The following is a 133988-nucleotide window of genomic DNA, read 5'->3' as shown; positions in this document are numbered from 1 at the left end:
CTCAACAATACTAAGTTTTTAGCGGTGAGAGCGTCCGCCCACACGGGGGCACCGTACAGCGCCATGCTTCGGACGATGCCGGTATAAAGGCGCCGGCAGGCCGAGCCCGGGCCCCCCAAATTAGGGAGCAGCCGACCTAGAGCGGCCGCTGCGGCGATTAGCTTCGGGGCTAATTGTGTAAAGTGGGCCCCGAAGTTCCACCGTCCGTCCAGGGTGAGGCCCAGATATTTAAGTTGGGCCCTCACCGGCACCTCCACTCCCTGGACGACTATTCGCGCGTCCGGGGGGGGTCCCCGCCGCGGTCCGTGGAAAAGGAGGGCCTCCGTCTTAGTCAAGGAGACCCTCAAACCCAAAAGTGCGAGCCGGTCCACCACCAAAGACACGGCGATTGTGGCCAGCCGCGCCGCCTCCTCATAGGACCCGCCCCGGGCAGCGACGAAGGTGTCGTCCGCGTATCCTATCACCTCCGCTCCGGGAGGTACCGGCCCCCGAAGGAGCCAATCATATCCGATGTTCCACAGGGTCGGACCCAGAACCGACCCCTGTGGAACACCGCATGTCATCCGCCGTGCGTACCGTTGTCCATCTCGGCCTTCCCACACTATTTCCCTGTCCTGGAGGTACGCCCCCAACAGCTTCCGGAGATAGGGGGGCACCCCATGGTACCGGAGTGCCTCCATGATAGTCTCGAACGGAATACTGTTGAAGGCATTCGCCACGTCTAGCGATACCCCCAGGACGACATCTCCAGCCGCAACCGCTCCTCTGCTGAACTCTTTCAGGGCTGTTAGGGCGTCTAAAGTGGACCGCCCTGCCCTGAATCCGTACTGGGCCTCCGAGAGTTGGGGCCCAACCACATCCAAGTGCTGGACGAGACGAGATGCAATAATCTTCTCCAACAACTTGCCCGTCTCGTCCAGCAAAACAATCGGCCTGTATGCCGAGGGGGAATCAGGGGACCGATCTCCCCCTTTCGGGAGCAAGCACAACCGCCCGACCTTCCACTGCTTCGGGAACTCTCCTCTGCTGATACATGCGTTGAAGAGTCCCCGAAGCTGTTCTTCCAGGTGTTTTGACGCTACCGCCAGCACTCGTCCCGGAACGCCGTCAGGTCCCGGAGCCGTTTTCCTACCGCGAAGTCGGTCCAGGGCCAGCTCCATCTCTCCCTCTGAAATTGAGGGGGGGGCCTCTTCCTCTGCGGGCTCCGGAGTAGGAGGAGCCATCACCGGGGGCGTGTGTCCCGGCGAATTGGGGAACAGTTCGCCCACCACCCTGCCGAGAAGATCCGGCTGTAGGGTCTCCGTTAACGGGGCGCCAAGGTTGCGTAACTTCTTCCGAGCCGCTCGGTAGGGACGCCCCCACGGGTCTCTGTCTAGGTCCGCCAGGATCTCCTCAAAGGCGGCCGATTTGGCTTGGCTTATGGCCAGTTGCAGGGCGCGCTTGGCAGCTCCGTACTGCTCCCGTAGTTCCGCCAGTTCAACATCGGCTCCCTCCCGGCCCGGGGCCCGCCGGTTCCGTGCTTGACAACGGGCGTGTGCTCTACGGGCTCTGTTGGCCGTCATCCGTAGCTCGGCAATTTCTGGAGTCCACCAGTAGACGGACTTGCGTGCTGGTCGACGTCGCGCCCTCGGCATGGCCGAATCACACACCTCAGTGAGGATGGTGTGCATCCGGCCGGCCAACACCTCCGTGTCGGCTCCTTCCTCTGGCCTGGGGGCGAACCATCGGTGAACGATGGCCGCCTCCTCCGCCAGCTCCTTGTCGAGCCGGCCCAAGTTCCACCTGGGGAAGGTGCTGACGGGCCGCTGCCCACTCGCCGCACCTCCCGAGAGAGGGGAGACCTCAAATCTGACGTACAGGTGGTCAGATAGGGTCTCTACTTCCTCCTCCACCCTCCATCCAGCCACTCTGCGCGCGACTGCAGGGGTGGCAAAGGAGAGGTCCACAATGGACCCCCCGTTGTGCCGCACGCAAGTGGGGACTGTCCCCAAGTTGAGCAGGGACAGCCCGGAGAGGAGTCCCCAAACTTGGACTGCCTCCCCCCTCCCGTCCGTGACGGGGCAGCCCCACGCCCGGGACTTAGCGTTGAAGTCGCCGAGAACCAAGATGGACCCCGGCGACCTGCGAGACACAGCCGCCCTGACAGAGTCCAGGAATGCCTCGAACTCTGCCAGGGAGCGGTTGGGGGAGAAGTACACCCCAACAATGGTGTACTCTCCCCAGCCGACCACGACGTAACCTGCCCCCCTTTCGAAGACAACAAGAGGGGGGCCAACACCCATCCGGACCACCACCGCCACCGAACCGTCAAGGTCCCCGGCCCAGTTAGAATGGGGGGGGACAAAATACGGCTCGCAAGCCACCGCCACATGCACCTGCCACTGCGCGAGGGATTGAAGGAGGAGATCCTGTGCCCTCGCACAGTGGTTGAGGTTCGCCTGTAGGAAGCTAGCATGTCGACTACAATCCATTATTATTCGGACATGCTAGCCTCCCTTTCTGCCCTCACTGGTCGAATCGGGGCGGTGGGAGCTCTCCACGCCCCCACGCCCGACTTTCCTTTTACCGTGGGGGGAGCACAAAGCCTCCCCCCCATTAAATGTCCGGCCGGCTTTCCGGCCGCAGCGCAAGCGCTGCACCGCATGGTTGCGGATTTGCAGGCCGCAGTTTTATGGCCCTCCTCGCCGCACCGGAAGCACATTTTGCTGCGGTCGACGGAAGATGGACATGTCGGCCTTGTATGGCCAACGCCCAAACATCTGTAGCAGCGGAGAGGCCGCTGCTCTAGTAGTCGGACCGTTGCGGAGGTCCATCCGACCATTAATTTGCCCGCCTTCGAGATAGTCTTGGTGGCCGCCACCGGACACTCGACTATACACGAGCCCATTCCATCGGGGCCCGCGGTGATTGGGTGGACCTTGACCTGGTCCACCAGACACCCCCCGGCACGAGACACCGCGATGGCCACCTTTTCAACGGTGGCCGTATCTCCAAGCCCCAGCACCCGCAGATCGGCGCATTTGACGGGGACCGCTACCTCGGCAACCCCGTCGAGGGCAACCTTCAATTTATCGGCCAGGGCAATGGCCTTGTCCTGGCCTTGGGAGCCTGGGATCTCTATGATCCGGGCCCCTGTGGCGGATCGTCGGAAGTGGACGGACTCAATGCCCAAGTCCGCCGGGTTCACCGCCTCTTCCGCCCGTCCCATAAGTTGGGCATAGGTCACTCCCTTGGCGGCAGCCTCCGCGTTCAGGGTGACCAGCACCGCGGCCGTCTTCGGGGCGGTCAGCTTGGGCTTACCCCGCTGGGTCTTTTTAGCCGCCTTGGGAGCCGATTTCTGTGCCGCCGTGGAAGGTGGAGACTTTTTCCCCTTCCCCTTTCCCTTCCTGACCACCTCCGTCCAAGTGGTCGCTTGGTTCGAGGACCCCGCTACAGGAGTGGTGTCCATCGCCTCCGGAGTCGGAGGAACCGCCGGCAGTTCGGGGACCGGGGGATGACTCTCCCCCTTTTTATTTCCCTTCTTCTTCCCCGACTTTTTCCCCGACTTTTTCGCAGCGGGAGTGGACTCCGCTGCAACAGGAGCCGGAGCAGAGACCGGCACCGGCACCGGCGCCGGGGTGCCAACTGGCCCCACCGGAGCCCTGTCCGCCCTTAGAGGTGGGCGGATCCTCGTCTCCGGGAGGAGGCGCTCTTCGATGCCCTCGAAGCGGGCATTAATCATTGTCCCCACCGAGGCTATAATCGAACGCCTAAACTCCTCCAGCAGCTCCCCCATCTGAGGCATGGCACTCGAGACCGCTGGGGCAGGCGGTGGGCAAGTTGCCCTCGTGGCGGTTGTAGCGCTCGCCTGCTCCAACTCGAGCAGCAGCGACTTACGCTCCGCCTTCAGCGCGTCATTCTCCCGGCGGAGGCGAGAAAACTCCACCTGGATGCGGCGCACCTCGTCCGACATCGTTCTGTCCGCCAGGGCCTCTACAATATCGAGAAGACCCGTCGCCGCCATATTGAGGGTCCTCATATAACCCCCCTTGAGGTTTTTCGACGTGCGCACGACCTCAAAAATGGCCGCTGCACTCACGCCGGCCTGCGCCCTTAATTGTTCGGCATCGAGCAGATGCGGCGCCTCCAGTGTTGGGCGCTCAAGCCCCTCGTCCGGGTCAAAGATGGGCGCCGGGGGTCCCATTGCAGTACGGGACGAACTCCTCGATGAACGACTCCTGGTAGAAGGAGCACCCGAAGTGGTCCTTCCGCGCCTAGCCACCGGCTCACGTGGAGCAGTGCGGTCCTCGGTCTCGGTTTCCGAGCCCGAAATTTCAGACCCGAGCACCGAGGGCGTTCGGTGTCTTTTACGGCGTGCACCGTCACCCGAAGACAAAAACTCATCCGGCTCTCCGATTGGGAGCCGCTCCAGCACCACAACGGGAGTAAGGGGCCTGGAACCCCCTCCTCCGACAATCAACGACGGTCGCGCAACACTGGGCGTGCGACGACCCTCCACCACTGCGCAGTCTACACTGCCGGGCTTTTTGCCCCCGATCTCCTCCTCACTGTTGGGCTTCTCGCCCCTCCCACTGTTAACGTCGTTTTGGTTTTGGTTTTGATTTAGAAATTCCATATAGAGTCCCCCAACCTAACCTAACCTAACCTAACCTAACCTAACCTAACCTAACCTAACCTAACCTAACCTAACCTAACCTAACCTAACCTAACCTAACCTAACCTAACCTAACCTAACCTAACCTAACCTAACCTAACCTAACCTAACCTAACCTAACCTAACCTAACCTAACCTAACCTAACCTAACCTAACCTAACCTAACCTAACCTAACCTAACCTAACCTAACCTAACCTAACCTAACCTAACCTAACCTAACCTAACCTAACCTAACCTAACCTAACCTAACCTAACCTAACCTAACCTAACCTAACCTAACCTAACCTAACCTAACCTAACCTAACCTAACCTAACCTAACCTAACCTAACCTAACCTAACCTAACCTAACCTAACCTAACCTAACCTAACCTAACCTAACCTAACCTAACCTAACCTAACCTAACCTAACCTAACCTAACCTAACCTAACCTAACCTAACCTAACCTAACCTAACCTAACCTAACCTAACCTAACCTAACCTAACCTAACCTAACCTAACCTAACCTAACCTAACCTAACCTAACCTAACCTAACCTAACCTAACCTAACCTAACCTAACCTAACCTAACCTAACCTAACCTAACCTAACCTAACCTAACCTAACCTAACCTAACCTAACCTAACCTAACCTAACCTAACCTAACCTAACCTAACCTAACCTAACCTAACCTAACCTAACCTAACCTAACCTAACCTAACCTAACCTAACCTAACCTAACCTAACCTAACCTAACCTAACCTAACCTAACCTAACCTAACCTAACCTAACCTAACCTAACCTAACCTAACCTAACCTAACCTAACCTAACCTAACCTAACCTAACCTAACCTAACCTAACCTAACCTAACCTAACCTAACCTAACCTAACCTAACCTAACCTAACCTAACCTAACCTAACCTAACCTAACCTAACCTAACCTAACCTAACCTAACCTAACCTAACCTAACCTAACCTAACCTAACCTAACCTAACCTAACCTAACCTAACCTAACCTAACCTAACCTAACCTAACCTAACCTAACCTAACCTAACCTAACCTAACCTAACCTAACCTAACCTAACCTAACCTAACCTAACCTAACCTAACCTAACCTAACCTAACCTAACCTAACCTAACCTAACCTAACCTAACCTAACCTAACCTAACCTAACCTAACCTAACCTAACCTAACCTAACCTAACCTAACCTAACCTAACCTAACCTAACCTAACCTAACCTAACCTAACCTAACCTAACCTAACCTAACCTAACCTAACCTAACCTAACCTAACCTAACCTAACCTAACCTAACCTAACCTAACCTAACCTAACCTAACCTAACCTAACCTAACCTAACCTAACCTAACCTAACCTAACCTAACCTAACCTAACCTAACCTAACCTAACCTAACCTAACCTAACCTAACCTAACCTAACCTAACCTAACCTAACCTAACCTAACCTAACCTAACCTAACCTAACCTAACCTAACCTAACCTAACCTAACCTAACCTAACCTAACCTAACCTAACCTAACCTAACCTAACCTAACCTAACCTAACCTAACCTAACCTAACCTAACCTAACCTAACCTAACCTAACCTAACCTAACCTAACCTAACCTAACCTAACCTAACCTAACCTAACCTAACCTAACCTAACCTAACCTAACCTAACCTAACCTAACCTAACCTAACCTAACCTACCTAACCTAACCTAACCTAACCTAACCTAACCTAACCTAACCTAACCTAACCTAACCTAACCTAACCTAACCTAACCTAACCTAACCTAACCTAACCTAACCTAACCTAACCTAACCTAACCTAACCTAACCTAACCTAACCTAACCTAACCTAACCTAACCTAACCTAACCTAACCTAACCTAACCTAACCTAACCTAACCTAACCTAACCTAACCTAACCTAACCTAACCTAACCTAACCTAACCTAACCTAACCTAACCTAACCTAACCTAACCTAACCTAACCTAACCTAACCTAACCTAACCTAACCTAACCTAACCTAACCTAACCTAACCTAACCTAACCTAACCTAACCTAACCTAACCTAACCTAACCTAACCTAACCTAACCTAACCTAACCTAACCTAACCTAACCTAACCTAACCTAACCTAACCTAACCTAACCTAACCTAACCTAACCTAACCTAACCTAACCTAACCTAACCTAACCTAACCTAACCTAACCTAACCTAACCTAACCTAACCTAACCTAACCTAACCTAACCTAACCTAACCTAACCTAACCTAACCTAACCTAACCTAACCTAACCTAACCTAACCTAACCTAACCTAACCTAACCTAACCTAACCTAACCTAACCTAACCTAACCTAACCTAACCTAACCTAACCTAACCTAACCTAACCTAACCTAACCTAACCTAACCTAACCTAACCTAACCTAACCTAACCTAACCTAACCTAACCTAACCTAACCTAACCTAACCTAACCTAACCTAACCTAACCTAACCTAACCTAACCTAACCTAACCTAACCTAACCTAACCTAACCTAACCTAACCTAACCTAACCTAACCTAACCTAACCTAACCTAACCTAACCTAACCTAACCTAACCTAACCTAACCTAACCTAACCTAACCTAACCTAACCTAACCTAACCTAACCTAACCTAACCTAACCTAACCTAACCTAACCTAACCTAACCTAACCTAACCTAACCTAACCTAACCTAACCTAACCTAACCTAACCTAACCTAACCTAACCTAACCTAACCTAACCTAACCTAACCTAACCTAACCTAACCTAACCTAACCTAACCTAACCTAACCTAACCTAACCTAACCTAACCTAACCTAACCTAACCTAACCTAACCTAACCTAACCTAACCTAACCTAACCTAACCTAACCTAACCTAACCTAACCTAACCTAACCTAACCTAACCTAACCTAACCTAACCTAACCTAACCTAACCTAACCTAACCTAACCTAACCTAACCTAACCTAACCTAACCTAACCTAACCTAACCTAACCTAACCTAACCTAACCTAACCTAACCTAACCTAACCTAACCTAACCTAACCTAACCTAACCTAACCTAACCTAACCTAACCTAACCTAACCTAACCTAACCTAACCTAACCTAACCTAACCTAACCTAACCTAACCTAACCTAACCTAACCTAACCTAACCTAACCTAACCTAACCTAACCTAACCTAACCTAACCTAACCTAACCTAACCTAACCTAACCTAACCTAACCTAACCTAACCTAACCTAACCTAACCTAACCTAACCTAACCTAACCTAACCTAACCTAACCTAACCTAACCTAACCTAACCTAACCTAACCTAACCTAACCTAACCTAACCTAACCTAACCTAACCTAACCTAACCTAACCTAACCTAACCTAACCTAACCTAACCTAACCTAACCTAACCTAACCTAACCTAACCTAACCTAACCTAACCTAACCTAACCTAACCTAACCTAACCTAACCTAACCTAACCTAACCTAACCTAACCTAACCTAACCTAACCTAACCTAACCTAACCTAACCTAACCTAACCTAACCTAACCTAACCTAACCTAACCTAACCTAACCTAACCTAACCTAACCTAACCTAACCTAACCTAACCTAACCTAACCTAACCTAACCTAACCTAACCTAACCTAACCTAACCTAACCTAACCTAACCTAACCTAACCTAACCTAACCTAACCTAACCTAACCTAACCTAACCTAACCTAACCTAACCTAACCTAACCTAACCTAACCTAACCTAACCTAACCTAACCTAACCTAACCTAACCTAACCTAACCTAACCTAACCTAACCTAACCTAACCTAACCTAACCTAACCTAACCTAACCTAACCTAACCTAACCTAACCTAACCTAACCTAACCTAACCTAACCTAACCTAACCTAACCTAACCTAACCTAACCTAACCTAACCTAACCTAACCTAACCTAACCTAACCTAACCTAACCTAACCTAACCTAACCTAACCTAACCTAACCTAACCTAACCTAACCTAACCTAACCTAACCTAACCTAACCTAACCTAACCTAACCTAACCTAACCTAACCTAACCTAACCTAACCTAACCTAACCTAACCTAACCTAACCTAACCTAACCTAACCTAACCTAACCTAACCTAACCTAACCTAACCTAACCTAACCTAACCTAACCTAACCTAACCTAACCTAACCTAACCTAACCTAACCTAACCTAACCTAACCTAACCTAACCTAACCTAACCTAACCTAACCTAACCTAACCTAACCTAACCTAACCTAACCTAACCTAACCTAACCTAACCTAACCTAACCTAACCACCTTCTGACGAAAGTAGAGGAAAATAATAAGATCCTGAAAGAAAATAGAGAGAGGTTGGACCAGCTGGTGGAGAGACCGCAGCAAACCTACGCCAACGTCTTACAAGCGGAAAGCAGCAGGGAACCTGCGACTCTCCATTCGCTGATCGTGACCTCGAAGGACGAAGAGGATACTGGGGAAGAAGTACTGGAGAAAGTCAGAAAAATAGTAGACGCAAAGAATGGATGGGTCAAGATTGAAAGAGTAAGGAAAGCAAGAGACAGGAAAGTAGTGATGGGATGCAAGACGATGGAAGAGCGGCAAAAAATAGTAGATAGGTTTAAGGAAAAGGGCGGTCACCTCGTCGTCGAGGAAGCCAAAAACAAGGATCCGCTCCTGGTGCTGAGGGACGTCCTGACCATCCACAGTGATGAGGAGGTCATGGGCGCCCTTCGGAACCAGAACGCTGGCGTTTTCGGTAACCTCGCCGGCGAGGACGACCGCATGGAAGTTAAGTTTAGGAAAAAGGCGCGAAATCCACACAATGCCCATATTGTGATGCGAGTCTCGCCTGCAATATGGACACGAGCAGTGGCTGCAGGGAGACTGAGAGTCGACTTGCAGAACGTGCGCGTGGAGGACCAGTCGCCGCTGGTGCAGTGCACCCGGTGTCTGGCCTACGGCCATAGCAAGCGCCTCTGCAAGGAGCCCTCCGACCTCTGCAGCCACTGCGGTGGCCCGCACCTGAAGGTTGACTGCCCAGACAAGACAGCCGGGGAACCACCATCCTGCAGGAACTGCACTCGGGCCGGCGCGGCCAACGTCCAGCACAACGCATTCAGCAATGAATGTCCGGTAAGGCGGAAGTGGGACGCGCTAGCTCGAGCAGCTGTAGCATACTGCTAAGGTGGAAACGGGGAACTGGAGAATAAAACTAGGGCAACTAAAGCCATCAGAAAATCGAGGGGGCACAAAAACACTAAACAAAGACACACTACATAACACAGACGAGCACACAAACACACAACCTCAGTGGGCAGTGACTTTCGAGAGACGGGGCGACTTGCCCGAGTACTTAAGTAACCTTAAATGCAAGGGCAAGAAACCCCGCATCCACCGACAAAGCCACACAGACACAAACACACGAAACAACACAGAGAGTCTTCGGTTCATTGTATGTATGAACCTGAAAACCCATCCCATCCTTAGCACGTGCGTAAGTGTCTGGCCGACGCTGAAGAACGATGTCCATAACATTTGTAAGCCCTGTGCCAACGTAAACATAAAATGTAAAAACAAACTAAATAGCAATAAGAAAATATGTTTATGAAATATATTGTCAAACATATATTTTAATAGCATAGATGTTAATGTAAGTTAAGATAATTGATAAGAACTGCAAATAAAGAAAAATAGTGTGTAAGTGTGCAAATAGTATTAAGTATAAACAAAACTGTAAATAAATAAAAACAACCCCCCCCCCCCCTCCCACAACCACCTTCCTCCCCCCTCCCCCCACCACCCCAACCTGTGTTGTGTATTGAATAGTATTAAAAGTAGACTAGGTATGAAAGTATGAAAGCGATGAATAAAAGTACGAGAGGCATAAATGATAGAACTGGAATGACAAAGAGGCTCGGAATGTAAGAGAAGAGTAGGCCCATTTTAGGGTAGTCCTATATATTAACATAGAAGTAAGGAATTAGATAGGATAGAATAACAAGGTCCCTGACCTCCATGTTAGGGGTAGCTAGGCGAAAAAAAAAAAAAAAAAAAAAAAAAAAAAACCTAACCTAACCTAACCTTTTTTTTTTTTTTTTTTAACTCGGTTAATGCATGAAATTGCATCCCCAGCGCCCGGGGGAGCGCTGGGGTATGTGGGGCTCTCCGAACCAGAAGGGCTAGGCCTACCCACTAAACCACCGAGGTGTTGCTTCCTCCTCCGCATAATGTCGAGGCTGCGGGATCGCTTAAAGCACGCAACCGCAGCCCCGACGCGGCTGTCCATTATTGGACCCGTCCACAGTGTGGGACGACACCGCAACACACAGGTGCCGTCCCTCCACATGCCCCCTCGTGCAATGGCCAGAAAACTCCCCCGAGTTCGCCGGCCGAAGAGGGCCTTCGGAGGCCGGGACAGACTGCGCGCAGATGCGCAGTATGTCCCGGCCTCCGGTATAATCCGCACCGGCCACCGAGCCCGGAGGTGGCAGACTGCCCTCCCCCGGACCAGGCGGCCCAACAACTTCTACCTACTTCTACTACGGCGGGGGGAGGAGGTGCGCGTACCTCCTTCTTCTTACACCCCGCCTCCGCTGGCGGCGCGGGTCGGAGGAAGACGCCTCACGATCCCGCTCCGCGGCCTCCTTCTGCGAAATGACTGACTCGCAGAAGGTGGCCACCGCCCTCCAGGACCCCTCGCTATTCAGCATCGAGCTGATCACGTTAGTTAGCGAGAGGTCCCCCTCCACGAACGCCGACATGGCGTGCCTCTGCGGCCCCCAGGCCGCGCACTCAACCAGAGTATGGTGCGCCGTATCTTGCTGCGCACCACATTCGTGGCAGGCCGGAGTTGGTTCCCGGCCCGCAATCTGGTGCAGGTACTTACCGAAACAACCGTGTCCGGTAAGTACCTGCACCAGCCGGAAGGACAGAACCCCCCACTTTCTACCTAGCCATCGTGTAAGGTGTGGCTGTATCGCCTCTACCGTGTCGCGACCAGCGACTGGGGACCGCAGCTGTTCGTCCCATCTCTCAATCAGGTTTGATTGCGCTTCTGCCCTAATTCTCCGCACTTCATCAAAATCTGGGCGTTCGCCCCGAGTTCGCGCCTCTGCTCTGCAGACATACACCCGCGCCAAGACCCCTGCCTGAAGTTCCCAGGGGGGGTCGCCCGCCAAAAGGGTAGCCGCCGTCCATGAAATCGTACGGTACCCCCTGATCGCTCTCACCGCTATCACCCTCTGGGGTCTCCTCAACAATACTAAGTTTTTAGCGGTGAGAGCATCCGCCCACACGGGGGCACCGTACAGCGCCATACTTCGGACAATTCCGGTATAAAGGCGCCGGCAGGCCGAGCCTGGGCCCCCCAAGTTTGGTAGCAGCCGGCCTAGAGCGGCCGCTGCGGCAATTAGCTTCGGGGCCATTTGTGTAAAGTGGGCCCCGAAGTTCCACCGTCCGTCCAAGGTGAGGCCCAGATATTTCAGTTGGGCCCTCACCGGCACCTCCACGCCCTGGACAACGATGCGCGCGTCCGGGGGAGGTCCCCTCCGCGGTCCGTGAAATAGGAGGGCCTCTGTCTTAGACAGGGAGACCCTCAGACCTAAGAGCGCGAGCCGGTCCACCACCAGTGACACGGCGATTCTGGCCAGTCGCGCCGCCTCCTCGTAAGTCCCGCCCCGGGCTGCTACGAAGGTGTCGTCCGCATACCCAATTATTTTCGCACCGGGGGGAACCGGCCCGCGAAGGAGCCAATCATATCCGATGTTCCACAGGGTCGGACCCAGAACCGACCCCTGTGGAACACCGCACGTCATCCTCCGCACATACCGCCTTCCGTCTCGGCCTTCCCACGCAATTTCCCTGTCCTGGAGGTACGCCCCCAACAGCTTCCGGAGGTAGGGGGGCACTCCATGGTACCGGAGTGCCTCCATTATCGTCTCGAACGGAATGCTGTTGAAGGCATTCGCCACGTCTAGCGATACCCCCAGGACGACGTCTCCAGCCGCAACCGCGTCTTTGCTGATCTCTTTTAGGGTGGTCAGAGCGTCTATAGTGGACCGCCCTGCCCTAAATCCGTACTGGGCCTCCGAGAGTTGGGGCCCAACCTCATCCAAGTGCTGGACGAGACGATTTGCGATAATCTTCTCCAGCAACTTGCCCGTCTCGTCCAGCAAAACAATTGGCCTGTATGCCGATGAGGAGTCAGGAGGCCGATCTCCCCCCTTCGGGAGCAAACACAATCGCCCGACCTTCCACTGCTTCGGGAACTCTCCCCTGCTGAAACATGCATTGAAGAGTCCCCGAAGCTGTTCACCCAGATGTTTGAGCGCGACTGCCAGCACTCGTCCCGGAACGCCGTCAGGTCCCGGAGCCGTTTTCCTACCACGAAGTCGGTCCAGGGCCAGCTCCATCTCTCCCTCTGAGATTGAGGGGGGAGCCTCTTCCTCTGCGGGCTCCGGAGTAGGAGGAGCCATCACCGGGGGCGTGTGTCCCGGCGAATTGGGGAACAGTTCGCCCACTACCCTGCCGAGAAGATCCGGCTGTAGGGTTTCCGTTAACGGGGCGCCAAGATTGCGTAACTTCTTCCGAGCCGCTCGGTAGGGGCGCCCCCACGGGTCTCTGTCTAGGTCCGCCAGGATCTCCTCAAAGGCGGCCGATTTGGCTTGGCTTATGGCCAGTTGCAGGGCGCGCTTGGCGGCTCCGTACTGCTCCCGTAGTTCCGCCAGTTCAACATCGGCTCCCTCCCGGCCCGGAGCTCGCCGGTTCCGTGCTCGACATCGGGCATGCGCTCTACGGGCTCCGTTGGCTGATATGCGAAGTTCGGCTATCTCCGGGGTCCACCAGTAGACGGACTTGCGTGCTGGTCGGCGCCGCGCCCTCGGCATGGACGAATCGCACACTTCTGCGAGGATGGTCTGCATCCGGCCGGTCAACTCCTCCGTGTCGGCTCCCTCCTCCGGCCTGGGGGCGAACCATCGGTGAACGATGGCCGCCTCCTCCGCCAGCTCCTTGTCGAGCCGGCTCAAGTTCCACCTGGGGAAGGTGCTGACGGGCCGCTGCCCACTCGCCGCACCTCCCGAGGGAGGGGAGACCTCAAATCTTATGTACAGGTGGTCAGATAGGGTCTCGACTTCCTCCTCCACCCTCCATCCGACCACCCTGCGCGCGACTGTAGGAGTGGCAAAGGAGAGGTCCACGATAGACCCCCCGTTGTGCCGCACGCAGGTGTGGACTGTCCCCAAGTTGAGCAGGGACAGCCCGGAGAGGAGTCCCCATACCTGGACCGCCTCCCCCCTCCCGTCCGTGTCGGGGCAGCCCCACGCCCGGGACTTTGCGTTGAAGTCACCGAGGACTAAGATAGACCCCGGCGACCTGCGCGATACTGCCGCCCTGACAGAGTCCAGGAACGTCTCGAACTCCGCCAGGGAGCGGTTGGGGGAGAAGTACACCCCAACAATAGTGTACTCCCGCCAGCTGACCACGACATAGCCTGGCCCCCTTTCGACGACAATAAGAGGCGGGCCAGCATCCATCCGGACCACCACCGCCACCGAACCGTCGAGGTCCCCGGCCCAGTTAGAATGGGGGGGGACGAAATACGGCTCGCAAGCCACCGCAACGTGCACCTGCCACTGCGCGAGGGATTGAAGGAGAAGATCCTGTGCCCTCGCACAGTGGTTTAGATTCGCCTGTAGGAAGCTAGCATGTCGACTACAATCCATTATTATTCTGACATGCTAGCCTCCCTGTCTGCCCTCACAGGTCGAGTCGGGGCGGTGGGAGCTCTCCACGCCCCCACGCCCGACCTTCCTTTTACCGTGGGGGGAGCACAAAGCCTCCCCCCCATTAAATGTCCGGCCGGCTTTCCGGCCGCAGCGCAGACGCTGCACCGCATAGTTGCGGATTTGCAGGCCGCAGTTTTATGGTCCTCCTCGCCGCACCGGAAGCACATTTTGCTGCGGTCGACGGGAGAGGGACATGTCGGCCTTGTATGGCCAACGCCCAAACATCTGTAGCAGCGGAGAGGCCGCTGCTCTAGTAGTCGGACCGTTGCGGAGGTCCATCCGATCAATAGTTTGCCCGCCTTTGCAATAGTCTTGGTGGCCGCCACCGGACACTCGACTATGCACGAGCCCATTCCATCGGGGCCCGCGGTGATAGGGTGGACCTTGACTTGGTCCACTAGACACCCCCCGGCACGAGACACAGCAACGGCCACTTTTTCAACAGTGGCCGTATCCCCAAGCCCCAGCACCCGCAGATCGGCGCATTTGACGGGGACCGCTACCTCGGCAACCCCGTCGAGGGCGGCCTTCAATTTATCGGCCAGGGCATTGGCCTTGTCCTGGCTTTGGGAGCCTGGGATCTCTATGATCCGGGCCCCTGTGGCGGATCGGCGAAAGTGGACGGACTCTATGCCCAGGTCCGCCGGGTTCACCGCCTCCTCTGCCCGCTCCATGAGCTGGGCGTACGTCACTCCCTTAGCGGCAGCCTCCGTGTTCAGGGTGACCAGTACCGCGGCCGTCTTCGGGGCAGTTAACTTGGGCTTGGCCCGCTGGGTCTTTTTAGCCGCCTGGGAGGCCGGTTTTTGTGCCGCCGTGGAGGGGGGGGACTTTTTCCCCTTCCCCTTTCCCTTCTTTACCACCTCCGTCCAGGTGGTCGCTTGGTTCGAGGGACCCGCTACAGGAGTGGTGTCCATCGCCTCCGGAGTCGGAGGAACCGCCGGCAGTTCGGGGACCGGGGGATGGCTCACTCCCTTTTTATTCCCCTTTTTCCCCGTCTTTTTCCCCGACTTTTTCGCAGCGGGAGTGGACTCCGCTGCAACAGGTGCCGGAGCAGAGACCGGCGCCGGTACCGGCGCCGGGGTGCCAACTGGCACCACCGGGGCCCTGTCCGCCCTTAGAGGTGGGCGTATTCTCGTCTCCGGGAGGAGGCGCTCCTCGATGCCCTCGAAGCGGGCATTAATCATGGTCCCCACTGAGGCTATGATTGAGCGCCTAAACTCTTCTAACAGCTCCCCCATCTGAGGCATGGCACTCGAGACTGCTGGGGTAGGCGGTGGGCAAGTTGCCCTCGTGGCGGTTGAAGTGCTCGCCTGTTCTAACTCCACCAGCAGGGATTTGCGCTCGGCTTTCAACGCCTCATTCTCCCGGCGGAGGCGAGCGAACTCCACCTGAATGCGGCGCACCTCGTCCGACACCGTTCTGTCCGCCAGGGCCTCAACAATGTCAAGTAGACCCGTCGCCGCCATATTGAGGGTCCTCATATAGCCCCCCTTTAGGTTCTTCGAAGTGCGCACAACCTCGAATATGGCCGCTGCACTCACGCCGGCCTGCGCCCTTAGTTGCTCGGCATCGAGCAGATGCGGCGCGTCTAGTGTTGGGCGCTCAAGCCCCTCGTCCGGGTCAAAGATGGGCGCCGGGGGTCCCATTGTTTTACGGGACGAACTCGACCGACTCCTGGTAGAAGGAGCACCCGAAGTGGTCCTTCCGCGCCTAGCCACCGGCTCACGTGGAGCAGTGCGGTCCTCGGTCTCGGTTTCCGAGCCCGAAATTTCAGACCCGAGAACCGAGGGCGTTCGGTGTCTTTTACGGCGTGCACCGTCGCCCGAAGACAAAAACTCATCCGGCTCTCCAATTGGGAGCCGCTCCAGCACCACAACGGGAGTAAGGGGCCTGGAACCCCCTCCTCCGACAATCAACGACGGTCGCGCAACACTGGGCGTGCGACGACCCTCCACCACTGCGCAGTCTACACTGCCGGGCTTTTTGCCCCCGATCTCTTCACTATTGGGCTTCTCGCCCCTCCCACTGTTTACGTCGATTTGGTTTTGTTTATTAAAAGGTTCCATAAAGAGTCCCACGAGTATGGGGGAAATAAACCGTCCACCCAGGCAGAGCCCCCTGTACCTGGGTAACCCTATTACACGGTGAGGTCGGGCAGGTTTCACCGGATCTTACAAACTAACTTTTTTTAGTGAGGTTAAGTCCTCTTGGCCCGGCCAATTAAGGCAAGGCCCTCGGTCCCAGCAGTGGCCGCGAGACGTGACCACGACACCTCCGCTGGGATAACGAGTTTGAAGGCGGTGACCGAAGTCTGCCCTCCCGGAGACGATACCGAAACCGGGAGAGCCCGCCCTCCCACCGACGGATCACCCGTCCCTCCTCCGTCACCTGTGCCCTCTGCAAGCAGAGGGACACGCACAGTGATTTTTTATAGAGGTTTTCTTCCTCGCGACCGCTGTCTCCCCGACCTCCGACAAGCAGCCCCCGATCCTGACCCAAAAGTTGAGCCAGGCTTGCGGTTTGGGTCCGCCGAGAACAGTACTCAGCGGACACCCCCACCCCGGGCAGGACATGAAAGTCCGCCCCCCCATGGTTTTTTATAGAGGTTTTCCTTCCTCTCTCGTGCAGTGGCGCTCGCGCACCACCACACGGTGTGAAGGGACCTGGTTCTGAGCCTGAAGGCCTCAGAACGAAACGGTCCCTTCGGGTCTGTCTTGGCTTCGCTAATGCTACTGAGCCCCCTCACCACGACAAGGTGCAGACCCACGAGGGGGAACCTAACCTAACCTAACCTAACCTAACCTAACCTAACCTAACCTAACCTAACCTAACCTAACCTAACCTAACCTAACCTAACCTAACCTAACCTAACCCTCCTTTATAACGGAATGAATGTGGTAGAATAGGCCCTTTTAGGGTAGGATAAGAAATAGAAGTAAAGAAAAATAAAATAGGAGTAGTTTGTATAAAAGTCCCTGGACGTCCCGCGCCAGGGGTACAGAAAAAAAAAAAAAAAAAAAAAAAAACCCCTCCTTTATACAGGTCGCTTGTCACACCTACTTGCTGTCAGAATCACACTTCATCTTCATCTCCAAATATCAAATATCAAATTCCGCAACCATCGGTTTCCGCAATTATTATTATCGGATTCTCAATTATGCATTATTAATTGAGGTATGGGAGATGAGATAAGATTTCAGGGAGTCAATATGTAATTTCAGGGAGATGTTACACGATTTTAGGGGAAATTTCCAAGTTTTTAGGCAGATTTTATTAGTTTTTAGGGAGATTTTTATAAGTTTTCAGGGAGATTTAATGATTTCAGGGAAATGTCATAAGATTTCAGGGAGGTGTTTTAACTTCCAGGGACATGTCATAAGAATTCAGGTAGATTCTATAAGATTTCAGGGAAATTTTCCAATTATTTTTTTTTTTTTTTTTTTTTTTTTTAGTAACTGTTCAGGGAGATTTTATATGAATTCAGGTAGATTTTTTATAAGCTTCCAGGGAGAGTTTATAAGATTTCAGGTTGGTGTAATAAGATTTCCGGGAGGTGTAATAAGATTTCAGGGAGGTGTTATAAGATTTCAGGGAGATGTTATGTAATTTCTAAATATGTTTGTGTTCACTTCGTTCCTTCGTTCATTTCATTCCCTTCGTTCATTCACTTCGGTCGTGCATTTCATTCATTCATTTCATTCATTCATTTCATTCATTCATTTCATTTCATTTCATTCATTCATTTCATTCATTCATTTCATTCATTCATTTCATTCATTCATTTCATTCATTCATTTCATTCATTCATTTCATTCATTCATTTCATTCATTCATTTCATTCATTCATTTCATTCATTCATTTCATTCATTCATTTCATTCATTCATTTCATTCATTCATTTCATTCATTCATTTCATTCATTCATTTCATTCATTCATTTCATTCATTCATTTCATTCATTCATTCATTTCATTCATTCATTTCATTCATTCATTTCATTCATTCATTCATTTCATTCATTCATTTCATTCATTCATTTCATTCATTCATTCATTCATTCATTTCATTCATTCATTTCATTCATTCATTCATTTCATTCATTCATTCATTTATTTCATTCATTCCACTCATTCATTTCATTCATTCATTTCATTCATTCATTTATTTCATTCATTCCATTCATTCATTTCATTCATTGATTCATTACATTCATTCATTCATTCATTTATTTCATTCATTCATTTCATTTCTGTAGGTAGTGAGGGGGAGAAAAGAGTTTGACCATTGTAATACGTGATGTGTTTGTGTAGCACGGGGAGAAAAGTTTGAGGTTTGGTCGGTTGGTTGCGCTGTGCTCGCATTCAGTCATAAGTAAATAAAACTCAGAAACATTGAATCTGATATAATTATTATGGGAATTTAATTTTACGCGCAGACTTAAGTTACTAATTATAGTATATGGTACTCATGTCTTTAATGTTACCTATACAGTCGGCTCGAAAAGTTGCTAAACAGAATCAAATTTAGTAAATACCTACCTCTCTCGTCTCGACTAAGAAACAAAGTAAAGGAGAATGGGCAGGTTAGACTGGGCGATCGGCGGCCATTACGCAAAGTGACATGTATAATATAATGGAATTCAATTTTATTTCGCGTCTGTAATGCGTTTAACGTTGTGTAATAACGTTACATCTTCTTAAAACGATTGCAATGCCACCCGAAAGGCCTTTAACATGGCTTAACGACTGTTATCTTAGTTGACAATAACCGGGGCCGACTTTTTACGTGCCCTCTGAAACACGGAGACGCTCAGTTCAAATACCACTATGCGGTCACCCATCTATAAAATGACCGCGCCAACGGTTGCTTAACCCACAGATCGTTTACCGACCAGTGAGCGCAACTGGCTATGAACGCCTCGTTATTAAGCTATTATGCTGAGCATTCCTGAGAAGGCGTATCTTTACTAATATAATAAAGCTGAAGAGTTTGTTTGTTTGTTTGTGTGTTTGTTTGTTTGTTTGAACGCGCTAATCTCAGGAACTACTGATCCGATTGGAAAAATTCTTTCAGTGTTAGATAGCCCATTTATCGAGGAAGGCTATAGGCTATATAACATCACGCTACGGTCATTAGGAGCGGAGTAGCAACGAAAAATGTTACAAAAACGGGGAATATTTTGACCCATTCTCTCTTATGTGACGCAAGCGAAGTTGCGCGGGTCAGCTAGTATCACATATAAGTGTATCATGAGCAACAGATAAGTCGTCTCAGTGAATATAAGTATTATAGAAGAGCAAGATGTTTACTTTTTGCGATATGTTAATCTACTTACTTGTTATGATTGTTCGAATATTAATAATGTCTATATTTGTTTGCAATATAAGAAATAGTACTTTTTGTTTAATCTCCGAATATAAGCCAGAATAATTTTATTCGTCATATAAGTGCGTCGCGGAAATAAAACTTCTTCACAGTAATTATAGGACCAAACGACATTTAAACAAAAAAAAAAAAAAAACAAAAAAAAAAAAAAAAAAAAGATAAAAAAAAAAAAATACATTTGGTTTGGCCGTTGATCGCCCAGGCTCTTTACTATTTTGCCCATTCTCCTTTACAAAAGTTGCTGTACACGAGAATTCCAAAAGTCGCTGTACAAGAGTTTTGCGGCGGCCGCCCACGTTCGGTCGCGATTCCACGACTGCTCCGAATTGGTCCGAATAGTACCGATCTTGGTTTGGGTCTGGTGTAGGATTGCCAAGTGGTTAAGGTGGTAGATTATTATAAGGTTCGATTCCCATAAAAGACAATTAGGTATCTGTGTGATCCACAAATACTTAGTTGTTTCAGGTCTGGTTGCAGTTTGTGTCCGTTGTTTGTTAAAGTACTGACATATTTTAGTGCAAGAGGTATAAAAAAAAAAAAAAAAAAAAAAAAAAAAAAAAAAAAAAAAAAAAAAAAAAAAAAAAAAAAAGTCTTATTTAGTGTCCTGTGTCCTGTACACTGTGACTTGACTTGTGTAGGTATTTTGTAAATTTGATTCTGTTCAGCGACTTTTGGAGCTGACTGAACATACAACTTGGACTTTAAGCACTAAATTAATTATAATTAGGAGCTATACGAGTATCTACTAGGCACGCTATTTTAAATTACTATACATTCATATTCCTAGGCATTTCAATTCTGAATCTACTTATTAATTTTAAATAAGATTATTTACTTCGTTTAACTTATTTTACATCATCATTAGACACCATCAACCAAACATTTAACATATAACATAACATTTTATTATTGGCCGAATATTCTTCTTACCCTTAGTTACAGAACATACTATTATAACGTTGTTGTGCATAGTCTCTTGACAAGTGGTTGACGTTTCGGCGCAAGGTATTATGTACCTTATATAATAGCCGTATTAGCTTGTACATGTTCACTTTATTATTACATATACTTACTATGATATGTTTAATGAACACAAAAAGCGAAAAAAGGACAATGTTTACATACTGATCACACTTACACATTTTCGTCTTAAATCGTAACTCAAAAAAAAATAACCACGAAGACTGGACTTAAGAAATAATGACTGCAGAAATATATTAAGTACTACAACTTTAGTTTACAAGTTTGGACGATTTCGCCTCAAGTAGGGATTGTAGGGAATTCTTCATGATAGACTTATTGATGATTTACATAATCATCACTTATCTTAGAATTATCCGTAGAGTCGTAGACATGTCACTAAAAGTTCATACACTGCACTTAAGTACTGTATCACTACCTACAGCGGGACAGGAGCGAACTCAACAATTGTTCGCGTCGTTGACCACCGCGGCACACACACAGACACACATGACACAGTCCAACATAGTGACAGTGAGAGCTTTGAGCTCCGGAGGACGGAACGTCCGCGTCGCCGCGTCGTGGCTCGCGTCGGATCGCGCCAGGGACACTACACGCCGACCGTCCGTCACGCGCGAGGAACGCGTACGTCTCGTCCTACGTCGCAAGAAATATGGAAGCGGGAAATAATAAAACTAGATTTGAACTCTACAGTAGAACCTATTTAATATTTATTTACAAGGAGACGACGATGGCGGGTGAGGCGGGGTCGCGGGCGGCGGGCGCGGCGGCGGCGCCGGGCCAGGCGTCAGAGCGCCGCCACGTGCTGCAGGTGCGGGTGCGGCGGGAGCGGGTGCGGCAGGTGCGGGACGTGCGGCAGGTGCGGCGGCGGCTCGGGCTCGTCCAGGTCGAGCGCGGCGTCGATCATGGTGGTGTCGTGCAGCAGGCGCAGGCGCGAGGCGCTGAGGCCGGCGGGCGCGGCCGCGTCGGGCTCGCGGCGCCGGCGCTCGGCGCGCGGCGTGGCGGCGGCCTGCAGCGGCACGGGGTCCAGGTCCAGCGTGCGGTTCATGTAGGCGTGGCGCGCCGGCTCGCCGCCCTCGAACAGGTTGGTGTAGCTGCCGCCCAGCACGCCCGCCGCGTAGGCGCGCTCGGCGTCCCGCGCGCCGCCCGCCGCCGCCGCCGCCGGCGCGGGCTGCAGCGCGAGCGGCGCGGGCGCGGGGCCGGCCACGCTCAGCGCCCGCGCGAAGTTCGGCGGCAGCTCGTCCTTCACGTCGATCGTGAACACTCCCCGCCTGCGAACACGCGAAGCGCAAACTTTGAGGTCGAGCGAATATATCGCGTACGACTCGGGTGTCGCATTATGCCGTCGATCGAGATTACGCACCGATCTATGAGGCTGGGCGCGAGCGGGCCGCACAGGACGTGCCAGCAGTTGGCGCAAGCGTTGCCGCGGGAGTACGGGTTCGGATTGGACACGCCACGGCGTGTGGAAAACGAGCCCTTAATCTGTCGACGAACAAGTTTATGATCAGTTTCGATATTCTCTCGCCCGAGCGACCGTCGAGCCCGTACCCGAGCAGACAGGGAGGGGAACTCACGTCCTCGTTGGTGGTCTGGTCGGTGGAGGCCAGGTAGGTGTGGAAGCCGGCCAGCCCCAGCACGGACCACACGGACAGGAAGCACACGGCCGCCACCACGGCCGAGGCGGGCGAGGCGCGCAGCGCGGCCGCCAGCCCCGCGCCCCGCGCCGCCAGCGCCAGGTGCGTGACGGCGCACGCGAACACGAACACGGCCAGGAAGGACAGCGACACCACGAACGTGTAGAAGTAGCGGTAGTTGCGCTTGCCCACGCAGTTGCCCACCCAGGGACAGTGGTGGTCGAAGCGGTCCACGCAGTTGTCGCACAGCGAGCAGTGCGAGGCGCGCGGCGGCCGGAACATCTTGCACGTGAAGCAGTACTTGAGCTTGACGGGGCGGCCGCGCACCAGCACCTCGCGCGCCCGCGGCGGCGGCCGGCCCGCGCCCGCCACCGCCGCCTCGCCCGCCTCCAGCGCCGCCGCCTCGGCGGGCGCGGCGCGCGGGATGATGCCGGGGTCGGACAGCGCCGTGCGCAGCAGCGCCGACAGCGTGAGCAGGAACAGCGCCGCGCCCACGGCCGGCACGGCGGGCGACACGCGCGCCGCCAGGAAGGGGCAGTCGAAGGCGAAGTGCAGCGCGCACGTGCCGCAGATGAGCGCCAGCGTGAGCGCGAACACGCCGGGGTGCGGCGCCGTCATGAGCCGCCCGTCGCACCAGAAGCGGTTGCGGCCCGCGAACACCTCCCACTTGCGCGTCACGCGCCGCGAGGCCATGGCCGCATCACCTCTCGCCCTCCGCGCTCGCCGACCTTGCGTACATAAAGCGTAACATTATGTACTCCAATATGACAATTAATGACGGATCCAACAATTTTTATTGGAATTAGAATATTTCAGCCTTGAGGATAATATAGAGTATGAGCCAGCTCGGAAATGTTAGCAGTGTAGTGTCTTGAGCATTTAGCAGAGCAGTACTAGGGAGATCATCTTATGCAGTATGTGTGGAACACTTACAACAATTACAATCATAATATTTATTTCACAAAATAGATTTTGAATTAAAAAAAAAGTATGGTATATTAGTAATGTTGCATACGTTACTAATATACCATAACTTTTTTTTTAATAATATACTACGCACAAACAACTTTGGACATGCAATGTACAAAAAAAGGAAAAACACATTAGTTATACAGAAGCCCTACTTGAATGTGTCTATTTAATTGTTTTGACTATTTGTTGTCAACAAAAATACATAATCTGTGAATATGTAAACTGCCTAGCTACATATCAAAGTGAATGAGATACAGTCTGGACACAACTGGGCCGAGGAGTCTGAGTAAACAGAACTGAGCACAGTGATGGCAGTGCACAAAGTCTACACAACTCACCAATAACTGTTCAACGTGGCTTGTGTTGTTCTAACAGTGAGACATACGTAGGAAACAATGCGTGCCTGAGAGTTCTTTAAAACAGTTCTTGAAGAAAACCAACTACAAAATCCCCTGCACCTAGCCAGCCAGCCCAGTGGATCAGAAATTAGTTTAATTTGAAAAACATTATATTGAAAGTGTACACTTGTCACACCTGATATTCATGAGATACCAACTCCAAGTCACTGTAATTAACATGTTTTGTTTTGAAACTAGTAGCAGACCTCCAGTAGCATGTTCAAGTAGTAAGTAAGCATTCAATGAGCTGGCTACTGTGTGCCACAGCCTGCACCTGTTGACATGTCAACAATCTACCATCTACCTATATTTATATCTTGTACATTGTTATATACTAAATACACTACACATAGTACACATATACGTTACAGTGTCAGAGACCACCCTTCCTCGACATCACATGGACTCTTCTTAACCACTTTACAGTTATTATGATATCATTTTAAACTTGTGTACTCATGATTGATTTTGGTGACAATTAGTCATTAAAGATAATTAATTATTACGGGTAATACATACGCGATGAGTTGTATCGATTTCAAAGATCATAGTGCGAGATAAGGATAAGGAAACATTCCTATCTGACTGGAATGGACTCTAACATGGGTGGAGCACTTACTTCCTTATTATGTACCACAACATTATCAGGTGACGCGAACTTGACGTCCGCGAATATGCAGTTATTGCTCACCTTATAGCGTTTTCCTTAGATGTTCCGACGACTACAAACTATGTATAATATGGTTCAAGAATGTATGTTCTGATTAAGTTTACAACTTCTTCAATTCTTGTTTTTATTATTGGCACTTAGTTAAAACTACGAGTGTTATTATTATTCAACATTTATTTCTTTATTTTTAAACTTTCTTTGATTACATTTAATAAAAATAAATTAAATAAGTAATACTTGTAATGAAAATAAAACTTTCTTGTTTTCTACATGACAGACGTAGATGACCAACCACAGATAATAATTGTCAATGTTGCCAGCCCATGCATTTCTCTTCTATCTGGACCAACACCAATATTATTATCGTATAATTATGACGTCATTACTAACGTAACTAACGTTAGTATAATGCGTCCATGGTCATAACAAGCAGGTAAGTTTGAAGCAGGTAAGTACATAAAGAAGTTGCTGCCTTCAGATGATTTTAAACACGGAATAACTAACACAAGACATGACATGACATACAATTCTATTGAAGATGGCTATCGCCTCGCCAAACCATGGACTTAACATTAGTTATTATGATAAGTCTATGCGCCAAACTCAGCCGATGACATTTAGCGCAAACAGAAATTTATGAAAAGGAATTAACGACTATTACAAATTAACCTGACCAATCATAATATATTTCAATTAAATTAGAGTCGTATTATATATGAATACTTTGTGTTTTATGTCGTAATTCTATCTACGTGCTTTTAGTATCATCTTTTAGGTTGGTAATGGAGTAGGTATAGCTAATCATACTTTAGAGCCATGTTCATGGCATTTGCATATGCTAAGTAGGATCTCCAATCTCACACTCAATTTTTATTCTAGGTATTTGCGAGATTAGGTATTTGCAATCCCGTGGGATAGGTACCCGTTTTTGCGTAGGTACCTATATAGACAATATAAAGTCATATAGGTACAGCTGATCTTTCCATAAAGACTTCGTTTCAATGAAAGTTTTTTAAATTAAAAAGTAACGTGCCACTTGTCAAGTTGTCAACGTCACTATGTCTCCACTCCAACCAATCTTGTTTGACTGACTGATAAAAAACATAGGTAACCAGCTGTTGAGCTGTCTTTCTGTAAAAAAAATATTTTATTTATTAAGTACGCCAAGAAAACCATTAGTTTGTATTAAAAGTCTTATGCTTTGAGCCTCTTTCACTTTTAATAGACACACCATTCTTCCAATCTTTAAAATCGGTAAAAATATCCGACTTATCCGAGCTGGCTGTAAATGTTATGCCATCGTAAAAATATCACGTCAACATCTCGATTTTAAAAGAATGTGAGTTATGATTTAGTATATGATGCTGCAGGATCAAAAAAGATGTACGTGTCAGCCCGCGTGGGCAGTGGAGCATCAGGATAGATAAGTAGACAATCATCGCGCCGCACCATGGCTATGGACGGATTACGGCGCGAGGTGCTGATAGTGGTGGGGCTGTGCCTGCTGTGGTACACCGTCAGCTCGGCCAGCAACGTGGTGGGCAAGCTGGTGCTGACCGACTTCCCGTACCCGATGACAGTGACGATGGTGCAGCTGCTGTCGATCGTGGTGTGCAGCGCGCCCGCGTTCAGCGCGTGTGGCGTGCGCCGTGAAACAGAATTCCCGCGCCGCTACTACTGGCGTGTACTCGTGCCACTCGCCTTCGCAAAGTTCTTAACCACCATTTGCTCACAAGTTTCTATCTGGAAAGTGCCCATTTCCTATGCTCATACTGGTGAGTTTACATGTTATAAACATATCATAAATATTAAGTGAAGGGAGCACATTCAAGGACATGTTCGCTTTACTGAGTTAGTTGAGTAGTGAGGAAAGTGATGTATCTGATGTATGGATGTATGTGTGTGTGTTTGTTAATTTTAGTGCCACTAAACAAATTTTCATGAAGAGATGTAAAAAGTACTCTGAGTAGGATAAGGCTATTGGATATTTGCGCACCCCAATTATATCTTGTGTGTCATTGGTTTAAAGAAACCTTACATCTAGAGTTACCAGGTGGCCAGGAGATTCAACATTATTACAACATGTTGTGCCTGGTTTCTTGTCCAGTACTTGTATTTAGCGATTATTGATATTGGTAAAAGATTACTTGATGAAATTATATAAAATAATAATTATTTAACAGATTACTGCCTACCAACAAGCGTGAGGCAGGATTTAGGCCTTGAGTATGTCACTCTGGTTAAGTGGAGGTTGGGGACTTTGCATTCCTTTAAAAACTCTGTTAAAGAACTCTCAGGCATGCAAGCTTTCATCCATGTATTTTCTTTCCCTAATAGAGCAAGTGATATAATTATTTCTAGTACTCACATAACTTCGTAACATCATCGGTTTGTACCATCTACTACATGTGGGAGGTGCAAGCTTAGACCACTGCCTAACACTCACTGCACTCTAACTATAGTTATCGTTATAGAAATATTCAAAAATATAATTATTATGGTCTTAGAAATTGATGAGTTAGTCATGTGAACTCTGAACATTTAACACTGTTTGGAAACGTTTCCGACATCGCAGTGAAAGCGACGACGCCACTGTGGACGGCGGGGCTGGCGTGGCTGCTGTTCGGCGAGCGGCAGCCGCGCGACGTGCAGCTGGCGCTGGTGGTGATCGCGCTGGGCGTGGGCGTGGCGTCCGCCACCGAGCTGCAGTTCGACGGCGTGGGGCTGGGCGCGGCGCTGGCGGCCGCGGCGCTGCTGAGCCTGCAGCACCTGTACTCGAAGCGCGTGATGCGCGACACGGGCGTGCACCACCTGCGCCTGCTGCAGACGCTGGGCCGCCTGGCGCTGCTGCTGTTCGCGCCCGTGTGGTGCTGGCAGGACGGCGCGGCGCTGTGGGCGGGCGCGGCGCCGCGCGGCGGCTGGGCGGGCGGCGGCGCGCTGCTGCTGGCGGACGGGCTGCTGGCGTGGCTGCAGGCCGTGGCCGCCTTCAGCGTGCTGTCCCGCGTGACGCCGCTGGCCTACGCCGTGGCGTCGGCCGCCAAGCGCATCGCCGTGGTGGGCGCGTCGCTGGTGCTGCTGCGCAACCCCACGCCGCCGCTGAACCTGGCGGGCATGGTGCTGGCGCTGCTGGGCGTGTTCGCCTACAACCGCGCCAAGCTGGCGGCGCGCGCCCGCCAGCCGCCGCGCCTGCCGCTGCCGGTGTGACGCTCGCCGCGGTGCCGCGCGCTCGCGAGATGTACGCTTCCGAAGTGTTCGTATGGAGTTCGCCGAATTGTGAGGCCGGTCGGCGACTCCTGCCGGTATTGTTTTTATGTAAACGTCGAAGAATAATAATTGTTTTATGGATTCAATCTCAGTATACATGTTAATAATATATTTTAATATTTTGGTATTTATGAATCGACGATGCTTATCCGTGAAACTGTTTACGATCGTAATCGTATTTCTGTGATATCCTATTATAATTAGCTGAATAATATTTAGCGTCCCCGACGTGTTGCCGAGCCGGTCTTACGTTCACGAGGCTGTAAGATCTCGCTACACGTTTGCAAAGTAATTAATTGTACTCGATAAATTGATGCATAATGCCAGCAATGAGGTGTCGACAGATTTTCCGTCATTTACTCTTAAATATCAACATTCTTGCAGAGAAATCTCGATCTTCAATGTGTCCACCCTTCAATGACATGTGTAATATTTAAAGTTGCGATCGGAAATTTCTCAAGCCTAATTTGGGAGTGGAAGTAGTTGAAATGAAACATGTTTAAATGCAAATACCTATTAGTTTAAAATAATAACAGTGCGTCAATGCAACGATAATACTTAAGACTGCATGACATGTGTAAACTTATTACATGAAATAAATAATTTCATTTCTGGACGCAATCACGGCATGTTTCACGTAGCATGCATTTACACACACACAACATTGGAAAAAATAGTATTTTAGTGTGGTGACACCCATAGCTATCTACAATGGTTCTAAATACGAACCCATTGTTTCATGATCACCAAGCATGGGTCGCGTAGGTAATAACGGATACTCATATACAAATTAGTTCAATCTATATTGCATCAGGTGCTCACTGTTAAGTTTCATCACCATCACCTAACTACAAACAAGCATGAGACCATGACGCACATGACTGATTGCTCAAAATGCTCCATCGCTAGACTAGCATGATAATAACAGCCAAAGTTTTTGAACAGCATGGCATTGATAACATTCATACATATCAAAAGCCATCTAAAAATCTATTAAATTATAAGGTTTTTTTTTTAACAATCGCACGGGTTTTTTTACATAATGTACTTACATCACTAAAGAATATTGTAAATGACCTGCTTCAGAGATGCCCAACATGTTTTATAGCGGTCGCGCGCGTTAATGTTGTGTTAATGGTGCGCAAATTGAAATAACAAAAACCTTCTTAATAAACATACATACATCACAAAATGAAAAATATGGACTATGATTGAAGATATCTTAATTCAATTAAAGAGCAATGTCCTTATTTTTTAAATTAACGTTGTCATTTAACCTAACACCTCATAAACAAGACTCGTGAAATATTTAATTAATTAATTAATTAAATATTTTTAAAAGAAACACGTTTTGTTATTTTATATAATGTACCAATCGATAGTCTTTTATAGGTGCATATATTAATATAAATTCACCCATACAGTACATGGAGAAATAACTTATTATTAAGTAACAAGCTCAATGCTGCCAAATTAAAAAATATATACCTATATCTTAGTGAATTTCCAGTTTTAACGTTGTGAGTACCTACTACTTGATACAAGAAAGAACATTAGGAGAATTTTAATATTATTTTAACAGATGAGCATGAATTAAGATATCCTCAATATTGAAGGTAGTATTCTGCATAAATAAACCATATTATTTTTCCATGTGTAGTATGTTTAAATCTTTCATGTAAAGTGTTTGTTTATAATCAAAGTTGGAGCTGTGTGCCTTCGTCGTATTAATTAAGTAGAAGTGAAGAGTGACAGTATTGTGGCAAATACTCGGCTAAGCCGTTTTATTTTATTAGTCAATTATTTTGGTATTCCTAATAAATACGATTATTTTTGTTTTATTTCATTTATTTTCATTTCCGCAATTTATTGTCTGTCCTACATTTATCAAACAGCTGGGCAGTAAGCCAGCCAGTCAAATATAACTATAGCCTCATAACTTAGCTGGAGGCCAGTTGCGGTACAATACGATGGATTTAATGTCTTATTGCAATGGTAACTGTATCTTTGGCCTTTGCTTTATTTTTATAGCAGGCACCAAAGAACACTTGTCGATGTCTTTATTGCAGTACTACTACAATACTGTTACTATCTTACAGTATTGTAGTAGTAAAACAAAAACATTTAGATAAGCTTACGGGAAACAAGTAATAGCCACGTGAAATTCACTTTCTCATATCATCACTACATAGTATAAAACAAAGTCGCCCATTTTGTCTGTAGTCCCTTCGTATGCATAAAACTTTAAAACTACGCAATGGATTTTGATGCGGTTTTCACTAATAGAAAGAGTATTTTCTCCGACAGGTTTTTATATATAATTGAAATACATTGAAACTATATTAGCTGAGTTATAGCGATTTATGTCCAAGAAGTCAGAAAAAAAATCTAATTGAAGATTGCATTTGTGCGTGCGCCGCTTATACCGTTGGATACAAGTAAGAACAATGTATAGCAAAAACATTGGTCTTTATTAGTTCTACAAAAAAGTCCGCGATGACATATATCCAGCTTTTTTATTTAAGTCACAAAAACTACTTTTCTGTATTAAAAAAACATTTAATTCGTTGGGTGATGTTTAACTGGTGATATAACCAATAATACATATATCCTTATCAAAATAAGTAAGTTCATCATCACGAGCATTTAATTTAGATTATTTTTGCAGTTTACAGTGTGTTATTTAGACATATAGTTTAGGAGATATCACGATATTAGTATTGCGGCACGGTACGGGCCGGCCGCGGCGGCGGGGGCAGCGTCCCTATAAATAGCGCGTCGGCGGCTATTAAATTAACAAAATTCCGTTGTCATGGCAACTGTTTTAATGGCGAATATGCCTTAGCGCGAATTCGTAATATTAGGAGATATTTAAATAATTTTGATATATTTTTCGTGAAAAAGAAAGCATATTGTATATCATCACGCTACGACCAATAGGAGCAGAGTAACAGTAAAAAGTGTTACAAAAACGGGGAAAATTCTGACCCATTCTCTCTAATGTGACGCAAGCGAAGTTGCGCGGGTCAGCTAGTATTATTATATGACTCGGTGGCTAACTTGACATTTGAATGAATCACTCAATGTTTGTCTTCTTCTACAATACGACGGAAGAAATTGTTCGAGAATACAAAACATTTTTTTGGGCATTAATTCAACGTTATGTACGCTGATTAATCAAGACTGTGACACACAACTGACACACGAGTGACGATCATCCTTACCTCACATTTTCGTTTTCTCGACATTTTGTCAAAAAAATTTTTTTTTTATCTGTTGGTTAGATCTCTGGTTTAGTAGAGGTAGGTTTAGTTGCAAGCCATTGTCGTCATATTCTTTCTCAGTGAGTTGAAATTACAATAAAAGTCGGGTAATGTAATAAATATAATTTATTTACATTAGACTATCAATTAAAAATCTCACATAGAGCACACCAACACGTATAAAAAGTTCTTCCTTTCGTTCTGGCACACACACAGTCATCAGTCACAGAAGTAAAGTAGGAGTGGAATGTGCGCGGAGCACTAGAGAGCCTACAGCTCGTCGTGGTCGTCGGCGGCGAGCTCCTCCTCGTCGTCCTGCGGCGCGTCCAGCCGCTCGTCCGACGGCTCGTCCAGCGGCTCGTCGTCGGGCTCGGCGTCGCGCGCCACGCCCAGCGTGGCCTGCAGCATGCGCTCCACGGCCTCGGCGAACTCCACGGCCTGCCCCTCCTGCAGCATGTAGCCCGAGCGGATGGCGGCCGTGCGGTACAGCGTGTCGGCGGCCAGCGCCGTGTCGGGGTGCTCGGGGTCGTCCTGCACGCGGCGCAGCAGCTCCACGATGAGCGGGTGGCGCGGGTTGATCTCCAGCATCTTCTTCTGCGTCAGGTGGTGCTTGCGCTGGGCGTCGTCCGCCTGAAACACGCTCGGTCGGTCAGAGCCGGTCCGGCCGCACGCGACGCGTCACACGGGAGCGCGGGACGGACACTCACCTTCTGGTGGGCGTTGGACAGCGCCAGACGCTCCATGTTGCCGGTCCACCCGAAGGCCGTAGCGGCCAGCGCGGCGGGCGAGCGCGACAGGCGCCGCGACACCACGCAGCGCGTGACCCACGAGCCCAGCTTGTTGCCGAGCCACGTGGTCAGCGGCTCGAACTGTTTCTTGTAGGCCTCCATGCGTTCCTGCTCCTGTTCACCTGCACAACGCGATAAGGTCAACGAACGCTATCGAACCGTCCCGCCGGCGACGCAGATCGAGCGGGCACTTACTCTCTTCCAGGTCGAAGATCTCCTTGGCGATGTTCTGGAACTTTTTGCCGTCGTACTCGGGCAGCGAGGACAGGCAGTACTCGTCCACGGCCTCGGTGAGGTACAGCACCTCGTAGCCGCGGCGCACGAGGCGCTCGGCGAAGGGCGACTTCTGCACCTCGGCGCGGCTGGCGCCCGCGATGTAGTAGATGTGGTTCTGGCCGGGCTTCATGCGGGCCACGTAGTCCGCCAGGAACGTCATCTCGTCGGAGCGCGACGTGTGGAAGCGCAGCAGCTTGGCGAGACGCGAGCGGTTCGACGGGTCCTCGATCACTCCGAGCTTGATGCTGTTGAGTGAGAGCGTCTCGTCATGACACGTACAAATAAATATAACACGAGCTCTAGAATCTAAGGGAATGTACTAACTTGGTAGAGTACTCCTTCCAGAAGGCCTGGTACTCGTCGTCGGGGATCTTCTTGAGCATGTCGAGCACCTTGCGCACCAGCTTCTTCTTGATGATCTTGATCAGCTTGTGCTGCTGCAGCGTCTCACGAGACACGTTCAGCGGCAGGTCGTCGCTGTCCACGATACCCTGCACACAGACACACACCGGTCAGAGCTGGCCGGGAGTCGGGCGGGGCGGGGGAGCGGGGAGCGGGGGTGCGCGGGCGCGTTACCTGGATGAAGGCGAGGTAGTTGGGCATGAGGTCGTTGAACTCGTCGGTGATGAACACGCGGCGCACGTACAGCTTGATGTGGTCGGTCTTGGCGCCGTAGCGGTTGAAGGAGTCGCTGGGCTGCACGCGCGGCACGAACAGCAGGGCGCGGAACGTGACCTCGCCCTCGGCCACGAAGTGGGCTCGCGCCAGGGGCGTGGACGAGTCCTTGGTGAGGCTCTTGTAGAACTGGTTGTACTCGTCGTCCTGCACCTCGGCGGGCTTGCGCGTCCAGATGGGCTTGTTGTCGTTCATGAGCTCCCAGTCCCAGACCGTCTTCTCGGTCTTCTTGGTCTCGCGCTTGTCGTCGGCGGCGTCCTCCACCTGCGCATCGTCGTCCTTGTCGGCGGGCTCGGGCTCGTCGGCGGGCTCCTCCACGGTCTCGGTGCGCGAGGCCCACAGGTAGATGGGGAAGTTGATGAACTGCGAGTACTTCTTGACGAGGTTGCGGATGGTGTCGGGCTGCAGGTAGTCGGCCGCCTCCTCCTTGACGTGCAGGGTGATGTGCGTGCCGCGCTTGATGGTGTCGCCGCGCGGGTCCTCGGCCACGCTGAAGGCGTTGGCGTCCGACTCCCACACGTGCTGCTTGTCCTCGTTGTGCTTGGACGCCACCGTCACCTTGTCCGCCACCAGGAAGGCCGAGTAGAAGCCCACGCCGAACTGGCCGATCATGTCGTTCATCTCTTGTCCGCCGCTCTGTAAACGCGTCACCACATCGTTACTCGTCATTGTACCGGGTGTATGGGGCGCGTGCTATCGCGCTCGATGAATAGACCTTACGTTATGTTACGTTACCTTCTCGGCGTCTTGCATCTTGGAGAGAAACTCTGCGGTGCCGGACTTGGCGATGGTGCCGAGGTTGTTGATGAGGTCAGCGCGAGTCATTCCGATGCCGGAGTCGATAATGTGCAGCAGCCGCTTCTCCGGGTCCGCCTTGATGCGGATGCTGAGGTCACTGTTAGCGTCCAGCACGTTGCGGTCTGTCAGCGACATCAGACGAATCTTGTCCAGAGCGTCCGAGCCGTTCGAGATCAACTCACGGAGGAAAATCTACAACATAATATGTTATGTTATGTTTATACACTAAAATTATGTTACTACAAACAAACTTTGACAAACCTACTGTATTTTAAATAAATGTTAGTAATTTATTTGTTGCGTCTATCTGGATTTCAGCCATTTAAGGGATGATTAAACAATATGTGGATGATAGATAATACCTGTATCTACATAAAATGTAAAGCAAAGTTAAATATTATTATGGCTAATATTATTAGTTTAGTGTGTATATTGTTACCTCTTTGTTTCTGTAGAGGGAGTTGATGATGAGTTTCATCATACGGTTGACCTCTGTCTGGAACGTGTAGTTCTTGGCGCGCTCCTTGATCTCGCGCATCTGCGCCACGCTCAGCTCGTCCGGCGAGATCGCCTCCTCCTCGCGCAGCACCGCCTCCGCATCTGCACAAACCGGACGTCTCAGTCGCTCGCACGAGACCCTCCGCATTATAGCCGACGGTTTCACGTCGTCATGGGTACCGAATTACAGTCGCGAGGGAGTCCCTATGTTTTTCAAGTTCGGCCGCGACACGCTACCTAGATACCGGGCGCGCGTCATCGATCAAGCGCGCCGAGCGAGTCGACATGGGCAGCGAGCGCGGCGAGGGCGAGGCCGAGAGCACCCGCACGGGCGCCAGCCCCACGCGGCCGCCGCCCGAGGCCGGCGCCGCGGACGCGGGCCGCCCGCTGCACCCGCGCTCCTTCAAGCTACGCTTCGCGTCGCAGCGCGAACAGGGCCGCTCCTACGTGTCGCTCGTCCGACCGCACGGCCTGCGTGAGTCCGGTGCACTACTGCGAAGTATGTCTCTCGTCCGACAGTGTAGTTATGTTCCACTGTGATCGTTCGCAGCTGCCACCGTGACTGGAAAGTTTTACTGCCGCGAACAGCCCACGAAGGTGGACGAGGAGGGAACGCAGCGCGCTTTGAGACGTATACAGGATATGTTCGAGCGCGGGCCTCGCGAGAAGTACGACGCACCCGTCACCAGTTCGCAAGTGTCGGTGTTTTGATACTTTGCTGTTGTTGTGTGATAGCTTATTTGAATTGGCTTTCTTACAGAATAAGATGACTCTGTGCAAGTCCAGAAAACAGATTAAACATTAAGTGAGTCAAATTTATTAATTGCAGGTATGGTTGGTACTGTGAGGGGTCAGACGCTGCGGTGGTGCGTGCCGACCGGCGACTGAACCACCACATCCGCGACTCAGCGTGGCTGCGTGCACGTCTACTTGTGCTTGCAGCAGATGACAAACTCAAGCAGCGATAATGAAGTGCAAATGCAACGTGAATATTGATTTTTAAGGCTTTATTCAAAACATTTGTGATCATTATATCATATTTATTACTAGTCATCTACCAGGATTTGGTTGTAATGATATTATATAAATAACTGTTTGCCTTTAAAAATGGATCCAGCTGCAAACAAAACTGAATAAACTTCAATCATTTCAAATAGCATGCTATGATGATTATATCTTAGCTCAAATTGTAATTAAGTTGTGTTTAATCCAGTTCCTTTTATCAAATTATAGTAAACTAAGATAAGATGATAAACAGTGTCTTAATACCATGTATTATCAAGTGATTAGGCCCACTCCACTGATATAATTGGAACACATTCAATGCCACACAATGGAGTGAGAACACCAGTGGCAGTTATTATCCTCTGCACTACCACATCTAAACTAATTCCAAATAAGTATCAGGTAGTAATGCTTAAAAATAAAGTCTGCACAACTTTATTGTTAGTCTAGAATTCACAAGGGCACAATAAAGTAACAAAAAATATGATGACAAAAATGCAAGTGCGAGCTTACCCGTGCGGGAGCCTTCACGGGATGCGCCGATGTCGGCGTCCACCGTCACCTCCTCCACGCTGCCCACGCCGACGCCCTCCTCCTGGGCGTGCGACCATCCTGCAACACCGCAACGACTACTTATACACTCGTGTACCGGTGCTCTACTTATCTCTCGCACGCCGGTCGTATCAACTTGACAGTAACGTCGTCGAAATTTCTAGGTACCGCTACACCGCGTCACTTACTGGTTTCCAGTAAGTATACCAACCAAGTATATTTGACACACCCGATAGGTTAACATTGCCGTAATAGTAACGCATTTCTTTCATAAAAAGTCAATACTTAAAAGAAATAAAGTAAAAACAAAAGATTCATAAGAGAATACGTGGACAATTTACCTGCAAGTAGCAGAACGCCGACTCCCAACAACAAAATATATTTCATGGTGAATTTAATGCAATACCAAACTACTATTTAGGCTTGTACTTCGCTTTAAGAATAAATTATTACATTTAATTAAATTGTTCAACTAGTGCTAAGCACTAGACGCGACTAAGTTTAGCTTGAAATTAAAAAGACCTGTGTTTTAATTTGACATTTCACATCGTAGCTGTCGTGCAATTGGTGAGAGATACGCCTATAGGGATATTTGGACGAATAATTTTTGAACACGCAATGATACTAGCAAATGGCAGATAAAGAAATACAAATGTCGCTTTCTCATTGGTCGCAAGGAAGTTTCGAAGTGTCGACGTCATCTGGTCGTTCCATTTTACATAATTCTATTAATTTTAGTTTGCACTTAGGATTGAAAAATGTTAATTTAAAAAGTCTTGTAAATAATCAAACAATGCAATGTTTTGTAAATTACTAACCTAAACCCTTAAAAAAGCTAAATATTTTTTTTTTGATGAATGAGGAATCGTTGTGGTTTTAAAAAATTGACATTATGAGTGATAAAGATTAAGAAAATGCTTGTTGGATAATTTTATTCCGTGAATAGTTTGATCATGTTGTAGGGGGATAGATTGGATTTAGAATGACGAAAAAGTTTATCATGCAGACGTAAATGGGAATGCTGGAAGGGTCCTCTCCTGGCATTCCCATTTACGGACGCCATAGAAAACATACACATATGTATTATTATAATAAATATCATAAAAGTATCAGCGGTCTTGCAAAAAAGTCAAGGCCGTAGCAACTCGTAACCTGCTGCCGCCGGTCCTGTATGTATGACGAGATGTATAGATAGGTAGATGTGAGTGAAACAAAGGTGATGTAAGGATTTATCCATGGGATTTATTTATTTACTTAAAAAGGTTCTCCCTGGTCTGCGTACTCCTATTGATATAAAATGATATGGACTCATCCAAGGCTGAGTTAGTCACAATTTTATTGTTACGGGTAAAAAACAGTGCTTATTTTACTAGAGGTAAAATAAATAAATAATTATATAATATAAAGATAGATACTGTTGATTGAATATTTACTTGTTTTTTGACAAGGTAGGTATGACAGAATAAATACAATAATTTATTCTTTTTTAATCTGATTTCAGTGTAGCTATTTTTTTCTGTACTGGTAAGTGACTAGTTGTCACTTTTTGACCGCTGTCATTACTATGTCAGTTAGACCTGTCGTTAGTTGTCCTGTCAGTGAATGATAATCCAAATATTTGTAAAAGCGGTAAAAGATTAATCTACCTATATTAGCAGTTAGAAAATGAATAGCTGTACGCCTTGAAAGGAGCCGAAGTAAAAGCCAGAAAAATATTTCCTGCCTATAGAATAGACATTCAGATTTACACAGTTTTTAAAAATCCGGTGCTAAATGGATGTCGGTATTTCTCCTCGGATTTGTAGCTCTCGCAAACGCATAACTTACAAGCCTAGTGCTTGGCGAGTTCATCAGTTCGAGATATGGAGCGGTGAACTGGTGTGCAAGGCGGTGGCCCTCCGAGTAGAGGGAGCGCTGCTGCTGTGGCTCGGCGGCGGCGGGCCGGCGCAGCTGAGCGAGATCGCGCTGGGCATGCCGGCGCTCGAGGCGCTCGAGGCGCCTGCGGGCGGCGGGCGCGAGGCGCTGGCCACGACGCTGCTGGGCGCGGAGGGCGCGGCGGCGGCGATGGCGCGCCGGCTGTCGGCGGCGCTGGCGCGCCCCGTGTACGTGTGCAGCGGCGTCACTTTCGATCGCTTCACGTCGCCGCTAGTCGAACGCGGTCTCGTGGCTGAGATCAAAAGCAGACCTGAGATATTCTCGTGAGAGAACTGCTTTAAATACTTTTCTCTCTTTTATTGTTAAATAATAACATACTATACCTTTTACTTAGTTTTATAATTTTTTAATTACATAAAACACAACTGAGAACGTGGTGGGATAGGAACTGTGGTATAGTTTATATTTGTTCAAAAATTATAAATATATCAATGTGTTGTCGTCTAAATGTCTTCTTGTACTATTTTTATATACTATTTGAATTATAATTAGTGACTTACATAGTCCCTAATTATATTCCTAGCTTTTGTATGTACTACTTACTCATTGTATATGTTCAAACGAGGCATTAAGAATATCATGCATAAATACCTGTACTTACCTACTTGTGCAGTACAGTTGTATGTAAGTCAGGATTGATTGCTTAATATGAATAAAAATAATATTTTGTAACAGTACATGTTGTATTACTGCATCAATGCATACTTATAAGTTAGCTGTCATCGAGGGAGGTACTCTGAATGTCTCTGTAGTGAGGTTGGCAGTGTATGCAAAGTTGAGGTTGTACATCACTGCGCCTGTGTCGAGAGAAGTGGTCCTAGAGAGTGTGAGTAAATACCCGTGTATTGTGCACACACTTGGACAAAGTGCTGCACCATGGGTCAGTTCCAAAAAAAATTGTCTGCCGTAGCCAGGTACAACAGCCACGTACCTTATATAATGCCCTCCTCATTATATAAGGTATATATTAGTAACTAGTATATTTGATGCTACACATTTCAGGTGGTAATAACAACTAGAAAATATCCTGGTTACAGTTTAATTAACTTAGAGGCGCAATGTATGTGTACTAAGACTTAATAAGCTGTGATTCTCATGCTACTTACATACATGTCAATTGTCATGTATAATCTATTGTGTGAAATATGACTATATATTATTATTATCTTACGCTTTAAAGCTAAGACATGTTCCAATCTGAATCCAAAACCGTAACCGACGAACAACGCCATCTACCGGCATAAAGATGAACAAGCAAGACCACACATGACAGAGCCGTGGACACCACGACGCGCCTCCACCTTATTACCTGATGAATGAAATATTACTTTGTACTGAATCTGCTACCAGCTACTGAGTGCGGGTGCGGAACTGGTACAGTGCAGTGCTAAGTGCTGGGCTTGCACGCTAAGTCAAATTCAAATTCAATTTATTCAAAATTAACATGAGTACATTGTACTTAACTTACGTCTTAAAATTTAAATACCTACATAGTACATATAAAGTTAGGGAGCCTGTACTAGGATATAATCCTGTGTCACAGGATTATAGTACCTACCTAATATGCGGGTTTCATTATACTTATATATTACTAGCTGACCCGCGCAACTTCGCTTGCGTCACCTAAGAGAATGGGTCAACATTGTCCCCGTTTTTGTAACATTTTTCGTTGCTACTCCGCTCCTAATAACCGTAGCGTGATGTTATATAGCCTATCCCATATTCCTCGATAAATGGGCTATCTAACACTGAAAGAATTTTTCAAATCGGACCAGTAGTTCCTGAGATTAGCGCGTTCAAACAAACAAACAATCAAACAAACAAACTCTTCAGCTTTATAATATTAAGTAATAAGTAATGATATTATAACTATAACTATGTGTATTATGATGTGGTATTATGATATAGGTAAGTACTTACATATATGATAATACCACATCATAATAAGTACATAATTATATCATAATTTTGTACTTGAGGCGCCCATAGTTGTACTCACCGGACCGTAGACGATCTGTGGGTTAAGCAACCCTTAGCGCGGTCATTCCATAGATGGGTGAACGCATAGTGGTATTTTGAGCGGGGCGTCTTCGTGCTTCGAAGAGCATGTAATATGTCGGTCCCGGCTGTTGTCTATTAAGATAACAGTCGTTAAGCCATGTCAAAGGTCTCTCGGGCGGCTTGAGCCGGCTTGAACTTTGAAACTAGGTTGACCACTAACCATACGCAAACAAAAAACAAACATTTTGTACTTAATAGGTAGGTACCTACTCACCTATTAAGTACAAAATTCAAGACGAATTTCCAGTTTTTTTTAAATACTTACATGCTTAGGCATGCCACTTAAGTTTCGGTAACTAATGCTTAGTGCTCCGCGAGCGAGTTAAAATATCACTATACGGTCACCCATCTATTTAATGAACACGCCAAGGGTTGCTTAAGCCACAGATTGTTTACCTAACGGGGAACGCAACTGGCGATGAGCGCCTCTCACGCCATTTTAGAGCCTATTTAAGTAAGTAGTAAGAAGAAGAAAATCCATTCTATTCTCTACTGTGTGGTAGGTAGGTATCTAATTACCTAAGCGGGTCCCACATAACACACATTTTCAAATGTGTAATACATTCGTGATTATAATGTTAAATATCTCTCTAGACTAAGTAATCTAATTGGTTACAAAATGTAGATACAGAGCGTTTTCTTTACTGTAGGCTTAACACGTTTGAAGGCCCCTCATAGACGGGCTGGGCCGACCCGTTCGCCACTGTGTACGAAATATTTCAAATACACACCATATCTACCTACAAAATTCTTAGTAGCTTTTTTTTTATAAGTCAACTCCCGCACTAAGACTTTTACAAACATACAAACAACGGACACAAAGCCACAACCAGACCCGAAACAATTATTTGCTCCGTATGGGAATCTAACCTACTTACGACCTCCCGACACAGTGGTATCAGCGGCGTGGCGACCTAAACCACTGCGCCACGGAGGCCGTCTAGTAGCTGCTCAGTACCTACCTATCTTAGTAGAAGTACCTACTTATTTACTTATTTAAACGAAAATAAATAAATAAACCTATTAAAATTGTCTGGTCCGGAAATCGAGCTACGAGCCTTGGGCTTGCTGGTCGCCAAGCTTTGTCGTCTACCCACACAATCGTTTCACATAAGTAGCCACAAGGTGTCTACCTAAGTTTCCAAGTAAGTACGTATTAGAGACGTCATACCACAAGAGCTATGGACTGAGGTACGTCTGACAACAGGCAGCGACTTGACCCACAGTGGTAGGTAGGTATGTACATGCTCAGTAGCTAGTACCTATTGCTAGTAGGCAGATAAGTCGTACCTAGGTACTAGGCATACCTACTGTCACTTCTGAGGAATTCTCGTGACGGCCACCTCCTCCTGCTGCGATATCGATCACAACACTCAGGAGTGATGACGAGTAGGTACCTACCTACAACAGTGCACGCGCACGCGACTTATAATAAAGTTATGCTAACAGTAGGTAGTACTTAGGTACTATATTCAATATTAAGTAAGTAGATAGTTAGCTATCTACTTACTTAATATTGAAAACTTCCTTATAATTGTTGTCAGCTCGTTTGATGAATTCTACCAACGACTAAGTACCTACTTATGGAGGTAAGTAAGTAGATAAGTAGTTCAACTAGAGCACCCGTACGTAAGTAAGTACACTACGTACCTGCTTACAAAAATGTTAACTCAACAACTGGGACCGACTATTAATGTCCCCTTCCAAGCAAGGAGGGGCTCAGCTGCTATACTATTAGGTGGCCAGACATCTACGGAATGTCTACTCTAATGTCATGTTGCAGGAGTGGGACAGTAATAATACCTAATGTCCTCCTAGCCGATATACGGCTACGGCGGTCAGTTTCATTGAAACTGGCCATCTGTGCAGGACTTTGTTTATAGTGTCCAAGTGTGTGCACAATACACAGGTACTTACACTCTCTATTCCATCACTCTCATAGTTTGGTGGGACGGATAACCGACACGACCAGTGAGAGGTCAGGCGCAGGACCGACGGCTTTACGTGCTCTCCGAGGCACGGAGGTCTTCGACCTCAACTTCCCAACTCCGGGCAATCTCTAAGGCCCTTCTCCCATTACGATACTTGTAGGGTACGATACTCGAGTATAATACTAGTTGGATACATGTTCGCTACCCGATGCTCGCATATTATGCAACTTAAAAGTTACTAAATTCATCATTTGTGCAAACTCGTTTTTTGTAGACTGACGTTATGTCGAGCGACTCCAGTGACGATGAAGCTCTTGCAGTTTTTTTGTTTTATAGAAATAGAAGACGTCAACGCAAGAGTAGAAAATACTGTGGACCAAGATCCCAGAGCTGCCAGACCTACGTCATTTTAGCAAAGCTGAAATTTTGAGGATTGTTAGTATAAAGGGTCTGTTAAGAGGTATGCACATCCACTACCTTGAAAGCGGGGCCGTTTCTGAGGTAGCGCGGAGTGAAGGTGCGTAAAAAACGACCCAACCCACGTTATAGTAGCAAAGTTGGTTTTCAGATATGTTATTAATGATATTATGTAGAATTAAAATTGACTATTGCCAGACCGTTTCCCGGGGCCATTACTTCTGCCAGACGCCTTAAATGTTATAAAAAAATGAGGTCAACTACGTCATAGTAGCAAGCCTAAATTTTATATATGTTATTAAAGGTACAATTTTAAGACCCCCTGTATGCGGACAGACCATTCCGCAGGGCCCTTCGTCCCCTAGACGCCATTAAACTTTCCCTATGAGTGCGAGAGTAAGAGCATTATTCATACGCATAAATGAAAAACAATTGAATTAAAAAAATAAAAATTGAAAAATTATTGAATACTAACTGACCCGCGCATCTTTGCTTGCGTCACTTAAGAGAGATAGGTCAAAATGTTACATAAACGGGTTATGTAACATTTTTCACTGGTACTCTGCTCCTATTGGTCGTAGCGTGATGATATATAGCTTATAGCTTTTCTCAATAAATAGGCTATCCAACAGTAAAATACTTTTTTATTCGCACCAGTAGTTCCTGAGATTAGCGCGTTCACACAAACAAACAAACTTCTCAGCTTTATAAAATTAGTATAGACTAGCTGACCCGCGCAACTTCGCTTGCGTCACATAAGAGAGAATGGGTGAAATTTTTCCCCGTTTTTGTAACATTTTTTACTCGTACTCTGCTCCTTTTGGTAGTAGCGTGATGATATATAGCCTATAACCTTCCTCGATAAATGGGCTATCTAACACTGAAAGATTTTTTCAAATCGGACCAGTAGTTCCTGAGATTAGCGCGTTCAAACAAACAAACAAACAAACAAACAAACAAACAAACAAACAAACAAACAAACTGTATACGTGTTGTAGTTGTTGTAAAAGTTGTAGCCGTGCAGCATCTACATCAATTAATCCGGGAACATTATATAACTCGCAGATAAATTTTTGAATTACATCAAATATATTTTGTTCCTTCGCTTTATCAATAGATACAACTTCTCCGAATTGAACAAAAGCTTCTTGATATTCTGGCGATTTCTTTAAAATTTTAAATGGTCTGAGCTGAATTGATGTAGATGCTGCACGGCTACAACTTTTCATTAACACGTATACAGTCGGCGATGTGAATGAGAAATTCCACCGGCAATATGTTAAAAAATTCGACGCAAGTAATTTACCTCCTTGTAAATCTGAATTGCTTCAACAATTTCGACGAGCAAATTATATTGCGGGTGTCTGGAGTAATGCTCATATAAAGCGTCCTAGCATTTTAAGCCCAGCAAATAAAGGGTGGGTTCTAAAGGATAACCATTATCATTTTAAGTGGTTCGATGGTGACCAATTGCCAAGTTTCGTAAGCGAATCACTTGAAAACGAATTAGGTATTTTATTTTAACTATAAATTATTTCAATATACCTACTTGTAACTGTTTTCAACATCATTACCTACATTTTTTTTACAGAGAATTCAAGTAACAATGAAGACGATGGTGGAGATGATTTAAATATTCAATTTGATGAGGGAAGTAAGAGCTCAGATAATGATGATGATGATGAATGACTACAATTTTTTTTTCATAATTTTTGTGAATAGTGTAAACCATATCTATTTTTAAAATAATTCCCAAAATAATGTTACTTATCTTCCTAAACATTCCAAGTACTTTTAATCTATACTAATTTTATAAAGCTGAGAAGTTTGTTTGTTTGTGTGAACGCGCTAATCTCAGGAACTACTGGTGCGAATAAAAAAGTATTTTACTGTTGGATAGCCTATTTATTGAGAAAAGCTATAAGCTATATATCATCACGCTACGACCAATAGGAGCAGAGTACCAGTGAAAAATGTTACATAACCCGTTTATGTAACATTTTGACCTATCTCTCTTAAGTGACGCAAGCAAAGATGCGCGGGTCAGTTAGTATTCAATAATTTTTCAATTTTTATTTTTTTAATTCAATTGTTTTTCATTTATGCGTATGAATAATGCTCTTACTCTCGCACTCATAGGGAAAGTTTAATGGCGTCTAGGGGACGAAGGGCCCTGCGGAATGGTCTGTCCGCATACAGGGGGTCTTAAAATTGTACCTTTAATAACATATATAAAATTTAGGCTTGCTACTATGACGTAGTTGACCTAATTTTTTTATAACATTTAAGGCGTCTGGCAGAAGTAATGGCCCCGGGAAACGGTCTGGCAATAGTCAATTTTAATTCTACATAATATCATTAATAACATATCTGAAAACCAACTTTGCTACTATAACGTAGGTTGGGTCGTTTTTTACGCACCTTCACTCCGCGCTACCTCAGAAACGGCCCCGCTTTCAAGGTAGTGGATGTGCATACCTCTTAACAGACCCTTTATACTAACAATCCTCAAAGTTTCAGCTTTGCTAAAATGACGTAGGTCTGGCAGCTCTGGGATCTTACTCTACTGGATTCATCCATATATTGAAAGAAACATAAATTGTAGAGTTTTTGTAGGAAAGTCAAAACTGTAGATTGCATATTTTTTTATATTTTATCTCTTGGTTGACAGTCCTAAGCCTGTGTAAAGTATGAAGGTAAATCAAGGGATATTTTTGTCTACATTTATACAGTAACAAATAATGTATAAACTATAAAGCAGTTCTCAATTTCTCACAGTTTCTATAGCACCTAGGAGCTGTGAGGAACTGAGGAACTACCTATATTATCAAATGTTAGATTCTGTCAAACTTGAAACGTGGTGGAACTATATAGTTCCGCGAACATGTTTCCTGAACATAGTTCCAATTAGGAAATGAATGATTCCATGTTCAATCCGCTCCCGAACATGTTAACTATGTTAAGCGCATGTCTACGCGAGACGCGACGCACAAGCGACCAACACGGCGGGTATCGCGAGACTAGTCGCGAACGCGTAGAATATCAGTATCGTAATGTGAGAGTCTCCATACAAATGTATGTGAGATACTTCGTGGCGACTAGTCTCCGAGACTAGAGTCGCGCGGGCGTATCGTAATGGGAGAAGGGCTTCACATTACGATACTGGTAGTCTCCATACAAATGTATGTGAGATACTTCGTGGCGACTAGTCTCCGAGACTAGAGTCGCGCGGGCGTATCGTAATGGGAGAAGGGCTTAAGAAATTCTTAACCGAAAATCTCAGAAAAGACTTTTTGGCCCGACCCAGGATTCGAACCCGAGACCTCTCGCACGGTAGCCGCATATACTACCGACCGCGCCACAGAGGCAGTTAATGTGGGACAGTAATGGGTTATCTAATAATTAATTAATTTGGCATGTAAGTAGGTATCTGTTATTAGGACACCTTAAGAAGCAACCCTCATGTGTACGGAGTGTGCGACGCGGCGCGAGATTCGGGGGAGACGGGGCTCACCATACCATCCCGTCGATGCTCCTCAGTAGCTATCTATTTTTAGATTTTAGACACTGTTCAACAAATAAGTACCTACGACGTTCACTCATTTGCTACACAGGTAGAGTAGCTTCCTGGTACCTGCAGCTGTATTGAGGCCATGTTAACATTAAGTAAGTAGTACTGAACCCTCAGGCAGCTCCGTTGCAGTAGTTAGTATCTCTACTTAGCTGACATACAGCTGCCTGTCTACTTAGGCACTTAAAATCTGCCTTCTACCTATGCAGGTACTTTACTTGAATATAAATAATAAATAAGTATAAATAAAGTATTAGGTACATAGTAGGTAGGTAAGTATGTAGGTAGCTACATGTCATCGTGTGTGTGTGTGTGTGTTGTTGCAGCGTGACGCGGCGTCACGTCGGCAATCAGGACACAGCTCACATAGATTCACAGAACCGTGCGTCTGCCGGCGCACCGCCCCGCAAAAACGTGCGGCGGGGGCGGGGCCGCGCGCCGGGGGCGGGGCCTCGGCACGCCGCGCCCGCCGGCTGCGGTGTGGGGCGGGGCGGGCGCTAGCGGGCGGCGCCGCGGCGGGCGCACAGTGGCGCGCGCCGAGCCGCACGCACCGCACGCGCACACGGCGCTCTCCGCGCACTCCGCGCACACACGGCGCCCGCGACCCGCGAGTGAACACGGTGCAGCAGTGCCGCAGTGCCGCGAGCGCACCCGCCCGCAGGATTGCCTCAGTGAGCGAGCGCAGTGATAACGATTGTTAGTGATAACGAGTGAGTGCCGCGACCCTCACCGCGCCGGAGTGCCTCCGCGCTGCACCAGCGTCGTCAGCGCCACATCGCCGCTCTACACTCCTATAACGTAGGTACCGCCGCTACGACTAAACACGAACTCTCTTCACCTCTACTTTGCTGTTAGGACACAGGACTCAGACAGGACAGATGCTAGTCCCACACATGAGTATATAGACACAAGTGACAGTGACAAGTAACAATCCAACCACCACGCTGACTGCTAGTAGTACCTAGTAGCGGCAGTAGCAGTGACTGTGTAGTGGTAGAGAGGAACACAATAACTCAATGTTAGTGTTTAACACATAAGTGAGGACTGTGAGAGGGACATTTCACTTGCAAAACATGTGTAGATACAAAGTAATCAGCTACCTAAGTATAAAGTTGGTACGACACTGTTGCCTGGTATGTGGCGGATAGTAAATGAAGCTAGGCGTAGAGTCGAGCCCCGCTGAGCAGAGACGACAACACGACACACACACAGATACTGTGACCGACACTTTACATAAACTGTAGCTAGACGAGCTAGTAGCTCCATGTTACACAAGTACACTCACATTGTGAGCTCTACGTGAATGATTGTTGTGTTGTCAATCACTCAGGCCTCATTAGTACCTGTAGGCGGCTGTAGGACATACCGGTCGTTACCGTCGTTAGGTGATATCGCTACATTAACAGTTTATAAACAACTAGGAGATAAACAGTGAGCAGTGACACCTAGCTAGTGCTAGAATAATGCATTCATCTCCCACGCATGTGTTAAGCGTTCTATTTCTAACACTGACTTTCTGACTTTCTGACTTTGCTGAGAGTAAGTACCTACCTACCTGATTGTTAGAAAAAATCACTTATTCATGAGTTGTTCTAAAAGTGAAAGAAAGCCTGAAAAAGGTTACTAAGTTTGTCACTACCCTAATATTACTAGATCCTTTTGTATATATAACTTAGTAAGCAATAAATGATTTGAATTTGAATTTTGAAAACTATAAAATATCAATAAGACGTTTTAAAACATTGTTAGAAACGTACAACAAAAGCACAAACAAAGACCTCACTCGTCAAAAAAATTTAGGGATGCGATGTTTTTCGATTCACATCGGAAGCGTGGTGGCTTTAAGGTCTAACCTTTCCCTTATTCCGGGAGGAGGGTCGTGCTCAATGCTCAGTACTCAGTAGTGCACACAACTGGACTCAAGTGAGTAAATGTTGTGTGCACAATCGTATGAGAGTAGATACGTGGTGATGTCTGTGTTGGAGCTGGGCTGAGTCGTCGAACAGTTAGCTGACAGTAGTAGCATTGCTCCCGTGGGGCACGGAACTCATGACACGAGCGCACATCTATACTTAATATTATAAAGCTGAAGAGTTTGTTTGTTTGTTTGTTTGTTTGTTTGTTGCAACACGCTAATCTAAGGAACTACTGGTCCGATTTTAAAAATTATTTCAGTGTTAGATAGACTATTTATAGAGGAAGGCTATAGGCTATATATCATCACGCTACGACCAATAAGTACCAGTAAAAAATGTTACAAAAACGGGGAAAATTTTGTGATGCAATACGAAGTTGCGCGGGTCAGCTGTTGTGTTATAAAGGTGCAGCGAGCACACGACACACGCTCCTGCTATCTACTACTTATAAGTAAGTAGGTACTACATTCAATAATTATTAAAGTTAGTCTATTGTTAACTAAGTAGAGTCTACTCAATTCTACTCGTGAAATGTTCGCAGCCGAATCTTATTGGACAATAATACTGTACTGTAACTATAATTAGTTAGTGTCACTGTAATATATATACGAATAAAATGAATGATTAGCGTTCAGTGTGAAGTAAGACTCGTGTTAAACGACGACTATAAACAATAGAGAACTCGTGACAAGTTCTACCGAGCTGATTACCTACGTAGTACAGTTATGTTGTGATAGTGCAGATCTGATAACGTTCTGTGGTCTAAGTACCCGCGGGTATTAAGGCCTAGCTAAGGGAGATTTGTAATAAAATGAAGAATATCCAATATAATCAACCAGTTTTTATAATAATCAGTCATGTACTTATATTACTACCGAGTTTAAACAAAAAATAGCTTCTAAAGCTTAAAACTAAAACATAATATCACTTTTAAAAAAACGCTGTCTTTAGGCCTTATTATAATAGGGTAGGGTAAAAAGGCCTATACTATAAACTATTCAAAAATCAACTTAAACTAAGTAAATTAGTATTCTTGACATCAATAATCATTAACATAAGGCAATAGAAAGCATAGTAGTCTTAATAAATTAAATAAATTGTCCTTATTCGCATCCATCAGGACATTGAAAATCATCAGTATATTCTGCAGTCAAACCGACACATTCTTCGTGGTACCACTTGAAGCATCGCGAACATTGCCTCATTGCATCATCCATTCTATCTTCTTTGCAGGCATGACCGTACCGATAAAATTTTTTTTATGATTTATTTTTGTCAGATCGCCTTCAAAATCAAAATCAAAAATCAAAATCAAATTTATTTGCAAAAATACTGTGATAAATGGTGTTACAATAAGTATAGTTACAAGTATCTTGGCCTGTCAGTGGCATGCAAATATTAAATAGAATTGAGTTTATTAAGTGATGTACAAGAAAAAGTCTAAACAAAATGATGAAATATGTTATATGGTAGGAAAATATAGTTGACATAAAGTCAGATGTCAAAATTAAAAATAATATAAATGTCACAATAAATGGATGAATTGAATAATTAATAGATATTCTGCTATTGTTAATAAAGCTAAATTATAATTAATAAAGAAAAAATGTAATTGAAATAAATTGATTGTAATTGAAATAAATTAAATATAATTGAGTAAATTGTCATTTAGATAATCCAATAGTGTATAATAGCATTTATTTATTAATAATTCATTTAATTTTTTCTTGAACATATGTAAGTCAGATTCCTTGATTGATTTTGGCAGTTTATTGTAAATTAGAGATGCCATATGGAAAACGCTTTTATGCATCAGTGCAGTTTTTGTTTTGCGTATACATAGTCGACTCACATCTCGTTGTCGTCTGTTATAAAAATCTGATGCTAACATAAATAAATTTGGATTGCATTTAACAAAAACAGCTACTTCGAGTATGTATAGGCAGGGCAAGGTTAAAAGTTCATGCTTTAAAAAATATGGACGGCAGCTATCTGTAGTTTTCAATGCAAACATAGCTCTAATACATCTCTTCTGCATCTTAAAGATAAGATCTTTGTTTGTTGAATTTCCCCAAAAAATAATACCGTATCTCAGTATTGAGACAACCAATCCGTGGTACGCAGTAACAACAGAAGCCTTCTGACCACAATGCTCGTTTGGGAGGCATCGTGACTGTAAGCACTGAAACAATTTTAAATAAATTGTAAATATAAACTACGTATATACTACCCACTAACAAACATCTTAAAAAAACGCTCCTACTTATATAGCAGTTAAAAAAATAGGAGTATAATAAGGCCTATTGTTAAATTTTATAGGCCTTAATATCGCCAACCACCTATTTACAGAAAAGAATAATAATATAATTTTTATAACTACAAGTCTCTTAAAACGGTAATCTTATAACAAGCATACGTTAATTAATAAGCGGACAGTCAATACAGGTTTGTAAATATGATATTTTCTAAACAACTTACGTTTTACTGGAGTCAATTTTTATAATTCGTGCTGCTGAACCGCACTTCTGAATGATTTCGACGATATTTGCGGGGGGAGAAGTGCAAGAGTGTGTCCGCCACTTTGCAGCGACTCGTATACGCTCTGAGCTTGTGTGACTGTAATCTTGATCGTCTACTACTGTATTTCGTACGTTTTTTGTTATTTAGGCCTTATTACCCGACAGGCCTTAATACCCGCAGGTACCTTACTTACCAATACCTAGTATACCTACCTAAGTATATCCTTTAATTTATTGTAAGCTGTCAAATATAGCACGGTTATAGACGGTTATTTGCATTAGTCACACTCAGTTTGTGCAACAACTGATAACTGTTAGGAATCAGTTATTACTAGACGTAGGAGAGAGCGAGTGCTGAAACACGATCCGTTTATCTATTACAGTGGCTCCCAACCAGTGGTCCGTGGAAGCCAAAATATGGTCCGCCAATGATATTAAAATTTAAAATTTTCAGGACGATTATTACACTTTATTTTTAATATACTTACATAGTGGTTCCTGCTAACCAGAATAATATAAATGTGGTCCCGGACTAAGAAAAGGTTGGAAACCCCTGATCTATTATGATCGTATACCTACTCAAAGTGTAACTATATATTATCCTCTTCCCCCGGACCGCCGCAAGGTGTACACGTCTACTCAGTGGTTATACCAAATTTATTTTCAAAAAAATTAAATAAATTCAGTGATTTAATTCTTTAAAAATATTAGGAGTGCATAAAATAAGAAGAGTTATCCTAATACACTCAGTGCTCCGTGGTAGTCGTTCGCGATCATAATACCCTGGTACCTGACTCGTGCGCACTGGTCAAGGCTACGAGACCCCACCCAGCGTGTACGCATCACGCGCGACCTTCGACACGCCCTCGACACGCCCCACTGCTCAACGACTCGAGGACAACCTCAGCGACGCCCCGCCCTACGCATCGGACACTCGCCGCTCACCGGTAATTAGCACATCTCTTACTGCCGCTGCTGCCCTAGTACTTCAAACGCTTCTTGGTTATAAGTAAAATTAGTGAGCGTGAAAAATAACACCTCGGGCTCTTTTTAATCTTAACCATCACTCCAACGGCTCTACTACCCTAGTACTAAAATGGACAAGTCATACTCCGAGTCAAATTTAGCTAACCAAGACGAGAGATTGGAGTCACCTCTGAGTTACATTTCCCAAAGAGTTAACAAAAGAAGAAGAGAAGATGACTTTGACGCCTTTAGAGAAGAGATGATAGCTACAATTAAGTCTATGCTGCTAACTCAAGAGACGGAACTTAAAAAAATAACTCCCACGCTCATGGAAATAAAGCTCACAAATGCCAACATTGAAAATACTATGGCCGCTATAAGCCTGCAGAATGAAGAGTTTAAAAGAAAAATTGAAGAGATGGAGTTACAAGCCAAGAAAGATAAAGAGTACATATCCATCCTAGAAGAAAAAGTTGAGGATCTTCAGCGAGGTAGCCGAAAATCGAATATTGAGATTAAAAACGTACCCAAACAATTGAAAGAAACTAAGGAAGACCTTATCGAAATGGTAGTATGCTTAACTAAGACTGTAAACAATGAAATCACAAAATCGGATATTCGTGACATTTATCGAGTGAAAGGGAAGAAGCAAGGTATGACTAATACCCCTATAATAGTAGAACTATCCTCAACAATACTCAAGACTGAGGTACTTAAAATGTGCAAGTCTTATAATACTAGGAATGTAGGAAAGCTCAGCGCCAAACACTTGGGTCTCAAAAATAACGTAGACGTTCCAATATTCGTATCCGAACAGCTCACAGCGAAAGGCTCAAGACTTCACTTTTTGGCACGCGACCTCGCCAAATCGAAGGGATTCAAGTATTGCTGGACCGCCTATGGTAAAGTTTATGTTAAGAAGCGAGACGAATCGCCTACGTACCTAATCAGGAGTGAGTCCCAAATACAAAGCTTAATGCAAGAACCGTGACTAGTGTTGGGCTACTTACACTACATGTTATATCTTTTTACTTTAATTTTTATTAGTATTTTAAGTTGCTCATTGAACTTTTTAAAAAATGTTAATTCTAATTATCCTAAAACACACATATTGTCACTACACACGCAAACACATAAACAATACTTTCAGCATAACAATTACACACCTATAAAACACTCAACATTTACCTATATATTTACAGAATGCATGCTTGCAAGTCATTACAAAATTATTAATTCTCTTCCTTTTTGCTATAAAATTATATACTTAGGAAAATATAATGTAGTAATAATATTCACTAATCATGGTAATTATAATTCCCTATGTATAAAAGTATATCTTAATGCGAGACGAGTAAAATACGTATATATATACAATTTGGCATTAAAACCTAGAATGATAGCTCAATTTTACCATGGATAGTACTAATATAATAATGCAAGAATTGGACGAAATAACGATAGCACAATCGAAAGAACTTCAAATTGATGATTTTATAAAACAATTTAATATAGGCAAAACTGATTTCACAATAGCATCTCAAAATATTAGGAGCATATATACTAATTTGGATGACTTTCTAATTACTATAACACAGTTCAAATTTAATGTAGATCTTTTAATCTTAAATGAGTGCAGAATAGACTCAAACAAACCTATCCCTGAAATCGAAAACTACTATTCTTTTACTACAAATAATCATATTAACCAATGTGATGGCGTTGTAGCGTATATTAAGTCAGAGCACAAGGCTAGTGTAAGAGAAATAACTTTAACTCATGCATCTTGCTTACAAATAAAAATACATAATCTTGTCATCCTTGCTATTTACCGATCGCCTTCAAATACAAATGCTGACCTTTTCGTAGATTCTCTCAATGACCATTTAGACTCACTCAAATCATACAAAAATATTGTAATAGCAGGCGATATTAACATCAATCTAATATCTAAACCTATCGAGCAAACATATGAGCGTACAAACAGATTAAACTATTTAAATATGCTTGCAACACATGGCTTGCTACCGGGTCACTCGTTACCAACCAGAGGCGGCAACTGTTTGGATCATTTTATCTTAAAACTTGACACTGCCAAAAAAGCTGCCTCTATTGCTGTTTTAAATACCAGTATTACGGACCATCTTATGATATTCCTTAAATTATCAAATATTATAAAATCTCATAAATGTTCTAAAACTAAAACTAAAGTAGACTTTGATAAAACCATAACAGCATTAAAAAGTAGTAATATGTCCGAACTACTTTCTATCAATGACCCACTTAAGCTATCTGTACAATTAATAAACAAACTCCAAAACTGCCTTCAGCAACACACTATTACTACACTAATTCCAAGGAACAACCGTATCATTAAACCCTGGATAACTTTAGGAATTTTACGATGTATACAAAATAGAAATAATATGCAGAGAAAGTTGCGATCTGATCCCCATAACGTTATATTAAAAATCACCTACAGGAGATACCGCAATTTCTGTAATAATTTAATTAAAAAAGTTAGAAGAAAATATGATAAGGAACAATTACAAAAAGCAAATAAGAATACAAAACAAATATGGAACACAATAAACAATATAACTCATCGCAAACCAAAGAAAGCTTTAAATTCAGAATTATTAGATATAAAACCTACCCCTCAGGCTTCGGTAGATCACATAAATGATTTCTTTTCCAATGTTGGGAAAACTCTAGCTGAGAACATTATTTGCTCACACCAACCGCAACTTCCTCACGGTCCTGATCCCATGATACACTCACACAGCTCCTCCTTCGTGCTTCTTGAAACCGATCCTACTGAAGTCTATGATGTCCTAATGAGTCTTAAATCAGACAGCGCTCCAGGTTGGGATAATATCTCAACTAAATTCTTAAAAACTGCCCATGAATTAGTCGTACCACTGATAACACATCTCACTAACTTATGTTTTAACCAAGGTAAATTTCCATCTGTGTTGAAGCAAGCCATAATTACACCGGTGCACAAGGGTGGAGGCAGAGACGACATAAACAATTACAGGCCTATCTCTGTCCTGCCGGCCATATCTAAAATCATTGAAAAGCTCATTAACGTCAGACTACATAGTTACACACATAAACATAATATCATATCAAATGCTCAATACGGTTTCAGACATAAATTATCGACTGAAGACGCAGTGACAGCATTGACCACTCATATAACTAAACTGGTAGACTCAGGAAAAAAATGTTTAACCGTATTCCTTGATCTGAAAAAGGCCTTTGATACCGTTTCTGTCCCCATCCTTGTGCGTAGTATGGAAAATGTCGGCATAAGAGGGAGTCCGTTAGCTTTATTAACGGACTACCTTCAAGATCGTAGACAAAGAGTTAAGGTAGGCGAATATATTAGTGACGAGACATACGTGACTTACGGCGTCCCACAGGGCAGCGTATTAGGACCGACTCTTTTCTCTATTTACATAAACGAGCTTTGTAATATGGTGCCGAAAAATGGCCGTGTCTTCTCATATGCAGACGACACGGCCATTGCTTTCTGTGGCGATACATGGGAATCTGTATACAAATCTGCTGAAAGGGGTCTGTTCAGTATTACAAACTGGTTGAGTTCACATCTCCTAACGCTAAACATCTCCAAAACAAAATACATTGCATTTACCATCTACAACAACACACAACCTGGATCTAACAAAACACTCAAAATCCACTCTTGCGATATGATTTGTACAAACTGTTCCTGTCAAAGTATTGAAAAAGTGACTCACATAAAATATTTAGGTGTAATATTAGATCAGCGACTATCCTGGCATGTACACACAGATATGACCATTGCCCGTACCAGGAAACTGATATGGATTTTTAAAAACCTACGACATGTAATGACTAAAAAAATGCTGACAGAAATCTATGTCTCCTTGGCTCAGTCAATTCTGATTTATTGCATACCCGTATGGGGTGGAGCAACGAAGACGAAGTTCATTGAGCTAGAGCGAGCACAGAGGTCTCTAATAAAGGTCATGTACTCCAAGCCATATAGATTTCCAACCAACGAGCTGTATTCCCTCAGCAATATACTATCAGTCAGAAAATTATTCATTCTCCATACTGTGATAAAACTACACAAAGTATTGCCCTACAAGCCACTTCTAACGGAAAGAAGACGAAAACATCGCGTTGCACCGACAGAATATGTTAAGACTACGTACGCTAAAAGGCAATACTATGCAAAGTCCGCTTTTTTATATAACAAAATCAATGATCTACTCAATATCTACCCCTTGTCAACTAAAGACTGCAAAAAGACAATAGCTCAGTGGCTGAAGGATAAAACCTATGATGAAATAGAAGACATGCTGCAAGCATCCCCACTGTAAATGTAGAAGCACGCATGCATTACACACACACTGATACATATTTAGGTACACACAACACACATCCACCCACACACATGCGCAAACACACACACACACACATACACACACACACACACACACACACACACACACACACGCGCATACACACACACGCACATGCGTTCACACACACACACACGTTTTCTTAAAAAATGTTAAAAAAAGTTTAATCTAACTCTAATTCAAAAACCTGTAATTTATAACTTTGTATTAGTTAGAATATAAGTGCATGTCCTTTTTTTATATCTTTCCTAGTACACCACTTTTATCATTTTAAAATATGTTACTGAAGAGCGGGGCCTCCTAGCACAGGTATATCTTTTACTTAAAAGGAGGTCTCTATTGTAAGATTCAATGTAAAGTTGTACTAGTTACTGCAATAAAACATTTTTATTTTTTTTTTTATTTTTTATATTATTAAGTATTTGTATGCTGCATACTGTCACTAACAACTAATATGCAGGAAAGATTGGTACTATCGTGATGTTTTGTAAGGTAATACTCACTTCTTCAGTGGAATAGATCTGCCGCCCACGTACCAGCTCGTGATGTGAAGACCATGTAACGTAGTAATTAGTATTAAATTATAAGTAGCTAAGTATATATACAATGTGCAGCACAGTACTTCACAGTAGCGAGTACCAGCGAGTATGTATTCATTACAATTGATAACAAGTATTCTGTGTTCATGTAGGAGGTCGTGCAGATAGTTTCAGAATCGTGTGACAATACTAGCCGCCGCCCGCCAGGTTTACTTGTAGAGTTAAGTGTTAAGTGTTCAGTACTTCCCCGGCTCTAGTGGTTATGAATGACTGTTATGAAAATTATGTTTTGCTTGTCTAAAGTGTGATAACGGCAATACATACTGTGAGCTAATACATAAATTACACGTCATAAATAGTCACTCTCAGTTAGGAGCTAAAATTAAACTTGAATACTTAGTTCAGGTCACCCCACACCTTCGGAAACTTCGCTAACAATTCGTACTAAGAATAAAACTTTTTATTTAAGTCAAGGATAATAGTGTGACGTATTTTATCGTATAGCCAGTGGTCAAATTAGTGTCAAAGTTATTAAACCTTTGACATGGCTTAACAACTGTTGTTCTATCTTAATAGACAGCACCCGGGACCGTATTTTTGTGTGCTCCCGAAGCATGAGATGTTCACTTCAAATACTACACTAAGCGGTCACCTATCTATGTAACGACTTCGCCAAGCGCTGTGTATCCCACATATCGTTAACCGACCGACCAACTACGACTGGCTATGAGTTGTCTGTAACTTGGCTATGACTAGTGTTATGATAGATCTTGATATGATTAGCACAAACATAGAGAAATATATGTCAGTAATGAATCGCAATTTGAACGCACATACATACTCGTACATACAGGTAGAGTTGTTAATTATAATAAACTACTGAAAGTAACAACTTGGATAAGTTGTGTGTGTGAGTGTGACCTGAGTAACGCGAGTACCTTGAGTAGGTACCGTAACTAACTATGTCTTGTTAGAGGTAAATAATGTGAGCCTTTTCATACAGTTGGTTATTTACTAGTGCACTAAATAACAGTTAAATATAAACACCTATGACTAAAGCCTATTTAACTGGTCTATAGTTAATTGACCAGTTAAATAGGTGCTTAGGTAATGCACTGTTTGTCAATTTAGTGGCGAATAAATAACAGGGATAATAGTGTCTATACTTGTTATGAATATTCGCTAGCGAACTGTTTAATAAATTAAGTACTTACAACAATACACATAACTGTAGGCATTCTTGTTAAGAGATCAATGAAGTATAGACTTTATCTAAGCATTATTATTCTGTTATGTTGTGAACAATACAGGAGAAAATGACTTTGATTCTATTAAGTAAGTAGGTACCGTGTATTTTTTGTGACTTATTTATTGTTAACTTGTCTACACTATCAGCGAATTATCATCACTCTCACACAAAATTAAAAAACAATTTATTAGCGTTTATAAAGAGTGACCCTCCCCCGGTTTCTGAGGAACATTTAGCGGTAGTTTTTCTGGTCAATAGCGTTTAAACTCATATAAAAAAACGCCCTTTTACGCTGTCACGTATCCAGGCACTAGAGTTTTTTGCTGCGGCTTCTTCCTCGCCAATAAATTAGAACAAAAATTAAGCCCAGGCGCAAATGTATGTTGACTTTACTGTCTTTAAGACAATAAGACAATATTTATATGAAAATTAATACATGATTTGATTTTGAACATTTTTCAATAAAGTTCGTCCTCGTTGTTTAATAAAAACTTGTTGTTTATAAAGGGAGCGTGTGGCCACTACTTAGGCCTATTTCAGAATCCCGCGTTGTACTTACTGTAATAGCGCTAAATACACAATTTATACAATCTCCTCGTGACGTGCATTATATTAGATGAACTGTACCTCGATTCTGTACAACTATCGACTACCGACAACCGGCTGGCTATCGAAATTTTGACATTTAGAATGTACTGCCAAATTGTTTCCTACGACACCCGCCAGAGGCGCTGATCAGATTTTCATACAAAGTTTCTCGATGACAGTTCGGTTGTCGGTAGTCGATAGTAGTAGAGAATCGAGGCACTGTACCGCGATTCTGTACAACTATCGAGTATCGACAACCGGCTAGCTATCGACATTTGACATTTAGAATGTACTGCCAAAATGTTTCATACGACACCCGTCAGAGGCGCTGATCAGAATTTCATACAAAATTTCTCGATGACAGATCGGTTGTCGGTAGTCGATAGTAGTAGAGAATCGAGGCACAGAACACACAGTGACGTCACAAACTGTAAAGTCATAGTTTACAAGGTACCTGTTATAATAAGTGACAATAATTATCTACCAGCAAGTAGCACCGCGACTGTTGTTCTCTACATACTACAGAGGCATCTCTCAGGTTCTCTACTTATTCTTAAATTGTTCTTATCTAAGTGCTTACCTATGGCAGCTGTAGGTATCATTTAAGTAGTTATTATTACACATTGTAGAGTTGGTTACTAAGTATAAGTATAATCTGTCTAGATTGTACGTATAAGTACTATACTATTGTATAATGATGACGACACTTACTCACACGAGCTGTAGACGTCAGGCGGACTGTGGACGATGTGATGTGATGCTTGATGCTGTATCAGTTGATATAGGTACATACTTCGAAAAAGTTCAAAGTAAAGCAAATATTTTATTTGTGTGTCAACATTTACATTGGTGATGTATTAAACAGTAAATAACATAATCTTTAAGCTAGTGTTGAGTGCATGCAAATAGAGTCGTATAACAGAACATTAGGAGGAACAACTGGCAGGAATTGCGCGGTGACTTGCAACCTACTAAAACAATTCAAAGGGTACTCCAGTTATTTTTTCAACTGTGTTGTGATAACCTATTGAAGATTTTTTGAGGTTTTCATATATCGGAAAACCAAGCACATCTTTTACTGATCTTTGTTCGAAGAATCAAGTGATAGTGAAGTAGATACTGCTTTAACTTCATATGCGTACTTAATGGTACTGATACATCACGCTGGTCACAGTCAATGCAACTAGCGATTGCAAGAGTGGTCAATAAATTATATTATTGTATGGACTACATTGTAAATCGTATTGGCGATTAAAAGAGTGGTCGTGCCTTTCGCGCTAGCTCGTTTCACAAGGCTCTACCCCCCTTTCCGAGCTAGTGGTAGATTCGGTAATTGTAACGACAATTATTAGTGTCAATAGGTAGATGACTTAATTATTAAATTATTAGATTTTTTTACTTTTGAGTCATAATGTCAGTTCGTCATTTTTGCTCTATATTGATGAGGTCAGTAAATAACACATTACTTATTTAATTATAAAACAGAAGAGTCGTAATGAAGTATTGTCACGAGTGTACCTAATTCATTCCATGTCCTGGTGGCTCAAGGAGCTCTGGAGAATTGGTTGTGAATTAACTTAGATCTATTATAAGGTTAAGTTCAGCAGGATTTCAAAAACAGTTTTGACATAATGTTTTATGTTTGATGCAGGTGTGAGAGCAGTCGAGGGCGGTCAGGCGGTCGGGCGGCAGGGGCGGCGGCGGCGGCGGCATGGGGCGCGCGCGCGGCCGGCCGGCGGCATGGCGGTGAGCTGCCCCGAGGTGATGTACGGCGCCTACTACCCCTACCTGTACGGGCGCGGGGCCGCGCGCTCCTTCCACCACGCGCCGCACTTCCAGTACGACCGGGTCAGTACCGCCGTAGTACACCACACACACACACACACACACACACACACATGATATGATTGTCATGCGTGCGCCACGCTTAGAATACGGCCTGCACCCTATTCACTAACATTACAAATAATTGCAACTTATGTTTCTCTTTGTCATTCAAAAACTCTTTGCTTATGATATTTATGTCGGTAATCAAAAAGTTCATAAGATAAGTTATCAAAACCTCTACTATTAATTACCTACACTGTTGTTGGTACAATTGAAATATTAGGCTAAGGGGTGCGTTTTTCTATAGAATGTGACATAAGTATTGGTAGATAAATAAAGCATGTGGTAATTATACATAGTATATTTATGATCATGAGTGTAGGTTCCTTATGATAAGTGCCCCTCCGCGACACGGCGCAGGGCTGCGTGTCTCGGGGTACAATATGTATATGTATGTATGTGTACAGAAGGGCGTAGTTGGTCGGAGGGGAGGTCCGCTCCTAGCACGAATAGAGCGCAGCTACGCACTCACCCACCGAGAGCGACTCTACTATATCATTTATTATAATGAGATGTGTATCTCTTGTTAAATATGGATGCATGTATTCAACTAATAAATAGTACAACTTTGAAGGAGAAATAATAAATGTAGTAAACAGTGAGGGTTGGTAGTCATGTGGTTGATTCATTAATATCTGAGAGACCCCACTGAACTAAAGTGTACATATTTTGTGTGGATGTTTATTTGTGACTGAAAATTCAAGTTTCACATCAGTCAGCTTCCTAACATGGAAGGTGCAGGTACAGAGTGTGACGTACAGTCTTAGTCTTAGTCTTATTGTCAAGTATGACGCGTGTGTAATACTTACTAAACACATCACTTTTAAGTGAGATCATAACTTAACCAACGACTTTGCCCTCGCTGAAAGTTTTCAAGCTTGAATAAGCTCCAAATTATGTAAGAGAACTCGTGATGTTAATTTTGATAGAATTAACGTGTCACAATATGTTCACATTATATTTCTCTCAATACTTAGATGATGCACCTATAGGTATGCTTAAAAGTTGGAAAAGTCTAAAAATAAAGGTTAATCTTGCAACTGAGATATTATTATGTATTGGAAGGTTGATGTAAATAGGTATATTATGTAGTTGGTGGGAACGTGGAGATGCTCATACATTATGTAACGAGATCGTGACTCGTTTATTAACTAATGAAGTGGCGACAAAAACTCACGCGCTATTACTTCACGGTGCAACACAACATGCACAACATTATAATGATAGGACCTACGACCTACGCAGTACGCAGTCTACACACAGTACGACATTAAACGTTATGTTTCAATATAAAGTAAAACATACATTTCTATAATATCATAATATCAAACTTATTTCGATCGATCAGATGACGTACTACTTCATACTAGTGTACAACAATGAATGACTCTACGTAAGACTACCTACAGATGTGTGTTGTAAACGACTATTATTTTACTGAAACCATATCTATAAATACTTCAAATAAATGTACCACTAAATTAGTTAAGCGTTTCGCTCCATTTGTGTTGATTTATATTGGCTTTAGTAAAGTACCTAGTGCCTGTAGCATGACAACAGTCTTTAACTGTCTAGTCGAAGACTCCAAATTACCTTTAAGCTATAAATGTATTAAAATTGTCAAAGGTTCAAACAGTGGAACAAATAATAGTGAAGACCTTATTTCTAGCCCGCGCATGCTAGAGAGCTTTTTTGAACAGTTCTAGTACTCGGTCAGTATTGTGAAATTAGGACGTTTGCGCTTCCCTTTTTTCGGATTAATGAGTTTAATAGCATATGATGCCAAATCAACTGTATGAAATAAATTTTCGGAAATTGAGAGAATGTTTTCATGACAGTTTTGCCAGGTGCATCGATCAGTGGTTACTAGTGAACACAGTAAGTAGTTGGTCCTAGGATGAATATCAGGAGAGTTTCTCACAGTTTTTGTGCGGGGTGTGAAGTATCCCGAGCTTGAGGCGATCTCAGTTAAACGTTCGTTGGAAGGGCTCGGGAGCGGCTCATAGAGTAAGTATGAGGTGTTTTTGCGGCGCGCCGGTGTGACCGGTCCGACCGGACCATATGTCACTGCGCGCAAAAACTGCGCCTCCACTGACGCACTCGCCATACTCACTCGACGTGTTCGCACACAACACACACACACACACGCCGTCACATCATTTCATGCTCGCTGTAGCCGAGCGCTCTACACTGTGCCTCCTGCACGTGTGCTGCATCGGAAAACTGATTACATTCCTAATTATCTACCAACCGGGCGTTTAGGATCCATTGCTGATAGATACTCTACTATTATTTTCTTTTGAATACCGGTGCTCAGGGTTAATAGCTTTATTTGGATGGGTAAAAAAAAGCTTCGAATGAAAAACAAGTATCGTGCAATATGGAAGTCTATTTATCTATCTATACCATTTATTAAAGATAGTGCCTAAGTGGTCCAAGTATTGATGTGTAATGATTTAAGAGAGGCTTCATTTAGCAATTATATTTGCCTGTAAGTCCCGTGTGGTCCGCGTGGTGCGGGCCGCTAGGGCGCCCGGCGAGGTGACGGTGCAGTACAGAGACAACAGACAACAAATTAGCTCGTAGTTAGGGCGTCACCATCCACTTACATCGTCACTCGCATTCACATTAGCACACCTCTCTCACCAACCATACTACGCTTAAAGAGAGACAGAGCCTCTAATCTTTCATGCCTGTAGTAAATGTGTCTGGGAAAATGATGATAGAAATAGAAACATAGTAACTTCAATAGATGAGATTTTCCTCAAAGCTTTACCTGTTCACTGGCATTAGTTGTAGGTCCTTGACTTACAATTAGATTAATTATATCATCTATTTATTTGATGTACCGTTCTAATGTAGGCACAATAACTAAAGTTCTGCCATTACTTTCAGTAATATCTATTTCCGCTTAATCAATTCAGAGTAATGTAATGTAACTAAAATGTGTAAGTTCGTGTGGAAGGCTTACACCCTACATACTGACAGATCGTGTTATATCTATTAATGGGAGCCTGAAACCCGGGAAACACACCTCCTCAAATTAGGCTTACGATTTAGTTCATAACTCTTATTGCAGTATTTAGGTACTAGGATAGCAAATACATATGTAGAGCGTTCATAACCATTCATGTACCCCAGCAACACATACTCGGTACAATATACACAACATACGTATTCGAGTAGAGAGACAGGCAGGTATGTGTATTAGAGCTCATACGTTTCATGAATGATGTAGGATTTATGTTAAAACAATAAGATATCGATCACAAAACGACGTCGCGCTCAAATTAAACACCGCCATAAAGTGTGAACTTCTAAGAAACAATATAATTTATGTGCTGATGTGTATCTCACCACGTTTAGTTGAGAACAGTTCCATGTTCCGACGATACCCGGCGATACCCGACGATACCCGATCACGAACAATGCTATTAGCATTAATAGCCCACGTGTATTATACCTACATGCATATATTATATATAACATGAACTTATGTACCGTTATAATACCTAAGTACGTTGGGCAATATGAAAGTGAATGATTGAGGAGCGAGCTTCAGGGGAAATCTTCCCATCAAGCTACTTTTGTTGTATTGTAGGTCGGTATTTTCTTTGCATCGAAAATGTATCAACATAATTCAGGAAAAAACATATAGGTACGTAGTTTGTTCAGTTATAGAACGTCATCGAACAAAGACACATTTTAAGTAATTAAGACCAAGTTAAGTGGGTATTTGTGGAAGTGCATTATAGTAATGAACTGTGTTCAGTCTTTACTTCCAGTAATGTTAACTCATTGCTACGGTTGTAATTAGTAGTCGTGGTGGGTTTCTGGCCAGTCCTTCTCATAAGGCTCTACACCGTCAACTATGCCCTTTCCGAACGAATAGTACCTTTATCCATGCTTAGCTGTAACTTTGATTATCATTACTGAATGTCCTAAATTAATCAATAATTTGCTTTTGGAAACTTGTTACGCCAAGGAGTCTGTCAGTCACCTACTCAATAAAGTTAGTACTCCGATGAATTGTATAATGATAACTGAATGAGTACTTAGTTGTTAACATGAATGAAGCACTCTTCGCAGAAGCATTCATTCAGATTGATGAACTTTTTGGAGTTGATATAGTCGGATATCGCACACAGGAATGAGCGCGGCGAGGCGCGGTGGCTAGAGCACGTCACTTCGCGTTACTTTGCAATTCAATGGCGCGTCGAGCGCACTTGACTGAGTTTTTGCGCACGTTCCCTCCGAGCGATGGACGCGATGTACGCGACGTAGGCGATGTGCTCACAGATTATACTATTAGCTTGTAGGTAATAGACAGACATCATCAACGTATATTTACATCAACACTCCTAACTTCCTTCAAACAGTAGGTAAGCACCCGCTGTGCTGTATCTTATTCATTATAATCTCAATAAAAAAATTTCTTGTGAGCAATTATAAGTACGTAAATGTTACGTTTTAATCAGTAAACGTAACTTGCTATATTTTTCCTCATTGTCGGGTAAAATTATAATAGACTTTAGCGCCGCGTATGGTGGGTTCGAATCCCACCCGGGACAAATCTATATGTGATGAGCACGAGAATTTCTTCTGACCCTGGTTGTCAATTTATCTTCATAAGTATATATTTAGAAGTATATAAGTATGTTTATCAGTTATTTGGTTACCATAGTATAAGCTCTGCTTAGTTTGGAATCAAATGACCGAGTGTGAGTTGTCTACTAATATTTATTATTTATTTATTTACTGTTGTTATTATCGTCAGTTTGGATTACTGTTAGAGCTATAAATCCCCGCATCAGTAGTTACACTGAAGGTATTACTTTAGTGAACGTGCTTACTTAATATACATGGTGGTAGAGTGAGCTATGTGTGGAGTGTGTGTTCCGCGACCTTCCCTCATATAAAACTTGTGAAACAATTAATAGTTTCTCAAGCCATTCATTACCATCAGGAACACTACAAGGAGCATGAGCATTAACTCGATCACACGCAGCTTATTGATTTTTACGACACCCGACGTGTTGTGTTGTGTTAACTTGCGTCGCCTTCACTCGCTATAACTGCGCTACTCGTAAGTACTCGTATATTGTGACTGAGTGCGTTTTCCTCTACTGCAGTTAATTGAGCACTCGTGATGGATAGCATCAAGGCAGTAACGTTATATCTAGGAGGCAGTCCACTGTCAATTATAGCTTTTGATATGTGTTACTTCTGCAAATTATGATTGTAATAAAAACAATGACATTTCCACGATCAGTACGTATGTGATGTCTCTACATTTTCGTCACAATGTTCCATTCTTACAAAAATTTTAAGTATGAAAGTGTGTTTGTTTGTTGTTCTTTCACGTGGAAACTATTGAAGCCATTGGTATAATTTGGGAGGTGTATTAGGTACGTCTCTGCTAAGGTGATTGGTTACAAACAATAACCACTATAGCGTATAATAGAGCCGCGCCATTTGCTACTTATTTCATTACATATAAAATAATTAATCTATTTGTGTACCCTGAGGTACACCTGGTGTTATAATTTCAATTAGATAACGTAAAGAAGGAGTTTCGTTTGTTTTCCAACCTATTTCAGCAGTTTGATAACACTGTTAACTTTACAAGTTCCTCACGAAGGAAGGAACACAACCTTCCTCTTGAGTTGCTCTATCTACTGAAGACCCGCATCACAATCCATCGCACATAGCGGAAACTACTGTATGTAATGATAGTGTCTAACTCATAGTGCTAGTGCTAGTGACAACACAGTTCAACACACTACACAACTGTGATCCAGCCTCACTGTTCTCCTTATTATACTGATAATATTATTTCGTACGGATTTTCGAACAGATCTCATATCATTAAGTAAACGTCAGTAAGATCGTGAGTGTACCGCAGGTCTGGCAGCAGTGTGCGGAGCGCCCACACTGAGCTCACTCTCACGATATATTGATACTTGTACGTGAAGCAGATTCATCATGACCACGAGAATTCTTTACAGTTTTTGTGGATATTGGAATTCGGAACACGTATTTGTTATTTATATTTCACACAATTAGATCGCGTCGCTACAAATTATTTGGGATCATTCGGTCGCAATGTCTCTTTATATTTATGTGAGGAGTCGTGAACGAACACAACAACTATGAATAAATCATTGTAGCGTCTATGTAATAACAGGTAATATAACGTCTCAGCAACTATGTGACAAGTATGTAACAATTTAATTCTGTTGAATCGTTGAGAAAGCTGGCGGGTAAACTCCCGGGAAATAGGTGCGCTTATGCCGTTGACCGGTGACCATTAATTTATACACGTGAATTAATAAATATACAAGTATTTGAACAATTTTAAATGTAAGTCCATGTTACATGGTCTTGTGACAAGTTTAACGAAACACTAATTAATTAAAGAAGCCAGTCATGGCCAGTCATGGTTGTCGCCGGCCGCCGGCACTGTGCAGCGTGCGACGCTGCGACTCGTTCGGACGAGCCGGGGCCGCTGTGTACCCACACTAGCGTATTGAAACAAATGCGCTCCCCTCTGGGTATACAAATAAATTATTGCATTTTAAGATGTGATTTTCATACATATGGATTATAGGTGTTAGACGCCTAGTTCGACTATGTGTTAGTACATGTCGTTGAACGTGTGTGTTGTGTGCAGTTCAACGTGCAGAGTGGGTCTGGCAATGGCGGCAGCGAGGCGTACGGCGGCGGCGGCGCGGCCGTCAGCTCGGGCTCGGCGTCGAGCGGCGCGCAGTCGCCGGGCTCGCCGCCGCACGCGCACCACGCGCACCACCCGCGCCTGCGCACCAAGGAGGAGGACCTCTCCGCGCACGGCCGAGCCAGCGCTGACGGTAACAGATACACACCATCATTACCATCACAACATCTAGACTCTATCTTTTTACTACAGATCATAAATTCAGTCTGTCAGACAAGGCGTCATTTCCATACACTCTAAATGACTGTTTTACCAATTTTGCGAAAAAAATATGCGTGCGGAGATGAAATTAGCGTGTATTGTTGTTACACTGCAAGTCGGCATTAGTGTTGCAGCATCACAATGCTGAGGAGGGCTTTCTAATGCATCATTTGTTAGCGTGGTTAATTAGTCCGTTGTTATGTTGTATCATTGTATGCGTTGTGTAATGTACTGAGTGTGTGTGTGTGTGTGTGTGCAGGTGGCGGGTCGTCGGAGTCGGAGGGCGAGTGCGGCGGCGGCGGCGCGGCGCGGGCTCGCGCGCAGTACGTCAGCGCTAACTGCGTCGTGTTCACGCACTACTCGGGCGACGTCGCCGCCGTCGTCGACGAGCACTTCGCGCGCGCTCTCTCGCTCGACAAGCCCAAAGGTAAGATACGTTTCACCACCTCGCCATCATCAACTCACTGAATGTTAAACCGCTAAAAAGTCTCCAAAACCAAAACTACCATCGTCTACCACACCGTCTACTAGTTGAAGCAGATGCAAAGCAAATCTTGTCTCTTTCTGTAGAGATTCTGTGATAGCAGTAAAAGTCTGCGCTATCTGTGGAAAAGTTCACAATATATAGAAACATAAGATGGATGTGTGTGCGCGAGTGTAGCGCTTAGGTACCGCGAACAACAAGTAAAAACGTCGAGCGACAGTTTCGCAGAAGGGCTTTTATATGAGAGGCCGCGGTCCCGCTACTTCTTACCTACCGCTCACTAGCCACTAGATAAATCACTGAGCGACTCTCCGCCGAGCCTTAATTAAACCCCACGTTTAATTACGAACTAGAACCCTCCCCCTCGCGCCGCACCTCGCCCCCCGCCCCTCTGCGGGCGTCTCTTCGCCATTCTCATCTCATTATATTACTCCACCTCTTCACTAGGTCCCGGTCATTCGCGGTACACTTCATTTACTTTACAATTACTTACGCAGGCACACTTTATCGACGACTCTCTTATTTGCTACTCTATTGTCTACCTTTTTGGGACGACAGAGATTAAGAAGTCTCGCGAGATTTACATGTAACCTGTACATAATTTCTTGTCGAGCTGCTATGGACGTAGAATGTACGCAGACATTAAGAAATACTATCAGTACGATCTCCTAGTCTTGCTTTCCTCCAGCCACACCAACTCGTTTGTTATACGACACGCGCCTGCTTGTGACCAACACTACTTCCTCTCACAGACGTGTACCAGACCATTGGGAAAAGATACTTAACGCGATTAGATACACAGCTATGACGCGGCGAGGATCGCGGTGACGCAACAGGACCGGTTTCATCACCCTCGCCCCTCACCCCCTCGCCCCCTCACCCCCGCACCTCCTCACCATACAATACAATACTGACAAACCAAAAAATAGGAGTGTTCGCGGATGAGCCGCGACCAGACTCTGGACATAGTTACGCGCTCGTGATTAGATCGGAAAAAACGCGGGCCATTACTTAAAAGCTGGGCGAAAGGAGCCGCGCGACAAAAACGTATAAACGCTGGCATCGAGCGAGGTTGCGCTTTGAGAGGCCGCCGCACCGACCCGCGCCCGCACCGACCCGCGCCCGAGCCGCATTGCTGCCGACTACGCAAAAACAGCTTCTAAACAATACCACGGTCGGTATCATACACTATGACTCTAACTTCGCGCATCACACATTACAATTACAGGGTATGATCGCGTGTGATTGCCGAAACAACAGTAGATGGACATTTCAGGCCACTATTTTTAACGCTCCCCAGCTTCTGCTGTCGAATAAAATGTAAGAAATGGTCTAGTCCATTATATAGTTCAGATATATGTAGATTGAGTGAAATAGCTGTCGGATATTGTAAATAGATGTATGTTCGAGTAGTGAGGTATTCGCTGGTCACACGGTTGTCGGCTCAACTTCCCAGAAGTGACAATATTTGTTTTTGTGTTGTTTTGAGCGCTCGCCGATAGGTTTATTCCTTGATCAGATGCCGACGATGCGCCGGTTATAAGGCACTTTCCTGTTAGACTTGACTACGTTTGATAGCATTTTAATGGCCGATTCTTTAAAAGTGGCTGAGTCTGCGGTTTGCGGCTATTTTAAGGAGACATGATTGGTCTTTTTTTTTTGTTGATGAAATAAGACTTTATTTGCATCTACATCATAGGTTTCCACTTTTTTGTTGACCACTGATCCTCCCCCTTTAAAACGAACCCAATACTGCCCCTTACGAAAACCTCCAGGACTCACTTAGACGCAATATCGATGGCGTTATCGAATATGTGGTAGAGTTAAAGTAACTAGAACTATGGGATGATTGAAGTATTGTGGCGGGTGGAGACGGAGACCCGATGCTCACGTGCATAAGCCTACTCTGCGAGGTGCCCGCGCGTTATGTCGCCGTATTCTTCATTGCTTGCTTTCACTTTGTACAGTATCAGTACTGTACCTTTGTACAGTACTTCTGCAGTGAAAAATTAATGAGTAAACCTGTGACCGATTATCTTGTTATAAACGCTCCTCCTACCTTCAGTAAACAAACACTCAAAGATCATTTAACGATTAAGGTTGTGAAAAATGTGTTTTATTACATAACCGTGGTTGGTATGGTTTTTGGATTTATACTATAGACTGCTAGTAGTTATAGTGTGTTTAGTGAAATGTTTTCAGCATAGTGAGTAAGGTGTGTGTTGTGTGTGCAGAGAGCGTGCCCATGGTGTCGCGCAACCTGCCGGCGTCGTTCTTCAACGCGGCGGCGGCGGCGGCGGGCGGCGCGGGCGGCGCGGGCGGCGCGTGCGCCGGCGTGGAGCTGTACGAGTACGACCCGTGGCACCAGCACTACGGCGGCTACGGGCACGCGGCGCACCGCCACGCCGCCGAGTACCACGCGGCCGCGCACGCGCACCACAACATGGCGGCCGCCGCCGGCTACCCCGGCCTGCTGCTGGGCCGCGGCTCGCTGCACCACCAGTACAAGCCCGTCGAGTGGGGCGCGCAGCACGCGCCGCACCTCGACCCCGCCGCCTGCTCACCCTACTCCTACCCCGCCGTGCCCGGTCAGTACCCGCACACACCCCACACACCACACGCACCGCACGCACATGACAGATGAGGCGCGGTCGTCGCTGATAGATGCTATGCGGGTAATCCCGGCGGCGGCACTCGTTAATGTGCGCGGATATCAAAGGCATCCGTATAATTTGGTCTCGGTGTAAACGATCAAACGCCGCGATAAATAACCGTACATACTTTAATGACAAAATGTTTTTGTAACGGCGCGTCTAGGCGGGAGCGGCGGGTGCGGCGCTCCTCCACCGCGTGTATTTTCATTTTCAAAGAGATTCCACTCGTGTCGGCCGCAGATATTTTAATTGTGATGATTTAGGCGCTTTATCCGAATGACAAAACACAGCATTCCCGCTTTGTGGGCGCATCCGCGGCCGCCACGCCGGCACACCGCTCGCTCCTCCGTGTCTCACGTTACATCGACGCGCTGGTACAACATGATGTACTGCAACGTCTGCAACCGTGGCACACGTTGCTTGTGTGTGACGGAGCCACTCTACGTCGCAAATGCCTCGTATAACAAAAAGCCACCCTTGATTCGTAATCGTTCACAGCCGGAATTTAGATTCGTTTCTAAGGATAGGCCATAATTGCCGAGTGGCGGATAAGAAACGATTATAAATGTCGGTTGATGCAGTAAAAACAAACAGAGGCGGCGAGTTGAAAGGGCTCTAGTGTCCGCGACGAGAAGCCCGGGGACGAGCGCGGCCGTAAGGGCCGTGCGGGGAGCTGCAGGGGCGATGTTTCCTAATGACGACGATTAAAATTAATTTGCGCTGAGCGCGGGGCCCCGTCACACCGCCCGCGCGCCCTACGAGCGGCCCCGCGCGTTTCGCTCGCAAATTAAATTCTTGGTTCGCGATCTGTCCCGCGCCCCCGCCCCCGCGCCCCTCGCCCCGCGCCCCGCGGCCGCGCTCCCCTTTGTCCTGACGTTTGTCCGTCTACTTGACAGATAATGTTTTACTCGGAGGGAGACTCTCGATTGAGAGAATGTTTCCTTTTATTTATTTGAAGATTTAAAACAAACCGTGGAGTAAAGGGGACCGGCGAATATTTACAAGTTGGTACAAATCTCGAATCACGACTGACTTGAGGGTGCATTGTGCCCCTGCTGGTCGTCCTATTGATATTGTTTTATTTTTTAAAAAATGCAGTTTATTGTTTACTTATTATTCTGATCAGGGACAATTACATTTTCGGTTGCATTTTAAAATTAAATCCGCATTTCAGAATTCATTTAGATCAGGGGTTCCCAACTTTTCATAGTCCGGGACCACTTTTATATTAGGTACTAGCTGACCCGCGCAACTTCGCTTGCGTCACATAAGAGAGAATGGGTCAGAATTTTCCATGTTTTTGTAACACTTTTTACTGTTAGGTACTCTGCTCCTATTGGTCGTAGCGTGATGATAAAAAATATGCTTTTTTTTTCACGAAAAATATTCTCAAAATTATTTACATCTCTTAGTATAACGAAGTCGCGCTAAGGCATATCCGCCATTAAAACAGTTGCCATGGCAACAGAATTTTGTTAATTCAATGTCAATATAATATTGATATTTCGCGACTTCGTTGAATTTTCTGAATTTTCCCGGGGAATGTGTCATTTTCCCGGGGTAAAAAGTAGCCTATGTCCTTTCTCGGGTATCAAAATATCTCCATACCAAATTTCATGCAAATTGGTTCAGTAGTTTAGACGTGATTGAGTAGCAGACAGACAGACAGACAGACAGACAGACAGAGTTACTTTCGCATTTATAATATTAGTATGGATTCTTGTTAGCAGGGACCACTATGTAAGTATACTTATTAAAAATAAAGTGTAATATTATCGTCCTGAAAATTAATGATTTATAATCATTCGCGGATCATATTTTGACTTCCACGGACCACCGGTGGTCCGCGGACCACAGGCTGGGAACCACTGAGTTAGATCGATAATTGATACTTGTGGAAGTGAGCCTCCAGCTTAATATTAGGTACCTATTTGAGAACCAGCAAAGTAAGTCTGCCACCGATGATAAACTTACTAAACAATGAAATTGGTAGACCCATACAACATTACATAGTGGACAGTGTTTAGATCAAGTTGGATGTTGTGATGATGATGACAGTGCCACACACTAGGAACGTAGAACTGAGTAATGTTAGCGGGAAGGCTTGCGAGGGCGACGATACGGATGTAATAACAGCAGTGTGAGGGCGGAGGACACTCGCGTCCGCATCAAATGGCGGCGCGTCCGTCCCTCTGACACATTCCACTCTGCGGGGAGAGAGGGAGTGTGGTGCCTTATTGACAAATACCACAGCGCCCTCCGCCCGCGCCCCGTGCCCCTTACCGCCCAGCCCGCACAGTCCCGCACAGTCCCGCACAGTCCGGCCGCGCTGACCACAACGACTCCACACTGCAACTGTTTCCCTGAATCTTGAGCGAACCACTCCAACATAATTTGCTTGTAGATTTATACTTCCAATGTCATTCTTTTACGATAGTAAATGTACATACGTACATGTTTTATTATTTACTAGCTGACCCGCGCAACTTCGTTTGCGTGTATCCCGCTACTTCGACAAATACAGTCAACGCACCAACACATATTGGATACTAATTTTCAATTCACAATAACTTCTCTTTCCCTTAACCGCGTTTAAAATATTAAAATGTTTTTTGGTTTCTGTGACTCTTCTTTGATCGCCCCCCTATCAGTTTTTGGAAAAAATATTTAAGTAATGTACAGATTTTTTTTTGTCTTATATGTATAGATCAAAGTCGTAGTACCTACTTTTTAATATTATTTATTTTTTATGTACTTACCTACTTTTGTTATATACATCTAACTATTATTTTCTTGTTTACTTTTAAAATTATTTACATTCTACATTTTATTACTTTTACTTATTTTATAAAGTATAATGGGGAGCCGCTGCCGCCGACGCGCTATTTATAGGGACGCTGCCCCCGCCGCCGCGCCCGGCCCGTACCGTGCCGCAATACTAATATCGTGATATCTCCTAAACTATATGTCTAAATAACACACTGTAAACTGCAAAAATAATCTAAATTAAATGCTCGTTATGATGAACTTACTTATTTTGATAAGGGTATATGTATTATTGGTTATATCACCAGTTAAACATCACCCAACGAATTAAACGTTTTTTTAATACAGAAAGTAGTTTTTGTGACTTAAATAAAAAAGCTGGATATATGTCATCGCGGACTTTTTTGTAGAACTAATAAAGACCAATGTTTTTGCTATACATTGTTCTTACTTGTATCCAACGGTATAAGCGGCGCACGCACAAATGCAATCTTCAATTAGATTTTTTTTCTGACTTCTTGGACATAAATCGCTATAACTCAGCTAATATAGTTTCAATGTATTTCAATTATATATAAAAACCTGTCGGAGAAAATACTCTTTCTATTAGTGAAAACCGCATCAAAATCCGTTGCGTAGTTTTAAAGTTTTATGCATACGAAGGGACTACAGACAAAATGGGCGACTTTGTTTTATACTATGTAGTGATCTATTATTCTTGTGAAGACTTGAAGATGCTCTGCTCGTGTGCTCTGATATGCTGTTAGTTTGTTGCCTATATGCAAAAGGTTTTTACTGATAAACGAATAAAATATTTTTATAATATAGGAAAATCTCATCTGAAAGGTGAAACAAGTTTTAAGTCAAAACAGTTTCAACATATAAGGAGTTATTGTTGGCAAGACAAATCTATATGCTAATATTTTAAAGCTGAAGAATTTGTTTGTTTGTTTATTTGAACCCGCTAATGTCAGGAACTACTGGTCCGATTTAAAAAAACATTTCTGTGTTAGATACCCCATTTATCGAGAAAGGCTATACGCTATATAGGTATTAACACGCTACGACCAATAGGAGCCGTGTGCCAGTAAAAAATAATACAAAAACGGGGAAAATTTTGACCCATTCTCTCTTAAGTGAGGCAAGCGAAGTTGCGCGGGTCAGCTTGTCTAGTAGGTACCTATTTGGGATAATTGTCATTAGTTTGTTATCGATGCAAGACGTAATGATGCCACAACTCGTGAGCCACGGTGGTGTACCTACGTGTCGTGTGAAGATCAATTCGATTATGACTTGAGATTCGGGTAGATGAACAAAAACACAACCATGTAGATCTTTATTCGTTGTACATAATTAAATAAGAACCCTACAACAAAATTAAGGCAGTCCCAAAATAACATATCTGTGAGTCGCTGAAACTGATAAATATGTCAACACAGCTTATTGCATTTTACAAAAAACATGCTGAATTATAATAATTGCAGTGTCTCTACTCTCTTTATACTTACAATGAAATACTTACATATTCACAACATATTATTAGTACTCGTAATCCTCTGTAAGTATACATATTTAAATTACTAACATTTACACGTTGACTTTATGCTTGTTTATCAAAATTAATGCATTAAACAAAGCTTTTAAATGTTTCTGAGAACAGTGTCAATGGCCGTTATAAATAAGATTTGTTTGGTCTTTTAAAACATTGTGACTACTGACTGAAACAGTTGTTAGTTATGAAGTATCTCACTTACAAGGGAGTTGGGAAAGTACCCACAGATGAAACGTCGTTAGAACTCAAACGATGTATTAAAACTTGTGTTTTTATTGAAGCATTATAGGTTGTTATTTATGTTGTTTTTCAGTGTGACGTTAGATACATTACATTACACAGTTAATTATATCGATGTGATTGTTGTGTACGTGAGCGACGTACAGAACACTGGTAGTTGGTACACTCAATGTATAGTGTACAGTATATATGGCGAGGAATAGTCGTCGACGTCGCTCAATAGAATAGCTCGTCGGTCCGGTATTGTCCGGCGATACGTGAGGGACGGCGGGGGCCGCGGTAGGCGGGCGGGGCGGGGGCGCGGGGGCCGGGCGGGGCGCGCGTGCCAATGCGCGCTGACCGCCCCGCCCACTGCGCCACCCCGCGCCCTCCGCGCCCCCGCGCCCCCGCGCCACCACGGGGAGGGAGCCACCACGCGCCACCACGGGCCACCACTACCACTAAATCACCACGCCGCTGTCAATTACCCGCCGTAAAGCCTCTACGTCACACACACACACGTACTCACTAGACAATGCACACACACACACACACAGGCACGCTAACAGATAGACGAGTGGTAGTTAACGATATAGCCGGCAGTTAGAGTTAGTCATTACGTTGATGATGTTTTTGCGAGCGAGATAATACATACACACACATATGTACATAGATACACTCTCGCAGTACACAGACAGACAGACAGACAGATTTACGATATAACACACGGGCCTATTATTATAACGACATATTGTTGTTTCAATATAAGTAGATACGTTTAGTTTTTATCGTAGTTTTGTATGTGTGATAAATAATAATAGTAAACGTTTATGTATCGTATCAGAACTGTGAGTAACTCAGTACTGAACTGTAATTGCTATTGGATGAGTTTTTCAGCTACTTACAGATATTTTAACTGTTGTTTTGTTTTGCAGCAAATATTCGCTAGTGATAAATAACTACTACATTACATTATTCGATTTACCAAATAAAATAGCAAAATAAGTAAGGCTCCACTACATATTGTAAAACTTTAATTCTTTTAACTATCACAGTAAATCATCAATACTAAATTGTAACAAACATATTGACATTTTAAAAGAGCAAGCCGTGAGTTTCTTGCCGTTTCTTCTCGCGAGCAACCAGCTTTTCCGAAACGGACAAAAGAAATGCAATACATTATTTTGAATTCGAATTTTAATTATCTTATCTTTACAAGTTTAAGCTATTTTTATTATATGCTAAATAGCATGTACGTAAGTAAAGTAATGAAACTAAAATGTTTGAGCAGTAGGTAGAGACAGTTAACAACAAATAGATGGATCTACATTCTAAGACGTAGTTGAATATGAATAACAGTTAATTGAAACAGTTAGGTCGTGGACTATTAGTGGGTTCGTTAGGTAAACGTTGATCAGTGATCAGATCGCGATCGGTCGTGATCGATCGTGATCGCTCGTGATCGTTCGTGATCACGGCTGACCGACGCCGCCGGTCTAGCTCTAGAGCATGGATGTCATTGTCCTAATGTCGTTGTTGTGTGGCAGCTAGTGGTAGCGGTACGACAACGTTATTGATAGTCATCGTCCATCGATGCCATCGCGGAGATGTTCCGCTCTCATTTATAACAATCAGGCTCCCGCACGACGCGCCGCCTCTCATACAACCATGTTAGATTCTATGTAGAGCAGTTGATCCTCTTTGACAAACATATCGAAGCGCTTTCTTGTAATACCCACATTGTTAATCTGGCCAATAGAAATCTTATCAATTTTTCCAGATGTAAGATTGTTTTCAAAATAATTTAAGATTGGACTGATCGCTAGTTTTAAGTTTAAGCGACTGTACGTTTGGTCTGGTTCAGTTTCCGTATTGTTTATACCGAATGTGTTGCGCTTGAGTTGTTGTGACGATTGGTATGTGTTCTAACAGTGTGACGTTGTGTGCAGGTCTGGAGGCGCAGGTGCAGGACACGTCCAAGGACCTGTACTGGTTCTGAGTGGGCACGCCGCGCGCCGGACACAGTGTGCGCCAGTGTGGCCCAGTGAGCCAGTGAGCCAGTGGTGTAGTGCGCTCGGTGTGGACCTATGTGATTGAGTCGCTCTGAACTATACACTGTGACACTAGTGAGGCAAGTGCGCTGGCGGCGACGACGCGACGTGAGCTCAAGTACCACGTGGTGATCATACGTGCTGGTAAAGTTGTGTGCGATGCTATGTAATTATGTTAGAACATGAATACTACTGAAAATGTCTCATGAAAGCGATATGTTTGTAAACCTGTACTAGCAGGTGTTGAAAGATACCGTTCATTCAGGACCAGCGAGCGATGGTTGTGGGACAGTAACGCTTGCAGTTTCAATATGTAATTGACAAACAGAATAACATATATTTGTGTAAACAAGCACTTGTGTTGTCACGATACTCGGTGTAGTACATCATAGTGATATGTTAGCGCGGGAGCAGTGAGTAATGTGTAGTGTGTAGTGTGTGTAGTGTGTGGCGGTGACGTCGCGTGCTGCCCCGTGCCGTCCTAATTGTGCGGAGACGAGTTTTTGTCAAATAAATAAATATTATATGAAGCGACGCAATGTGTCAGCCGCCCGTCGCCGTCCGTCGCCGCCGCCTGAATAATATATCAGCAGGTGTAGACGACGACACACGACACACGACACACACAATACAAGCACACGACACTAAGCGCTGCGTCCGCGACTTGTCTGCGATCTGTCACGATATTTACAATAATACTCAACATACACTCAGCGGACACTTGTTTCGTTGCCGTTTCGCTTGTTCAATATAAATATATCGTCAGAGCAAGTCAACGAAGTAGCGCGTACGTGACAGCACAGCTCATGACTCGCCAGTATATGTACGAGTATGTATGGTTCATTATCATGTCGTCTTCACTGACATTCAAACAAATAACACGTATGTTCATATTTTCATCAACTTAGTGACAAGTAATTTTCTTATATCTATTGTGTTGCATAGCACAGTAACTGGCGATGAATCATTCACAATTTAAATAGAACAATTACTCAATTAGTGTGCGTCGGTTCTGTAGAGATTTTCTTCAATTCAATCATTAAATTTACCGCCGGGTACTGTTGTTCAAATATTTTGTAAGTTAATTATAAATTCTTCATATATTCACATTTAATTAGTTCTATGTACACATGACAGATATATGATATTTGTTTTTTTGTACCAAATTAATAATATATCTAGTTATTTGTAATGTGAAATCAACAGTGTGTGAACAATAGTGGTGAATAGTTAGAGCATCGCACACAACTGTGACACGGACGTTAGTGTAAATAGTTAGTGAACTTGAATATTAGTTAACATTGTGACAAGTGGTGAACATAGATACATAGTAGATGATATATAAGCGTGTAGCGTAGTGTAGGCGTACGATAGTGTACACTGTACATAATATATGTAGGTAGAGTAACTAGACAATATCGTTGTAGATAATGTACCGCGCTGTATGTACATAGTGGCGCGCACGGCGCACGGCGGACAGCGCCGGGTACGAGTAAGTTGTTCACATAAGTGCAGACAAATACAATAATGTTATAGTTGACACGACGTTAGGCTTCACCTGAGGACGCACCCACCAGGTACTGTCGACATACGCAACACATGCGATACACGCGACACACGCGACAGTGAACGTTTGTTAACGCTGGAGTATTTACTTGTAACTAAACATCGAACTACTCTCACAACCCTCAATATTACGTTTATGTGGTACATACACAATACACGAACCAATCTGTGGAATATGTTATTTTTATAGACACACATGTTTATATAATTGAAAGATTAAAAAATATACCATATATTACTATATGAAGCATTGTCAAGAACACTCAAACGTTACACGTAAATGCTCTACCGTGATGATAACTCCTCGTGGCTACTATACATAACAGATTTAAATTGTATGTACTTACACTGATTTCTAGAAATGTAAAAAAAAAGTTAAGATCTAACTAAGCTACAAACAGACACACTTGTCGACCATTTTAGATCATCTTTACAAGATGGCAGATAGTTAGTATAATATTGTTCCATTTGCAATTATAACAATGATAACAAGTTGTAAAATAGTAGCCATCGATTCCTTGGAATGACATTGACCATGAGCGTGTGGGAGAGTGTACTATGTATTATAATCAAATTATCTTCAAATGAGTTCGGTTAGCTGCATACTGTCTGCGAGCTGTCGTGTCGTGTGATCGTGTCTGTGTCTGTACATAATGTAACCTCGTACCACGATAGCGCATACGTGCCGCTCTGAAATCATATCGATCACTGCATTCAATATAAATATGTAAAACTATGTACTTAAGTAATATCGTGGTAGGAGGCTATTTGTCACGAATGTATTATGTAGTGATGTATAATGTTTCACGTGAGACGTACTCGATGTGGCGGTGCGTTCAAACATAAATGATCTTAAATATAAATTCCATTATCTACTGTGATTGTTTCACTTTGTCGTTTTATTTCCACCGTCGACGAGCACCTTGTCCAACGATCCTTCAACACAAACGTACTATAAATATTGTGGTACTTATAGGTATGGTATCAAATGTGATGAGACAATTTAGGCCTATTTTGAGAGACATACAATACAAGAACCGACGGCAACGTGTCGATTGCCCTACCAAAGATAATATTAATTCTTATAAGAACTTCATGTTATTGCAAATCGTCTGTACACACAATAAGTGCACAATAACTACAAATATTAATTATAATCTAAAAAAATAATAAATTGAATGTGTGCGTTAAGGCATCATGTGATAAATTGTAGCGTCGTATACATTCGACGGAAGTGATTGTATTCCTGCAGGATTCTTGCGCTCGAAGTATCACTGAACTTTGGCTAGAATCTAAACTTAGGACAACTCAGGTTTAGGCTCTGAAAAAGGGCACGGTTACTACTTCTACTCGGTCACGTAAACAGAAGACGAAATACATTTCCTCTGTATTGATTCTAAAAGTTTTCATTATTCCGTACAGCTCGTGTGTATAACGCATGCGGTGGACGCGGCCGCGTCGCTCAATAAATCACGTTTATCGTCAAATAATGAGTGGTGCGGTATTCGTGTCACCTCACTGTTATATCTGTCCGCTGCAATAAAATGCTATCAGCGGTGAGCGCCCAACATTCGCACTTTATCGTACACTCACTACTAGTCGCTAGCTGCCACACACAGTATGTGTCGCCGTCCGCCGAGCACCGCGGCCGCGCGGTGATAACACGCCACTGTCTACGCCTCATTATCATCACATTAACATACATTACTGCAGTATTATTTATTAACAAAATGTTATAACTGCCCACATTAACATTATTACATAACAATACTCGTAATGTATTTAATCGAATATCCGGCTACTTCAACTCATCAGCCTAGTCTTTCTTCCAACTATGTTGGAGACGGCTTCCAGTCCCACGGTATGCAGCTAGATACCAGTATTTTACATGGAGCGAATGCCTATGGGACCTTCACATCCCAGTTACCTGGGTTATAACACGTTACACGACAACCTTTGGTAAGAATCCGGGAACTTTTAGCCTAATTTAAGTAAAGTCTATGAAAGTTTCATAATATTATTTTTTTATTATTAATAACAAAATTAAAGTTAAAGCACTGAGGCACGATGCAGTCGAAGCTCCAACAATACCTTCGTGAATGAATGTTCGGAACACATACAGTCACTACTATTCATTGTTAAAATATGATTGCTTTCTCCATTTTATTAAATCGCTTACCAGTTATTATCAAAATAACGAAGTTGTTACAATGGCAGTATGTATCTGTGACGTAGTAGTGCCGTCTCAGCTGAATACGTAGCACAGCAACTAAGCCTACCATTGAACCACACTGTGTCATCTATGGTAAGTACAATTTACATTTATTTGTTACGTGCGTTCGTTTATATTGACTTTGACTGCTTTCGTTTATATTGGTAAAGAGCCTAAAACTTTTTGTTTTCACCAGCAAGTAGAAGACGTTATATCAAAGTGGAAGAGATGTGGAAATTTAGCAATTAGCAGTTTTAATGTAGCCATAAAACATATATTTATGTGGCACTCAGACATACAGAACGAAAAGCAGTGCGAGTTGCGACATTACTCAGACTTATCGTTACTGGCAATCTTGCTGTTAAACATAACGTAGCAAGTAACTAAACAGAATGAGTTTTTAAAATGAATACTTTGTATTTCTCAATAATGTGCTATTTGCTAATGTTTACTTTTATAATGCCCGTCTTTTATTAGCTAGCATCCACTACGAAAACCATTAAAAATGTTATCATATAGTAGCGGCGCGGCGGCGGCGTCCATTATAAGCGGCTATTACATTGTTTACAAGCTGCATGTTTGTTGCGAGAACAAGAATTTACATAAATAAGTGTAACAGCGGCGCTGCGTCGAGTGTTTCGTTCTCAAATCACCTAATGTGTTTCTAAATCGGAACCATTGTGTGCTCGTATTATTATCGCTCGTAAAACACGCGCTCATCAATCCGGGATTTGAGTGCGCGACCGTCAGCCGCGCGGCAACAATGCAACGTGCGGTGCGGCTGCGGTGCGGTGGACGAGCGGTGACGGTGCGGTAGAGACACGGCGCGGCAGACGCGCGGCACTCGCACGGAAATAGCGCCATTAGGTGCGGAGGATGTTTGTAAACACGCGACACATTACGTCGCTGAAATAGACGAGCATTGTCAGGCCGAGACAATCGGCGCGCGCCTCACACAAACAACGCGCCCTCCTACTAATATACTAATAGTCAGTAATAGTACGCGCGGGACGCTTTTGGACACATTATACACATTCCACGGTTTCACGGCGAGCTCACCTAACTAAACAACTGAAATAAAACCCGCCTCGGCTGCGACACCGTGAAATTTGTCGCGACACTTAATTTATGCTAATGGATCGTTAATGGCGTCATAAATATTATAATTAGTGCGGCCGCGTTCGTCTGAAGACTTCATCCGAGCTCCGACGTAACCTGACGCGACGTCAACACTGCGCCCCGCACGGTGCGCTGTGCTGTGTGTAGCGACAACTAATCTCACAGGACAGGGCAACTTGCACCCCAGATTGTATTGCTCTAAGTAGTTAAGTATGCACAGCACAAGCGGCGGTGAGTCCGCTAAGTATTGAGCAATAAACAGCTGCCGGTGGAGAATACAGATTCACTTGGAAACAATTACGTATCGGAACAAAGCTCTCGCATTAACTGAAGACATTTTTACAAGCGCCCCTCGTTCCGAGTGGAAATAAAGGAACCGCATTAACATGAGGCGATCGTAACGCGCCTCGTCGCCTGCCTATTGAATTACAGATGAGACAATTCGCTGTTACGGAGTATGTAATAAATTATGAGTTATGAGAATGTGTCGCTAAATAATGATCAGCCGGCGCGGCACAAAGCGCCTCGCACCGCAATGTGCCGCGGTGTGACGCGAGGTGCCGTCTCGCAAAAACCTACCCTCCGCATAAGCACACTCTATCGGCATCACTTACGCACTGACACGCTACTACACATACCTAGCCAGCTAGCTACTTACCTACTCATGTGCCGCAGCTCCACACGGTTCTAGAGCACGGCGTCAGCGCCGCGGTGATATTCCGATACGTGTATGGTCATATAATAGTGAGTATGCGACAAAGCTATTTCCGTATTGGCGACATTCTCGCCGTCCCGCGACGTTTCTTTGTTATCTCAGAACGAGTTTTGGTGAATTAGCATCGTATATAAGTATGAATAACATAGTTCAGCGAGGACAGTGTTCGCGAGGAGGACGCGAGACCAGGGCGCGGGGCGGGGAGCGGGCTGGTGTGTGTGGTGGAATGCGCGCGCGCGTGGGAACCGGCGGCGGCTCGTCTGCGCATGCGCACCGCCCGACACAATCGCCCTCGCACAAAAACCTTTAGTCTCAATGCTAATAGTCGCCGCCACCGAAACGAACCCGCTGTCTTATAACATGTCGCGACCTTAGAACATTCTTCGTGTCATATCGTCGGGCTGATATTTTGAATCAATTAGCGATGTACACTCCAGTCTCCGATTAAGTATCAGCAAACCAAATTGTACACGTCACAGTCTTTAATAATCTTCACATTCTCTGCATATGTTACAAATTATTTCAGCAGAATTTAGTTCAAACAGACTCTTTCAGAAGTCTGAAATAATGCACTAGAAACGACTCCAGTTGAGAAACTGACTCTCAATCCTAGTATCATGATAAATGTCGGTTTATGACCTAGTGATGAAGATAATCTACCATGTGTTGGTAGAGTCTGTCAAGTCCGAAAATAAATGTAATTATAGCTCATATCACAAAGAAAAGTTCAGCGATGCGCACTGTAGGTGTGTGGTGTGTCAATAATATTGAGAACAAAGAGATATTCTCCATGAATATGTAATATTAGGTGGAAGATAGGCCACGTCACGCGCGGTACGAGTATCAGTGGTGGAGCCGTGACGCACGTTGACTAGTCCCGCGGGACTGACGGCGGGACTGACGGCGCGCGGCGGCAGTGAGGCGCGGAAGTAGCGGCTCGTTAGCGAAATATCTGCGACACCTCGCGAATGCACGTGTGCAGTGTGTGCCCCGCACATCCCGCGCACACGTGTCGCCATAGAGCTACGCTTTACACTCATTAGCGTATCAGTGATGAACGTTCAACGGAACACTCTATCTGAGGACTTCTTTTAGTTCTTTCACTTATTCCACATCAAAAACAATGGTTTATCAATATACCTACCTAAATACCACGCATATGCATTTATACGTGTGACCTATGTTTTGTATAAACTTTATGCATGTTTAATATTAATTTGTAACTCCTTGCACCCAAGCATCTTTTGCATATGAAACCTCACCGTCTACAGTACTGTCATTGAATAATATTCTTTATTCAATCTTCAGTCCATTAAATCAGCTGCAACACTAGTTTGCTTTATTTATTTCTCTACAAAATCATTTAATAAGCATAATGAGACATCAAAGAGTCCCGACAAGCGTTTAAAGTTTTTTTTTGTGTGGTAGCGTCCTCGTCGTGTCGCAGAACAGTTAATGAGTAGTGAGTAGATGTGAGTGAGGTTTGTGGTGTTGGAGATAATTGGACATATCTAATGTGGCGTGATGTCGGAACTGCCATCGATCACCGCGCCGCGCGGCGGCTGGCGCGCACATGCCCTGCGCCCGCGCCGCCCGCGCCCGCGTCGTGACGCGCCGGTGACGCTAACGGTTTGTTTGTAGGCACCGCGCGCCGCCCCCGTACAACCCCGTCTCACATTAAACTACTTTTTGTTACCCAAAAACACCACAAATCTCACGTTTCACTCGGCGCCGCACACACTTACCGCTTTGACGTTAATTGGCCGACATGTTCGCTTAATGAATTTTATTGAGAGTCTGCCATTAGCTAATTATTAGTAGTTGTGACGTGCGGCGTGTCGTCGAGTGAGGCAGTCTCACCTCTACTCAGTGTAGTCACCGCTCAGTAGCGCCGCTCCGGCTATTTTAGATATAAGTGGGTTACTCCCGACATTGTGTTGTAGCTTCGGTATCTTGAGAGCGAATCGTTGGGAGCTTTCGACTGTTTAGTTACATTTCTATATGAGATCGGTTCATTAAGCGGCTCAACTACCAGGAACGGTGGCGCGAGTGCACGTTGTGCGCGCTGCCAAGTGTTGGCGTCGCACGATCAGCTGCGTGTGACAGCGGCGCGGAGACGTCGCGGAGATGTCGCGGAGACAGGGTGATGTCAGACACGGGTCTGGCGAGAGAGGGACGGATCAGGTATTTATCGCGGCGCGTCCAGTGTCCAGTGGACGGCATAGTCGCGATATTACGAGCAGCGCCGGGTGCCAACATTACAACATGCCGCAACACTGACATGCGTTTGATTGCACTCGCTCACCACACGTACATGAGCGCAGTATATAGCTACACGCTCCACAGTCTATAGTGTCACACTCACAGTCGCGTCACACTGTATGTTATTTATGAGAGCACCTGTCCGCTCTTGACGAAGCACCTACCCGTTCATTTACTTATATTTGTTTGTATGTACATCAGGTAGGTCTCGTATTATCGAACTCTCAAAGCTCGTGAATAACTTTCCTACTAGTTGCCTAAATACGCACTTGTATGTGCTCGCTTTGAACATGTCATTGTGTGCAAGTCATGTATTAATGAAATATGTAGAAACCTCGTATTACACATATAATACTTATAACAAAAAAATGCAAGGAATTGATTAATAAAATCTAGTGACAATCTTGTAATGTAGGTAGGTACCTACTTGTCATTTTTGCGAACCAAAAATGTAGATATAAAAATAAGTTCTTATACATGCATGTATATTAAAATATTATTATTATTTCACATAACTACCGTATGTTATCAGCAGAGGTCCTGCTTCAATATCGGAACAGGTAAACCCGTTAATGCTCAATTGAGAAATAGTGTTATAGTTGCATAGCTTCGAATCGGTTACAAAGCAATATGATCAAGTGCTCGGACGAAACGTAGAAGTAGCGTGAGTATCCTAAAATAGAGTTACAAGCTGGTGTGGTTACAGGCGTGTGTCTGCAAGTACTTCAGTTAATACTAGTGGCACATAGTAGCGAATAGCAGCGGCGCGGGGCGGACGCTGGCCACGGTGGCCATCGACGCGAGGCAATTAAATGGTCGATGTCGCGAGTGCGGGCGAGGGGCGCGCGCGAGGGGCGCGGGGAGCGGGGCGGCGCGGGACGGTGCGTTATCGGCATAATTGTCACGGCGATAATATATCTGTGTCGCGGGCGAGAGATGGTATCGCGCGGGCCGCGGAATTAACACGTCGCCACTCTGCGGAGCTGCGACAACGCGACCAAAACGAGCTGCGCTTTGTGTCGCTATCGCTGCATCGGCTTTGTCCGACTAGCGTCTTATTTATGTGCGTCACCGGAGCCCGCGTCGAGCCCGCGCCGCGCCCGCACCGCGCCCGCACCGCACCCGCCCCGCGCGCCGAACATTTCACGCATTTAGCCGGTAATTGCGAGGCTGGCTGATAATGACGCGCGCTATGCGCTCGACACCGTCCGCCCGTGGGCGCAGTTCGGGAGCCTGTCCTCGCGAACCACTGTATTAATGTAGCACCTCGGTCGCGGGGAGCAGCCGCTCTGCCTTACCATGCATTCTACACTTGTAAGGAGCTGTTCAAACGTGCAGTTCTTATTACTATAGATAGGTCTGATTAGACATTGATTGATTGATAAGCAATCTATCTTCGATTTGATATTATTGTTGCCAAAATAGAATAGTACAGACTCGTACTAGGCTCAAATGGAGAAGTGGTAGTTTTTTGTTGTTCAAGAGGATATTATGAATCCATGAAAGAGTAGTTATCATTGAGGCTTAAAATACATATTTTTTTTTAAGGACCATCACTAGGAATGACATAAGTTCTTAATGCAGTGCTGTGTACAAATCAAGCTGGTATTGGTGTGCAGCACACACGGCGTGTTACAGTCTCACCGTATAGTACAGTGTAGAGAGTAAGTCGTGGTGGTACAGTGGGTACTCTCAGCACAGTGACGTGTGGTGGCGAGCGGGGCCGCGCGTGGCGGAGGCTGAGCTCGCGCGGTGGGCGGGGCCTCCAGCGACCAGCTTCAGTATCAACTCTATACAACTTGCACTCTACTGACACAGCGCTACAATGTTCACAGATACCCTCACTTTATGTGTTCGCGATACTTATATTACACTTTTTATATGTTTCGCTGAAAACTAGTAAAGGCTTGTAAGACGACTCTACTTTTTCTCAATTGGTAGTTTATACTTTATAATAGTTGGAAAAAGTAGTCTGTTATATCTATTAATTACTAAATAACTAGGTATATAAAGTTTCACAGCACCAAAGACAGGAGTTACTTATCTACTTACTTTCAGATTTCACGAAAAGAGCAACGAGCTGTGCTGAATTGTCGTCCCCGTGTCCCGTCCGTCCGTGTCCGTCCCCGTGTGACAAACATCAGAATACACTTTATGCTAGGTTTAGGTTTCGTATCGTTTTTATTACATTACAGTTTTTATTATCATAAGTACTTACCTATTCAAGAATGGCTGCCAGATTCCATGGTGCGAGTACAAGATTTTGCAGTCATCCGCTATCTAAGTTGTATAACAATGAAGTAGGTGCTCACATTTCATCAATCAAAGCGACAGTAAAATGACGCGAACAATTTGACATAGAGCCTGCGCACTGATACGAGAAATGTAATTTTCACGGTTAATGAAACTGTGAAGGCGAGCTCACCCCTTCCTCCCTGTGCGCCCCCCCCCTCCGGGAGCGCTGGGGTAGTGGTGAGGGCGGCGTGCGGTGGTGTGCTGGGCTCACTTCATTTCGCGAATAAATTCATCACGCACGTCACTCTCGCGGTGCGGTACGACACAGTGCGGTGCGGTGCGGCGCGGTGCGGCGCGGAGTGACAGGCCGCGACCCGCGCCACTCGACGACATTTCACGATTATCCGCATTAATACGTAGTCGGTATATGTACCTACAGCTGTGTAGTGTGTATACTGGGTGTGCTGACACGCTCGTGCCAAAGGTTATTCCTATTTAGGATTATTCGATTATGCGATGCCAACAATTACGATATCTATATATTCGATGTACAGTATGTAGAGATCGTTGTGCTAAGACTGAAAAGTGTCGACTTTTTCATGTTCCTTGACTTTATCATGTTCCCGAAACATTTCCAGCTAATAATGTCTGAGTTCAACACCAGTTTAAGTAGTAAAATAGACAGCAATGTATTAGTATATGGTAGTGAATTAACTAAACACAGTAGATAGAGGCGGCGGGGAGCGTGTTGAGCACGTTCAGCTCGTAATGAGCGCCGCTGACATTAGTTAGCAATCACTTATAGACAGAGTCGTGAGCGGGAATCACAGTGGGATTACTAGTGTTAATCTCCCGGCGTGGCCCGCCGAGCCCGCGCCACGTCGTGTCGTGCCTCTACGTAAACAACTAACGTATACGTTGTAAGGATCATCGTATGGTAACGTTAAAACCGCGAGTTGTAAATGAGATACTCCTGCGATGCAACATGCGGGGTCTGCAGATAAGCTGGAAGTAAAGAGAGCGAACATTGAAATTGTTGCTGTCAGACTTGTGGGGTACTACTTCATCGTTTCAATGTACTTAATCCACATGACAATATAATGTAAGCCACAGCTTCCTTGGTTGGAAGCTAATTCATATACATTGTTATTGACAACAGAGTGCACGACAGTACCGAGTAGACAAAGAGCTGTACAGTCATTGGACTTCCGAGATGCGCGTCGTAGTCGCTGTAGCCGTCACTGTAAGACGTGTCTGTTGTGTTTGTTTAGTGCTCACCCTGCACACTGCACCCTGCACACACGTGCGCGTGCGCGTCGTGCACAGTCGGGCGGCGAGGTAATCCCGCGCGCCGCTGTGTGACTGCGTGACTGTGACACTGTGAGCTTAGCCCGAGAGCCGCGGATTATCGCGACGAGGTGCTAAGCCCACGCTTAACCCCCGCCCTGCACCCACTGATCTCTCAACATCGTTTGTTTACTTATACTAAATACAGCTACGATTTCATTTCAGTGGACACATTTACCGCACTGCATTGCTTTTACAGTTTCTATTATGCTTTTCAGAGTCGATCTTTATAAATTATTGTAAAAGGAGACATGATCAGTCAGACTTAAGAGGTATTTCAAAGGACACAAATAGTAAGTCCAATATGTCCTGATATAAAAACAAAAACTTTTAGTAATGACATACAAGTCGGGTTTATTATAAGAAGAAACTCAAATATAGCATTCAGCTCTATTATGGAGAGTACATTTGCATTAGCTTACTGAACAGGTGCATAGTGCCTAATACAGCGAGTACGCCGGTCGAGCCAGTGTGCGTCCGTATCATGTAAATGTACCGCCGCCGCTGTATTATTCAGTTATTCTAAATTTCTAATGTTCACACTGCATTATGTATCCATACGAGGTGGGTGTTACGATGGTTTTTGTCACCGGCCCTTCTATTGGCGCATAACTCGCCTTCTTGCGGTCACGGTGCACGCGTAATGATTGCGCGATGCCATTTAAGACACAATTGATCTCATTTTAATAATCATAGATGACGTCTCGTCCGTCGCGCTCGGTGCGACGCGACACTGAGGCGGACGCGACGCGACAGCGACACTGCGCCGAGCGGCGGTGATTTACCGCGGCCGGTGTCACGGCGCACATTAGCCGCGCGACGTAAATGCGCCGACTAAAAATATACCACGCGACATTTACCTTTGTGTTTTAATCCGGGACTAAATCGAGCGGTCCGCAGCCCGCCTACAAATAACGCACAATAAATCGCGCGAAGAATGCCACTTTTGTTGCGGCGCGTCGCCCCTTAATCTCCAGAGAGCGTTTCACCGCCGCTACAGATTTGGCTATCCGCGCGCTACTCAGATATGCGCCCGTCGTTAAACGCTCGCTCGCACGCATTACTCACTGAGCACTTAGTGCCGTGAACTGCCGTGCAGGCCTACACCCACACCCACTCTACTACTCGCCACTACTCACCACCACTCACGGTGTGCGACTCTACCTGCCCAGCTCATATCGTCATGATGTTGGTCAGCGGGTGTTGAAATTGAATCGAAACACCATGTGACAATACACACTTGTAGTTTCCTGAAGCATTCAACATGACTTTTATTGTTAACTACTGTTGTGTAGTGTCGGTCGTCGGTCTGCGTCGGTCTGAGCCGGGTCCGGTGGGCACCGGGAGGCATCGGGCGGGCCGCGCACCGATACATCTCCTCGCTGACATGTTTACGAGGCGCGCCCCGCCCCGCGCGCGCCGCTGCTGCGCCTCACCCCCGCGCTCGCCTCTACGCCCCGGCCTTCTTATTGCATTGCGCGGGCGCTTCACTCACAAATAAATTAATTTAAATGGAGGAAACGTCGGTGGTGCGACACAAAGTGCGTGTCTGTGCGGAGCCGGGGGAGGGGGTGAGCACTGGTGCGCTGATATGTTTATTGTATTATAACTGGTGGAGGCGCGTGGAATCAAAGCGGCCGCTATGGATTTATTGAGGCTGGTAATCGCCGCTGTAAATCTGTTCGTCGCCGGGCGCAGTTCCGCGGGACATCACGCCGCAGTTAGCACACACTACTGTGTTATTGTACACGCCACTACACAGTCACCCTGACAGATAATGTAGTCGTAACACATGCATGACGCGCGCTGACTTCATCCAACACGATTTAATACAAGTAGAGTAGCAGTGTGTCTAATCAATGAGTATTACTTGTCAATGTTTGTTCCAGCGGTTGAAAGCATAAAGCACAACGCATGGGTAATGGGCAACACATCATTAGTTACACTTCTTTGTTCGACTCTGCATACTAAGCTGTACCTACATAAGAATCATGAGCTAGCTCTAGCAGCGAAAATCATCCAAATAATTCACTAGCACTATCTTATAAATGGGTGATGCATAAATGTAGAGTCATTCTACCACGTGTCTCTCTGTATGTACAGGTAATTTCTGATACCTATAGGCATATAGGTATCAGAAATTACCTGTATTATGTAGAGTTCATCTATCTGGAACCAGGTGTTCTCGATTTGAGCTTAACGCAATTTGATGTATGAAGGGAAGGCCAACGTTTACCACTGTTAGACAGTCAATTAGTTATGAATGTAAAACATTATCCGCTCATTCAGCCACAGGGAACGTCGGGAATTCAGTCAGTGCAGATACTTTGCATAGTTGATTGATGACTTTGAATTAAACTAAACAAGACAGAACATTAAATATCTCGTTAAAACGATGCACATGTTGTGACGCGCCGGCTACAGTTGCGGTGCGACGCTGTACGACGCGGTGCGACACAGTACGTCGCGGCGCGGTGCGGCGCGGTGCGACACATCGCGCACTCGCGCACGTGCGCGGGCGTCGCGCGATAAATCTCCCGATGTGTCGCGCGCGCGCATAAATCGCGTCACCCCCCCGCCCCTCACCCCCGGTACTTCAGCCGCGTTACCGCGCGTCGTGTAAATATAAACTATGTTGACTATTGTTACCGCTCGTTGGTCGCGGCACGTCTTCATAATACTGTTATGAATGAGCCGTGTCCGTCCGTCCGTCCGTGGCGAGCACACAGACACACACGTCATACTTATGTCCATAACGAACATGTCACTAACTTACCTATGTATATACCTAATTTTTTAGATGTAAAATTTATTTAAAGGTGACAAATTAATATAGTAGCTTAAGTGACAATCTTCAATTTATCACTTCCTACCTACATTTTCATCATCTAGGTTTAAAAGTCGACACATGAATTGATCCAGTATTACTTGTCAATTGTACGATTGTATCAACATCGCTGAAAAAGCAACTCCGCAACTGCAAACTTCAAACTAATGGAAACGTAGACAGAGAGATCAAAAGTAACATTAAATACTGTACGATCGGGATGATAAAGTCGATTGTTGTCGCGTTGGACAGAGTTATAAACAGCTGGTATTAATGTGTGGTGTGTCACTGTGTGTAGTGTGTAGTGGGTGCTAGTGGGTGCTAGTGGGTGCTCGATCACGAGGCGCGCGTTTGATCCCTCGCTCATCTCGCCCGCCGAGGAAGTGACGCATACGTCATCTGTGATCACTACACGATACTGAATACACATTGACTACACTTACTGAGCTTCTGAGATACTATTCATGTTTACTGTCAAGCTGCATGCGGTGTACTGTCTATACTGTGTAGAGTGTGTAGCACACTGTTGTGATAGCGACACAATTAATCGATATCTTGTGCGAGACTTGGTAGAAGGAGAGCTTAATGTTTAGATCTAAAGAAAGGACTGTGTAATAATTAGTCTTGAAAAAGAGCTGAAAGGTTGAGTTACCTGTACTACGACACATCGTAAACAAATTGTTAGAAATTCTTTAACAAGACTTACGTCACCAGCCTCACTATGTAGTCTTTAACTTAAGCTAGTGATTCCAATTCAGAAAAAATACTATCAAATATTATTATATTTTGAACTGTTTTCGTAAATTATAACCCTAAAAGACATCAAACATATCCCACGTGAGCGCGAAACAGTAAAACAGGAACGTCTGAAGCAAGTATCTGTCGGTAGTAATAAGTTAGTGTTGTTTGTTGTTGCTCATTAATTAGCCGCCGCTCGCGCCGAGCTGCGCTGAGCGCGCGCGGTGCTGTGCGGCGCAGTTATGACACTAAATAATGAGCGTCGCTACAAAGACGTCAAAGTACACGGCACCGGGAAGCATCTCCACTCTTCCGCCGACGACACAACAACCCTCGCTTTTACAGTCTCTCTGAGGTTTTCGAACTGTTACTTATTACCTAATTGTTTTCATGAATCTTTTATCTTATACGAGTTTGATGTCTGTTTTCAATGGTGTCGAAATTAGTCGAAGTTTTTTAGAAAAAATATTACGAGAAGCGACTTCTCAAGAGACTTTTCAGATTACACGAATTTGAGAGAGTTGTGAATATTTAGAGTTCGATGAATGTTTATCTTTCTCTTTTATCAATTAATTCATCACTCCATACAGCACAACTGGTACAGATGTGTTGTCGTTTAGTACAGACTTACTCTTGTTACAGAACAAGAGCGAGGTGCACATGCGTGTGTGTGTGTGTGTGTGTGTGTGTGTGTGTGTGTGTGTGTGTGCGAGAGTTACAAATGGAAACATTCAGAGATATCGGCAACTAATTAATGTACGACATTAGTAGTTGTGTCTAAATGTTGGCTCATAATCATCCATTACATATCTACGAGCTGGAACGTGTTGTACATTATTGAAGTGGCCTTGTTGGTTGCAGTATATAACTAAATACTAGTAAGTATTAAGTAAGTCTAATATAATCGATGGCGGATATACTCATTGTAATATTTAAGAATCTTAGGGAACATCAACATGGTATTTTGAAGGAAGGAATGTTAGTTTTTGCTTCATTTCACATAACTTCCTGTACATAAGTAGCCTAGCCCTCTCAAATATTTCGAAAAGTTCCCAAAATTTTTACAAAAAAATAGAAACTATGCATCATAAGAGGTCCGCTTCCGGCAGTTACATGCGGCGCGAGGGCGGGGGCGGGGGTGAGCGACAGCTGACGGACCTAGTGCGGGGTAGTGCGGGGGTGAGGCCGCGCGCGAGGGGGAGGGGTGGTGTTCGCGCTCCGCTGCGCCGCCGACACAAACAACTACTAATTAGCAGGTCGGATTCAATTAGTTTGTTCATTTATACGCCGCCGCCGCACACCGCAACACTTCACCACCGTACACCTCAATACACATTAGACCATTTACCTATTCGTATTCGTAGCATGTCATAGAGCTGTTGTGATGATGACTTCTTAACAAAGCGACCATTACATGAGGGATACTTTCTAAAGAAGCCGTTTTAGTATGCCATTTTTTAAGGAAGTACAAGAACGTTATCTAGCTAAAGGGATGGTGTACGATCAGGAAGGAAGGCTGTTATCAGCTCACACACCGAAGTGACCGAGTGCAATTCATAATCGAACATTCATGATGCCGTAGCTCTAATGTGCGCACGGCTCTATGACACGTACGACCCGCACCCGCCTACACTACAGGTATATTATATCTAATATCACAAGTATGTATATGTGCTCAATCTGCTCAATTATAATAGTTTGTGTGCTAGTGTGTGCGTGTGCTCCGCTGACATTCCTGTAATTAACGCGAAACAATACGAATACCCGCAGCTAATGAGTTTTGATAACGAATAACTCATCAACATTCAATGGCGGACCACAGCGCGCACACATAACTGCGCCTTTCCAAAATATTTGTGTGTTTCACAACAGACCTCCAACTGAAAATATAATGAGTATTATCTATTCACCGCTACGAGTATTTAGGATAAGTGAAACTGCGCAGTTTCATCATATTGTTAACTGTTAAATATTATATGCCCTAATAATTTAGAAAATCCACGCGTAGTTACGTATTGTGTTTAATGTGGGGTGTGTAATTAAAAAATAATACAAAAGGGATGAAAGTTTTCTAAAATTCGCTGATAGGTATGCAAAAGTTCATTGTAGGTTATGTAATTATTTGTAGCGTTACCTAGTGGTGAAAGCTCGCTTCTAAGTCAACGAGCTGTCTTGTAAACTTCAGTCAGTCGTTATGTCTGCTGATGACATCTATTAATTGCAGGATTAACACTCTCTCCTGGAAACGTGCCTCTACGTGACTACACACTACATTGTTTGTTATGATTGTAGACTCGTAGGAGGTGCGAGTGATACAGCATGTTGATGTAAGAGTGTTGATTACTGATGAAGAATAGCTTTGTTATAGATTTTAAGAAATACACAAGCTTTTTTACCCAATTACAATTCTAGTCGGAAAGCAGGACGTGAACCGGCGACCCTCGCAGAAGGCGCGCAGTTTTTCTCAAAGCGGTGCCGCCTCGTGAGAGTATTTTACGATAAAAACAACAATTAATTAGTTGGTCCGGGAACTCATCGACGTTAGCGGGTAGAGTCAGTCGACTAACTCGGCTAACTTCACGGCGGCGGTGCCTATTTCAACGTTATTAAGTGCACGCGAATCTACATCCATTAGTGAAGTGAGGCGCTTATAGCTGCACTTACTTGTCGGTAAACAGCGGGGATCAAAGTCTGGCAGACAGGGCTAAGATTGGAAGGAAGAAAAATCCTTAATAGTTTCTGACCTGAAAAACGCCCAATCTTAAATAGCACATAGAGTCTCTCCAAATTCTTATGAACAGTAAGCTTGTAAGCTGCTGGTGGTTCGGCGTCCTCGAGACAGAGGTACAGACACTTACACGATAATAACATTAGACAGTAAGGTCATTGAGAGAGACGCAAGTGTTATGTAGTTTGTCATCATTAGTGTGTCAGCATCGGCGCGGCGCATCAATCTGATCGCGACTGTTCTTCACTACACACCACACACTACACACTACACACGATCAATCTCGACTCGCACTGATAGATATACGCACATTATTGCTTGTATTAAATGATTATGTGCGCTTATTGTCATCGGCTGTTATGTCGTAATTCTTGGACTCTCGAGTGGGACAACGTTCGCCATAAATTGTCCTGAACAAAATGATCTATGCCAGTACCGTGCCAGGTTTCGAGATCAACAGAGAAATATCAAAACAAGTAAAGAATTTCGGAGTAAAAATTTCAATGTTTATATTACAGTATATGCCTTTGATAATGTCCTCCTAGCCGACATCCGGCTATGGCGGTCAGTTTCATTGAAACTGACCATCTGTGTTGGATTTAGTTTATAATGTCCAAGTGTGTGCACAATACACAGGTACACTCTGTATTCCTTCACGCTCATAGCCCGGTGGGACGGATAACCGACACGACCAGTGAGAGGTCAGGTGCAGGCGTCGGTCCTGCTTTACGTGCTCTACGAGGCACGGAACGTCTTTGAACTGAGCTCAACACCTGTTTCACTAGGCAACTCGTTCAAAATACCCATAGCCTATTTGTTTGTAAGAGACAGCGTATCTAAATCCAGTCAAAAATTTATTAACTTATCAAACAATCGCCGCGAGTACACATAACGTCATCGAAATATTCTTGATATAAGTTGTTTCTTTCTCTAGATGGTTTTTACGTGTTCTTTTGAAGCGGCTTCTACAAAGAACTATAGGAGTACTTTATCTAGCTGATACCTAGGTATCAGCTAGATTCAAATACAGTTTATTAGAGTTCATATCTGCAGACATGTGGTCGTGTGGCTCCTCATCTGCATATCGCGGCATGTTCGTACTGTTCGCAATAATGGCAGTACACCCGCATCCGCACGCGTCATGTCTCATGACAAACTGCACTCAACGCATCATTTCACGCTACTGATAACGAAATGCAAATAGAACATAGGTATATTGATAGTCCTTATTTAAAAAAAACGTGGAAATATTCAATTTCATGCACCCCTACATCTTTTATGAAATAAAACCTTCAAACACGAAAATTTGATTAACTCATAGATTTTCTAGATAATGCCTTAATCTTTTTCAGCGTTGGTATCCTTCCTGTATAAATGGAGTGAATAAAGGTATCATCACAACTGGCGGTCATAAATAATATCTTTGTTTGTGCGATTTGTTCAGGCTGAAAATGATATCGCTACGTGTAGCCGGGTCTACGGTGCTACGGCGTAGCGTTCGTGTCGCGCGGCAGTTTGGACACGCAGCGTAGCTCGTCGTTATCTCGCATCACACAACAGCTGATTTGCATGAGTTTACTGAGACACGCACACAGACACGCGGGGCATGTAGTGACGTGTTGTGTGCGCGTGTGCGTGCGCCGGTGGGCGGGCCTGGCGCGCCACGCCCACACGGTACACAGGCCAGTCACTTGCACGAGTACACACCACATTACAGTCAGTATGTTCGCACTAAACACAGTAAAGCTTGAAGCTCAGGACTATTACTATACGATAAACACTGATATAGCGTGCGAGCGAGACGATCCATAGTAGGTATAAAATAATAAAAGACATAGGACAAAGAGAGATGGAAATATTATCATTTTTCTATGAATTGAGCTTTAATGTTAAGTACGAACAGCAACCCTTTTATTATTGCTGTGCTAATGTAAAATTTCTTGGGACAATGCAACAAAATACTCATCACGCATCTAGATCTAAACAAAAATATGCATTTGTCATTTATTTAATATCCTTTGTCTACATCGTACATTTAAAGTGAATGGTAGCAAAGTCGTTGTCAATAGTTGTCTATAAGTACAATTACATAGTTAATGTTTGAGTATATTTGATGTGTCATTACATAGCTAGTGTAAGTATAATTCGTTGTCCATGAGTGCTTTCGTCGAAGTATATCAATAACGATACATCATAGAAGGTAATGTGAAGTAATGAAGCAATAAGTGCGTTAATTACTTGTCTTCAGGTCTTCGCAATTATTGTACTAGTTACGTTTCTTTTGCTTACTTTACTAGTTAGTTACAATAGGCTAGTTGAGTGAGTTAACGAAAAATTATTATTAAACTTGTATTCGTAAGCGGTTCATCTAAAATGCTGGCGCTACGTGATTTTTACGTAAGTAAAGGGAGGCTTAAATAATAGTGAAATTAAAATAATTACCATAAACCAGGGTGGCTTTACGAAAATTTAAGGCTAATTTGATAATAGAAATAAGTACAAAGGCCGCACACAATGTTAGCGACAAGTTCCTTTGTCCGGTACTTGGTTGTAAACATCACTGTTAATAAAACTGCAACATTTGAAATAGTATAATTGAACTTTAATGTGGCCATTTAAAAACTAACTCTGTTCTACCGGTTCTGACTGAAACATTATATTAATTATTTTATTAGGCACATATTTGATTGCAATGAAAATGCGAAATTAAGAAGTCAACATTTTACCTATATTATATTTCTATATATAGCTGTAAAAATTTTGTTGAGTCAAAATTTTATATAATGATTTGCTGAATTGACAAGTAGTCAACTATCGTATTGCGGTACTTTGAGGGTCAAATGCGATGTATAAGGTAACTGAGCTTCTTTCTATGCCAGCTGTGCTAATACGAAGGTAACAACTGAATGAAACAGAAACATCGTAGAGTGAATTCTACAGATTTGTTATTTTCAGCGGGTTTTAAGGTTCTTTACCTCTATGGATAAAGAACCTTAAAACCTAACCCTATGGTAAAAAAGGAATCCTATTACTAAGCTTCCGCTGCCTGTTTGTCTGTCCGACTGTCACCAGACTGCATCTCATAAACTATAATAGCTAGGAAGCTGAAATTTCACAAATCATGTGTTTTCGTTACCGCTACAACAAAATTATAATAAAATTATTGAGGGGGGTCCTCATACAATAAGCGAGTGTTTTTCGTACTTATTTTGGTACCCTTTGTGCGCGAGTCCAACTCGCACTTTTTTAATGAAAATATTACAATGAAAATTCACAGATGATACCTACCTAGTATCATCTGTGAATTTTCATTGTGAGTTTTAATATTGCAATTGTTTATTGCTGTATTAACAAAAATATACTTAAGTCGTTACAAATAAGTAAACCAAATTATATTTGCGTATTCTGAGAATAGAATCTGGTGCTTAGTGAGTAGTAGTAGGGGAGTGGTGAGGGCGCTATCATAGTGCACGCTACTCTACGACGTGGTACACATAGTTGTCATAGCAGTGAGTTACGACATGTGCACATACCAGCAGATACCAGCACATACCAGCAGATAGCCACACATAGCCAAACATGTGAGGAGCTCTGCTTTTAAGGATTATCATTACCCAACCTGTGATAAACGCAGTGATAGCCGAGTGGTATATATTGGTTATAGACAAGTAGTCGAAGGTTCAAAGCCGAGGCATCACACTAATAACTCTTCAAAATGATGTGTGTATTGGACATAATTATCACTTGCTCTAACGTCGAAGTAAAACATCGCGAGGAAACCTTGCATGCCTAAAATTTGTTTTATACATTTATTAAGGGCATGCCATGTCCCCAACCCGCACTTGGCCAACGTGGGGGACTCAAGACCTAACCCCTCCCTCGTTTGCAAGGAGACCATTGCCCAGCAGTGGGACAATAATGAATTAAATAAAAACCGGAACCTAGAACCTAGTGGTTATAACAAGGATAGAAAGTTTTGATACATTATACCTATTATACAAACTCAACGATGAGCTTCTACTTCAAGTCTTCCTTAGTTTAACGTCAAAGATATTGTCAATAACATTCAGTTCAATTCAATTCAATTTATTCTAAATTAACAAGAGTACAATGCTTAACTTACGTCTTATAATTTAATTACATAGCACATATAAAGTTAGAGAGTCTGTACTAGGATATAATCCTGTGTCACAGGCAGTTGGATAAAACAAGTATTAATTTTATATTAGGATAGGAAAATTAACACAATATTTAAACATTAATCATAATAGTCATTACTTTAAATTCTACCATAATTAGCTTTACGTAGTAGCTACTGCAAATCTGTGCAATACTTTACACACCGACTAGACATTACACCCCGACTCCCGTGCTCGGTTAGAACCTTATTAAATTTGGGAATATATTTTTCTGAAATTGACGGCAAGATTTAACCATTTTGATCTAAAATAAGAGGCTTATGTATGTTAGTTTCTGTAGCTAACCAAAACACTTATACAGTTTTATAGCCTGTGGAGTTTTTAGTTATTATTTATCCCTTACAACTAGTACCACATAGGTAACAAGTAGAGCTACAATATGAACTACATACCTATGTATGTATGTATTTCTAAACTGGTTTAGAAACCTGTCAAATATTTTTTAGAAATGTTATTAGTCTGTGCCAGTGGACGAGCAATTTTTTAAGATATAGAATATATGAGTGATAGAGTTTAATAAGCTGTCGACAAGTTGTCACTTGATGTTAGTGTTCACCAGTTGGTACATAACATTTGACGGAATAGGACTTCAATCGCAAGTGTTGAGTTATGAAGACTTTACATATAAAATTCCTTCGCAGGAGTTTGGAACAAGGAAGGAAAATCTAGAAATGATCTTAATTGACTTGTCCAACAGGTTTTATTTATATTGATACATTCACACACCTCCAGAATCGTAACAGTTATATATTGAGTTTTTATACTTCAAACATAAGGAATATCATGTAAGTCAATCACGTCGAGTGCGCCACTCGTGTATTTATCGATATCACTGCTCAATAGTGTTCAATACTCATGAGCGGTAGCTGTAGAGCACCGGCGTCACTCACGAGCAGCTCGGACCTGCCTCATTACTACATACACGTCAGTGTTTATATGTATGTTCGTGTGTAAATCAATCGATAGTTCGCGGAATGCGCCAGCGCACTCGTTCCGCGAATGCTTTCCGAACGACTCCGAATAGCTCCGAATCCGAGCGATCGGCGCATTCCTGGCGGTCGAGCGCGCTCTTACCTATATCTAGCTAATTTAATAGCCTGCCGCGAACGAACGCGTATTATGTACAAGGCGAGCGAACTGTACTCGCTCTAATGCCTATTGAATATGATGTATTTGGAGATAATGGGATTCGACGCTTGCCTCACATTATCCCTAAAAGAAAAGTCGCGAATCTTGCCATTTTTATGGGCAGTTAATATTTAACCTAGATACTGGTGGTAGCGCCGTAAGGAGTCGTCGGGAGCGTAGCTTGTGACAGCGCGCATGAGCGGCGTGCGTCACATGCGTCACGTGCGTCAGATGCCGGGCGTCGCGGCGTCGTCCGCGCTCCGGCACGCACGCCTTAATGTCACCTTATGTGAGTCGCTCCACTACTTGATCGATAATGTAGGCCTCGTGAATGGAATAATAGATGCTGCCCCACTGACTAACGAAGTAGCGTGTGCCTATTCTAAATTATGATGAAACTATTCTCACATAGGCAAGGTAATCTACCCACTACGAAAGTATGTAAGTACTTGACATTCGCAGATTGAGATATTTGAGCGTCAAACCGACTCAAACCTTTAATGTCACTAGATTGTTAAAGGTATAGAGACTTGACTCTGTTTGCAATGTAATTTTTTTTATTTTACACTTTATAAGGAGACCGCGAGTGTCGATCAGGACAACTGTTATGAGCTAGCATCTAGTCTGTAACTGAGTAATTAGTGAGATATTCAATTAAACAGTGTCATTACAGGAGCTATTAAAGTAGTATACAGGTTGATGTGTTGTGAAGGTACTTGTACTCGTGTACAGGTGGTACTGAAGCACATGACGGACGCAGTGTGGTGCGTGTGTCGGCTGTCGGCGATAAATCCGCAGTTCATCACAAGGTTAGGCTAATGGTGGCCACGGTGGAGGCAGGGGGGCGGGCCCGGGGGGGAGGCGCGCGGCCCGCGGGGGGTGCGTCTAATTGCACCGCTCCTGTGTTTTTGCGGTGCTCGCTTCAATCTGTATGCGGGCCGCCGCCGCGGTTCCACGAAAGCAATTACCGCATCCGCCGGCCATCTTGTCTCGCGAGCCCCTCCGAGCCCCGAGCCCCGAGCCCGCGCTGACTTATGCCACAATTATCGGCAATTAACATAAAGCGCGGCATTCACGCCGGCCGCCGCCCTCGTCGCCCTCGCCGCACAATTAGCCGCCGCGACACGAGCACCTCCCGACACCCGCACAATGCCTACAGCCGCCACTGCGCACATCATCGCTGCACATCACTGCACCGCCACCGCCGCGCCGGTGCTGCTCGCATACTTCACCTACGAAACCCACTCACTACGTATTTAGCTGTCCATTCTGGTTAAGCCTACACTGTCACATGCACGCACCGAGCATCTATAATCTGTAATCGTTTCTTTAACCAAAAACTTACAAAACATCTGCCAGAATAATGTAATTATAGCTAGTCCGAACGTAATTCCTGAAAAAACTAACAAGCTACTTATTTTGTCATATGTAGAAGGAGTGCTGCTAGTTCATAGGAGTAAGTGTAATCAGTAGATATGTAAATGTATGAGATAACCGCAGTGCGTGCAGCGTGTGTGCTCCCCGCGTCGCTCCCGGGTCGCGGCTGCGTCGTCGCACCGGTCCTCTCTCCTAATTAGTTAGGACTTCTTATTAAGTGGCCACTTCGATAACGTTTAATGGTTCCGATTCCGAGGAGCACCCGTCGATACCACGACGATTTGTTTTTACGACCATTCCTTACCGATGGAATATCACCTCTATTGCATGGACGTAAGGTGCACGGCAGACGGTGGGTACCGTTTGATGACGGGCCCGAGTGGACATTAAAGAGCAGTGTTGAATGTCATAGATAAGATAAGGCTGGCGGTAGGTGCCGGCAGCCGCACGGTAGCCCCCTACTGATACACATCGGATCACCTTACACGCACTTGAATGACCAACTGAGCCATTCTAACGTAGTCCACGCGAGTGCTCTGCAGTGAGGGACACCTCCACACAATGTATGCCGCGCTACTGCAGGCACCGCCGCCGCGCCGCCGCCGCGCCGGTCAGTGTACAACGTGTCGTGTGCACGCCGCGCCGGGACTCGGGACACGCTACAAAACGCTACCAAAGAGCATAATTTATACACAAACAGGAGCGGAATTTGCCATTTGCTGTGTCTCGAGGCTTTCTCACGACGTCCGTCGGACAGAGGCCGACAGCGGCCCACGTCCGGTACAGGCCGCATAAAAACTCGGTCACTCACCGTGCTCAACTGCTCACCGGTCACATAAGTGCACACATATATCCCTAATTCTTTGTATAATGATGCCAAAACGTTGTACAATAAATTAGCACTAATTAGGGCCCGCCGTGAAATATTGTTGTGTATCACGCGGCGCGGGGTGAGAGGGGCGGGGGGGGGTGTCGGGTATTTACGTGTGGTGCCTTTATTTATGCACTGTCTAACGTCAAACGACGCCTGGACAAAGGAAATGTAGTGTAGCTCATTATATCGTGGATTGTTCAGATATAATGTATGCGACTTATTTATAACAGCGGGCGCGGTATTAACGACCGTTAATAGCCGCCCATTATACACCTCACATACCGACGCACTCGACGCACTCGACGCACTCGACGCACTCGACGCACTCGACACGACAACTATTTACTTGAAGAATTCAATGAGAAGTTAATATTGCGTTAAAATGATCATTCAAATATTTTGGGAGGCTTCTTTGCTAGTAACTGCTCGCTTGTCCCCGATTGTCTGTCTCTACTTCTGACTTGAACTCTACAATTGCCCGGTGTACTGAGTATAATAAGTAATGTATGTACGTTCTAAGTACTAGATTTTATTTCAATATTGCATAATTTCACCTCCTATTACTTATATTGGATTTAGTGCTCATTATATTTTGTTTTTTTTTTCAGAATTACTTCAATATGTGTGCACCTCTACATAATTATATTAATATACTTAGTACAATAGAGATAGAATTGGGTTAACGGAATTGGTAACAAAATCTCGTAATACGAAGATCTGCCTTTTAGATTATAAGCTTGTTCGCTACTGGTAAGTCACTTGATTTACCCTACATTTGGAAAGAGCTGTGAGAACAGATGTTTCAGGCAGCAATTAGTGAATCACTAATTTTATAGCAATGCGTAATCTACGATAATGGTTTCTATTCTAGACCACTAATATATTAGGAGCTAGTGTTAGTGCGCGTGGATGCGCCTGCGCTGATCTACGAGCTTTCAATTAGCGCTCATTAGAGGCGCACATTCGTCACGTTCTGAGTAAACACCCCGCACCCCGCACCCCGCACCCCCGCGCTCCCCGCCCCGCGACTAATTGTGCATCAGCCGAATATCTCACACATATTTATGGCGCTATAACGAACGTTTTTAAATTTTGTATTATAAGGTATGCACTAATAGCGGCCCTTGCCACATCCACTCATCTATATAACATAGTCACTCTGTCTATTCTTCTGTGTGGAGGAGCGAAGCAACGCTGGAGTAATTTAATATGAAACCGTTTGAGATCACCAGTAGAACTAGTTGAAACATCAAGCGAACTAAGGAACGCTATGCATGATCGCGATATTTCCCGAGTAATATAAGAAATTAAGAAAGTGAAACTTATTAAGTCAAATTAACTGATAATTAACAGGACTTTATTGATTGGCTGTAGGTAAAGAGCATCATATTCATCATTAACACACTGACTGGCAAGTGGGTTTAAGTCAATGTATCGAATCATCGGCGAGGCTCGCATTATTCTGTAGTGGTGTGTGCACAATGCGTGTAATGTGCGGCGTGTGACGTACCTATAGCTTATATAAACATGTTACGTATATAACCGTGTTATTGTATGAATAAATGTCAGTATAACCGCAACTCTCGTCTTGATCACTTACATTCCTAAACAACACCTCACATGGCGACCCTGCCGAAAGAGTCGGCCATCCGATCCCCGTCGCGCATTTGACACCGGCTTGCGTTCGTCTGGCGCCATACGTACCATATATGGAGCAAATTTTTTAGAGTATTCGCGTACCAAACCAAGATGCATATTATTATAACGTTGTTGGACTTATTAGCACGTATTTTGGCACAGTCAAGATGGGCAAATCCCAATCTCGAGAGGAGGTAATAATTGCACAAAACGCAGCAGGATCGAATACGGCCACAGTGGATGAATTTCGGTATTACCTCAGTACGACGACAATAATACTGTCGCTTATAGCCTTGGCGATAGGCATCGGGCTGATTTTTGTCGTATTAAGAATGTATAAGAAGTGTCACGGTCGATGGATAAGACAAGAAATATCTCGGCACAATCTACGTAGATCAATTTTTCGGCGTGAGCGTTCGCGAGACCAGAAGGACGACGATATCGAAATATAGCGCTACAAGTAACTTTTCGGCATCACGGAGTCGGCGTTCGTATTATTATTATAGCAAGTAAAGTGTTAAAGTGGCGGTAAAATGAAAGTTTAACAGTGACTGTGCAGTGAAAAAAAAAATATAATTAGGCGCGATTCGTTTAAAAAATGTAAGTTAATGTATTCTGTTTTCGGTTACTCTGGATTACTATCGTTTGCGGCGTACTGTGTGAATCGAACTATATAGTGGACTTTAAGGCTTATAAAGTATATAATGTGACCAACTATTTACAATATTGACTTCTATAGTGGTAAGTTATGACTGAAATTTTAGAAACCTTATGTAAAGAAATAAAAGAAGTTAGAGTATACTTGATTAAAATTGGTGAAGCTCGTAGAAAAAGGAATATTTTGATAAAAAAGTTAAGCGAGGCGAATGATATTTTTTCTAGGTATCAATCCTGTGTAAATCAGGTTAGCAGTGATATTAAGCAAGGTATTATAAAGACTAGTGATACGCCTTTAATTGACAAGTATATAGATTCATTTCAAACTTTATATAGTGAAGTTTTGTCCTTGTGTAAAACTGGTGTACCGGCAGAAATAACCATGTCGACCTTCAACATTAAAGTAGCCTTGAGTTTATTACCACAGATGACAGATGAGGAGGAAAATATACAAAAATTAATTGAGAATATAGAATATTATGCCTCTACCCTTGAGACCGCTGAACATAGTAAGCTCATTGAATTTATATTGAAAAGCAGATTATCGCGATCAGCAAAATTACAGTTGAGTTCTAATTATTCTAAAGCATCTGAGTTAGTTTCTGACATGAAAAACATTTTATTGCCAAAAAAATCTTCAAGTGCTTTGCAAACAAAACTAATTCGTATGAGGCAAAATGAATTAACAGTAAAAGATTTCGGTAAACAAATCTCTGAGTTATTTGTGAACTTAACGATTTCGCAGGCCGATGGTAAATCAAGTAATTATAACTTGTTAAAGCCGATAAATGAACAATTTGCTATAAAGAAATTTGCCGACGGCCTGAGGAATCGACGTTTGAGCACAATAATCGCTTCTCGTAATTTCAGTAGTCTTAAAGACGCGATTCAAGCGGCCCAAGACGAGGAGTTGGAGACAGCTGGAGTGTCAGGAGATATTTTGGGTATGTCAACGTCCAGAGAGCTTAATCATAGATTTTTCAGAAGTAGGGGTCAGAACTTCGCTCATGGTCGCGGAAGATTTAACCAGCGAGCATCGACATGGCATAGAGATACCAGCACGCACCGAGGTGGTGGCAACCAATACCGCGGGAGCTACGTACGACGGGGTCAGCAGCAAGCGTTTACACCCAGACGAAATAATAGAGGTAGGTCTTATTATAATTCTAATTATCAAAGAAAGCAGCACATCAATATGACTACTGAACCAGAACCGACACTGGCATCAAAATCGCCTGAAACTGATTTAAAACATAATAATATGTTTTTTCGAGACTAACGAACAAATTTTATCATGTAGTAGTTCTTATTTTATTCAGCTCACTTCAAACAATTCCGATTACACTTGGTTGCTTGACACCGGCGCTTCAATATCAGCGCTTAAACATAAACATGTCATAGAACACCATATTCCATTTGTTAAACAAAGCTCATACATAAATGGCATTGGCGGCAAAGTAAAAAGTGTAGGATACTGTTACTTGTTTTTATTTGTGGGTGGTCATCGCCTGCGTCATAAATTTTATTTGTTTGACTTCTTACCGATTATGGCGAATGGAATAATTGGAAGCGACTTTTTGACGAAATATAAATCAGTTTTAGATTTTAATAACAACATTTTAACACTTTCGGTAGAAAATGTGCACATCAACATTCCCATATTATTACGTTCTAAAAGTTGGTTAGATATACCACCTAGATGTGAATCAATACACTACATTGAGACTAACTTACAAGGTGAAGGAGTAGTTTGTGCATCTCAAATTGATGACGGAATTTATTTAGCTAGCACCATAGTCAAACCTGTATGCGGTAGAATACCAATAAAAATATTAAATACAACCGAGAATACGTTTAGCTTAAATGAATATAAATTAAATCCCGTTATTCATAACGCTAGTGATTATAACATATGTATTTTTCAGGAAACTAATATAAATGCAGACCGTGTAAAAAGACTATTTTCCCAATTGCAGTTAAATAATTTAAATTTGGAAGAACAAACTTGTATAGAAAACTTATGCGCGAAATATTCTGATATATTTTATTTGGACGGTGATAAATTAACAACGACTAATATTTATGAACACGATATAATATTGAAACAAAACTCGTGTCCTGTGTTTAGTAAGCCCTATAGAATGCCTCATTCTCAGAAAAACGAAATTCAAAGTCAACTTAATAAGATGTTAAAGGACGGTGTTATTGAAAAGTGTAGAAGCGAATGGAGTAGCCCAGTATTACTAGTTCCAAAAAAGGTTAATGCAAATGGATTAAAAAAATGGAGACTAGTGATAGATTATCGGAAATTGAATAACTGCGTAGAAGATGATAAGTTCCCACTCCCTAATATCACTGAAATTCTAGACTCCCTTTCGGGTTGTATTTATTTTAGCCACTTAGATCTCTATCAAGGATTTTACAACGTAAATTTATCGGAAAATAGCAGAAAATATACTGCGTTTCATGCGGGACAATATCAAATGACTAGGATGCCCATGGGGTTAAAAACTAGTCCAGCAGCCTTTTCGCGTATGATGACGATGGCTATGGCTGGCTTAAATTACGAAAAATGTTTAGTTTACCAGGATGACCTTGTAGCATTTGGACGAAATTTAAATGAAACTATGAAAAATTTGCAACTTGTGTTTGAAAGAATTCGACAAGTAAATTTAAAGCTTAATCCCGTAAAATGTGAGTTCCTAAAAAAACAGTTATTATATCTCGGCCATATTGTGTCAGGTGACGGTGTTTTACCCGATCCGGATAAGATATTAGTAGTAAAAAATTACCCATGCCCAAGGTCACTTGATGAAGTAAGACGATTTACAGCGTTTGTTAACTATTATCGTAAATTCATACCAGGCTTTGCGGAGAAAGCATTTCCTTTGTACGAACTATGTAAAAAGAACGTACCCTTTGTTTGGGATGTGCGTTGTCAAAATTCTTTTGAAACTCTAAAACAGTGTATTATTTCTCCACCAGTACTACAATATCCAGACTTTTCGGAAACTAACGAGTTCATTGTACAGACGGACGCGTCTGGCAATGCAATAGGTGCTGTTTTATCTAATAGTAATAAAAAACCCATAGCATACGCCAGCAGAACTTTAAACAACGCTGAAAAACGATATCCGACAATAGAAAAAGAATTATTAGCAGTAGTATGGGCTGTCAAATACTTTCGTCCTTATTTATACGGACGTAAGTTCAAAATTTTAACCGATCATAGACCATTAGTTTATCTTTTTAACATGCGTGACCCATCCAGTCGGCTTATGAAATTTCGACTCACATTAGAAGAATATGATTATACGGTAGAATATGTAAAAGGCGCAGACAACGCAGCTGCAGATGCATTGTCTCGCATATCTTTTACATCTGACGAATTAAAAGAGATGAGTGAACCTTTAGTTAGTGTCATGACGAGAGCTCAAACGAGGAAATTACAGAATCTTTCGGATGATATGATTCCTTTAGACCGACGGCCTGATCAACCAGACGTTTTGGGGACACATATTAAACCGAAAGAAGCTGTCGAATTAAGATTTATTGACAAAATTGACTTAGAATATTTGAGAAAAAACAATAAGATAAATAAAGAAAGAAACGCGTTTTGTTTTGTAGAAGATAGATCGACTATTTATATAAATCCAGACTTCCAATCACAAATGACGCGAGCCGCATTCGTGAGGGAGCTGAATGAGTTTTGTAAGGAAATAAACGTTAGTGAAGTTTGTTTTATAAAGAATAAAGATAATAATATATTTGTTGAAAAATTACTAAGTGAAATAAAGCTTTTGAATGGCGTTCGATTGTTTATTTTAAATGACGTACAAAGAATCGACGATAAAGATGATAGGAAGGTGATTCTTAATGACTTCCATTTCTTGCCCACAAGTGGCCACGCGGGCATGAGAAGGATGTTAAATAATATCAAAAAATATTTTTATTGGCCTGGATTAGATCGCGAAGTTAGAGAATTTGTTAGGAAATGTCATAAATGTCAAAAGCAAAAACATGCTCTTAATATAAAAGAACCTATGCATATTACGTCCACAGCAACATCTGCATTTGAAAAAGTTTATTTAGATTTAGTTGGACCTCTAGACAAAGACTGCTATAATCACTGTTACATCTTAACATTGCAGTGTGAATTGAGTAAGTATGTGGTAACTCATCCTTTACAGTCTAAATCAGCAGCAGAAGTAGCAAATGCATTGGTGAATAGCTTCATCCTTCGCTACGGTATACCACAGGTAATTGCTACAGACAGGGGCACGGAGTTCATGTCGTCAGTTTTCAGCGAGGTATGTAAACTCTTAAAAATTACTCACTTAAGTTCCACAGCTTATCACCACCAAAGCATTGGCGCATTGGAAAACTCGCATAAAAACTTAGGTTCGTATTTACGCATCCAAACAGATAACCATCCTGAAGCTTGGAGCGTATGGTTGCCTTATTGGAGTTTTGCATTTAACACAACAGTGCATTCCGAAACAAAATTCACCCCGTATGAATTAGTTTTTGGCAAAATTTGTAACCTTCCGAGTAACTTTAAAAGTAATATAGTAGACCCCATATACAATCACGATAACTATCCATCTGAATTAAAATATCGCTTACAATTGTCACAAAAAGAGGCTCGACAAAATCTACTTAATGGTAAATTCGCTAGGAAAAACATTTATGACAAATATGTCAACCCTATTGTGTATAAACATAATGATTTAATTCTAATAAAGAATGAGAATGTAAACAAGTTAGACAGTCTTTATTCTGGACCTTATGTTGTTGTTAAGGATATGTCTCCAAATGTACAGATATTAAAAAATGGCAAATTAGATATCGTGCATAAAAATCGAACTAAATTGTATATTCCTGATGATTTTAGCCCATGACTTTGTACAAGATTTTTTATTTTATTGTTACGCTAGTACTCTTAAACTTAAATTTATCTTTGCTAAACTTTTTATTTTATTGTCATTTTATCCATTTTTTTTTATATCTTTTTATTGTCATTTTATTTTGTGTATTGCAAAAAAAAAGTGAAATTGTACTTATCACTTTTTTTTTTCTGTTTATGATGGGCGTGTGACGTACCTATAGCTTATATAAACATGTTACGTATATAACCGTGTTATTGTATGAATAAATGTCAGTATAACCGCAACTCTCGTCTTGATCACTTACATTCCTAAACAACACCTCACAGGCGAATGTAGGCGATGTCGCGGCGCGCTCTAGACCAGACGTACAAATATTTTCACTAATGTGTAGTTACTAATGCTAAGTGGAGGTGACGTGGCCTTCTTCATCAACACTATCAACTCAACCTGTTGTAATATATTAACGACACGTGTGATTACATTTTATTTATTTTGTTTTCAGGTCTTAACATTAGGCTAACACATCTTTTTCATCATCATCGATAATTTCTTTTTAGACTATTGACGTGGGAAGTAGACGTAGGTAGCGGGAATGTAGCATGTAAGACAATTTGTAGAAACATGGGGCTTTAAATAAAAAGCGAAAAAGAGAGTTTCAGAAGAATATACTTACAGAAGAGTTTTGTGGCACTTCATACGTCTCGTTATCTGGCCATGATGTTACTTTACATATTTGCTCATCTTTATGTTGATCATGCGGCATATTGTTTAACCTAATCGATAGCTGTTCAACATACAGTGACTAGTGAGTACAACAGTCCACACAGTCCACACAGTCCACACAGGGTACACAGTAGACGCATACGTATCGATCGTTTATCGTCGATCATCGCTAGTTGTAAATCAATAAAGGGTTCTGTTGTTTTTTCCCGTTTCAAATCTCTTGTAATACTGCTCGCTCTGTGTACCTCGCTCCAAACAAATTGATACTTCAAGTATAGCCTATAGCAGAGTCCCTCTACTGCTAGAAAACTATTGCTTGAAAATAATATTTATTTATTATGCCAATATTATCTGTCTACCCACAAAAAGATAATAAGAATATTATTTTTTATGCTCCAAAAAGTGTTTTCCTATTAGATTTCACCATACATTCAAATGCTGAAATAAAATAAAATGTAGTAAGAGAAAAACTGTCTCGATTAGCAGTAAGAGGTAGCGTACTTTATCATTTGCAACCAGCTAGCTTTATAATATGATACTTGTTTAATATAATATTAATTTATGGCTGGGTATTAATTATGCGACATTAAGTACCCGTCGGTATGTGTGTATGTCAATTTATGTTAGCAGATATAATGCGGTAATATGTGCACATAAATATCGTAGATGTCGGAGTAAGCAGTGTTACCACACTAAGTCGTTGTATACATTATGTTTGAATAACATTTATTATACCTACACGTAAAGGTCAGCCGAGTGGTCGAGTGGCCCGACTCGCTCGCACGTTATGTATAGCTCTTGTTGTAATATGATAGTAAAATGGATGTCGTGCTGTATTGCCTGCCCCGACGATAAAAACTATAATGCTATGTAAATGTCAAATATATTTAATATAAGTGAGCAATTAAGTAGTTGTGCAGTCTGATGAATAAAATATAAGACTGTAATTGCTCAGTACAATAACGTACTATATTGCTTAAAGGAAATTAATTGAAAGTTTCGTTTTAACGTGTAGTATCAAGAAGGTTGTGTCGTGGTGTCTGCAGCGCGGTGCGGCGCGATGTGGAGCGGTGCGGCGGCGGACAGATCGGTGCTCGCTCGATATCATCTAAATCAAGGTATAATTCGGTCGTGTCGATGCTGCGATGTCGCGATAGAGCGGCCGCCGGTGACCCCACACTTTTTGTGCACCGCCAGGCGGTCTCGACTCATTTAAATTAATTAGCGACTCATCTTTATATCGAAGGGCAGGTATGTGCGATAGTATCGCGACGACGCCCGGCCCCGGCACCGCGATTAATCAATTATTAAACGTCATTATTTATCTGCGTCGGCTCCCGGGGCGCCACCCTGTGACTGCTGCGACCCCCCGCCCCCCGCCCCCCAGTCCCAGGTTCGGTTCCCACCGCGCGTCGCACATAAATCCTAGACAAATGTCCAGCGATGCGCCGATACCGATAGAGACATAATTTACTTCCGAATATTACATGTGGTGATGGTGAGTGTGGACGGTGTGGCGGGCGGTGCGCGGTGCGCAGGCGCAACTCGACACACGATTAAGGTCACTTTTCGATGGCGTTTTAATTTTAATGTGAATGAATGTTCGTTTAATATCAATAAATATCGTCCTGCGCCGCTGATCGTTGACAAGATAACCGTTTATTATTGCTTAGTGTTTTTATAAGCATTCTCAGTAGGTCGCATTCCGCGCTCTTTATTTTGGTAGTAAACGCCGCTCGGGCGCGCCCGGCTGCGCTCGGCAGCGCTCGGCAGCGCGCAGGTATTGGCAGGTAACCGCTGCCACTTGACCACTGACACCACCACTATGTGGGTATTATCGCGAGGGATGGCTCACAGCTCACATTCATCAAACGTTCAGTAGATCATCTGTTTCACGCAAGTACTCTGACATCGACGCACGACACCAATATATTATGTCATTTGACGGCACAATGCTGTATATTCATGCAATAATTATACTCTTTATAATCTTGTCTTGTTAGCAGTTTGTAATCGTTTAGTTTTCGAGTTCTTGGAAAGCTGATGTTCCGATAGCAAAAGTATGAGTGCAAACTACACACAATTGACAGTTCTCTTGTAATGGTAGAGCTAACATACTTATTTGCATATGTTGTTGGCGTAAATTCTGGCAAAAAATAATGAACTGTTCAGCAATAAGCTAGCATTAACAGTGAAAAGACTCGCTGGATCGACAATTTAGCAGAAAGACTAACTTTAGGACAAGTCAATTTTTGAATTTGCACATTACTTTGCATTATATCTGGCATCGACGTATCGTTATACAGCATTTTCAGTAGCACGATTCTTGAGAGTTTGAAATTTAAAATGTACTGCCAAAATAGTTTCTGCGATGCCTTTTAGAAGCGCTGTGCCGATTGTCATACAAAATTTTTCATTAGTTAGCCGGATGTCGGTAGTTGATAATGGTAGAGAATTGCGGTACAGCTACGAACCAAGACCAGCGATCTTAGTATAATCCAAACCATTAGGCTACTGTTGCCTATTAATCGATACATTACATTATTATAAAACAATGGTCGTAAAAAGTGATGGTCGCGTTGAGACGGTACACTCTCTCATAGTGGCCACCCACCCTCTCAGAGTCAGCTAGTTCCAGCGCTGTCCACTGGGCGGCACTGGGCGGTACTGGGCAGCTATAAAGCGGTCATCTCCGACGTGAAGTAGTTGCGGAGGCTGTACATGTTTATTACGAGAGAGATGTTATCTCGCATTGGAAACGGAATCCGTTCGTTGAATCGATACACGAACGCTACTAACTAATGAGTTTTACTTCACATTGATGCTACGACGCGACGCGGCCGCTTCTAGGAATCGTCCCTAATGTCTATGAGTACTCAGTACTACAGCAGTGGTCGCCTGGTCATAAAACCTCCCACGCAAAAAGCTTTGGTTTTGATCACGAACTCGTATTCACACACACACACACACACACACACATCCTACCCACATCATGTCAAAGTTTTCATAGTGTCTCTACATCTGTGGTCAGTTTCATATTTATTTTCCTTTTACTCATCCTTTATATTACTACAGTATTAACATGTCCTAATGCTGTCATTATTTCTCAAAGATGAATTATAGAAGATGAAGATGTATTAATTGTGCTGAATGTGCTCAGAGGTAAAACTGTAAACTTGTACATACATATGTGCCGCGCATGCTTGTCTGTACTCGCCTTATCCTTTCTATATCTAGACGAGGCACATTCCCAGCAGGTAAATTCTTAAGACATTAGGATAAATAAGTGATAATATAGAGAAATGCGGGGGTGGCGCCACCTGGCGGCTCCCGGCGGCGCTCCTAACATCTTCATACAACGACCCTCGCGCGTGCCATCCGCAACACTGCCACCGCTACCTACATATTAACATAATTTATATATTAATTGAAACTATCATGTTTACAGGTAAAAAATAACCAAAAATAAAATAAATACTTTTACAAAGTCCGTCAGTTATTTAGTATCTATGACATTTAGGTGTCGTGCAATCCTGCATCAGCTGTGCAGTCTAAGAGTTCTTGGTTCAGATCACGAGAATTATTATTTTCTAAATTCTAGCAAACAAATACAACAAGCATTAGCGAGCCGATACACAGAATATACACTTCAAATAAACATCTTATGTGCTTGAATTTCGCAAGCAAAATAAGACAGGTGAAGAATGTTTAATCTAAATATGAGGTAGTAGTGAATTGTGACAGGAATTCATAGTATGTTAGATGATAGTGTTCGATAGGTAGACGTGGTGCGTGTCACAGTGATGTTTGTAAGACATTCATCATGAGCGGCGCGGCGCGGTCGGCGGTGCCCAGCGCGGCGGGACTCCACCCGGACGACGCGGTGACGCCCGGCCCCTTACTGCACACCTTCCACTCCTGGCTGCAACGTCACCGAGTCACACGAAGTTATAACACAACTCACAAGATGCTTCGTTGACTTGTTAATCTACTTAGGTTATTTGCTGGCTTTTTTTTTTAATTTATCGACCACACGCTAATATGTTTTTTTATTAGGCTCCCGTACGGCGTACAGGCGATAGGCAGTATTATAGCGTTTGTTTGTCAATACAACACTAATTGACTGGTTGTTAGACAAATCTCCATAAAGTTACACAATACACATTATACTGAACAGCGGAAAGTACTCTGGCGATACGAAATAGGCGAGTGAATTAAAATGAATACGTTTATGGTAAGCGAAGTTACAGCTGTGAAGTAGTTAACTGGTCGCCGCTACAAGCTACCAGTACCGCACCGGAGACAAGATACGCTCACAACCGTGTACAGACTGTGCAGGGTTGAACAAACTAAACTATTACGAGTTTCTATTTTTGTGCGAAGTCCTCAACCTGCAGTTGGCCCGTGTGGTGGACTCAAGGCGTAGGGCCTACGTTACTCCGGGGCGAGACTCACATCTGGAGATCTGTAAGAGAAAGAACTTAAGGGAAACATAGTCATAAAGTATGTTTAAAGTTTCCAAATAATATGTAGAGTATAAAGTTGATTGCCAGCAGTGGGCAGCGAGACAGCGTGAGTGCGCGGTGCGTGGATAAGGTGAATCAGTGCAAGTGTTGTAAATAACGCGCGACAGTGTAGTGTGTCCAGTGTCGCACGTTGTCGCTTGTGTGTCGGCCCTCAGTGTCCACTGTGTGACGTATTTTTTGTATCAGCAGAGTCGGCACCCCCTCCGCCCCCCGCGCCCCGCCGCCGACGTCTTTGAGCCGCGCCGCACTTAATTAATACAAGTGGACCGAACTCAGGAGCAAACAAATTTGCCTGCGCTCGGCACTTCTGCCAACAAGCACCCCCGCCCCGCGCCGCCCCGCGCTCACCCCGCCGCCCCGCCGCGGGACCACTCCGAGACATTTAATTAAATTTATCGTGCTTATCTGTGGACATCTCACACGACCCGATGGGAATCGAATGCGAAAGCTTACCCGCGGACATTTTTTAAATTCTGGATTTGTGTGAGAACTTACCGTTGCGGCGGACTATTGTATCGCGGCAGATGGACTCGCTCGCGAAATAAAGCGGTACGTACGTCCGTGGACGCTGTGGATGTGGACAGGTCGACAATTGAACAAATTGCGACAAAAACCGCTCGTCAATGTTGTATCAATTGATCGCCTCGTCGCGTCACCGCTACTCACCGCCGCCGTCAACCGCTCTACACTCCACAACCACTGATTGTGCACACAACTGACTGACGTTTTACCTTTTGTTTGTTGTTACCCTTAAAAATACTGTTAAGTAGTATTTTCCATCGATACTCAATCTTTGAAACTGAAAAAGATGAACTACTTAAGTATGTGCTTAGAACGGATTATCTCCTACAAAAGAAGATTGTTGTGTGTGGGTTGGTAGAGAACTTGCTACATAAGTTTAGTTACTTCCGTGGATACCAAGGAATATAAAACTGATATAAACTTAATTCATAATACATGTATTGCAGAAGTTGAGTTGTTTGTTTTGTAGCAGATTATGCTTCCTATGTTTCGAGTTGAAGCATTTTGATTGAGTCCAAGGTTGTTGCACGGCGGCGGAGTCCTGTCGAGCATGATTAAGCAATCCGCCACAAGTACACGTCGCGTCTGTTGTCATTATTCAATCATTATTTATACACGCAAGTGACAAACGATCGGTTGTCGTGTCCCCGCTGGCCGGGCCTGGCTGTGACCTCGGGGGTGCGGCCGGCGCGGGGCTCGCGGTCTGCTTCCACGTGAAGATTGATGTGGAGCTCTTCGATACAGATCTAGGAGTTTTTTGTGTGGCGCGGTTCCCATGCACGCGCCGGGGCCGCGCCGCGGGGCGCCCGCGCGCCGAGCATTCGTCTTACACTGTCACCACGTCCACCAAAATCACGTGAAACAAGTATAAACGATACGAACAAAACGACACAAACCTGTTCCCCACCGATAATGACTCCTCACTCGATGGAGACCACATTTCTCGTCGTCTACACCGCGTCTAACTGACCTTGGACATTACTGGAATCATACGAATTGATTCGCGCCCGCAGATATACCGACATACTCTAATTGATAAATGATGGACGCTTAGCGTATTATGTTCAGCTTAACCGAGACTTATAACTAAACCATGCATAAATCACCGGCAAATGTAGAGCATACGGCCGAGCGTGCCGCTGTAAGAGACACGTTCATAAAATGTAATAAATGAATATTAGCCGGCGCAGAGGTCACGAGTGCTCCATATTTCACTCTCGCGATATTAATAAGAGCCCGGAGTCGCGAGGACGCGACCAAGCGACCCCAAGCGACTACGTATGGGTACAATGAATAGCCGCTCGCCCCTAGTTTGCAATACAATTAGCTGGTGCATCACCACGTGTAATGTTTGAATGATGTTCCACGGCAATATTTTAATATCGTTGAAGAGGGGCCCTCGTGGCTCGTGTAGGGATGAATTTTATTAGATCAAATTGATGGGGTAGTATAATGGACTGAAATGTATATTGGATTGTTGAATCGCTAAATTTAATAATGTAAAGTTGAATTTTTATTAGTTATCTAAATTCAAAGCATGTTTACGATTGCAATATTTTTTTATAGTGACGGCTTTTTGCATGCTAAGCGAGGCTGTTTTAAACTAGAGTTTAGGACTTAAGAACTTGATTATAGAGTATAATTCTAAAAGATAGCATAAACCTGGCACTTATATGGCCACGAACAAAAAGGCACCTCGTCATTTCTGAAGTAAACTTGCACTTATTAGATCCATAGATGGAGAAACGCATCTAAAACACGTTGCGTAGTAGTTAACACAGCGAACATAAATAAAACCTGGTAATTGTATTAATTTTGTACGTGTATGCGCGTGCTGCACACCACACGTCCGCATATGACACATTATCATGCATTAAATATCTATGCCATCAAAAACATTCTGTAAAAAACCTCAAGTCTCGCCGTAAAAAGTTGTGAGATCTATATAATACCAAGTCGATTAATCTATTTAGTCTCTACTTAAAGGACCTTCTGTCTTAAGTTATTACGTATGTTATTATCATGCCAATTTAAAAAAAAAAAATACCTCTAAAACAAATAGACCGACCTGGCCATCGCATGATTTGATTATTAGTATGTATCACACTACACAGCACGACGAGAAGTTAATGCTCCTGAAATGTTAATGGCGAATTTGTGTTTTCTTGCGATGACCAAGTCGATCTATTTGTTTTAAAGGTATTTTTTTTTAAATTGGCATGATAATAACATACGTAATAACTTAAGACAGAAGGTCCTTTAAGTAGAGACTAAATAGATTAATCGACTTGGTATTATATAGATCTCACAACTTTTTACGGCGAGACTTGAGGTTTTTTACAGAATGTTTTTGATGGCATCTCACTTCTTTTTGTAGAGCGAACATAAGTCCAATTTGTATGGAAAGACGTTTTTTTTTTCATAATTCAACATATTTTCCTATGGGAATGTTGTTCAGTTTCATGGGCTAAACACCCTTACCCACCCTATACCCCCTCCCGTTATGCCTCATATAGTAGGTACCTATTTACACCTATTTATTTTTATTTTATTTTCTACAGTAATAATAATTCATTAACTGCAAATGTAACCTTGTAATCTTGTACATTTATATGGGATTACAAAGTTATTGTTGCAGTTGGTGTATTTAGAAAACTGGACCGAAATTAGAAAATATTAAATTTTTCCCATGATTAAGACACTAAACTCTATTTGTATTCTAAATTTTAAGCTTCTAAGTCTGCTAGAAGTACCTCAGACTTTTGATGATCGGTGAGTCAGTGAGTCAGTGAATCAGTGAGTGACAAAATTCAAAATTTTAACAAGTTGTCATTCTTAAACTACTGGTTCGAATTGACTGAAATTTTAAATATACCGTGTTTATACAATGACTGATTAGTTGATGAAAATCCAGGCTTCTTGTTTTATCCACAACGAAATTATGGGGGGGTCAAAAATAGCCCGAATTGCTTCGAGAAAAGAATGTTACGGCCGTGCCGCTTTTTTTTTGCTCGACTTGCGGGGGCACTTCCGTGCCCCCAGATCCTTATAAAGGCAGCCACACCCTGCAACGCGCAACTATCCGCTGCGACGAGTGTCATACCTTAAAAAAACTACATCATGTATATAGATTACCTTTATGTAAACGATAATAGTGTCATAAAAGCTGCTCTACGAAGACTCCACGAAAACGTCTTGATATGTGTCATGGCGCAATAAAGCTAAAACAGGTAGAACACTGGACAGTGCACAGTCACATGAATGAAACTCTTGCGCAGCACTCACATAGCATTCTGCTTAAACGGATGTCTCAATGTGACAAAAAAACAGCAAAACAGATCAAAGTTCCACTAAACGGTTGGAACCGGTGGATTCCACGAAAAATTTACATTATTTCTGGACTCGACATATTTGTAACATTCCGTGTTGTTTCGCTGACTTTAGAAGGGGTTTAAACTGAACCCATATTGATTTAACTTTAATTTTACACTCAAGGATGTTGATAACAATCTATGTCCTAGTTCCAGCATTGCACTTTGTCGTCTCTTACATAGGGCGATCGTATAGGTATAATCTGATAGAAAAATCTTTTTTTTCAAGAAAATACACACAACCAAACTATCACGTTTCAGTGGTTTTCGGTCATGAGACTGTTTTATAATGCGGTGTGAATCCCAGTTTCCGACAAGCCGGAACTACTTACTAGCTTATGTTCACAATGTTTGTCAACTGACACGAGTGGTGCAAGGGTTGCTATTGACACAGTGATTACCATCAAGTGCGTAAATACTCTATGTAGGAGGGGTGCCAACATCCCATCACGGTGCAGAAGTGAGAGCGAAACATGATCATGTTAGTGTTTGTTCATGTTTTGATAGCTGTGAAACAAATATTAATTAAATGAACATAAGCGCAACTTAGTGGATAACATTACCAGTACCGCGTCCAACACGAGCGATTCTTAGTGCGGGAAACTCCCGCTCTTTTGAGACAAAAAAATAGTAGAATACATAATTAAACGTATAACCTGTTAAGCAGCTTCAGTGCAACATTGCCTACGTGGGTATCATCCCCGTAGTTTTCACTCTCAGGGATGTTAATTGCAGTGTAATGATAGGTGCAGGGCGAGAGGGCACGGGGCGCGGGGCGCGGGGCAGGCGCTCGCCGCCGATTATCTGCCACGTGCCATCTGTTTCATTACATATTAGAACATGTAATAAGAGCACAGCATCACTGCTCGACCCCGTGTGCTCCACTCAAACGAATCATAAACAACTTGTTATTGGAATCGCAAGTGCCTACGCGTGTGCGCCCTAAAGTAGTCAAAAGTCGTACATAATTTGTTTAAAACGATTTTTTCATTAATTCATTAGTTTTTTGAGTCATACTCGTATATTAAATAAAATTTAAACATTGAACGAGTATTTGATCTAATATTTGGGTGACATGGGGGCTAGACATACGACCATGTACTAGTAAACGGAACATTACATCCGGTTAGATAGCGGTCTTCTATTGCAACACTGAAAACAAAAAATGTCTTTATACACCCGCGAATTTAAAATGTTGTTAACCTTTCTTACTGTGTAGATATAAAAGTGTGCCCACGGATAATCACTGCTTGTGTGTCCTAGCCGGGGGTTTCTTTGGCAAGTCTCGGTGCCATGACGTCACCGCGTCACTCGCGATAATGTCCTCAAGACGCTTTTCATTAATACAATCGACGCTGCTCGCTCCATTTCACGCGGCTTCAGCTCAAGCAACGTCATCAAACCATTTTCCTTCTAACGACACCGTGTCTAACGTCTCCCTCCACTACCTTTGTAAAGTGACACTTTGCCGCACAGTGCCGGCTGTTCGGTGAGGTGAGTGAAGACAGGGGGTGAGCCTTATTGTCGCTGCTCATTACGTAATAATGTCACGTGAACGATGCTCAATTACAAGTGAAAAGCTCTTTAGCAAAGCTTTGTGAATCATTGCGTTGTTCTCAGTATTTAACTCGTGAATTATCTTGTCTCTTTGATATGTAGGTACGAACCGTTCCCGTCGGCAAACTGAAGTGAATATATGTATAACAGAATCAGATGTTAGATTGATAAGTTAAGTGATTCGGCACGTTAATTAGTATTTATGGATTAGATATTGAATGATTCATGTTCCTCTGTAAAATACAAAAACAGGAAAATCTAGACTATTAGAGTATTTGACTGATGTTATCTGGTTAATCGGAAAATAAATATTTAATAACGAAAAGCGATAAAATTCTTGACTAGATTAAACAAAGTGTACTACAATAATGTATCATACTAGCTATGAGTAATGCAGAGTAGTAATTAAATGTTCTTAAGAAGCTGAACAACCGCTGAAATAAAGGTGTGTCACAATGGCGGCGGGCGGCGGCGCTACATTGTATAAAAGCATCACACTTGAAACACATAAGCGAACTGATAATGCCACTATGATGTTGTCGGCACTTCCTGAACGCGAGAGATGTCACTCAAGTGTCAACTGCTTCTCTGTTCCTTGGCTCTTAGAACTGGCGCGGACAGGGATGAACCTAGAAGAGTCTGAAATGCTATCATTAAAATTTCTTTCTTACGATGTTGCCCTTTACTGCAAGGGGCAATTTATTATTATGATTAGTTCATACACATACTAAATTAAATATTACTGAAGATAAAATAAGTAATATAAAGCAGTTTCAGTATTGTAGAGACATCAAATAACTTGACATAGGTACTATACGATAGGTAGTAGAGGGAAATATGAGAAACAGTACGGTTGAACAATAGATAAGGATTAGAAGAGATTCATCGTGTCTGTACTCTGTACCGTATGTGTGGTAATAGCGCGTGTCCACGTGCGCGGCGACGCGAATGTATTAGCGACGCACAATTCGACACAATACCCACTACACAATAGCACCAGTCACCCGGCCTCGCCCGGCCCGGGACCTGCTCCCTTGTACTAGGGTCGCCTTGCACGAGATGTCTTTCCGGATTTGTCCGGAAAGATATTTACAGCAACGGAAACAAATGTTACCTAGATGATTTTCGTACAAGACATTAATGAACGGTTTCTATAAATAAATACCTTTCTTTACAGCCAGATTTTCAATCAGTATGATTTATTTTAATCTTATTATATTTGTGTCATTCTACGAGTAATAACGAAACATCAATATGCCGGCCACTGCGTTCGTCAACATTGACTCTACAAGAATTTTCCCTGATCTGGTGTGTCTTTGGTATTGGCATGGTAACCCTACTCAAGATGAATACATCGGTCGCTGTGACAAATAGTCCGAATATCCGTGAATATGTTCCTCCCCCCCCCTCTCCCTGCGCATGTCACCCCGCGCCGCTCCGCCCCGCTCCTCTCGACCCCACGACAATATTAATTCGGTTTTATGACATGCGAAATTGCTCTCAATAAATTGTGCATTGAGAGATAAAGGAGGGTACAGACTACACGTGCTCGCCGTTATTAAACTTTTCATTATCCGCGCGGACATACTCCACCTGACCCCTGCACTTGTTCCGCGCTAAGTTAGGGCTGCCACACGGCTCCGCTCGCATTACACTCGAGCTCGCTACCTGAGCCTTTGTTTTGGTGAGATATGCGTAATTATACAGGCCGGTATGGCGAGCCTCGCCTTACATAGACATATTTACTTGATCGTAAACGTTCATTTAACTTTATCCGTTTACTAAGACTACTAACAAAGCAAATATTTCACGTCTGACAACTTGGAATGTTAATCTTGATGCCATAAAGAATTACTTACCTATAAGTTAATGACCTAATAAGATATATTTTCCATCTCTTGGCGATTAGCGATTAAAGAAATAACTGAGTAAATAAAACAAAACAAATAAATAAGTCCAACCCTGTTTACCGTGCAGTGACTGTCAGTGAGCGGGTGAGCGGGTGCGCGCGGCTCTCTCCTAATTCGCTATACACAACATTATTTGATTTTTAATTCGGCTCGGTGCAAGTGGAATGTGCTTATTGACTCAGTCGACTGCTCTACCCGCGCTCTACCGCGCCAGACCCCGCCAGACCCCGCGCACATCACCCTTCATGTGTTTTGCGCGCACAATACCGCGAATGTGATGATGCTACTGGAGCCATGTCATCGAGATTACACTACTTAATGTCATTATGCTGATTTGTTTTAGGAGGCTCTAGTTTCACGGAATCAGCATGTGATACTATATTTTAATGTTCAAGATTGATGAAAGCGAGTCTTGATCTTGAATATACAGTATAATCTATTTAGCAGAGGTAGTAAGCATACATAGGTAGGTAAAGGTACAGTGGTACACATAATATAAGCGGTTGGTGAAATTCAGCGGAGCATCAAAGTGGTGCGCGGCTCGTGACATGCGTGGAATTGTCGGGTGAGGGGTGAGTCGTGAGGCTGTGCGACGATATATTTGCGCGTGTAATATTGCCTTTTATTAGTTTTTCCGCGGCGACAGCGATCCGCATATTTGCTTTGATGAGGCGAGGGCGCTGTCGCCGCGCCGGAGACAATCGCGCCTCGCAGCGCCATTCATCTTCCTCTCGAGCGCGCATCCCTTCTCTCCGACCTATTATATTCTTTACGTTACAAATTAAAGTACAAACGAGCTAATGCCGAGTGATCCGCGCTCCAACCGTTACACTCGATGGAGGAATGTCGGCGATGGCACGCGACGAATGCTCTCAATTAACGTTGTTATTCGGCTGTTTGGCAAATTTCTAATTGAAACGGTGAATATCTGAGACGTGGAGTGTGTGATGCGACGTGATGTAGTGGTGGTGAGCGCGGGTGAGCGCGGGAGTGCGCGGGGGTGCGGCGGGCGGCGCGGGGCGCGGGGCGCAGCTACAATGGCATTGTTGGCGGCGCTCCAGCTCGCTCGGCGCGCGCCGCTGCGCTCCGACCATCCACTTACAACACAAAAATTCACCTCGAGACGCGTCTCATGCAGCTGCACTCATAACTCCCGCTGTACAATTAGCGCTCGTGGGAACCACAGCTTTTACTAAATTATGATCGTTCGTCGATGCAGCGGCGGCGCGCTTCCAGGAACCGAGCCTCGTCGTCCGCTAGCTCATAATACATCGTTAGTCACTCACTCGCTGATACAAAAGCCGACAGACGCAGTTCTAGTGTTAGATTCCGTCGAAAGATCTGCTTAATCCGATATACTCAGTCGTGAGGAGGGGGGTGGGTGCCGTGCTCCGAGGCTGTTCAGTTCTGCGAAAGGAATAAAATACTATGTTCGATAGCAGTTAGCATCGGTTAGTTTGTCTATAAATCTGTCAGGAACTGAAATCACAGTTCGTTGCCCCGCGGCCGCTTTGTTCAGTCTAGTTTATTGGTGGTTCTAGTCAAATGTATTTTATTGGAACGCTCGTTCCGGGAACATAGTGTCGGATCACGTAAGTGTATCGTGCGAGTCTGCGGCTCCGCGCCGCTGTGCGAGTGTATCGGAAGAGCGGCCGTCAGATGCGCGCTATAAATATCGCCAATGCGTTATTGTAAATGAAGTGCGCAGTTCATCAATATGTCAGTTGTTGCGCTCGTCGAGTTGTCTCTCGGTACACAGCACCTACATACACAGTACACAGTATATATAGCACGCGATGAGTACACAACTACACAGCAGTGACAGTAGGTAGGTGTTCAGTTTTGGCAGCAGTGGTGTATCGGCTCGTCGCGGACGACACATGCGTGTCCACTTAATCGCCGCGGAACTGCCACTAAGATATATGTAACTGTTAGTAGTACACATGATTACATGCAGTATTGACTGTATCACTGTAGCTCGCAGGGTAGGTGTATGTGTAGGTAGTAAGGAGCCATCAATCAATCGAATCAGGTAATTTATGAGTGAATCTCAGCCGCGCCGGTGATTCAGTGGCGCACATAGCTCTCTCATCAGCTGCCTGTCACTGCAGCCTGCACACCAGTATCTTAATTTATCTCTTTTGCGGTGGAGATGCTCTTACATCAAAGAGTTACTCCTTTTGAGTTTCGATTGTAAAAGTGCATAGGTTTTATCTGGTCAGGGCCTGCTGTTGGTCTATAAAATTTCTACTACAGTACCACCCACCATTCAATAACACTTTACACAGTATACACTATATGGTATAAGCTGAAATCAATATTTTTCACATTATTTTCATTTCGTCTCGCTCAGCTGAATAACCTGAAAAGCATGATGTCTTCAGGTCATAAATAAAAGTGGTATTTTTTATTATTTCCTTGACGATCACCATTGAATTAGAGCTCTTTTCTCATGGGTTACATAAGTTCATACTAATATCTGTATTTTTTCATCATTTTGGTACATGTTTGAGTAGCATATTCTATCTATTCTAAGTCAACCTGTGACATGACATTGAAAAATTCTGATAATTAGAAATGTAGGAGGGTAAGAACAATGATTGTGCACCCAGACTGTCCCAGACTCATGACTCACAGATCTATTGCAGGCAGTGAATTCAAATAGATTGCGATTATTACTTTGTACATGTTACGCGGATCATGCGCTGATAGTGGCTGATAGTGTGTGGCAGATTGTACGCGGCTCATAGCTCAGTGATAGCGATCGCTTCGTGAACCGTCCGACAGATAACTGTAGTCTCTCAATAACTGCCGGTAATTAAACGTCTGGGATTGTTGGTGTGCAGCGTGTGATTGCATCAGAGGCTATCTCAGTGCGAGCCCTTCACTTGCGAGCGTCTGATCTGATGATAACGTGTGCCGACGGCTCGGGACCGCGCGCCCCGCGCCTCACGACTACGCGCTTTTTCTTTTCCTAGTTTGAGTTTTCATTTGTTTAATCATTTTGTATCAAAGTCAAAAATCTTTAGGCAGACTTTCAGATGTGACGTTTGTAATTCCATGACCCATTAATAGGTTTGTTGTTGAAGTGAGATGAGCGTGTAAGTAACGTGTATATTGTGAATGTTCGTCGGTTACAAAGCTGCTAACTAGTGTGTAGTGAGGTGAGCCATCAATCACGGGGGATGATCGTTTTGCGCGGCGGCACGCGGCGGCGCGCGGCGCGTACCAAATGTACCGCGACAATGACGCGCGCACTAGAATCCGAACATCGCGCGTTTGAAGTCGCCTGTCGGTGCGCCGGGCCCATTGAGCAGCGGCGTAATTATAGCCGCCCCGCGCCGCGCCGGGCCCGTGACGTGCCGCGCCGCGCCGATTGATTTACGAGCGCGCGGTAATTTATGCACGTTTAATTAAAGTAGCAGCAGCCGGAAGAGTCGCCGTTGTCCGCCGCTAACTAACACAACGCGATCACCGCGTGATGACTCACTCGCAGTCACTCACTATAGTCACAATAGTCTCTCGCTCTCCTAGCGACAGCGGCTCGCTCGTACAAGTGGCAGGCACTAGGCAGTGGTAGGTAGTAGGTAGCGAGCGCGCGGAAGGCTAGATGTGCAAGCGCATGTATATGCATGGTGCGGGTCATTAACATAAGCCACGTAATAGATAGTGCGCGGCGAGTGCGGCGACATAGCATGCCCGTAGTAGGCGCGGGTGAGGAGAGCCAGTAAGTCATAACAACATGTCTGCGCGCCTTGTACGCCATGTTGTCCGCATAAACACCATATACGAGCGCCATTAGTTAGGGTAATTACGTTGCGCTCGATATCTTATTTACATGCCTCGAGGTTGACGAGCGCACTCACCGCACTCGCTACACTCACTAATACTCACTACTACTCACTAGTCACTAGTGCACACACGAGGTACTCACAGTACTCGCAGTACTCACAGCAGTCACTCACGGAGCTGGGCTGCACTATGCGAACATTCCCGTGAATGCACAGCGGCGGCTCCGCGACGACGTACGGGAATTCAAATTTAAACGCCCATTGTGAATCGCTTTCAATATCTTATAAAAAATAATCAAAGAGGAAAGAGGAAAATCGTGGGAGCTCTTATTTAACGTCGTTCCGCCGAGCTCCGGGAAATTGTTCGATAACTGTGAAAAATTGAGGCCTCGCCGCTAACGGCGCAAATTGAGTGAAGTAACCTCCTGCCATATTACACCGCGAGGGGAATATGAAATACCACGTCGATGAAACGATACCTGCTATTATACGTTTACGGCGCCGCGCCGGGCATATTTTGCCACAGAGGGACTTTTTGCGAGGAAGAAATTAATCCAGCTGGATAACGCAATGTATTGTCGGTAGAGTATCGCGTAGGCTGTGGCGGTGGAGCGGTGGAGTAGTGTGGTGTGCACGTAGCGAGGAGGCGCGGGGCGGCGCGCGGGGGGTGTGGGCGGCGGCTTTGAGCGGCGGCTGTGAAATTGATCCGTTCATACTTCATAATCATTGGCGAGAGACGAGCGCTCACGCTAACTGCGGCACGACGCGGCTCACTGACAACGCGCCGCACTACTCCGCGACACCCGCACACAATATCATATGTAGATACAGAACATCTCACTGTACATTATCGTGCCTTCATTACGATACGAATATGTAGCTACTAGTGAAAGCGCAGGGTGACTTATTTAAAGCCCGCATGCTCTACATTTGCTACGTCCTGTCACATTGCAAAAAGTACTTTGACACACTATGCAATTCTAATTAGCAAAAAACTCAAGTAATGTGTTTTTTATAGAATAGAGTTATAAGGCAATGCAAGAAAATATTCGTGTATGATATAGTAGAGTCATTATACGTATCTACTATACGTACGTGCTTGTATAGAGAAGCATCCAGGAAAGAAGTAGGTAAATATCCGAAATATTGTTGTTCAGTCGAGACATAAAGTAGCTTACGAATGTAGGTTTATAAGTGTTTAACAAAGCGATAAGTGACAAAGAATCGAATGTTGACGTTAAGGTGTAAGTATATAAATTCATATATTCATGATATTCACAGGTGTAGATGGCGCGAGCGAGACGCACAAAAACGTCCCGTGTCCACCACGCGAGTCACCACACCGCTCACCACACCGCTCACTACACCGGTAACCACACGAGTCACGAGCCACGACTGATGGTCACTTGCACTCGATATTAACCCGACGGTCCGTCGGCGATAAGTTTAAGTAATCTTTGGTTCTGTCATACAATTAATTGGTGTGGAAGTTGAATATCTTCGTGTCCAAGCTGTAGTGCAAGAAATAACAGTGGCAAACAGTTACTGTAGTAAAGTACTTTGCAATTGCAAATTTTCAGGGTCGGGAGTTACGAGCTCAAGAGCATGAGAATAGTGATTAAAAAATACATTTTGTGGAGACACACAATCTTATTAAATGTCTTTAATTCAGTAGCTCGGTTTTCTGCTACTATCGACGACCGACAAACTAGCTATCGAAAAATTTTACACGAAAATCTGCTTAGCACCTATACCGGGCTCCGTAAGAATTATTTTGGCAGAACATTTTAAATATCAAATTTTGGATACTTGACAGTACCGACTGTAGAAGTACAGGTCCTAGAGCTCGATTCTCTACTAGTATCGACTACCGACAACCAGTTTGTCATCGATACATTTTGTTTGAAACTCTGATCAGCAACTGTCAGAGTTGCGTCGTAGGAACCATTTTGGCAGTACATGTCAAACTTTCGTTACTCGATAGTACCAACTGTACAAAATCGCACCCCTGAATGATCCAACAATCAAACAGTAAGAAAGTTACGGAATCATTCGTGATTGTAAGCCATTAAAGTAGCGTCAAGCAGGCGAGACCGCGGTATAATGTTGTTCGCGTTTAGTCGCCGCACGCGCCGCCGACCACGGCCGCTGGGGCCGGGCGGGTACCGCGACACGGCCACGTAATGAGCAGCTATTAACTAACAACGTGCCGCTGATGCGAACATCATAGCTGATGCTGCTCCACTGCCTGCGAGGAAGCTGCAGACATACTGCGCTGTCAGTGATGTGTATCATACCGACTGTTTTTGATGAACATCATATACCTATTTCACAGTTTCCGCTAGTGAGTTTAATCGTGGATTCCAATCATCTTTCCCGTCCCATCTTTGACAGGAGCAACTGGATTATATATACGTTAAACAATGGTAACATTTCGAACCCAAAAGTCTCTAGATCACGAGTCCCATACTTCAACTCTATAAAGACCCTAAGGGACTCTAAATTTATTTCCATCTTTGTAAAAAGTGTCCTTCGTAGTTTTGCAACTTTAAAGTTCTGGAAAAAACATATTAAAGTAGCAACTCTACCATTTACTAAAACTAGATACTACTTTATAATAACAAGTCCTCATTCATTAATGTACACACTACACAAACACCGCTGTTTGTGTCCTTTCTATATAGAAAACTGAAATGAATATAAAGTGTTGTATGTTGGCAAGTAACGCACGCACAATAAACGAAATATACATACAACAATGTTGCTCGTTACGAGCGGAGTAATCGATCATAATTCATAACAGTTACATATTAAACAATTTCCTGAAGCGACACGTTCGGGTGAAACGTGAACAATAATGAACATTCTACGCCGAGCAGCGAGCGCCCAGTACACAGCAGTGGGCATGAACTTGTGACGTGCGATAAAATAACATTACATTATGAACTAATTAACTGTACTTGTTTACATTTGTGACCACTGCCGCATTATTTTTTTATACACTTAATATTTTTTATTAAGTGAGTCGATCAATTTTGGGATGCGAGACCCTAGAAAGACATATTATTATTATCATACCAGTAATGTTCTTCAATGAAGCAGGGATTCAAAGCGACAGATCCAGGGAGACAGCCTGCAAGTAGGGTTTGTAGAAAGTCGCATTCTACGATATCTGCTTACCCTCCATGGAAACGAAGCATAATGCCATGTTTTGTTAATCATCAATTACGAGTTACTTTCTTCAAGTAGACACTCAGCTCAATTTACCAAAACTCTATGGTTCAAATTTTAATATAAACATGACCTAAGCCGCGATAGTTTCGTAATGTACAATTCTTTTCCACATTCAATAATTGCAAAGAAATGGCTTTAAATGAAAACAACTAGGTAATTGAGCCTAAAGTTGTCATTACGACGAGTTATTGGCCAGTTAGAACAGTAGATCATAAATCACACTACACATAGTGCGTGCAAACTCGAACTACTTTGATTTGTGACCGGCACTTAATAGTCTTATTTATTACCTCACTATTATACACACCAGTTCAGACATATTAATACAAACACATACAAAGACATAGAATAGCAATAGCAATATTGTACGCAACAAATACATATTTTATGTGACTTACCTAATAAAGCTGCAAGCATAAGAATTGCTGAAAACAACTAGGTACAGGTGTTAGAGAGGATGAACGTCCGTTGTCGTTGCTATGACTCTATAACCCATACTCGTCTACTACATCTCTTGGTTTTATTTTATTTATGCTATCCTCGCATCAACTTGCAGCTGAATTCAGATAAACAACGTTAATTGGTGTATGCTTCATACATTAAAGACGTTAGATAGATATACATTAGTGCACTCCGATTTGCGACAACACACACTAATGTTTGCAGTTGACGTTAGAAATTATAATAAATACATTTTAGAATGATTATGAATCATAGTGTTGTACCAGGCCGGTGTGGTGCTAGTGTGGTGGTGTGGTGGTGTGGTGCAGATCTGATAAGTGCGGCCAGCTGCCGCGCCCATTGTATGGTAATGGCGGTCAAGCGACGCCGCCGACACCGGCAGATTTGAGACGAACAAAAACTACCGCGTGTTAACTTAATAACATATTGTGGATATAGAACAAGGGGCCCATTTATTGATGGCCTGCTTACACATAGTTATAGCATAGCCAACTAAGGTAAAATATCGTTGAGCCTGTCCTAGTAAGTTACGAGTGGTTTAGGAATAACTTTCTCTGTGTTTCTAAGTATGGTCTAAGATAATTTTTTGAGAATGTTTAGTGATTAATATGATCACTAATCGACTTATAATGATTAGTTCTTGTTTATTGTAGCGGCGGGTAGAGTGTGGACAACGGGAAAATAACTTATTACCCATATGGGTTCACAATTATTGTAATGAGTTCGTTTGCTGCTCCAATGTTTTGTTGTCTTCAAACTCTATCTTAGTTTTATTGACATGTTAAACTAATTACATTGTCTTCTATTCTCCTGAGTAACATTTGAAAAGAAGCTAACAAGAGTGACACTTAGTGAAACATCATACAATGTAGTTAGCTGAGGTAACAAATGGAGTGGCACGTAGTGTTGACAGGCGCGACGGTCGCCGGGCGGCGCGCGCGTCCTTACCAACTACGTTGATACTTATAGCACACAATGTCACGGCTGGCATTAGTCTTCTTCTTCAAATTATTATACTTAAAATATTATCCAATGTTACTAGTAAATAGGTCACCCTACTCTTAATCTCTAAATTTATGTCTGATACCCAAGAAGCAAAAAAATTTAGACTATGCTCTTTTTTTGCGACGCCTTGCAGAATTAAGTATTTTGCACAGAATTTTGTTTGAGCTGGAAGTTGTACTAGTTAGTGTCTTTATCCAATATTGAATGGGGATATACAATTTGCGACGTCATGGCCTCCAGTGACATTCGCTAAAAGATCCATGAGTCAGTGTTATTGAACTGTAAACACACAATTATGCAATCATAACCGGAATGTGAGTAGGAAGTAAATGAAATGTGCGCGTCGGTTGACGGCAGGTGGCGGGCGGTGCATAAATATCGCGGGTCGCGGCGACATGCGACACGCGGCGGCGCGGCACGGCGCGGCGCGGCGCGGAGCTGCGCGGGGCGGGGCGGGCGGCGCGGGCGGTGCGGGGCGGCGCATTTAAAAACAATAGAGTTCCGGTTCCGGCGCGCGCGCAGACCACGCGGCGCCGCGCGGCAACAGCTGAGCGACGGCGCTGGACACTGCACATCACACAACAGTGCTCGCTTGTCCGACATGTCCAAATATCCGCAAAAGTTCGCGTCATACAGTTACTAGAGCGTTTCTAACAGTAGATACACAATATTCTCCTAACGTAGATAACTGACAAGGTTATCATTTAAAGCTGAATGCAGAAGAATCCTACTTTATGCTAACTACCCATGATCAAAGGTACATGAAAAGTAACAAATTTGAATTTTCAATGCGCAATACAGGAGATACGCTGAAATTGTAAACCCCAAGAAGGTATTCTTACATGTGCTATCCGTAGTTGGTTATGTGTATATTCCGTGTATAGCCGGAGTATGCAAGTATTCGTATTATTGAGTGCGTGTGTGGAAGTTCGCTAATGGAGCGAACTCGAGATCAAGTGTGGGGAGCTCACGTTAATTACGTGAACACTCCCGTTTTTAATATGACGATGAGAAGAACTCCCGACTCCCGGCTCTCGGGAGAAAGTTGCGTATTAACGATATTTAACATGACGAGGCAAAGATGGGGAGACGAGAACACTTCTCAAGAAATTTCAATATGTTGAAATATTAAGTGAGTTGGTGAGAAATTAAAAGCAAAGATGGTCCCGTACTGTAATTACTGGGTTTGCCCCAAAGTTTACGTCTATAGCTTAATGATTCAACGTTTATTAAAAGTTTTTTTGCAACCACTTTTTTCTTCGCTTCTACTGAAGCTATTACAACTACATAGTAATGAATGTGTATGATATCCCGATGAAAATGGTTTTCTTTTTGGTTTTATTTCTCGACTTGAGGAACGCTAAATCACGTTGATTTTAGTAAATATTGATGAGTGTGTATTGTGTCCTAGTTTAAGAACGGTTTATATTTAGCGTGCTGATATTCTTACCACAGTGATCGACATTGAACGACCTCAGCATTCCGTCGACCACGCACACTCGCCGCACACACACCGCACAAACACCGCGCGGCTATAGACCGACACACGGCGACACAGCGGGCCCAAAACATGTGGCAATCTATTATTTACCGCTATTATTAGCTGTTACATCCACTCATTAACATTTTTGATAACATTCCTGGTAAGAATTATGTGATTTCGTGGACGTGGTCCGCGGTGAGTAGCGCCGCTAGTGAGGGCACGTAGGGGCCGGCTGCACTTGCGTAATACGCATTCCCTCTATGACTAATTACTGTTCATTAAAATACTTGCCAATGCTATCTTAATCGCTCCACTGTGCCTATATACTAATGGTACCGTTGGCACTAAACGTCGCTAATCGCAGCCGGTAACACCTGAAACTGTAGCATGATATTTAATTAGGTGCACACTGTTACAACAAATAATTCATTCATTGTTATTTACCGATACTGGTTTTGTAAAATATGACGATAATTATATAGGTACGACTTGTCACTAAGTCTTTCTCTTTTTGAAGAGATAGAACAATACTTAAAAACAATCTATGTACGTCCGTGACTACAATAGCTGGCCTGAAAATCTTCTGTCTGTCTTATGCATCAATGAAATAGATTTGATGCAATAAACGTTAAATCTAATCATAAAGCCATTGTTAATACGAGCAATAATTCGGTAATATTCACGAGTATCTGTGCTGACTGTACGTTTCAGCATCTCTCGCGGTATCATTTCAGCAGGTAGTGGTGCGAATTCATTGTGTTTGTGTGTCGCCCCCTGGCGGCGCGGCGACAATTATACGCCCTCTTTATTGTTTTGTTCGGCGAGACAATTGTTTCTCAAACTCCACTTAATAAGCGAACGATTCGCGGTCTCTATTCAACGCTTTACAATTGAGATGATAATGCTTTTGATTACACTTAATGAGGTGCGACTAGTTCATCGCAGTTTTTGGTAGGTAAGGTAACATTTGGCAATGTGTTGACGTGTTGATCTTATTATTTAATGCATGACATTAAAAAAAATATTATAAGTAGGTACATTAAATACGTTATTATCAGCCCAGTTGATCTCTCCATCTAAGCTTTGAGGCTTGTGTAAATTTGTGTTAGGATTGGTAATAGTAGTAGCAAGAAGTCGGAACCGGAATTGAATGCTGCATGTTTCTATCAGTCAGTCATTTTCCGCACACTGAATACAATATATACTCTACAAAGTACAATATTTGGAGAGCAAAGTTGCAAACATTGATACTGTTATGAGTAAGTGTATATTTCATTTTCTATGATTTTCCAATAAATTTTCACATTACGTCCGATCTTCTATCAACTAATTGAAAGAAATACTCTACATTGACTGAACACTGAACAAACACAAAGAATCTTTCAACGAAAAAAGTGCTCGCATATTTCCCATGGATTCACTGAATAGCTGATGATTTTCAGTGATGTACTACAACTGGCTACAAGATCGTGGCACAAGTGTGGAATGAAGTAAAAAGTAACGAATCACTGAGCATGTATACATCACTACATATTACTAAATAAAGTTCCCTTGTTTGTCTGTTAGCTTGTCTGTTTGTGATAAACTCAAGATCTACTTACCGGATTTTCACGGAAATTTCACATAAAGATAAAACATTTCTCGAGGAAAATTTGAGTAAATCATTTGTAGATCTATTGTATAAAACTTTTTAATCCAGACAACGCCGGGGTGGGACGCTAGTATTGTATCAGTGTCGGTGTAGTTGTGTAGTAGTTCGGTCACGCGATCACCCGCCACGACGCGGCGGCGGATTGTACGCGGTAAGCACAGATGAAAGGAATATGGCCGGCGATGATCAGCGATGATCAGCGATCACCGGCGCGTTACTTCGATCCTATCATATCGCCTCGCGGTATATTCTCCGTGTAATCGCTTACTTTTCACTCGGAACACGATACGCTTGCAGTCGCCGACACATTTTCATACTTCTTGTAAAACTGTAATTAAGCTGAAATGTGGTTCAATCTGAGATTAGAACTATGATAGCTATGTTTTGTGTTTGACGAACAATCGTTGTGACTTTCATTAGGAACTTATTTGTTATTTACAGACATACCTACTTACTTTTATTTAATCATAGTTAAATTAGGTACTATTTATTCCTACTAGCAGTTAGGAGTACTTAATACAAGATTTTTCATTTCATATGCAAGTTTCTTTCCCCTTTTGACCCCCTTAGGTGGGATTTCCAGGAAACCTCTCTTAGAGCTCCTTTACACTTTCTAATGAATCTTTTTAGCAAATTTCTACCTTTTTCTCTCAGTAGTTTCGGCTGTGAGTTGTCCATCAGTCAGTCAGTCAGTAACGGAAGAGTTTTATATTCATATACAAATTATTCTTATGAAGGTGCTTTTAACTTTTTATGTTAAACTTAATACCTAAGAATTACTCAATGTCATAAAACATTACGAAGTTGTTCCTCAAATAACTTAAAGTTGTGATATTATAAAATAACTGAAGTAATTACGATAATTACAAACGTTTTCAAGAATGTACAGTTATGTTGGTATCAGTAGTGGAAGTATCGCTGTCCTTCTGTACAAGTAAGTGCCTACTCATACACATAAGT

General features: G+C 43.7%; 6 protein-coding genes across 7 annotated transcripts; 4 read left to right on the top strand and 2 right to left on the bottom strand.

The window, feature by feature from the left end:
* Positions 1-21508: 21508 nt before the first annotated feature.
* Positions 21509-24816, bottom strand: app (Palmitoyltransferase app). 2 transcript variants are annotated; one of them, XM_076114866.1, is made up of 4 exons: positions 24528-24816; positions 22407-23194; positions 22193-22314; positions 21509-22100 (listed from the first exon to the last, which is right to left on the bottom strand). In XM_076114866.1, the coding sequence occupies exons 2-4, from the start codon at positions 23157-23159 to the stop codon at positions 21617-21619; spliced, it is 1359 nt and encodes a 452-aa protein (XP_075970981.1). In that variant the 5' UTR covers positions 23160-23194; positions 24528-24816; the 3' UTR covers positions 21509-21616. The 2 variants fall into 2 exon arrangements, with proteins under 2 accessions (XP_075970981.1, XP_075970982.1); XM_076114867.1 differs by lacking the exon at positions 24528-24816 and adding an exon at positions 24201-24438.
* A 723-nt stretch (positions 24817-25539) lies between these two features.
* Positions 25540-29611, top strand: LOC142973228 (solute carrier family 35 member E1 homolog). The gene is made up of 3 exons (XM_076114864.1): positions 25540-25613; positions 25877-26281; positions 27082-29611. Exons 2-3 carry the CDS (start codon positions 25957-25959, stop codon positions 27708-27710), a joined length of 954 nt encoding a protein of 317 aa, XP_075970979.1. The 5' UTR covers positions 25540-25613; positions 25877-25956; the 3' UTR covers positions 27711-29611.
* Positions 29612-31144: 1533 nt separating this feature from the next.
* Positions 31145-36165, bottom strand: Gp93 (heat shock protein 90 Gp93). The gene is made up of 9 exons (XM_076114863.1): positions 35967-36165; positions 35587-35685; positions 34010-34170; positions 33508-33762; positions 32674-33408; positions 32422-32588; positions 32017-32342; positions 31741-31943; positions 31145-31663 (listed from the first exon to the last, which is right to left on the bottom strand). Exons 1-9 carry the CDS (start codon positions 36010-36012, stop codon positions 31304-31306), a joined length of 2352 nt encoding a protein of 783 aa, XP_075970978.1. The 5' UTR covers positions 36013-36165; the 3' UTR covers positions 31145-31303.
* Positions 34354-35225, top strand: LOC142973235 (uncharacterized). The gene is made up of 3 exons (XM_076114874.1): positions 34354-34543; positions 34619-34766; positions 34898-35225. Exons 1-3 carry the CDS (start codon positions 34354-34356, stop codon positions 35034-35036), a joined length of 477 nt encoding a protein of 158 aa, XP_075970989.1. The 3' UTR covers positions 35037-35225.
* Positions 36166-46069: 9904 nt separating the features above from the next.
* On the top strand, positions 46070-78737 carry vg (transcription factor vestigial). The gene is made up of 6 exons (XM_076114862.1): positions 46070-46338; positions 59387-59583; positions 66296-66488; positions 66816-66983; positions 69275-69628; positions 76181-78737. The coding sequence occupies exons 2-6, from the start codon at positions 59476-59478 to the stop codon at positions 76228-76230; spliced, it is 873 nt and encodes a 290-aa protein (XP_075970977.1). The 5' UTR covers positions 46070-46338; positions 59387-59475; the 3' UTR covers positions 76231-78737.
* On the top strand, positions 51072-51932 carry LOC142973299 (uncharacterized). The gene has a single exon (XM_076114939.1). The coding sequence runs from the start codon at positions 51072-51074 to the stop codon at positions 51930-51932; it is 861 nt and encodes a 286-aa protein (XP_075971054.1).
* Positions 78738-133988: the final 55251 nt, after the last annotated feature.

Source organism: Anticarsia gemmatalis, chromosome 5, assembly GCF_050436995.1.
Source record: "Anticarsia gemmatalis isolate Benzon Research Colony breed Stoneville strain chromosome 5, ilAntGemm2 primary, whole genome shotgun sequence".
Lineage (NCBI taxonomy): Eukaryota > Metazoa > Arthropoda > Insecta > Lepidoptera > Erebidae > Anticarsia > Anticarsia gemmatalis.
The sequence above is the reverse complement of the archived record's forward strand: the minus strand, read 5'-3'. Positions and strand labels throughout refer to the sequence as shown.

Coding starts and splice junctions, on each gene's coding strand:
- app (XM_076114866.1), bottom strand. CDS start 23,159: ATGGCCTCGCGGCGCGTGACGCGCAAGTGGGAGGTGTTCGCGGGCCGC. Junction 22,315..22,406: donor ACCAGACCACCAACGAGGAC/GTGAGTTCCCCT, acceptor GTTCGTCGACAG/ATTAAGGGCTCGTTTTCCAC. Junction 22,101..22,192: donor GCGCCCAGCCTCATAGATCG/GTGCGTAATCTC, acceptor GCGTGTTCGCAG/GCGGGGAGTGTTCACGATCG.
- LOC142973228 (XM_076114864.1), top strand. CDS start 25,957: ATGGCTATGGACGGATTACGGCGCGAGGTGCTGATAGTGGTGGGGCTG. Junction 26,282..27,081: donor CATTTCCTATGCTCATACTG/GTGAGTTTACAT, acceptor CCGACATCGCAG/TGAAAGCGACGACGCCACTG.
- LOC142973235 (XM_076114874.1), top strand. CDS start 34,354: ATGGGCAGCGAGCGCGGCGAGGGCGAGGCCGAGAGCACCCGCACGGGC. Junction 34,544..34,618: donor CGTCCGACCGCACGGCCTGC/GTGAGTCCGGTG, acceptor GATCGTTCGCAG/CTGCCACCGTGACTGGAAAG. Junction 34,767..34,897: donor CCCGTCACCAGTTCGCAAGT/GTCGGTGTTTTG, acceptor TATTAATTGCAG/GTATGGTTGGTACTGTGAGG.
- Gp93 (XM_076114863.1), bottom strand. CDS start 36,012: ATGAAATATATTTTGTTGTTGGGAGTCGGCGTTCTGCTACTTGCAG. Junction 35,686..35,966: donor CGGCGTTCTGCTACTTGCAG/GTAAATTGTCCA, acceptor GCGGTGTTGCAG/GATGGTCGCACGCCCAGGAG. Junction 31,664..31,740: donor TGTCCAACGCCCACCAGAAG/GTGAGTGTCCGT, acceptor AGCGTGTTTCAG/GCGGACGACGCCCAGCGCAA.
- LOC142973299 (XM_076114939.1), top strand. CDS start 51,072: ATGGACAAGTCATACTCCGAGTCAAATTTAGCTAACCAAGACGAGAGA.
- vg (XM_076114862.1), top strand. CDS start 59,476: ATGGCGGTGAGCTGCCCCGAGGTGATGTACGGCGCCTACTACCCCTAC. Junction 66,489..66,815: donor CGGCCGAGCCAGCGCTGACG/GTAACAGATACA, acceptor GTGTGTGTGCAG/GTGGCGGGTCGTCGGAGTCG. Junction 66,984..69,274: donor CTCGCTCGACAAGCCCAAAG/GTAAGATACGTT, acceptor TTGTGTGTGCAG/AGAGCGTGCCCATGGTGTCG.